Here is a 129,942-nt window from a genome sequence, read left to right as displayed (position 1 = left end):
TCTAGCTTCAATTGACTCATGATTTCAACTCTAAATAGTTTATTAGGTAACATCAGTATAAACTCAAGGTTATTTTCTACGGGATAGAGTTGTTAACCACATGCCTAACCTATCTTCTTTACCCGAGGGGTTCGAGACCGGTAGTGTTATATCCCGAAGAGAATTATGAATGGTATTTTTTGAGGACTATTTATGAACCAATATGATATGTATATTTCCCATTATATAATTGTTTAGTGACTAAAGTATCCATATTCGTGTCCCTCCTATTATAAGCTTCGTTTTGACCCATAGACTATTTTTATACGATTTACCATTCTTGAGTTGTGCCTAGTCTATTGTTTACTGTTCCCACTATTCACAGTCACATTTGGCTAAATCTCGTACAAATATTATTTTATATTTTATGGTATGATGTGGTCTGTCTGTTTGATATACAAACCCAGTATGTTTGACAACAATGATTCATATTGCAGAGACTACTATTGGTGTTCTGGACTTAACTCGTTGGGCTGGGCTAGGCAGAAAACATGACTGATAAGTACTCAAGACTGCTCATACGGTTTTCATGTATCACTGGTCCGATCGATCATTCATTCCTCTCTAATTGGCGGCCTTATCATGTCATTTATTAACAGAGCACGCACCCACTCGATATAACAGGTAGTAACCCTAGATGAGCTCTAGGCCGATTTGTAAGAAATGATGCTGAGAAATAAATATTTAAATTCAAAAGAATAGTAATTTTTATTATCATCGATCACGTAGACACTGGGCTAAATTATCTTAGTTAATATAGTTACTTTATACATTATCCCACTAGGAACATATTGGATTATGACTTAAATGTCAAATTAGTTCTCAGATGTATAATTGAGATAAAAGTAAATGACGTTTAAGATTGCTCAGTTGTCAATTGTTGCACAAATGAATTAAATTATGCATTATGCCGAAATCCTATGATACAATAATAGAATATCAATGGCGAATACACTGTACATGAGAATGGATCGAATGAAATTGAAAAGTTCACCTCTAATAAACACCATTTTTATCATGATTGTAATTTATAGTTTGCCCGAAAACAAACTGACCTAATCAACAACAAGTGAAAATCACCATTTTGTTACAATGCAAAATGAATCATGTAATCTTATCATGTACTGATTTATACAACATGCGAATACAGTTGTATTCACATTTACTCACTGATATCGGTCAACTGCTTACGATTAAATAGGTCAATCTGTCTATGAAACTGAGTTGTCACAAATAAAATGATGCATTGTCTAAACGCCACTACCGCAGAAATTCATAAACAGTTGTACTTGGTCTTTTGTATGCTATATGTTATACACACGTAGTAGAAAAGCTATTACATAACTAGTTCTATCGAATGACTGGGTGAAAAAAACTAGGCCGAAATATCAAATAGGTTTTTTGTGCGGACCCTAAATAAGGTCGTGTTCTGTTCTTATTGAATGGTCGTTGATATCTACAATGAAACGTATTCTTATGTGTGGTACTCACTTACAGAATCCATGACTACATACCACAACCGTAACATTCCATACACTGGAGGTCGTCCTCAATGGTCGGCGCAGAACAGCCAAGATGACTGAATGCGCTGAATCTTGAACATCTGACTCATTCACCAGCACTGTTTCCAACTCTTCGCAATTGCAATAAATATCATTCTATGTAAAAATCAAAATCTTCATCGTCACGTTCCTCACTAGGCTCGGTGAATTAACTAGTCATTGGCATATCTGCGTCCCGTTCAGCCCCGTCTTCACTGTCATTACTGGATATAGTGACATCCAGATCTACACCTTTTATTGTTTGATGAACTTCTGTATGCATTTCACTTTTGATTAACTAACATGTTCTCGAACTGATAGGGATTCTCGTTTTTAGTAGTTCCAGACTTCTGTAGAACATTACTCTTCTAGACACTTCTTTCATGCGATCCAGCATGGAGCCAATAGCCACTCATTAAAAACAAATGGAATGCATAACGCACCACCGAAAATCACGTATCTTATGTGTTGATTCCACAGAGCTCGTGCTATACTGAATTAACAGCATCCCCCGTGGTCTGGATGCTCTGGTTCACTTTTCCTTTTAGTGAAGTTTATTTTGTTAGTAGTTGAAAAACGCAGACTGCCTTTGGATTATTACTCAGTAAGAGTTGAGTCTATACAAATTTATGCATTGGGGTAATTTTGCACTGACGGTTTAGCCTCAAAATCCCCCAGTAGGTAGAAATAATAATCAAGGTTAGACCAATATGGAAGTTTAGACCGTTCAAATGAACATCGTAACATGTCAAAATCATCTTATGTGGTAATTTATTCCCTTAATTTTCAAATACGAAATCGGCGATTACTAAAGTTGCAGCTCCTGTCATCAATAAAAAGCGAATGTTATTCTTCTGTTTGGCAATCAAATCACAGAAGCTTGGGTCTTTCACGTAGGTGATTATGATGGACTGACTATCTTCATACTGCATAAAAGTCTTCCTCCAATCGAACAAATATATAGGATTGACAACCACTACCAACAGGCTGTCTGGACCTATAGATCATGGATTCACTTCGAAATAAATCATAGTGTCATTTGAGAAGTTGTTCGGCGCTGAGATTTACCCATTCTTTTACCTATAAATTTTATGTAAGAATAGTTCAGATTTTGAAGACGGTCTCGTGTCATGAAATAGTAGAAAGTGACATTCTCATAAACTCTCAGTTGTCTCAGAAATTCTGCTTTCATCGAAAATTCAACACTAACGAACATCTTTCTGAAAATCGAACCAGCCTTACTATTCGAAATATACATGTTTGACAACAACGTTAACCAGAACTGACATTGCCGAACTGAATTCACTAATTTTATTGGTCAGATAATAGGCATTTTATTGGCCAGTTGAAATGGCGCTTAACGTTTGTACGAAGAGGATACACTTGAATGTTGAGGAGGTAGAGGGTTATAAGATAAACCTCATACTATCAGAAATTATTACTTTTTAAATCAGGTTACTCTGCTAGCAGCCAGCATCATCATATGGGACTTATGTGGATCTATTCACAGGTTACAATTTTATACTGCACGGTAAGCGAACCGTCTGAGAGAATTTATTTTATTAAAATCCAAGCTAGTTCTAATATCTAAATAAAACAGCCTATGTTGGTTAGATTTCAACTGATCAGATAACAATAATGCACAATTTACACCTAGTTGAATAGACCTGGTCCATTGAATCCACTGCACATCGAAGTAACACATACAGACATTTCTATAGATGTCACTCTATAAATGATCGAAGAGATCAGGGTATCAATCACACAAATCAACAATTGGAAAGCAGTGGGACTTGAAAATTTACCAACAGATGCACTGAAACCAGACATAGAAATAGCTGCAAAGATGCTCGACGTTCTATTCTAGAAGCTTTGGGAAGGAGAACAACTGCCACCGACAGACTGAAATAAAGGAAACATCAACAAGATACCAAAGAAGGGAGATCTGAGCAATTGTGAGAACTACTGAGACAAAACACTACTGACAGTGTCAGGAATGGTTTTCAACAGAGTGTTGCTGAACATCTGAGAGAATGCATGGAATGCAGTAGACAGGTTAGATGAAACTAGACGACTTGGAGATTACAAATGACCTGGCCCTCCTATCCTATAAACATCAACAAATCCAGATAAAGACAACCAATGAGGCAGCAGTATCTGCATCAGTAGGCCTCAACATACACAAAAGAATTACCAAGATCTTCAAATACAACAAGTAGAACATCAATCCAATCACACTTTATGGAGAAACTCTGGAAGATGTGGGATCTCTCATGTATCTGAGAAGCATCATCGATAAACGAAGAAGTCTCAATAATAATGATAATCCAGTCTTGTGACTAAAAAATGTGATCACATTAATGTAATTGAATTAGGAAATGAATATGAAGAGAGAAAAACCTATATGGAATTTAGGAACGCAACGGCAGAGGTGAACTAACAGCAGACTGATTAAGGGATAAGAGTCTACTAAATAGTTTACATATAGGGTTGGCAACTGTTGGGTCAAGGCAGTCAGACAGTTTGAATATTTCCCTTTCGGATAGGTAAATTCGGTTTTTATTATGGTTAATCTCGATGGCTTTTACTATATATGCTTTATTTTGGCAGTTATAACACAGTAATCATACATTCGTAAAACTGTAAAGACTAAATGAAGAAGTCATTGAAAAAAGTTTAATTACCCAATATTGTTTGTTCTTGAATCCCTTATGGTTTATTGTATAGGAACAGTGATTAAACCCTGTGGTAATCGCTCATTTCCTCAAATTCACTCATCATATTCATCAACAAACCCTCAGTCTATCAATGAACCATGTCACCACTGGATGTATCAGCCAAATCATGAAACCATTGAAAATAACTGAACTCCATTGCATTACGTACTTAATTACTTACTCCTGTCGCTCCTAATGGAGCATAGGCCGCCAACCAGCATTCTCCAACACACTCTGCCCTTGGCCTTCCTTCCTAGTTCTATCCAGTTTTTGTTCATTCTTCTCATGTCTGTCTCCATTTCTCGACGTAATGTGTTCTTTGGTCTTTCTCTTCTCCTTTGGCCTTCAGGATTCCAGGCGTTAACTAGAAAATTATTATTTAACCATCAAAGTTGAAAATCTATGTAGAAGATCATTCAAGAACTGTGAGCATTTTCAGTAGTAGAAATATGTTAGTAAAGTTTTATGACAATTAATCATCTAATTACAAATTGAACTTTTAATCCGGATAAAAATTTTACATGCTACTAAGTGCTTTTAGTACGTGTTGCAGAATGTCACAAAATTTATCTGTTTTACATCCATTGATAGTTTGTGTAGTGACAATGAGGTGATCATTAATCTTGTTAGAGCTATGATTGGTTAATATATATATATGTAATAACTCCGTTATATCGATTCGTTAAACTGAAATTTTGTTTAAAAAGCGTTTCGAACTACTAGATACGTATGTTATAAAATTTGTTCATTTGAAGTAAGTTATGAATGATCTATTGTTTCGATGATGTTATTTACATTCGATTGAGATGTATAGTACATTTATTATCATTTGTGAATGAAAATTCCTCCTGGAACATTAACACATCAGCTGCTTACAACCATATCTCTATTGAAATGTAACAATAGGGTGAGATAATATGTGAAACAATAGACATCGATGACGGAAAGAATTAGGATAACAAGGGTTATCAATAATGATGACATATATACGGATAGATAGATAGGTAGATGTTCGGATAGCTAGATAGATAGATAGATTGATTGATTCATTGATAAAGAATAAAGTTATAAGGCTAAATTTTCTGAAGAAATATTTCATTATTTAAATTCATTAGTCAATCACAGCTAGAACACCATTGAAATCTTGGAAGTACCGGACGGTCATTTCGTACTTTTATGGAATAACTGGGAAGTGCGCATCCACTAACAAATAATCCTTATAATGACAGTCATGAACGATATTAATTCACGCAATATCTTACCTCAATGCTACATTTCAATACATGTATGGTTATAAGCAGCTGATGAGAAAACACAAAATATAACGAATTCATTTTATTCTGCTTCAATTACTTTGGCTTGAATAATTTAGACAGATTAGCCTTTGATTAATTATAACGAACAATTGTAACGCTGGATGAAACGTATAAAGGTTGGTGTTACTGTGCAGATTGCCTTAAAATAGTCATGATTTCATAAATTTATATGGAATAGGTGGAATGTTGTTAGCGGTGGAATCCAGGGTCTGCTTTCCGCCCGGTTTGCTGTGTTAGTACATTCAGCTGACAGGTAACATATACAAACTGAGATTGATCGTACCTACGTTAAAACATTAAAAATAGTATTATGCAAACCGTTACAAATTAAATGAATGTGGCTTATTTATTTATGAACATTAGAAAATACTTACTTTTTAACTTACTTACTTACCTCTGTTACCCCTCGTGGAAGAGCATTGGCCATCCATTAGCATTCTCCATCCAACCTTGTTTTGGACGATTCTTTCTAGTCCTTTCCAGTTGCTATCCATCCTTTTCATATCCGCTTCTGTATCCCGGCGTACTGTGTTTTTTGGCCTTCCTCTTTTCCGCCTTCTTTCAGGAGTCCAAGGTAGCTCTTGCGTCTTGAAGAAGTTTGTTGATTACCTTAAAGTATGTTGGATCCAATTTCAACGTCTTTTCCTCATTTTCTCTTCAGTTGGAAGCTGGTTTGTCCTCTCTCATAAAACGCTGTTGCTGACGGTATCCAGCCAGTGAATGTTGAGTATTTTGGGAAGACAAATATTCATAAATACTTTTACCTTCATGCCGATAGTTGTAGTAGTTGTCCACGTTTCAGCTCCGTGCAGTGGAACTGTCTTGACGTTCGTATTAAAGATTCTCAATTTGATAATAGTTGACAGTTGTTTTGAGTTTCACATTTTCTTCGATTGTAGAAATGCTGTCCATGCTCTGCCGATCCTCGACTTCACGTCTACATCATGTTCTCCTTGTCCATCGATGATGCTAACCAGATACGTGAGCCATCCCACGTCTTCCAGAGTTTCTTCATCGCTGAGTTGATGATCTTTGTGTATTTAAGGATATTGGTATTTTTGTGTACGTTGAGGCCTATCGATGCCAGGGCTGCTGCTACATTTGCTGTCTTCATCTGTATTTCTTTGTATGTATGAGATAGTAGGGCTAGGTCATCTTCGAAGTTCAAATCGTCTAGTTGGTTCTGAGATGTCCATTGTATTCCATGCTTCCCCCTCAGATGTCGACGTCTTCATAATCCAGTCAATAACCAGAAGAAAGAGGAAGGCTGAGTGTAAGCAGTCTTGTCTGACTCCCGTCCTTACTGGAAATGCATCTGTCAGCTGTCCTCATTGCACCACTTTGCACTGCAGTCTGTCGTATGAGTTCCGGATAATATCAACAATCTTCTGAGGAACTACATAGTGTCGAAGTTTCCATAATGCTCTTCGGTCTACACTGTCAAAGGCCTTCTCATTATCAATGAAGTTGATGCATAGTGACAAACTCCACTCAACCGATTGTTCTACGATGACCCATATTGTCGCATTTCGATCTACGCATGACCGATCTTTGCGGAATCTAGCTTGTTGATCTCGAAGGTGGGCGTCTATTGCATCTTCCATCCGGTTCAGCAATATTCTGTTGAAAACTTTTCCTGGAACTGACAACAGTGTGATGCCTCTGTAGTTCTCACATTTGCTCAGATCTGCATTCTTTGGTATCTTGATGAGGTGTCTTTCTTTCCAGTCCGTTGGCACCTGTTCTTCCTCCCAAATCTTTTTGAATATAAGGTGAATCGCGTTTGCGATAACTTCAATGTCAGTGCTTAAGTTGGCATATTGTCAGGCCCTGCTGCTTTCCCACATTTTTTTTGTCTGAAGACCAATTTGAATTTTTCGTTCGTTGTTGCAGTGACAGATATAGGAAGATCAGTGTGTGCTGCTTCGATGTCCGTCGGATTCAATGAAGCTGGCCTGTTCAGCATTTCCTCGAAGTATTCCGACTATTTTTCCCTCTGTTCTTGAATCTCCGTGATTGTCGTTCCTTCTTTCTCCTTGACTGGTCTCTCCAGTTTGCTGTGTCTCCCTGCCAGTTTCTTCGTTGCATCATATAGTTGTTTTATATCTCCTTCTGTCACAGCATTTTCCGTCGTTGTTGTTAGTTTTCCCATGTATTTCTGTTTGTCGACTTCATTGCTCTTCTTCACTTCCTTGTTTGCTTCTGCGTAGTCTGCTTGTGCTTTGACTTTCGCTGTTCGTGTTTGACTGTTGTTAATTGCTATTTTCTTGTTTTTCCGTACTTCGACCTAGTCCAGAGTTCCCATAGAGATACATTCCTTATTATGATGTTTGTGGCAACCCAGCACCTCCTGATATGTTGAAATTACTGCTTCTTTGATCCCTTCCCAGTTGTCCTCCATCTTAGTTTCTTTTTCTCTCAGTAGATCCTGTAAAGCTTGGAACCTGTTGTTGAGAGTTATCTTGAATTCGTTTAATTTCTTTGTATCTCGAGGGAAGGCTGTATTGAACCTTTGTATTGCTGTTTGTCTAATTGTCCAGTGTTTCTTTAGCTTCAGTTTCATCTTTACCATAACCACCTAAAGGTGATATGTAGCTGTGTCAGCTTCTCTCCTGCTTCTCACATCTTCCATTTTCCTTCGGAATTTTTTGCTTATAGAAATTTTTTACAATTTGATCTATCTGGTTCTCTGTGGTGCGGTCTAGTGAAATCCATGTAGATTTCTATATGCGTTTGTGTGAAAATATTGTGCCGCCTATAACCAATTTGTTGAATGCACATAGATTTGCGATTTTCTCAACATTTTCATTTCTCTCTCACAACCCATGTCATCAAATTATATCTTCATATCCTGTGTTGTGCACTTCGACTTTATCATTTACATCTCCCATCGGGATGGTGAGGTCACTCTTTGAGCATTTAGCTATGATTGATTGCAGCCTCGAGTAGAATTGATCGTTATCTTCGCAGATGCTATCGTTTGAGAGTGCATAACATTGGATAACACTCATTGTGATCCTCTTCTTCTTTGTTTTGAATGATGCTTTGATTATCCTGGATCCGTAAGATTCCCATCCTACAAGTGTCTTTAGTGTTTCTCTGGATGGCACGAGAGCAAATACCTGAGTGTGTGGAGCATTTTTCCCTTCGTGATCGGAGTACAGCAGCATCTCTCCTGTACATAGCCTTTGTTGTCCGGCTTGTGTCCAGTGGGTTTCGCGGATTCCGAGTACTGTCAATTTCTATTTCCTCATTTCCATCGCTCTTTTACTCGTCTTCAAGGTCTTCCACATTGTTCGGACATTTTATGTACCTATAAAAAGTGTTTCTCAGGTTGTTAGAAGATGCATCGGCCTCGTGACCTCTGAAAAATCTCGGCTTTCATCATGAAGCGTCGTGATTCTTCCTTCAAATGCCAGGTCAGAGTTTAAAGTGTTTGAAATATGTTTTCTGGCTAGCTTTGGCTATTTAAATTTCTACGGAATGTGGTCGCTAACCTAATGCCCAGTACTCCTCCTTTAACCGGACTTTGAACCGACAGTAACACTAGAAGAGCAGCAGGCGGAGTTATTAAAAAGATACAAGTATAAAAACGAAATATTATAAAGTGGAAAAAGTAAAGCTATTGAATATTCAAGTGGTAATTCCATTCGTTACTTAACTTAATATAATCAATTTTTCAGTACCATTGATCATTGAAAAGCATTGAATTTGTTTACCATATATGTTATCAAACTTTTCTTTGTTTATGCATTTGTATGCATTTGTACAATTAAAAATAAACGATAATAATTTATTCATGTATTAAACAATAAGATTATGTGACATTGATCATATTACAACCATGTAGAAACTAGTTGATTAGCTGAATCAACAGCTTAAAATTGAAGATTTCAACAGCAAAATTTCAACAAATCAACAAATATCCTCATACCGATTTGTGGAGATTGTATTATTTTTGGCAGTTGAATTCACAAGTGGATCTAAGGTAAATGTTAAGCGTTCGTGTACGAGGACGTAGGTTCAGGATTCCAATCTCACGTGTGTGATCTTAGATGCGTACTGGCGAGGAATCCCATACTGGCACGAAATGTTCATGCAATGCATCCAGGTTTGCAATGCTGGTCTACATTAGATCGACTTATGAATTTAACTGTGAAAATCAATAACTGATTCAATTACTCGCTGTCAATTCCTTCATAACTTTAACTTAAATAAATCAGAAAAGCGTTTTCTGACATTATTCAACCTCTAGAAATGATTTCACAACTGGTCACACTGAAAGTTGCTGTACTTCTCTTATGGACATTTAATATCATGAAACTTGAAGCATACACATATTTAGCACCAATAAAATTTGATGATTACGGTAAGTGTTTTATTATCAATGATGATATATATTGGTAGTATTTATGCACTCATTGAATTCATTTCATTTCTAGTGAACTGGCGAAAAAGCACACCGAACTAAATAAACATTTTACACAGTTTATGAATATACAGGTAACATAAATAAGGCTTGACATGAAAACTTCAAATTAATTGAAAATTAGTTCACTTACATAAATACTTACGTAGGCCCGTTGCTCCTCGTGGAGGAGCATTCGTTTTCAAGCTCCGCTGAGTATTGATAGATTGTTGTAAAATGAATCAACATATTTGTAGACATCCAAGTGAGTAGAAAAATTAAAGTTTTAAATTTTCTAAGGTTTAATGATTCAGTGTAAGTCAGTTCATCAGAGAATAAATAAATAAATAGTATCTGATAGTGCCTATTTGAAATTGGCTTAATTTGATCAGGCAGTTTATTCTCTGAGAACGTGGCTTGAAATAAGTCTGAAAACGTCAGAGATTATAGACATTTTATCCTTTCACTCTCTGGGATATCTACAAATAAATTATTTTCAACTACAGTTTATGAATATGTTATGGGTGCATTATATTATACAACAAAATCTCCAACAGTGGAATAGAACTGCTAGGATATATATATATCTGATACTGATACTGTGTTTGCTTGTGATCATTAGATCATCATCATTATTAAGCTTTATACAAATTTAAGTTTAATAATTAAAGCTCCACGATGGCTTTATCAGACATCTCTGTGTTGATTAATTGTCAATTCATTTTATAGTGTAGTCAATACGTGTAAATGCAGAGTCCCAGTAACAGGTCTTAAGTCCCTTCATGCTGATCATCTAACTGTTACTGTTGAAAATTAGAAACAAGGTTCCATATTGATTCAAATCATTCTTATCATTTGCATTAGCTAAACGAAGATATCAGATATATTGAAACACATTCGAATCATAATTTGACTATTTGATCAACAACAATTCACTTCATCATAGAGTGCATATGTAGCTTTAAGTTATTATTCATAAACTGTGGCCAACGGTAACCACTATTTAGCTTCAAAATCCTATTCAGCAGAAATATTCAGCTTGGAGCCATCTAGGGTTATTATCAATTCCGATCCCAGGTAAAAGAGTAATGTGTGGTGTGGAGTTGACAACACTACTCTGCATAATAAAACCGTACATGAAAAATTTAATAACCACAATAAATTAGTTAAACTATTCAAGGTCTTGGCTGGTAGTCGGACGTTATTATTTAGAAAGACCATGACACCTCATAAGGAAAGCGAAGATTCGTTCGGGAGTCACGAACCAGATGCCTTTTCATGCAATCACAACAACAATAATGTAGGTATATGGAACGTACGAAGCATAGGAGAGTTTTTTGACGGAGCTCGAGGAGGCACGAAAATCTCCTATACGATTGGACATTCATGAATCAAGGATCTGAGAAGCTGTGGTGTCTGGTGCTATGTGAAACACACAGAAATTATTCTAGCTTCCGAACAGAAAGGCTTTTTCGTTCTTCATGAGTCACATTTTCACATACTTAATTATTCAACTCTCAACCGTGACTAATTTTATATGAGAGTACATATGTATAACAACCGAAATACCACTATTCTGTTTGAAATCAGAACTAACGAACCCAATTTCATTCGATTGGACAAGACTAAGTTCTCCTACATAGCACATGAAGTGCTTTTGTGTGACTCGTATTAAATCATATTGAAACACAATCTCTGTTCAAGTTGAACGATCGTCAGGCGGTTCATCCTGTGCTATGTAGTGAAGAGCCTCTCTAGCACAAACTGACGTGCTGAGAATCAATAAAAATACTGCCAACAAGACAAGATCAGTCATCTATCTGCAAGGATCCCATCGAAATTTCGAAGCAGATAGTCAAAGATTAACTCGGCTTTTGTAGTCTTATACAAAAGTGTGGGAGGGCGTATACTTAAGTTTATTGAAGCCGTAGCCATACGATGATGAGGTTTCAAATTGTTCTCCCATTTTCATTTACTTTATTATCCTCGTCTCATCTTACCCTCCATTTCTAGTCTAGTTGAACATTAATGATTGTTTATAGATGTTAATAACAAGTATATAATGTGTGATCAGATTCTTCGAAATTTATTGTGCTAATATATCACATAGTTCTGATAATCTCCATTTTCTTATCCCAATATTGAAATTTATCCAAGGGATTGATTGCTCGAATTTTTTTGTTTTAAAAGTGTAATCGTTGAATTCTGATTTCTGAAAAGTCATGTTAAGCGTAAATATTTGTCGGCTGATCATTCATTCCCCAAACTATGAACGCAAATAAATTACCAACTACTAGGTGCATAGCTTTGAACATTTTCACAGACAATGACAACGTATTACTGAGTACGTTGTTTCTGGTAGCACTACAAATGAGCACACAGACACACAAACACACACAAACAAGTTAATCAATCGCTTTCAAACTTTTTTTAATCATACCCAGGAAATTGTCATCAATAAAGATCAGAAATCACAATAAAGATGTAATAAATGTCAGCCAGACCCACAGATACATCAATGTTAGCGGATGGGACCGTAAAGATCTGTCTTAGGAATGTGCCCGAGAAAAGATTTGACCACACTGACGAGGTTCTGGATAACCAAGGCCAGGATAGACGTCACCACGTATGAGGACATCACAGGGCGACATGTACAGAGAGAGAGAGTGGGAAGTGAGAACTGTGAAAGACTTGTAGATCATTGTGATTCAACGACATGATTATTGGTAGCACGATTTCCCCCCAAACACAAACAAAGTGTCATATGGATTTTACCGGAACATATCACAAAGAACAAGATTGATCATGTCTAGATTATGAAATGTTCAGAATGTCAACTGAAGACGCAGGAAAATAAAGAGGAGCTAATATGGCTTTAGATCACCACCCAATATTTGTCAAGCTAGAGAGATAATAGATAGTTTAGTCAACATCCATGCAGAGGTTTAATATACCATTCTTTCGAGATGCTGATATGTCTGAAAATTCAACATTGTTCTCATCATTAATTTTCAAACCTTACAAAACCTATGAAAAGGATGGGAGACACACTGGGAGGCACTGAGCCAATGTATTTCTTCTCAATTCTAAAGAGTATCTGGGAAAGTTGTCAGCATCGTAGGGAACTGATATCAGGAATCATAATGCAAGCCATGCGTGGAAGGCAGCTCAAAGATATGTTCTGATTTAAGACTAGTACAATACAAGCTTTTTTACTCTCATAGTTTCCCTTCATATTCCTTATCAACTGAATCTCAGGAGGATCACTGGATACAGTGGAAGGTCTAAACGCTACTGCAGAGTCTTGACTTCGCAGACGAATTAGCCTTGATATTACACGCACAGTATCAAATACGAATGAATATAATTAATTGTGGTGTTTATTTGAACCAACGATTCCTTTGTGTTAATGACTGCTTTATTTTGAATTTCAAATACAATATATTCATTCGTGTTCATCTTATACTTCTTGAATAAATTGCGTTGCTTCTGAGATTACTAGTTTACACCATAATTCAAATACTCTTTAAACTGACGTTGTATTGTCTTAACGTTTGGAAAATAATCTAAAACCAAATATTGAAGTAGTGCGTAAACGATTTTTAGTTTCCTTCAGTGTAGCACTGACATATAATTAAAATCAGTCTGCATAATTTTATTTGTCCTTTTTCCGAAATCCGATATTAACTGACAAGTTGCTATTGCGTATATGATAATTTCTCTATTTAGGAGAAATGTACATTGATTTGGGCAAGCTGAATGTTTCGTTGAGCTCAGATTTTCAATTAACAATAAGCGATGGAGACTGTACAAGAACACTATCTTTGAAGCCACCAACCGACAAAGAGAAACATTTTAAACGTGGATACCGTCCAGGATCTTCGTAAGTTTAAAACGTGATATGATGTGAGTTGATAATTCAATTACTCCTTAATCACGACAGCATTATTGTCTTGATCCGTAGATAAAATGACCATAGAGGGGATCGTTTGATTTTTGATTTCATAGAACACCATTGTATACCATCCGTAGTTTATTGAGAACATACACATGCAAATCACTGTTGTCAGAGGTTCCATCAGGTTCTCCTATCTACACCGTCAAATACTAACTCATAGTCAAGGATGTTGATGCATAGTGATGAACTCCATTTAATTGATTGTTCAAAATTGATTCTCAGATTTTAGTAGGATGTTCTTTAATTTTGTGTTCTAATGCGTTTGGTTGTCTTCGGTTTTGTTCTCGTTCACTGAAATATCAGTGCTTCAGCTGGTACGTTATCAAGGCCTACTGCTTATCCACTGTTGACTTGTCCGATGGCCATCCTGATTCCTTCCATCGTTGGCGGAGTGACATTTATATAAAGTACCGTGTGTACTGCTTCGACATTTTGTGGACTCAATGGAGCTGGCCTATTTAAGAATTCTTAAGTTTTCTACCCACCTGTTCCTCCGTTCTTCAGTGTCATTGATTGACTTGCCTTCTTGGTTCTTGACTTGTCTCACTGGCTCACCATATTTCCTTCGCAGTTTTTTTGTATTAAATGCTTGTTATATATGTCCTCCTCTAGCATCTCTTTGCACCATCATTTTTAGGTCATCCACATGTTTCTGTTTCTCAGTTATAATGCTCCCTTCACCTGTTTGCTTGCATCTGTGTATCCATCATGTGCCTTAACTTCCTCTGTTCTTGTTAGTCTGTTGTTAGTTGCTGTCCTCCTCTTCTTCCTTTCTTGAATCCTGTCCAATGTTTCCATAGACCACCATTCCTTATAATGATGCTTTTTGAGGCACATCTACTCCTGACACGTTGAAGTTTTCCTTCTGTGATCCATTTCCAATTGTCCACTACAGTAGTTTCATCTTCTTTGAGTAGATCTTGTTTGACTTGTCGCTGAGACCAATCTTGAATTTCTCGAGTTTGCCAGTACGTCGAATGAAGTCTGTATTGAACATATGTAATGCTTTTTACCCAGTTTCCTAGCGTCGTTCTGACTTCGGCTTCCCTTGGTAACCACCAGTTGGTGATGATCTGAAGTTATCTCATCTCCTCTGCTGATTCCCACATTTTCAGCTGACCTTGTCAATTTCTTACCAATGCTTTTTGTATGCCTTTGGAGAAGTGTATAATCATAATGTTGAGGGCACACAAATGTGCAAATCTCTCACCATTGTCATTTCACTCTCCCAGTCAGAACATATCATCACAAGTTCTATCTCTTCGTTTCTGTAGCTATTTCATTTGGTATAACCTGTCTTTCACATTGACACATTTATCTAGAATAATGATTGGTCTAATTGTTGGAAGGGGTATTGACCTCGCGACCCCCGATGAATCTGGTCTTTCATTATGAAGAGTCATAATTTCCCTGAACGAGTAATCATTCGTATGAATACTGTCACATTTTGAATGCAATCAGTAGCCAGTTTACATAATATATCCATCTTGCAAGTGTTCAATGTCAGATAAACCCGAGTTACTACAAAATTTTCCACTGTGAGAAAGAGCTGAAGTGCATTTCAGAACAAGCAAGATTCAGCTTCAAAATTATTAGCCTATCTTAAATTTCAAAAGTCACTGTTTTGGAGTGTAGAGTCTGAAATCCGACACTGATACATGATGCACTACATATTAAGCCCCACCCTCCCACATCCAAAGTCACTACATGAGCGAGAACGTGTATTGGACTACCGAATACAATGCACAATTACTCATTCATATACATACCACTATAATCCTTAGGGAAGTTGATTCATTTCTCAGCCTGTGTAATGTACTTGTCCCGCAGGTCACTTTCGATTGCCATCGATCGACCATCCCATCCGGCTGCTTCTGACTGACTCTCAATATCACCTTTCTCTCCTGAAAAACAAGTCTTGCTCCTTAGATGTAACTGATGATGTTCAGAGCAATGTCGTCTTCTTGATGAATTTCTTGAGACCTGGCCATCACTTTTTCTGCACTGATCCTGATGCGCTAAAGTCACTATATCAATGATTTATTCTATGTTCAAAATCGAGGTGGGAGGTTCTCTATCTCAATTTGATCGTCTTTCACTAATGAGGCATACATATCTCATATTACTGATATGTCTTGTTGATTGGGCGCAATAGTCGGATCTCAAACTAGTCTCGTAACTCCCAAGCTACAAATACATAGCGACTTAAAAACGAGAGAAAAAGCACAAAATATGCGGGAAGCACTTTATGCCAAATGTTCATTTATGTACAGAAAAAATAGGGTTTTTATAATATTTCAGAAGTCCTTGGGTTTTATCGGGAATTCTGGTATACTAGTTTTGTGAAAATTCAAATTCACATCGAATGCAGTGTCTATTTGCTAAGTGATATTACATTAACACCAATAGATAAATGCTTGTGTTATCATTAGGAGTTAGATTTTGACAATACATGAACACAATTGATCCATTTTGGCACTCGACGAAGAGATGATGGCTTGTTGTGTTTGCATAATCTCTCCGTATGACCCGTTACTCAAAATTCTGAGCATTCGTCTTCATCGAATGAGCAGATACGACAGAAATGCTATGCCACACAGTTCTAACTAATAGTGGGAGGCATTGTAGAGTGACGTGAATCAAAGTCATTGACATTATGCATTCGACTCAGGTGAGGAAAGTTTTGCGAATCATGATTTGCAAGACTTATTGCGAGGTCTGAATAAGAAATTTTCATCAAATCAAATAAATGTGAATTTCGACGTTCGATCATTTTAGTATTATTATTATGATTTTAACGCGACAACATTCATTTGTGAGATCATTCGACGTAAAATTGGGATCTGACTCGACTGTGCTTAGAATTCTAATACGACTATATCAGTCTGACGATGATTCTAACACACATACAAAGATAAGACAATTAAATTGTTCGTCAGAAAGTGAAAACAACTTAAAACTCTCTCATTGTTTATTAACAAGTGCTGCATATGAAACAAAGTCATCTCCAGGTCTTTTAACAGTTCTGATTGCCATCAGTTGACCTTCTGCTACTTCTCATTAGCTCTCCATATCAGTCACAATGATTGTTCGACACATTTCATTATTTTCACACACTATTCTTCTGTTTTCCACAGTGAATTATGCCTTGAACAAAATGCATACTTTGACTACTTACTCTGTCAAAATTTATAGGCATTAGATATCATAATCTGTATCATTTTAATAATACGAGTGAGTATCTACAAATTGATTTGTAACACATTATGCCCTACAGTAGTAAAATAACGGATCATTTGTCGAAAGTCCCAGGATACTTGAGTGAAACGCTTCATTATATAGTCAGTCACAACGTGTAAGCTATACGTATGTACACCCCATTTTTACAAGGAGATTAAATTATCAGGTCAAATCCCAGAATAGTAGAGTAAGTAACAGTATCGGTGGTAATAAGAAAGATAAGGCACTGAAGATACGACTGAAAACGAAAATATAAACTAATGAAATAAAAACACGAAAAACAAGTTTTGAGAAATTTAGAGTCCAAGGATTTGGGGAAACACTATGAGTGGATCCACATATGCCATAGCAAACGATGTTCAGCCACGTCATTCAAAATCTTCAACCATTGGTTGCGATAATCACGTGGAGCCCAACCAGTTAGTCTTTACCTATTAACATGACTAAGTTCAAATTCCAGTGGCATGATGGATCGATGTCATGTCTTGGTTTGACCGACCCTAGATTTCTTTTAGCATACTCTTGCACTATAAAACATGCCTCATCGAGGTAGGTGGTGGTCGGACATACATAACACGTGTCCTAACCATCTCAGCTAATGAAGATTTACTGCCTCACCAATCAATTTTCCATATTTACCTAGTGCTCCATTCCTAACCCAGAACTTACCTATTCTATGGGCCAAAAATACACACGTAATGCCTCATCGAGAGCCAGGACCGGGTACCAGTAACCTACGAGTATCTCATACTCTGAATGGCCACAATTAATCATATAATTATCCGGTGAATAAAAAATATTTTCTACTCCACATTCTTAATGAAAATATCCAATGCTTTGATATAGAAAACTCAGACCACTACAGCAAATATTACTCCGAGCCTTTATTTTCTCATATTATTTTAGCTTATGCCAAAGCTGGTTCCTTCGGGGACGACGTCACATGAAGAGAAGAACTCAGAGCTTGTGGCCTGATTTACTCTTTTAATTACAACTTCCATAATAAGCACTTTGAAATAAATTGTAGCGTTTAGCCCAATTTGCTTTGTTTTCAAATTTTCTGAATCATTAGTTTTGATTCGATAAAGCGTGTTTGACAGATGTGATTAAGTGACTGTTAGCTAAAACGAATCTCTGTTCTAGCCAGATTACAAGTAAAATGGATATTATCTTCGATTTGTCCGAGTAGTATGTGTATTTATCGATAATAGTTGGTAAGATATATCGTCGAGTTTAGAATGACTGATACGTCCTGTAAAATTTGCGTCCATATAATATACTATCACAGTTTATTAATTGACAAGGTGAAAGGTTTTGGCATTCATGGTAACGCGTCAATGTGTACGTAGCATCCACAAAATCCCTCATGTAGCTAATTTTCAACGAACATTAGGGTAAACTACTAGTGCCCTGAATTTATCTAATTGGTCTGTGAGGTGTTATCAACCATTTGTTATATTGAAATAATAATGGTCGAATAAATCAAGAAATCGAACATCTGGATTCCAATGTTAACTCAGAAACTCAAGTCTTGTGAACATCCTTCAAACATGTGAAAACTATTTAAGTAGCTTACAGATGAGAAACACAGTAGTGCCAATAACAATAAAATAGTGACATCGACGACTGGTAAAAAACCACTCTTCTACAAGCTCCAATTTAACGAAGATACAACCAGCTGTGTACTACAGAACGGAGTGGCTAAGGAGATAGAGAAGGCGTTTTATGCAATTAACCGCCGTCTATCAATTTGTACATGGCTTATGATGATTCGTCGATTAAAGGACAGGTTACTTGGTTTTATCACATCCACGTGAATTTATAAGTCCAGCTAATCACAGTTACTCATAAAAACCACAATAAAAACATTGTCAGGTTCAAATTTCAATCCCGATACGTTCACTTATGCCCATCGAGTACTATTTAACCAAAACTGGACAATTCGGCCAATCCTTAATCAGTCTATCTTTTTAAATATTTTTAACCGCGAATTAATGTCTTGATGAAGCCTGTGATCGGAAAGTACGATATACAACCAAACACCTCAGCTACTGAAGAATAGCTCGATTGATGTCAGTGACTGGACAGTTCGATATACAATCAAACACTTCAACTTCTGAAGAGTAGCTCAATTGATGTCAAATTGGAAGTATGAGCAGAACACATACGAAGGAAAAGCAATTTTCACAAGGGGGTTTTTTTGTGGAGAAAAAAACCCCTTGTGATAATAATCATATGCTCACTAGTGACTGGCTCCTTGAGGTAATTCCTGGAGTTCTGTAGTGCCGCAATTCGTTAATCGTTTGCTTCGATAACCGTTATAATTCTAATCTTAACGGTGCGTAAAATCAGAAGACGAAGGATAGCAGCAACTACAGTTTATTGTCGAATAACTCAGGTCAAAAAGCTAACAATACATGAGCGAGTGAACAGGCAAACAAGCGAAGGAAACGAACGAGAAGCAAGCGAGCGAATAGCAAGCAATTACATAGGCAATTTATAGTCAAATTTAATAAGGGCACACCAAAGCAAAACAAAGGCCGATAATAATATTTGCGTGCATACATATAAGGGTGAGGAGTTTGAGTCACCGAGTGATATTTAGGTAGTCAACATTTCGGATAGAGCGTCATGTGCTCTAGTGGTATAGCAGTGCAAAGAATATACAAATTGTTACTATCCAAATGACGATGTCTGTTAAGTAAGTTAATAAAAAGGGCTTAACCAGATTAGGTGTAAACAAACTCAATGGTATCTTAGTTGCTATAGTTCTAGTGAGAAGTCGTTGCCAGTGGAGCTAATCCATGTCAGGTAGAGACAGGTATCTACCTCAGTACATTGGAAGTTGGTCGCGTAATTTCGTGGATTGGTTGAGGTTAGACATTAACACCGTTGGATACCAGCTCAGTGGTCTATCGGTTAAGGGCTCTGGCTCGAGACTGGTAGGTCCTGGGTTCGAATCTCGCGAGTGCGGGGTCGTGGATGCGCACTGCTGAGGAGTCCCACAATAGGACGAAACGGCCGTCCAGTGCTTCCAGGTTTTCCACGGTGGTCTAGCTTCAATTGACTCATGATCTTAACTATAAAAGCAGTTTTATTATCACATGAAACATTCAAGTAATTACTACTCAGTCATGTGTGGTGTGTAAGTTTTGAATGAAGAGTGTGTGTGAGAGAGAGAGATCAAAATTTCATGGAGATAGTACGACAGAATAATAACCTCCTACTTGAATTGAAAAAATAGGTCGTGAAGTGCATTTGAGAGACTGCTTGTACACCCAACTTTATGACCACTTAGTTGCTGGTATAAATATTCCGAATTAGAAAAGAGAATTAATTCAGAGACCAAGAAGTCCATTTCGATAAATTAAAACAGCCTGCATCAAGCATGAAGCAGTTGATGAGCTTGATTTTTGAACAGTGAACATTTCTAAAACTCTGCTCATCCATCATGATGACCTAGATTGTTTATTTATTTATCTATTTAAACACATAAATATTGGTGCAAGGGGGCATCAGATATATATGCGCTCCACACTTAGATTGTCAAGGTTGTTGAAGCTCGCAATGGATAATAACGGTTCTCATTTCCGTGAAAATATTGAAAACAAATGAACAATGTCTCAAATCAGCATTTAAACATGAGCATAGACTTGACGAGTGTTTATCATGTGGCAAACCGTCATGTCCATTTAGTGATACTAAATGCCTCAATTGTGCCGAAATTGGACATATGAATTAGGTATGTCGGACAATTGTGCATCTCACTACTGGTGATGCTAAACCATGTTATTCAAATCTCAATAATTATTTATCACCTCTATCCATGATTTAGGAAGGCATTTTCCACATTAAGATGCGGTAATATACTTTATTTGGTTTATTCCATGATCTCATTATTGATACAAGAAGTATAGAGTCCTTCGTCATTTCATTAAAGAAGTTGAAGTCTTTTGATTCCTATGTTGCAAGATGACCTAATGAAGTCTCAACATTGAAGATTAGTGGACAAGAAGTGCTTACACGAGGATTTTCTGAATTGTCAGTTAGAGATGACAGTTCATGATATATCCCTTGTGATTTTCTAGTGAGTGAAATAGGATGATCTATGATGAGTTTAAAGCAACAAGAGAAGTAGTAAAGCGGATTTGTCTTCAATAGCCTACAAAAACATTGTGATGCTTTACTCAAAACTGTAGTGGGTGCATGTGCTAAGTCAAATAGAGGGACGAAAATTCAGTCAATAAAAATTCATTTCAGGGTGATCTAGTTTTTCTTAAAAGACTAGTAATTCTGAATGGTGTTCGGCAAACAGTGTGTAGAACATTGACTTTATTTTGCGAGAAAATGATAATTGAGGCACTTCGGTGCTCAGTATGAAGTACTACTATTATTAGATCATTGAAATCCGATAGAAATATCGATAGAATATGTGGTAATTACAGATTACCATTGATTTCTCTTCTAGCTGAAGCAAACATGTATCTCAATTGAAGCTGGTGGTATTCTCAATCAAATTCATGGTTCTAATATGTATCGTAAAATTGTTTTGAAATGTGCATATCTTCAGATAACATTAGATCAATCTCCATCGAGCTCGTAAATGATTACCAGTAAATACAATCGTCTTCCATTCAGTCTTATTTGTTCTCCAACAATCTTCCAAGAAGTAATGAGTAAAGTAGTTGATGATATCAAAAGTATTGATTTTCGTCATGATGATCCTATTTTTCGTGGTGCTGATGAAGCAGCATATGATCACAGTCTGGAGGGTATATTGCGCCATCTGCTTGCGATGGATGTTGAAATGAATCTAAACAAGTGTTCATTGAGTGTACTGATTTTGAATATCTTGGATATTCATTTGACGGTACTGGTTTTAGACCAGATATGAAGCTCCTGACTCCACTTACGAACAGCATAATGGGAAACCTGCATGTGACATTCTGTTAACCACACAGTGTTCGTTAGTGAAATCAGAAGCACTCAACTATAAAGTCGATCTGTGGACAGTTACACTAGGTGGTCGATGAGGTAGCTTAACTAGGTGATAAATAGAACTGAACGCTTGGTAATCAGTTACAGTATGGATTTTTGAAACAGACTAGTATCCGTGTTGTCATTTGACTACAAGTACCACAGATGGAGAGTGTCCGTGTATGTAGAAATGCCACAGATATTTCAGTGTCTGATAGCTATTTTGTTCGTACTACAATTGTAACCGAAAAATAACAACTCAGGGAAACCAGAAGTCAGGAATGATTGTGTTCGAAGATATGTTCGGAAAGTTATCGATATGTTGAGAAGAGTTTGATCCAAGTTACGTTGTAGTTGCAAGGAATGGGTAGCACAACGTATACACAAATGATCTGTCGTGAGTGCGTGGTTGATCGCCTTTAGCTATAATGTGTTCACCAAAACTAATGAGGTCAGCATCAATGTCAAAGACTTACAGAACTATTTATTTTGGGATTTATTTACGTTAGAATCCGAAGAGAAACTTCACCATTTAAGAAGTGAAAAGTATTTCTTACTAAATCCTAGTGTCACTGTTCCCATTCGGATGATGAGCTCACTTTGATGCTGGTATCAGTTGAACAACCACTGGAAATTAACAAGCACTAAACAGTTTTTCGTCTTAGCATTGTACATCCAAGAACCCAACAGAAACAAATTATGGGAGATTCATGTATGCCGCTGGGATTATAAACTTCAGACAACTGAACCCTCATACTGTTAACGTCAACAATTTATACATAATTTTGTTATAGATGCCAAAAAGTGATTACTAATCACCAACGTCGAGAGATCTTTCCCGGAGTTCTAGTGGAAAACCTAGAATACTGTTATTCCACATAGTTAAAGTGATGAAAATATCACAAATCATAAGGTTGAGTAAAACGAACTTCAGATGGATGGTTGCAGTTGTAATGTTTGTGACCACTATATCATAATGACTCTTTAAATAATTCCCAAATTCAGAAAAATGGAGAAAGTGAAAATCAGAATTGTGCGCAATGAAGAAGAGATGTGAATAAGTCAAAAAGACATGACTAGCACATAGACATAGGCAACGAGTGTCGATTGTGGTGAAGATTTACTACAGTTACTGTGTTATTAGGTGTTTTATGTTATGTTGTAATCTGTGGCAACTACGAAATACAATTCGATTCTGCTCACAGAAAATTTGTATTTTCGAATGACTATTATCTAAGGTTTATTTTAGTCACATAATTATTCTTAAAGAAAGCTATAGAAGAGAGTGAAATATACACCTGTGATATCAACGACTGATAGACCATTTTCGTGCAGATAGTACCTTCAATTAAAATAAAACAAGAAAGAGAAGATTCGTGTTGAATAACATGAATATGTTTGTTTTCCTTGAATCTCATCCACTGTCGAATGATGTTTGTAGTAATAAATCAAATATTCTGATATCAGTAGTTGTTTATCAGATCTTGCTTATCCTAGTGCATGAGAATGAAATTCTCTCGTAATCGCATGAATAATTAGCCACTACCGATATGAATCATGCTCACCCATTAACTGAAATCACATAGATAACTTGAAGTGTAGGAGTATTGAACTAGTCAGTATGGGTTCTTGAATGATTTTTCATCAAGCGAACTAGACTTATCCAAATATGTAAAATTCTCTAGTGATGATAAATTATACTAACGCGTTCACGATCAGTGAGAACTTCGATCAGGCTTATGTTATTCCACTATATCATACACATTCACGAACATCTTGTTGAACTAGTGTAATACTCAACAACTATGTGACCATGAAATTGGTCGTTTTTGTTCTGTTGAATACGTCTTATTAATTCATATCGACAATTGTGATTCTTTTAGTCATTTACATTTTCAAATCTAGCTAAATGCATGTATTTGTTCGACTTATTCCCTAACCATTCAAACTATCTATGAAGACAGGTAATCATTCTTGCATCAATACACGACAATATGATCTAAGTATTTGTTCATACATCTCGAATATCTGTACCTTGTGAGCTGGGTCTACTATAGTGAGAGTGTTTCAAAAATAATGTCTCACTCATCATCCATAAATCACGAATGTCTTACGAAATGTGTCCTATTCGATCAACCATATGGCATTTTCAGGATAACGTACAGGTAACATCCAAACACTAAAATCTACTACAAAGGAAACAATTCACCATCTAGCATTCAACTAACCTACAAATGCTTGTTAAAGGCTAATTAATCATGCGTAATAACCTGCAAATGCTGTCATTTGTTCGAGTCTTAGAGTTGTTGTTCACACTAATACACAAGTCGTTGGTTATCTGAACTCAGTTGTTATGTGGATGACCCAGTGGTGGTGTTTGAAGGGAACTCTACTGGTTTCGAGTTTGAGAGTGCACATCAAGTCTGTGATGAGGGAACATGCAGCTGACGAGTCCTTAACAGGAAGAAGCGTGCTTCCTGAACTCCACTACTACTCATATATTTCTGGTTAAAATGCTTGTGAATCAATGACAATATCTAGATAATACGCACTATATGTACACATATTCAAAAGTGACTGGTCAATTGTAGTCCCAAGCATCAACAGGAAGATCCAGGCAACCAATATATCTGTCACTTTTCCGGTGGACAAATTGTACTCAATATGAAAACTAAACCTGATCTCCAATATGCTGTGAAATTAACGGTTATATTAATTATCGTTCGAAACGATATCTGGTCACTCATGCAGTATGTACGCTACATGTTCTTCAGTGAGATGTGATTACCAGGGAACACATAAATAGAACATCAAATGATACTGTGAATTGTAATTTATTCTACTGATTGTAACTAAAAATCAAGCACATTTAAAAATGAAATAATCAAGAGCCAAATTTTCCATTGTATTCAATAAATCATATCTACAATAATGTCGTATTTATTCAGTCTTCTTCAACTGCCTGCTGAGATCGATATGATAGCTGTGATCTACATAGGCTAAAATGTTTAACAAAAGAGAAGAAATCAATTTATGTTACTAACAATCGAATATTAAATTAGTTTGTAAACACAATAGTTTTCTAATGATCTCATATAACAGAGGCTTTGGTAGTATATCTATTCAACCTCAGTCCTAGTGTACAGAAGTGCTAGGCCACTCATTCATATCTCCATAGTGTCCACCTCCATTCTGGACTGCTACTTTCACAACAAGTCCGACTCTTCCATACATTTCTGAAACACATCAAGCAAACGTTTTACATATCTCTCTTCTATGTTATTCATATTCTTATTACCTTCTGATTAATACGTTATATTAGAAGATTTTACACAACTTCGTGTGCCTTTGTTAGTATTGCACGTATTATCTATCTTTTCGCAAATCATTGTGTGATAAATGGCCACAAATATCATAGTGCAGCTTCAGTAAGTGACATTACCAAAAAGAAAACTTTCTTCACAGAACTGTATTCATTTAAATGTAAAGTGATAACTGGTAGACTAAGTGATTATCTGGGTGGTTTGAGGTGGCCGACAGGAAACCCTGGAACTATTATTTGTGACAGTTGGAAGTCAACAACAAGAAGGTGTACCTGTTATCATAAGTTAGTGTCTCTCAATTGTGTACTCGAATTCACGTCACCTAGTTTCATAGTCTGAGATGTGATCACTGAGTTATTTGTGATGCGACTGACCTCTTGTAGAATTGAATTGTTTGCATTTGATTGATCACTAAGTTTGACCAATCACACGTTTAGATGAAGGTAATTGATTTAAAGTTATAATGTTTTAGTCTATGAAGCTGGGTGACGTGTGTCCGAAACATTCTAGTGATGCATCACTTCTCTCATGACTATATGTGCTCCTTGTTGATAAATATCAACAAGCACGAAACTTACGTCTAAGGATTTCTCTCGACTACATCCAACCACCTAATATCACAGCATAGTTCATACGATATCGAATCACTTAGACTAATTACCGTACTGCAAGTTGAAAAATAAAAGTCAAACAGCACTCAGACGAGTAAATAAGCATGAAATTGGTCAATACCCATCGATCAATCAATTTTAATCATTTGTGTTTTGTTGCAGTTGATAAAATATTGATTTTCTATTGGCGGTAAATGTCCAATTCTCATTAAAATGATAATCAACTATCCACATTGAATTACATTTCTACTAAATTTTATTTCATTTGGAAACACAAACTGTGTCACAAGTAGTTCATCATGGTTCACTGTATTAATAAATCTAATGAAAATCAGTAGAATGATTAATTATTTTCCTGAAGTGTATAGATAGATAGATAGACAAATAGATAGATAGATAAACAGATTGATTGATAGATAAACATATAGATAGACAGACAGATAGATAGATAGAATGTGTTATCATGAACATTTAAATAATTCACGTTATCAGAATGGTTTCTGTTATTTTATTTGATCTGACTACTTTATCATAGATAGATAGATAGATAGATAGATAGATAAGATAGGATAAGATAAGATAGATAGATAGATAGATAGATAGATAGATAGATAGGTGGATAAATAGATTGATAGATAGATAGATAGATAGATAGATAGATAGATAAACAGATTGATTGATAGATAGACAGACAGACAAACAGATAGATAGGTAGATAGATAGATAGATAAGATAAGATAAGATAAGACAAGATAGATAGATAGATAGATAGATAGATAGATAGATAGATAGATAGATAAAGAGATTGATTGATAGATAGATAGATAGATGGATAAATAGATTGATAGATAGATAGATAGATAGATAGATAGATAAACAGATTGATTGATAGATAGACAGACAGATAGATAGATACACAGATAGACGGACAGACTAATAGATAGATAGATAAACAGATTGATTGATAGATAGACAGACAGACAAACAGATAGATAGGTAGATAGATAGATAGATAGATAAGATAAGATAAGATAAGATAAGATAAGATAAGATAGATAGATAGATAGATAGGTGGATAAATAGATTGATAGATAGATAGATAGATAGAATGTGTTATAATGAACATTTAAATAATTCACGTTATCAGAATGGTTTCTGTTATTTTATTTGATCTGACTACTTTATCATACCTTCAGTATAAATGCATTTATCACTCATTTCCATAGATTATCTCTCTCATATTTAATAACTTACACAGTGCCTTCACGATATCCAGTTTGAGTTGCTATTTCTTGCTCATTTGGTGATGTTAAAGAAATTGTTGTAGTACAATGTCTGTTTTCCATTGTTAATATATGATTAGAATTGAGTGAAATATTCACTCCGTCCAGTGAAACATACATTTGTCCTAAATGTTAAAAAACATTAAACAATAATTAGTCAGGCTACAAAGTAAGATATTTTGATTGAATTGTGAACAAATCTACTCGAATAGTGTGAACATAGATTTGTACCTACTTGCATGTACATCTCACTAGCTGCACGAAACCAACCTGATTATTGAATGAAAATAACAAGAGTGAAATGGCAAAGAGATGCTTCATGAAATGAAAAACGAGATATATGGTGAGTAATTGATCAACAGACCTACTACCACAACTACCGTTACTAATACTACTACTACGACTACTACTAATAACAATAATAATACTGTAATGGAGGGAGGTTTGATGACGGAAACCAGCTTATTATTTTATTCAAAATCACTCAATGCTTTGGTGAAATATGGAAATCTTACATTTGTTACAGCAATTGCATATATTCCTTCAAATGGCCATTAAGCAGATCACCATTCTTCCAATCCCATTATTATTTCGATTACTCTTCGCTTTCATTCCTCTTTTCTTTTCTTCAATGGTTTGATGGTAGGTATTCTACTTCCAATTCCTACTATATACTACTTATATGTGTCAGCGCATACTACACTACTACTACTACTAATACTACCAATGACAAAAGTATTAACAATGATTAGGATAATGATAATGAATAAATAAAACACATACCTGTCTCGTAAAACTCAATTGGTACCGTAAATGTGGCTGATTCAATCTCCATCATGCTTGATGTGCATAAAATCACTACAGTCATATACAATTTGAACATGTGTGATATCATTCCTAGAGTTGATAATAATAATAATAGAAAGCGTCAGTCACACTATCACTTACATTCTCATGGAAATCAGAAAATATTAAATGATTTCTGTACTAAACTAATTAAATTCTATACAAGACTTGAATACGTTAGTTTAATGTTCTTATCGCCCCCAAATGCCCTGGTACGGCCAAGAGTGGGGAGAGTCCGCTCTCCCTCTCCAAATGCTCTCACATGGTCACGCGTATATAGCCTATGCCAGGAAAGTCCTACTCACTGCCTTCTTGCACCACGGATGTTGTTCACGAAATTGAGAGGGCGAAAACCAAATGTACGACGCTTTAACCGGGTTGGTGGACACTGAAACTCCACCTAGGGGAGTCGGAAAACCCTGATTACAAACCAATGGTGAACATGGACTGGCTCCAGTATCCTGAGGGAACAAATGGCGTGTGAATCTATCGTTGGTCACCGGCTACCATGGGACTGCATCTCTTCACGATGCTCCGCTGCCTTGTGGGTCAGATTTTTAGGTCAAAGGCTCAGGGTGTGGCCCATTAAGAAAACCACGTGCTTCAGTTTGGGCACCTGGGCAGTATCACAACCCTCACACAAATCAAATGAGATTTGTGCGGTGCATATATACCTGGTGCCCCTGTGTACCAATATTTATGTGTTTAAATAAATAAATAATAAATAAATGTTCTTATCACTGAATATCGGTATGAAACTGTTCTCTGTTCCTTACAATCAAATGCATTGATATTCACTTATTTCCACTTTCATATTATCTCAATTATATATAGAGTGATTATATTCAGTGGATTGTGTATGATCCACATTAGAATTATGTACTGACTGAGGGGTCTCATACTAGAACGAAACGGCTGTCTAATGCTTCCACGTTTTCTATGCTGATCTAGCTTTAATTGACTCATGAATTCAACTATTCGATGATCATTTATCTGAGAAAAATTACAGCCACTGTCAAGTTTACGTTTCATGATTAACTTGGATGAACATTTTGTGGAGATGACAATGAACCTTGAATTCTATTATCATTTTATTACGCTTGTCAATAATACTACAATAGTACACCTCTCTGACAACCATCAATTTGTACATTCTACCTATGATGTGCAGTTCCGTGATCTATTTCATTGTGATCATTGATCCATGTATCCCCCAATCAGTTTAATATTTTCATATATCCATAGGAAAAAGCCTGGTGAAGATCGTATTGACAACAATAGTGTTCGACAAAAGAATTATTGTTTAGTAAGTAGGTAACAATACGTATTACATACATAATACAGACTTAGAGTATACTGATGCACTAAAACACTTGTGTACCTGAAATAATATCACTGTAATCAATGTCTTAAACTCCTACGAAACTGAAAGCCACAAGATGAGCTAATAAGCTCAGTTACAGATCACATTTCATTATGAAAATATTACAAAACAACTTACTGCAACTGTCCGACTATTGTTTCAGATATTACTTAGATGGACGAACTATTTATACAGATGAATTGAATAATAAGCCAATGAGAAACCATTGTATAACATTGAATGTAGGTTATCAGCCAAAATGTACCGACATAACTACAGTTTTAGACAAAATACCACCAGACAACTCAATGTAACAAACACTATTATGTTAATAATAAGAGTTGACCAATACATGGATAATCCTGATTAAAATGATTCAATGGAATTTACAAATCATTTAGGAATGTTTATTTTTCACAAAACTGATGTGTCATATGTATCGATAAATATGGTTGAGTGAACTCAAATTACGTTGTTTTCTTGTTTACGTATTAGTCGAATGTCAGTGATGCTTGCATTGAATAATGTTCGGTCATAAAGATATGTACTGTTCGAATAGTGAATGATAGAATATCAAAAGAATCAGTGTTCTTTCAAGTCAAACGGATTGTAATATTTAGGGAGACGTTACCGAATCTCTAGATTTTCTGTTGATCAAGAGATTTTTCTTACAGTTGTACTTCAGAGCAACCTAACGGAACATAAACAGTCTCAGGTGAACAATTATATCAGGTTTCCTTGTCAATCGATGAAAGTAAATGCGATAGCTCACGTGTTGTCCATGGGATGGACGGTAATGTCGTTGTACTTTGATGTACCATCAAACATATCCCGTTCATCTGTGATCGATCCGTCTGCATCGACCGACTAATCTTTTGTGTCAGCAAAATCTGTAATTGCTGAAATGTTAGCCCATCAGATATTGGGACTGGTTGAAGCAGATAAATACTGTATATTGTCTGAAACCTAAAGTACAGTACATCATCACTGTGGTGTGTAAAGGAAAGGTCCAGCGAAGGATGTTCGTGTATCAAGTCAATCGGAGATGCAATTGTTCTTCAGAGCAACCTAACTAGACATCAACAGTCTCAGGTAAACAATGATATCAATGGTTTATCATGTATGTTAATTGTCTATTCCTTCTCATTATCTATATTGTACACTGTTCATTGAGTTGGCCTGTCACTGATGGGAGTTGTATTTGAACACTTGTTTGTCATCGAATGAAAAATAGTATCAGTATATTTTGGGAATAGTTTTATATTGTTTATAGTGATCTGGAGAACGATGTTTATTCAGAAGAATATCTAACTAACCAAATTAACCTATATTGTCATAGTAGAAGAATTAAAGACAATTCAACGGGTAAAGTTTCCTCTACAATGACATCATTCACTCAATCTATACCATCATATCAAATATCAAACAACAAATAAAATAGTCTATTAAAATGTATCAGGGTGATTACCTCATATCACGTGCTAAAGAAAGTTGCTTAACTGTCGAGAATTCGAAGGAAGATAAGAAAATGAAGTCATTCTCCTTTAGAAAGACACACAAGATAATGTTCGGAGATGCTTTTGAGAAGCGCTTGCCTTATGCAGCTAATGAAACCTGTTCTACAAGACCAACTGAACACACAAATATGCAGTGATTCGACCCGATGTGACAGATTATATATGACACATTCATGAGTGATGGGGAGATTAGAAAAAACGATACAACTCTGGACAGCACAGAGAGTTCATTCTAAGAATTCATTGAACTGCTTTTCAAATGTTCTGCGGCGGTATCTCCCTAGAACTCAGTGTCCATGGAAAAGGTATTCTGGAACTGTAGGAGGTCTTCCAGTTTGTAGTTTAGGCTTAATTTTTCTGTCAAAAAACCAGGAGTAATAGTCACATTTGATGAATGTTTGTTGGGGCTTGTATATTTTCTCATTAATCGTTCCTTCAAAACAGATTCCCCCAACCCTTGCTGATGAAGATTGAATTCAGTTTCTCTTCCTGATTAGTGAAACCCGACAACGAAAATTCGTATATATGAGAACTTAAAGGTTCATTGGCGTTACTTCTGTTACCACTCTTTACGTTTTACTTTTCGCATTATAGTTTAGAGCTTGCGTCATGATGCAGTTTCACGGCTTCCATAAAGTGTGACCCACCCGACTCCCATGTCTTTTAATAATACTTTGATCAGCCGGAAGCTGGTTTGTTATCTACCTGACTTGATTATTACTGATGATATCACATCAATGTATCTGAAGTACCTTGTGTAGGCAGCTGTTCATAAATATTTTTACCTTTTTGATGGTGGCTGAAGTAGTTCTGGTAGTTTCAGATCCCTAAAATAAGATTGTCATCACGTTTGGATCAAAACTATCAACTTTGGTGTTGACTGAGATATTATTATTACTATTATTATTATTACCATTATTCAATAGCAGCTCATTGGTAGGCAAATGTTATGAGAAAACTATTTTGGGTATTTTCGAGTTGCAGATGTTCCTTAATTGTAAGAATATTGTCTTTGCTTTAGCAGTTTTGCCTTAATGTATGCATCAGATCCTCCTTGTTCACCGATCATGTTGCTCAGGCAAATGAAAGTCTACATCTCTTCCAGAGATTCTCTATTTATTGTGATTTGGTTGATGCCCCTAATGTTGTATTCAAGAATCTTGCTTTTTCTCTAGTGTATGTTGAGGTCTACTGCTGTCTAGGCTGTCTTCATCTGTATTCTTTGTTGTGTATGAGATGTAAGCTAGGATATATAAAAAATCCAAATCATGTGACTGCATCTAAACGGTGCATTGTATTCCTCACTTCTTCTGAGGCGTGGATGTCTTCGTTGTTCAGTAACTATGGTGTACCTGAAACAATATTCAAAGTCATACAAAATTCTAATGATAGACTGTACTTCCAGTTTGTGAATAGAAAGCATCACATAGATCCATCTCCATTGAAGACCGGTATCAAGCAAGGTAGCTCGCTTCACCTCCTTCTCTTTCCTACGACAGTTAACTGGACTTGCCTGGATGAACATTCGAAGGATAGAAAATTAGTCATGTTTGAGTCAACAGATCATCTCATTTCCTTTTTAACTACCTCACTTGAGTTAAGTAGCAATGTAAAAACTTCAATTATAAAAACACACAGTAGTTGTTATTTGAAATGATCCCGCGAGGCGGGATCGTGGGTGAGCACTGCTGAGGAGTCCCACAATAGGACGAAACGGCCATCCAGTGCTTCCAGGTTTTCCATGGTGGTCTAGCTTCAGCTGACTCATGATCTTAACTATATAAAATTACTAAAATCTCCACAAAACCCCCTTGTGAAAATGTTTGAATTGTCTTTTCAATATCGAACCATTTGGCATCTCTATTTTGATGTGATATGCAAAACGTAATTGTGTTCTATGCTGCATTATTTTGGTCCAATGGGCATTATTAATGGTGGGAAGTGTGTTTTGTGATTCATTATATTCATTAATGACAGTGAGAATGTGTTTTGAAATGTAGAAGTGGTGGAATGAAAATGGTTATCATTTTATTTGAAGTAACTTCAGATGAAAATAGTAGGCATTTTGCATAGACTCATCAAACGTGGTAGCTCCTAAATGAACTGTTTGGTGTTACGATGCAAGCCGTGACCCGTGGTGTCAAACAAGTTGAGAATGAGACGGATACATACCGCCAGTAGTTAAGATGCCCGTTTTATTCAAGATTTTATGCTCAATGCTGTATGGAATTGTCAGCATATTTCTTAACTGTGTTGATAGACGGAGTTGGACATAGTAAGATGAGACTCATTACATTATTCCTACCTACAGAACTCATTGGTGAAGTGTGAAGGATCTATCCGCACATGAGTGGACGTCAGAACCACTGAACACAGAATACGAGTTTGATTAGAAATTGTTTCTCTAATATTGAGTTCCTTACCTTGTCGTCATGGTTGAATGAGAATTAGGTAGTTTAGAAGGTGGAATGTAGTAGTGTAGAGAGTGATGATGTGATGATTATTCATCAATGTTCAATTTCTACTTGTTTCCTGAAATTCGTTTTCAGGTCATTCATCTCATGAGCTAACTTGATCCCTCACTGTTCAAACAGATCTAAATCATTTTTGAATCCATTCAAAATCTAGCTAGAATAAGTTTCTATGTATGGACGATAAGTGCTGATATTATTGATACTACTACCACTGATGATAGCGATAATACAAATGGAATTACGAATCCAGTTCAGCACATTTGAAATTAAATACTCCTGTGTTTTTTTCTTTTTGTAGTTACTTTGTTTCTATTGTAGATGGCGTCGAGTCGAGTTTGACTATGATCACCACTACAATGGGACTACGTGTCCAGAAACGACTTGGTCCCTTTGATAACTAGCAAAGCAGAAGACTGTGACTGGCCCAGTAGAGTATATTTCTTGGCGATCTCGTGGTATCGAAAGAATACCGAGATGTGCCAACGATTACAGGCAACAAGGGCAGAGCGTAAGAGAGTTCAAACCAACAAGATGGAGAGCGGAACGAGAAGTGAGTTTGATACAGTTAAACAACAACGAGTTCGATAAAACAATCACTGGTACAAATGGTTATAATAATAATTGTCCCCATAATTGATTGATCACTGGGTGGTGATCAATGCCATGCGTGTCAAGTCCTTCTTAGTGCTGATCGAATGCTATCGATCAAGTTGCAATGTGGCCACTAGTCTAGGTGGCTCGACACTGCGTGCATTATGTTGAGATAAGATGGTGGTTGGAGGTGGTCAACAGGAAACCCTGGATCCATTATTCCAATCATGTTCTCGTCGAGAAAAGCCGGTCACTACACTATCACGAATCATTGTTACATAAACTGCGAAGAATAGAATAAAGCACTAATGTATTACTGACAATGATAGATTATATTTAATTTCATTTATTAAAGCATACGTATATGTGTGCCAAAATAGGTTACTTTAGAGATGCATTAAAACTGCATATAAAGACAGTAAACAGGAAGTCAGAGATATGAACTGTGTTTTAGGAAACTTTCTGAGTGATGCTACAGTTTAGTGGGTATCTAGCCAGTAATGCACCACAAAATAGACTAAGTTGAGACACGAGTTATACAGGTAATCAATGCTTGAGATTTTTCATGTGATATATATATATATATATATATATATATATATATATGTTATATCCCGAAGAGAATTATGAATGGTAACTTTTGGGGACCATTTATGGACCAATATGATATGTATATTTCCTATTGTATAATTGTTAAGTAACTAAGCTATTCATATTCGTGTCCCTCTTATTATGAGCTTCATTTTGACTCATAGACTATTACTGTACGATTTACCATTCCTGAGTTATCCCCGGTCTACTAATTACTGTTCCCCCTTTTCACAGCCACATTTTGCCAAATCTTGTGCAAATGTTATTTCCTATTTTATGGCACGATGTGGTCAGTTTGTTTGGTATATAAGCCCAGTATGTTTGAGAATAATAATTCATATTGCAGAGGTTGTTATTGGTGTTTTGGACTTAACTGACTGGGCTGGGCAGAAAGCAGGACCGACAAGTACTCAAGACTGCTCGTACGGTTTTTCGTGTATCGTTGCTCTGATCGATAATTCACTCCTCTCTGATTGGCGGGGATCATCACGTTATATATTAAACGGGGCACGCACGCATTCAAGCGATATAACAATATATACATATATATCAATTTAAGATCTAATTGAAGACAATTTTGTCATTACAGACGGACGTGTCTATCGCTTAATTTTTTTAATATGGCTAACTTATTTCATTTAGATGTTTCTAAGTGTAATCTATTAGAAGTCTGGTTCGGTAGACTGGCCAGATATTATCCACTAATATGTGTGTATTATTGACTAAGAGTTGGTTACCGTTTTCTTATTAATGAGGTGTATGTCATCAGTTAAGAATGTGGATTTATTACATATGGAACAAATATACGTATAAATATTTTTATAAATGAGTGTGCACATTTTCGTCTATTTGATTGGTTAGCGGGTGAACCGTCATCGCACTTGAATTTCATACTAGTATCTGATTTTTGCACGAATATACGAGGAATTTTCATTCATGTCAGAATCGAACCACAAAATGTCAACTCAGCGGTTTGAAGTTTAGTCTCTCGTCTCAAGATCTGAAGGTCTTAGATGCTCACAGTCGATGTTGAAATAATTCAGATGATTATGTATTATGGTTTTCATAATAAGTTGAGTTAGCCACTCAGGAGCTATAAAATGTTTAAATGAAATAATGCAAATTAAATACCTGATTAACAATATAGTCACTCATTTAGTATAACTTACACGAAGGTGGTACGATATCTTTAACGGGTATTTTTCTCCACCTCAAAATGTACCTATAAAGAGTGTTGCTCTGGTTGTTAGAAAGTGCATCGGCCTCGTGACTTCCGAAAAATTTCGGCTTTTATCATGAGGCGTCATAATTATTCCTTCAACTCCCAGGGCAGAGTTTAAATGGTTTGAATTATTTTTTCTGGTTAGCGTTTTTTTTAACGAGTTAGCTTTTCTACGGGATGGGGTCGCTAACCCCATGCCCAACCCTCCTCCTTTACTCGGGCTTGGGACCGGCAGTAACTCTAGAAGAGCTACAGGCGGAGTTCCCACCTCAGAAAGTGATGGTAATTTTAATACTGTTGAACATGTTTTGTTTTGTATTATTATTGTTCGATCTTCCATTAATGAGAGATTAGAAATTTTGCTGATATAGTTTATTGTTCCTGAAAAGAGGAAACATGTTATGTAGACTAACTATCGCTTCGTTACTTATAATGTAAATACTTACATACAATTATGGTGATGCATATCATTCCAATGGCCAGACACTATCAGCAACAACCTATTGTGGGAGAGAACAAACCAGATTCCATCCAGTGGAGGAAGAAATCAGGAAGAAGCGCTGAAAGTGGATAGAACACACATTGAGGAAAAAAGGCAACTGCGTCACAAGACAAGCCCTCACATGAAATCCTGAAGGTCAAAGGAGAAGAGGAAGACCAAAGAACACATTACGTAGAGAAATGAAGACAGACATGAGAAGAATGAACAAAAAATGGATAGGACTAGAAAAGAAGGCCCAGGACAGAGTGGGTTGGAGAAAGCTGGTCGGCGGCCTATGCTCCATTGGGAGTAACAGGAGTAAGTAAGTAAGTAATATCATTCCGCGTAATGTTAAACAAATGAGTGCAAAGGAGCTTGTTAGATCCGAAGGAAATTTGTGATCTGCATTGATTTTCATTAACTATCGAACATTAAAGAAATGATGCTTAACTATGATAATTACTGTAAATGTATTGTTTACTGGTAGGTTGTACTTACTGGTAAGAATTTCACGACCGAGATGATTGAAGTAACAGTATTATCTTGAGTTTTCAACAAAACACTCGAGAATAAAATGCGTTAGAACAAGTTAAATACATTGAAATGCAGTGATAGAGATAAATTAACTCCAATGAAAAATGTACGAATTATTCATTCATGCACTCAGAGTGTAACAAAGTTTACATCTTAGTCCCACAGGAGGTCGGTTGCGGCCCGAATAGCTCAGTGGTAACGTCTCTGACTGTGAAGCTGAGTGACACGGGATCGAATCCGTCAGGGAGCACCAGTTCCATCAAGATTACAGGTACACCTTGCTGACAAGTGGCAAGTAGCACGAAACCCGGGTCCAGGGTTTCCTGTTGACTACCTCCAACCACCATCTTATCTCAACATAATGCACGCAGTGTCGAGCCACCTAGACTAGTGGCCACATTGCAACTTGATCGATAGCATTCGATCAGCACTAAGAAGGACTTGACACGCATGGCATTAATCACCACCCAGTGATCAATCAATTGTGAAAGTTTACGCTCAGCATCCGATTGTGTGATCAAAGCCATTTGATGACTACTAACGACTATAGGTAGAAATGTCAAGAAGCTTCTGTAAAGTGAACACTTAGTACCCTTTTTTGCACTGGTGATGATTGATGTATGCTTGAATATACTTTGGTAAATCTGTTCAGTCTATATTGAGGAACAGGTTCCACCTATAATTCAAGACGGGGTATCATGCATAATAAAACGATACATAACACTACTACTACTCACTAACACTAATACTTGCCAGATTTATAGTTCAAGTACAAACTCTTAGATTACATTTATGTTTCGAATATACAATTCACCAATTTCGTCAGTTACGTACTTGAAATTGAGATGTATGGACAGATGAGAAAGTGAATTGCATTCTAATTAAGAGGATCTATCTCACACAATCCAGAATACAAACTTTTTAAATATATCAGCTATCTTCTAGTATCTATCTTTATCTATTAACTAATCAATCTATCTATTATCTCCCTTTCTAACTACATATCCATTTATCTATCTATCTACCTGAGTAACTAACGTTCTATTTACTTATCTACGAGTTTATTTACATACCTATCACACGATCTGCATAACTATTAGTCTATCTCTCCCTCTTTCTATCCATCTATCTCCCTGTCTGTCTGTTTTGCTATCTATATTATCATCTAACCATAAAATTATATATCTACTTTAAGATACGATATTCTTGTATTAAATTAATAATGAACTATGTTCAGCACATTAAACAGCACGTTGTGGTGTATGCTACCTATATAGACATAAGTAGTATGCAACACTAATCAGAAATGGGATGTCTGGCAGCAGAAGACTGAGAAGAACGAATCTAAGAGCACAGGAACAGAGAGTAATCATTATGGAAATGAAAAAAAACGTTAAAGTTCGAGACACTTGATCGAGGATTTGCAAATGAAGTATTGAGCGTATAGTTCTCACATTTGACGAAAGAACTCTCTAATTTTGTGTTAAAATAAAATCAGTTGTCCCCACCTATGTGTTCTTGTTCGTTACAATATGAGTGTATTTTCGACAAGGGTCGCCGTGTTTTGGAGCTAATAAATCTTCACTTATGGCAGTCTCCTTGTTTTTACTTCGCATCGTGGGAATTACAGTGATTTCTCATTCTTCCCAGTATAAAAATATGAGATGTAGATAAAACACTACCACTCTATGTTTCATTATATGTGAAATACTAATACTGATACTAAAAACTAATGAGCACTCGTACAAAATGTCTCAGTTCGTCTGACTGTCTATTTATCCATCTCTCTACCTGTTCATTAATCAACCTATTTATCTTTCAAACTAACTACCTATCTATCTAACTACTGCTTATCAAACTATCTATATATCAGTCTCTATATCTAGGAATGTCATTTATCAATGGTTAGCGTTCTTTTTTAGCAAGACTGCTTCCTGCAGGATAGGTTTGCCGACCCCGCGCCCAAACCTCCTCCTTTAACCGGGCTTGGGACCGGCAGTAACTCTGGAAGAGCTACAGGCCAAGGAGCTACCGGTCAGGGACAAAGAAGGTAAGACAATCACCGGGATTGAAGAACAGAGACAGATAAGTAAAATACTTCAAGGAACTGTTGAATAGGCCAGCTCCATTGAATCGACCGGACATCGAAGCATCACACATAGACATTCATATAGATGTCACTTCACCAACGACGGAAGACATCGAGATGGCCATCAGACAAATCAACATTTGGAAAGCAGTAGGACATGACAACACACCAGCTGATGCACTGAAATCAGACATAGAAATAACTGCAAACATGCTTGACGTTCAAATCTGGGAGATTTGGGAGGAAGAACAAGTGCCACCGATTGACTGAAATAAAGGACAACTCACCAAGATAACAAAGAAGGGAGATCTGACCAAATGTGAAAACTACAGAGGCATCACACTATTGACAGTGTAAGAAAAGGTTTTCAACAGTGTTGCCGAACCGGATGAAATACTCAGTAGACGCCTAATTTCGGGATCAACAGAACGGATTCCGTAAGGATCGGTCGTCCACAGACCAAATCGCCACACTATGGGTCATCGTTGAGTAACCAATAAAATGGAACTCATCACTAAACATCAACTTCTTTGATTATGAGAAAGCATTCGACAGTGTGGATAGTAGAACATTATGGAAACTTTGTCGACACTATGGTGTACCTGAGGAAATCGTCAACACCATACGGAATTCATATGACGGACTACACTGCAAAGTGGTGCATGGAGGACAGCTGACAGATGCATTCCAAGTGAGAACCGAAGTCAGAAAAGGCTGTCTACTCTCACCATTTCCCTTTCTTCTGGTGCTCTACTGGATTATGAAGACCTCATATGAGGGGAAATATGGAATGCGATGGAGAGCTCGAAATCAACTAAAAGATTTGGACTTCGCAGATGGCCTGGCTCTTCTATCCCATACACACCAACAAATGCAGATGAAGACAACCAGTGCAGAAGTAGCCTCTGCATCAGTAGGGCTCAACAAACGCAAAAGAAATACCAAGATCCCCAAATACAACACAGAGAACACCAACCCAGTCAAACTTGGTGGAGAAGCTCTGGAAGATGTGAAATTTCTCACGTATCTGGGAAGCATCATTGATGAACAAGAAGGATCTGATGCAGATGTAAAGGCGAGAATTGGCAAAGCAAGGACAGAATTCCTACAGTCGAAAAATATATGTAACTCAAAACAACTGTCAACCAATATCAAAGTGAAGATCTTCAATACGAATGTCAAGACAGTTCTGCTGTACGCAGCCGAAACATGGAGAACCACCACAACTATCATCAAAAAAGTACAAGTATTCATATAGTTGTCTACGCAAGATACCCGATGTCCGTTGACTGGATACCATCAGCAACAACCTGCTGTGGGAGAGAACAAACCAACTTCCAGCTGAAGAAAAAATTAGGAAAAGACAGTGGAATTGGTGGATAGGACATGCATCACAGAAATCATCAAACTGCATCACGAAGAAAGCATCAACTTAGAATCGTGAAGGTAAACTGAAAAGAGGAAGGCCAAAGAACACAGTGTCAGGAATTGGAAGCAGACATGAAAGGAATGAATAACAACTGGAAAAGATTGCTCAGGACAGAGCTGGATGGAAAATGCTGGTGGGCGGCCTATGCTTCACTATGAGGGGTAACAGGCATAAGTAAACATTTATGGCACGGCTATTTTTTTGTCTTAAAATTTTTTTTCATCCCATTCTGTCTAATGAAATCATTAGTCCTTTGATTGAGATCAGAAATCGGTCAGTGTTAGAAAACCACTGAAAACCTGGAACCATTGGACGGCTGTTTCATCCTAGTATGGGACTCCCCAGAATTGTGCATCCACGATGACTAGATTTGACATGGTAATTATTAGTTATTTTCTGGAAAGTGATATAAGACTTAAATATTCCTCGAATGAACACCTTTTCCCCAAACTACGAACGTGACTTACAAAGTACTAGATGCATTATTTCGAGCGTTCCAATCGCTTTCGGAAATTATGAAAAATCAGCATTTTGCCATTACGTGGGTCGTGATTCTCATTTCCATAAGCATCAAAATGTTGCCTCAAACACCGTTGATGTTATCCTTAGCACTTGAGCCTTATATGCAAGCCTTCACTTTTATGGATGAAGGGATACCAGGAACCCAACTGATAAATATTACCAACTATCAAACGGAAGTGGATTTGGATGCAACGCTATTAATTCGGAAGAATTAAATGACAGAGACAACATAGACTGAGATGCTCATCCCACCAGACTGTGTGACATATGCCACCTCGCTCAGCTGCCATTTGAAACCGCTGAAGGGAGAACTTGGATTGTTTGTTGCTGGAATGCTGTTTCATAAGTTTTGTGGTTAAGACCCACAACCGCGATTCCCTGATTTAATTGTCCAAAATATGACACGATTACGGAAGTGTAGTTTATTTATTTAAACACATAAATATTGGTATGAGGCGGCACAAGATATATATGCGCCACACAGGAAATTGTCAGTTCAGTTATATCGTAGCAAAGTTAATTAACCGATGATTAAAGAAACTGAAGTATTAGGTCACATTTTGGTTTCCTTTGTATTTCTGAAAGTTACATAATCAAACAAGTCCCAACATACTTATGATGAACAACTATGAATTATGACAATAATAATTTAATAGTTGAATTCATGAGTCAATTAAAGCTAGACTACCATGAAAAACCTGGAAACACTGGACGGCTGTTTCGTCTTAGTATGGGACGCCTCAGTAGTGCGCATCCACGACCTTGCTCTCTGGATTCGAATCCAGTACCTATCGGTCTCGTGCGCAAGTTTTGATTTCGTAAACAATATCCCCGCCACGAGGAGGCAGTGAGTAAGACTTCCCTGACAGAGGCTGTATAGGTGTAGGAGAATTTTGAGAGGAAGGGCGACCCCTCCCCGCTCTCGGCCGTACCAGGGCATTTGGAGGAAATATAGGAATGGAGAGATGGGCAACCCCAGGAAAGAAAGGATTGTGGGGTTGAAATCAAGAGACCGATAGAAGACCCTTTATAAGGCCACGCCTAATTTTGTTTCAACTTTTGTTCTCTAATTCGTCGCAAATCGCATCAATAAATTAGTCAATCGCATTTTATACACGCTTTCTTTATTTTAAATGACGGTTTATCCGTCATTGCGTTTATTATCCAAGAACTAGTCTTACAGTTGCATCTGTTCTGTTTCGTATTTCTTTTGGTAACTAAATTGAAATCATTCTCATGCATTTAACAAAAGGTCGTTAAGCTAAATTCTGTGATAACGAGAAACCGATTACACTGTACTAATGGCATATTTAAGAATAATAAATAATGACAATGGTATGACCAGCAGTTTAGGCTATACTAAATCGTACTGACTCAAAATGGTGTTATTTGGACATGATTATCGGTACATATGCATCATATCCGTTTCATTGAAGTTGCAAAATAAAAACAGTCATCCGATAGTACGCATTTCTAACATCCTATACATGAACAAATACAACATGCCCTAAGCCCTGTGTCCTTCACACATGAAACCATAAAAATGCGTTCAGCCGTAAAGTTACAAAACCTTTATTATCTGCACTAAGGCTAATTTGCATTAGCATTCATCAATAAGCAATATTTTTTATCTTAGTATATGCCATTACATTAACTGTAAACTAAATGAAATAATCATTATATTCTCTATCAGTGCCTGTAAACTCCTTTCCTATGTAATATGAATTAGTCAATAATGATAAAAATGTTGTTTGACCTTTAAATGTTTACTAAAACTTAATAAGATTAAGTTTTGTCGAGATTTCGACTTGTTATACAAAAAACAAACTTTTAAAAAAATTAAAATATTTATTGCAACTTTACACTCCAAATACGAAGTGTACATCAAAAGATTAAAAAAAAATAACTTGGAAAAAATACTACTAGTTGGAAACAAATCGGGAATTTTATCATTTTTTCTTTCTCGATGAGCTGCTTGTGGTGACTTGCTCGTTACTTTGATAAACTTCATGAGAAATACGAATCAGATAATACAACATCACCAGCGAAAATATGAAACTACGAATGAAAAAAATTACGTGATCTTTACCATAAATACAAGTCAATAGAAAAGCATAATCAATATTGATTCTTACATTACAAACTATATGGGAAGTTACAGTACTTATTGATCTGACCGTAGCTGTTACTTTGATGTGGTGGTCGTGCTCGATCTTCCTAACGACTCAGTCAAGCTACATCGGCTCAGTTAATCAGTCACAACGTACAATCTGTACGTGCGTACACAGGTTCAGGTTGCCATACCCCATTAGCACAGAGATGAAGTTTTTAGACCAAATCCCAGAACAGTAGAGTAGGTAACAGTATCACAGGTAATAGGAAAGATAAGGCACTGAAGATATGACTCAAAAAGAAAATATCAATTAATGAAATAAAAACAAAAAACTAGTTACGAGAAATTTAGAATCTCAGAATTTGGAGAAAAACTAGGAGTGGATGCACATGCACCATTGCAAACGATTTTCATCCATGTCATTCAAAATCTCTAACCATTGGTTGAGATAATCACGTGGAGTCAAACAAGTTAGTCTTTACCTATTAACATGACTAAGTTCAAATGTTAATGGCATGATGGAACGATCTCATGTCTTGGTCTGGCCGACCCTATATTTATTCTAGCCTACTCTTGCACCATTAAACATCCCTCTTCGATGTAGGCGGTGGTCGGGCATACGTAAAACGTGTTTCAACCACCTCAGTTGATGAGGATTTACTACTCCCTCAACGATCACGATAAGGTTCATTTGCGATTACCTTCGAGTCAGTTGTAGGGGGTTTTGGCATGTCAAACGACATCTTTTTACGCTATACATGTATCTTATAAATATCCTCTATTATTAGTGACTATGCTTCACACCCATATAGTAGAACAGACCGAACTGCTGAGCAGCAAACTTGTCCTTTAGTTGACAAATGGATACCTCGCCTATGCTACAAGTGATGTAAGTTGATATAAGACAACCGAGTGTTTTGATTTCGTGACGATCCCGCCAGCCAATCTTGAAGTAACACTTGAAGGGAGAACTGCAACCAAAATGTCCGCATTGTTACTTGAGGTAGTCAACAGTCTGCATATTGTCAGCGTCTTCACCAAACAGAACCATATCATCTGCGTATTTTAAAGCAACAGTTGAACCTCTTGTTAGATCAACTCCTGGAAAGCCAGACGACGAAAGCGTTATCTCTAAAATCATGTCTATGGCAAAGTTATATGTAAATCGAGAAAGCGGACAATCCTGACGAACACCTGAAGTACCCGATTCCGACGATAGTTCGACATAGACTCTGGCTCGACCAGAAGTGTTCTAGTAGAGATCCGGCACAATGTTAATGTACTTATCATTAAGGGGATCAATGGAAATTGTCGTGCGTATGAAAGTTACCCACCTCAGACAATGAATGAACGGCTGGTCAAGACCATGGATCGACTGAAGTTAGACATAAGCATCGTCGGATGTCGGCTTAGTGATTTAAAGGTTAAGAGTACGAGCACAGAACTGGAGGTCGTCGATTCCAACCCTGCGCGCGGGACAGAGTATGTGCAATACTGAGGAATCCCACACTAGGACGAGACAGCAGTCCAGTACATCCGGTTCTTTAAAAAACCGTTCTCCATACTACGGGGTAGGAATCCCAATAATGTTTAAACATCAATTCGATCAAACCTACAACTAGCATCAGTACAAATATTTAAACAATTAAAATAACTTGGGTTTTACATCATTGCAATCTTACCATGTCGTGCCGCACACCCGATGTATAGTCGCAGAGAAAGAACAGGCAATAACAATGCATATGGCCACTTCAAATATGTCAAATATTAATCGATAATACCTTCAGGAAAGACTCCGGAACAAAACTCATCACCAAAAAGTGTTCTTTCGAAATTATTTACAAACTACAATGTTAGCTGAACAACAATAAACTAATACCGTTATTAATAGGACGAAAATTAAACTCCCGAAAAATCCACCAAAGATTGTCAAAATTTGTGAAGAAGATAACGTTTCTGCAAACAGCCGCATAGCTGCAAACACTACAAGTAACAACAACAAAGACATAAACGACGAAGCTCCAGACTTCAGCACCATCCTTGTGCGTTACGTCAATGTTTAAACTGGCCGCTATAAACGTCTACAATTCCATAGTTTCAAACTGCTGTGAAAAGTAAAATACCGTTTAATGGACGTCCACATCTTAAGGAAGTAGACATCTATAACCTAATGGTAGTAGCCTAATTATCCAAAAGAAATTTCAATTCCTTCAAATTTTTATGGACAGGTGTCCGAGAAACTCCCCCATCGTGGTCCAATTAACAGATTCGCGCTACTCTCTGTAAGAGGAGAAGAATGTGGGATAGATTTATGTCACTGGGTACTGGCGATACAAAAACTCTATATCGAGTAGCTCAAAATATTTGTACCTTGAACCTTCGCAAGCCCAGAAGTTTGTACGAAGAGAAACTTATGAGGGAATCGCTAAAATGCTGTGGGACCGTTGAATTGTCAGTGGGCCCTAGCCAAATCATCCAGCAGTTGAGTCACCGAATATAGAACAGATTATCGATCCCTGTCAGGGTCAAAGATAATCAACGCGCATCAGATAATAGCACGCCATGAACTGGCCCATGTGGTAGTGGCCTTACTTTCGCTTGTATCTACTTTAACTAATATATTTATGTATTAACGTCCCTTTTGTTTTACAGTCTTCAGAGCACCCTTGATATGTACGTAAGGTGCTGACCGCGAGGTGTGACTCAGATGTTAGTTGGTCTCTCACACCAATTCCATCTAACTCTAATAGATCCTCAATCATTCTATATAAATCATCATCGTTGATGATGTACAATGCACTAATCGCTTACATTCAGACACGACTTGATTAGTTTTTAAATAGCTTGGTGGTAAATTCGCACCTGATGTGCCCTTACTTTTCTTGTCTCCCAAAACAGAGAATTTACGAGGACACTTAAAATGTTCACAAGCCCAGAACAAGCTACTTGTCAGCTGACTGTCGACTTTCCCATCGAATCATCAAGGAATGAAATTCAATACCTCAACACGTGAATGAAGTTCCATCTGTCGACGATCTCAACAGGAAGTTGGATCAACTGAGAGACCACCACTGTCAGGAATAACACAGACCACCTGTCCATCCCAAACTGAGACTGATTCAGTTTCAGCATGTATGGGCAGTTCGACGCACCATATAACCAATTCACAAAGACGTCAAGAGATAGGCCACAGCATCACATCGGATTGATCGGCAAGCTCGTCTCCGGTTCAAAAAGCTTATCTCGACATGAAGCTTTTCTTGGACAAGCCATAACCGCAGTTTCACTGCTCTGAAGTCCTGATGGCTCAGCCAACAACGACGGTGACGCAAAAGAGCCCTGGACCAAGAGATATCTTTATGCATTTCCGCTGCCGCATACAATCCTCGTCGGTGAGGGTCCCATCTGCAACCTGATAGGAGTTTCAAGATTAAACCTAAGAAACTGTAGAATCTAGACCTAGACACTTCTGGACCGGAAATGGTTCAATTTGCTATACTGAGAGAAACGGCTTCGATCTTGGCAATACCACTTGGTGCAATTTTCTCACACTCACTAAGTTGAGGCACGTTCCCAGACAATTAGGAGCAGGAGGCAACCACGCTAATTTTCAAAGGAGGTAGATAAAATGAACCTCCAAGTTGCCGGTCGGTAGTGCTTCTTTCAATACCCTCAAAAGTCATGAAGTCTTTGATATGTGCCGTTTTACGTGACTACTTGTTATCCATAATTTTTTCACCCTAAAAACACAGTTTCAGAAGGAGCCACACCTTCATAACCAATCTGATGACTGCTGTGGGTGGATGGGTGATCGTACTTGATCGGAAGGAGACTATAGGTGTGACAACTTGATCTGTCAATACCTATTGGTAAGGCCGGTCATACATATCTCATCAAAAAGCTAAAACTGTTGGATATCAAGTGAACGTTAATAGTTCGGTTCGCTTCATATCTAAATAATCAACGTTTTGGGGCCAGAGCATAATGTACTTTTTCTTAGGCTACAGAATCCTCTGTGGGAATCCTCCAGAGTCCTTTACAAGGACCTCTTCACTTTTAATCCAAACGAATTAACTTCTCCATCAAGTATCATCCGAGTTATTACTTCACACTGACGCTGTTAAACATTGAGGAGAAATTGACAACCAGAATAATAATCTGGAACTTTGGGAGGATCTGACTCAACTTATAAGGTGGACGGACAACAACGGACTTACTGTCAACACTGAAAAGTGTCAAGTAACCCGTCTGAGACATGTGTAGTGGAACTGGATCCTAACCACAACCCTCGAATCTGAATATGAGATAACTGCGAAAACAAACTTTCAACATGTAACACTAAAAAAGGATCTTTAATGATGGAGGCGGTGACAGTCATTCGAAATTCAATCTATCGGGGGGCATAGCTCAGCCTTACAGGGGTGGCCATTCTTGTGTGTTATCTCTTTTATTGATATAAAATATGTTGCTCTATCTTCAGCCTAAATGTGTTCTCCTCATATATTCGTGATGATTACGGTAAGACGAGTCAGCGTAGACAATGATGTGACTTCCATGTAAGATCTTATAGATCAGACAGTTACATCATGATAAATCTACAATTTTAGGATTACGTCTATTATTAGAGCCGTACTAATAACAAAGTAGACCATAATTCTATACATGTCAAAGACCACATATAGGACTTAGGTAATTCCCCTCTGGAGGTGTCCCAAATTGGTAAAAGTCTGGAAGTCTTGGTACCCTATCATCTAGAATGTTGCGCTAACTGTGGCAAAAATGGATTTCAAGCAAGTCTTTCACTGAAAATGTCGAGGCGGATTTTCGTAGTTTTGGCTGTAAAAAGTCCCACCTAACCTTTGACGTTTTCGTTCAGCGCTAGATAAAACAAATAGGCACAATGTTTCGTCCTTGATCTGTCCGCCAAACGATACACAGGAGTGGGCTTGTCGGGGGCCAGATTAAGGCCTTGACAAGACAGACACCCTTGTTCCACCTAGAGGCCAGAAATACGTGAGTTCGGATTAACACTAACGGCACTGGAAAGAAGATTGAAAACTATTCTATCAACTTATTGGTTAAAAAGCGAAAGAGAGAGGGGAAAACAAGTCAACCGGAACACTAACTTATTGCTGATTTAGATCGGTGTAAATAGATGAACAACACGACCACAATGTAAAAACAAGTGAAAATATAATTATGTGCAACCTGGATCTTAGTGTAGAGAAACGGTGTACAAAAGGTCGCGTTTAAATTACAACAGCTGCGAAATAGAAAAGGATATGGAAATGAATAAATTAGGTAGGGGACCAAATGTCAGTATTTTACAAGCGTTGAATGTCGTGAAATAATTTCCTCGAAATAGTTTCCGTTGTCTGTCCTGGCTTTTTTATTCCTCTCTTCATATCATATAGTGTTCATCCCTCAATCGGAAAAATGGGAACACACTTGGACCTATCCACGGGTGAGCCATGAAATCAGTTCAAGAACTCGAACCCAGACCTTATAAGGATCCCCTCAAGCCATTGTATCTTTACCCATTAGAGTATGGTCGTCTCTGAGGTAGCTTTTTAACAACTTATGTAGCAAGCACACTTAACTATTGTATTATTTGTCTGCTAGCGGTAGTTTAAACATGTAACCCACTATGTGTGAGTCTGATTGAGCGCGTGTACGCACATCGATCTTTAATCTACTCTCTCACTGATTGCAAACAAAGATAATCAATAATTTATCAACAATCGATTAACACTCCTAAATATATACAGATTTTTGACACACACAATCACTCGTTTCCCCGTGTGCTTGCTATCCGCGCGATTTCAGATTTTGACAACAAACTATCCCTATAACTGGTGTCCGAGCTTCTGAATTGTCTCGAGTAAATCCATAATTCTACTATATTTAGTCTGCGTTGAGTACAAAGGTAACGGGATGTTATTTATTGGAGTCGGATGTAAAGGAAATTAACCTTTACACTTACAGCACCTCAAACTCTCTTGAACATCCAAAGAATACCTACCCAGGCTCAGTTTTAGCACAGAGTTTAGGGGGTACAGGAAAAAGTTAGCGACACAATATAGCAGAATGAACTGTGGACTCACCTTCCACTCTTTATGAGTAGTCAAATTTTGGAATGGACTGTTGACTGGGGAAGTCCAAGCGACTTCCCAAGAGTCCATCAAGAGGAAACCTAACTTAGCCCTAAGGACGCCTGGCAGCATTTCACCATAATTTATTGTTATTTCTCTTTCATTTGTCAAATGTACCTAGGTCACTACTTAAGGACGTGGATCATACAATACTACTAAATGCGGGAAGCCCGTTAAACGAAATACTCCTTAGTTTTGTCTATAAAAACTTTCAGCGATTTATTTATCGAGTGAAAACAACAAAAAGTGAAAACAAAGAAATCTACTAGTGTATACAAGCTCATGGCAAAGATATTGTTTCTTTGATATCTTTGAGGTTACGACTGGTATTCTAGTTTGACAACTAGCGATCAGTAGCACCTTCTATATTCGAAACTTCTTCCGCACAATAGAAATCAGAAGTCGGACGAGAAGAGGTAGGAAAGATATATTTGATACGTTATCAATATATCGCGAAGCGTTTATTCTAAGCTGGCTAGTGAACGTAGGAGCTGTGTTCCACGCCGAGTCGAAACGTGATCTGGTACGGATGCATGACCGAAAGCCTTCAGTTAAACAAGTCCACTTGAACAACGTGGTCAGCATCCAATGTCGAACACTTAGAAAGCTATTGATTTTGGGGAATTATTTACAGCTACAGATCACTCCCCCCCTAGTGAGACAGTGATGCCCCTAAGACGGGACCAGCCAGAAGTTTAAACCCAACGAGTTTGTCGTTGGTTAACACTCTTCTGATAGCTTGCTTCGTTTAGCAGCGTCTGATCGTCTTTCCTTACACTAAGGGACCATAATGCACAACATAGCAATAAGGAAACAAAGAACAATGAAAATTTCGGTTCCTTGTGAAACTTCGTCGTTCCTTTCCAGCCGTCCTGGAAAAGAGAAAAAATAGAACGTGTGAGTGCATGTTGAAAATACACTCGTACTTGCGTAAGGATACAGGATGAGCGGGAAAAAAAATAAATTAATACACTTGCAACAGTATAAAAGCGATCGGAAAAAAATATAGTTTTTTTTGTTTTTTTATATATAAAAAAATATAAGTACGCCCAAAAAAATAAAAATGTTTTGTGTTTTTTTAAATAAATAAAAAAATGAGCATATTAAAAAAAATTTTTTTATAAAAAATAATGAAAAGGGAATTCGAGATTAAGTTTGTGTCCTACGTGCAATAGTTGTTAAGATGTTCTGGTACTCTTACTCTTCTTCCAGAACGCGTTGTTTTAGGTTTATTTTCCGATGTTGGCGAAGAGTCAAGGTGTGTGTCGGCTGTCGTATGGGGTACTACAAGTTCGATAGTACCGAAGGAAAGTCGACGTAGGTAGGGTTTCCTTCTAAGTACGCAGCTTTTAGCCGATCAATACTGGTGCTATTGTTCGTACCGTCCTTATCGACTACATAGTGCTTAGGTTCACGTTGAAGAACCTTGAAGGGTCCTTCGTATGCTGATTCGAGAGGTCGTCGATGTGAGTCTCGACGAACGAAGACGTGTGTACTATGTCGTAAGTCAGGTTGAACGAAAACATCAGTTGATTGAGATCGAGTGTGAGCAGGTTTAACTGAACGCATAGCGTTTGTAAGCCTATTCGTGTAAGAGTTTAGATCCATGTTCAATGAAGAAGCGGAAGGATCTACGAATTCTCCTGGAAGTCGGAGTGTCGTTCCATAAACGAGTTGAGATGCAGTGTACCCAATGTCAGCCTTCACTGCATTGCGGATACCTAGCAAGACGAGTGGAAGAGCGTCTGTCCACTGTGAAACTTTTGTAGCTGATAGCAAAGCTTTTAGTTGTCGATGAGAACGTTCTACCAACCCGTTTGCTTGTGGGTGGTAGGCGGTCTTTCGGAAGCGCGTGATTCCTAGTAGTGACGTCAGACAACAGAAAAGTCCAGATTCGAACTGGCGTCCGCGGTCTGTAGTGATGGTTGAAGGGCAGCCGAAATTTGCTACCCATCGTTCGACGAAAGCGCGGGCCGCAGTTTCAGCAGTAATGTCCTTAATAGGTACTGCTTGTGGCCACCGAGTAAAACGGTCCACGCATGTTAAGAGATATGAGTATGCGTTTGAATCGGGTAACGGTCCTACCAAATCTAGATGGACGTGGTCGAAACGAGCGTCAGGGGTTTTGAAAGAGCCTAAGGGACACTTGTTGTGTCGTATGACCTTAGATTTCTGGCAGCTTACACAGGAGCGTGCCCACTCCCTCACGTCTTTATTCATGCCAGGCCAGCAAAACCGTTCGGCTATAAGCTTGATTGTTGCACGAACACCTGGATGAGAAAGATTGTGAAACGCATTGAAGACGTTGCGTCGATAATGTTTTGGTACTATTGAACGATCCCTACCTGTAGATGTGTCGCAAAGTAAGGTTTCCTTACCTGTTCCCATCTGCTTAATACTTAGTTTAAGAGTTGTCGAGGATAACTCATGCTGAAGATCAATGTCTTCTTCTTGAAGCTGAGTGAGTTTAGGAAGGTCGATTCCCTGGAAACTGTTCAAGGAACTAATACGAGACAAAGCGTCTGCGACTACATTGTTTGCTCCATAAATGTGTCGTATATCTGGAGTAAACTGCGATATGTAGTCCAGTTGTCGAGACTCTCGCGGCGAGTACTTATCTGAAGATGAACTTAAAGAGAAGGTAAGAGGTTTGTGATCGGTAAAAAGCGTGAATTCTCTTCCTTCGATAGAATGTTGGAAATGCCGCACAGCACAATACATAGCTAGGAGTTCCCTACCGAGAGTGCTGTACCTAGATTCCGCGTCTGGCAACCGTCTCGATAGAAATCCTAAAGGTTACCATGAGTTGTTAACCTATTGTTGTAAGACTTCTCCGATTGCTGAGTCGGATGCGTCTAAGGCGATACTAATGGGTGCTTGAGTGTTTTAATGCGCAAGCAGGGTTGCCTTAGCGATGTGTTCCTTAACTGTGGAGAATGCTTTTCGAGCGGTGTCGTCTAGACTAATTGATTTTGCATTTCCACGAAGCTGATCGGTTAACGGTTTCATAAGAGATGCGCATTTAGGTATGAACCGTCTATAGAAACTTACCAGGCTGTTGAAGGTTCGCAACTGCTTAATCGTGGTCGGTTCTGGGTAATCCAGAATGGCCGCCACTTTGCTTCTAAGGGGTCGGATGCCTTGGGCATCACTAGTGTGTCCTAAGAAGTCTAAGCAATTAGTTCCGATTTGGCATTTCTGAATGTTTACAGTAATGCCATGTCTTTGGAGTCGATCGAAAACAATGTCCAGATGCTGGAGATGTGATTCTCTGTCCGGACTTGCTATGAGGCAGTCATCAACATACGCATGTACGAAGTTGAGACCTCGGAAGACGTCGTCTATGAACCCTTGGAAGGTTTGAGCCACATTTCTTAGGCCGAAAGGCATTCGTAGAAATTCGTAGAGGCCGGAAGAAGTGATGATGGCGGTGTTAGGAATGTCGTCGGTTGCCATCGGTATTTGGTTGTAAGCCTTAACTAAGTCGATTTTCGAAAAAACAGTTGTACCTTTCAAGGTAGCTGTCAAATCGTGAATATGAGGCAACGGGTAACGATCGGGAATGGTATTAGCATTCAGACGCCGATAATCACCAGTTGGCCGCCAATCATTGCTGTCCTTTTTAGGGACCATGTGCAATGTAGATGACCATGGACTATTTGATGGTCGAATTATCTCTAAGTCTATCATGTGGTCGAATTCGTTTTTAGCTAACCTAAGCTTTTCGGGGGCCAGTCGGCGGGCTTTCGAGAATACAGGTGGCCCTGTAGTCGAGACGTGATGTGTAACATTGCTGGTTACACGAGGCATTTTCGGTTGCGGTTGGAATATCCCGGAGTATTTGTCGAGTAATGATTAGTATAGGGGGTCTATGGTGTGCTCAATTGTGACTGGAGATAATCTGCAACCAGAAAAAGAAGTTACGCAAACGGATAACTTAGTGTTTCCCGTCTATTAACCTTCGTGAGCGTGTGTCAATTAGTAGATTGTGGGATTGTAACAGGTCTATACCAATGATTGGCATAGAGACATCTGCAACAACAAAAATCCAGTGTATGGGTTTGCGTAAACCCACGTTAAGGTAGACGTACCTCTTACCGTAAGTAGCGATCGGCTTTCCGTTTGCCACCTGTAAACTTAAAACAGACTCCCGAAGTCTGTCGTTGGGATTTGCTGGAAGAACGCTAACTTCTGCGCCAGTGTCGACGAGGTAGCGAACTTTCGTGGTCACATCCGTGACATGTAACAGACGGCTGTGTTCGCCGGCAACGGTTGCCGTAAACGCGTGCCGGCTTGGAAGTTTACTGAGTGTTTTTTCGTGTCCGTGGATTTGGAGTTCGGATAATTGCAGGGTTTCTTGCAATTTCTGGAGGACTTACCATACTGGTTATGATACCAGCACCAGTCGGGATTATCTGTTTCTCGTGGTCGAGAGGCAGATCGCATACGTGAGACACTTCTACGCGGGTTTTTTGACCGACTACGGTCATTGCGAAACCTAAGGTATCGGGTGAGTGTATGACATAATTCGTTAATGTCATTCGGGGTCGTTTTAGGCTTTTCTTTGACTGAAAAGACCTCAGCGCTAGTAGACTTCGTAATTTCTAGAATTCTATCGGCAGATGTGGCTAGTTCGTCTACGGCGTTGTTTGGGAACGAGACGAGAACTGCCTCCACCTGTTTTGGGAGTTTGGATAAGAAAAGTTGTTTGAATAGGCCTTCGTCGAAAGTTCTTTGACCTATTACTTCTCTCATCCTTAACAACATGTCCGTCGCGGAACCATGTTGCAGGTCGATATCATTGAGTAGTTCATCCAACCGTTGTCGATCGGTTAGATCTCCCCGTTTTGGGATCGACCGTTTTACCGTTTCGTATGGTTCCGAAACATCACTAGTATACATACTAGGTGTTACGTACCTGTTGAATTCGCGCGGTAACGCCTTAACTACCGCGAGGAATCGTGAGCGTGAGTCTGTAATGCCGTGGCCGTTAAAGTCGGCTTCTGCGTAGCAGAACCAGGACTCGATATTATCAAGCCAGAAGGGAGTAAACTGAATTGATGACGTGGGAGTAGTCCTTAACTTAAATACTTTAGGTGACTGTTCCGTCATAGTAATATAAAGAACGAAAAATGTCTAATTAAAATATATCCGGGAAAAACTGGAGAAGGAAAAAAAGTATATCACAATATATATAAATCAAATAAAGAATAACAATGAATAATAATATTCCAAAAAGGAACAGACTCACAGTTTATTGGCTTGGTGTACCAGATCACGTCGGTCTCACCACTGAGGATACGACTGGTATTCTAGTTTGACAACTAGCGATCAGTAGCACCTTCTATATTCGAAACTTCTTCCGCACAATAGAAATCAGAAGTCGGACGAGAAGAGGTAGGAAAGATATATTTGATACGTTATCAATATATCGCGAAGCGTTTATTCTAAGCTGGCTAGTGAACGTAGGAGCTGTGTTCCACGCCGAGTCGAAACGTGATCTGGTACGGATGCATGACCGAAAGCCTTCAGTTAAACAAGTCCACTTGAACAACGTGGTCAGCATCCAATGTCGAACACTCAGAAAGCTATTGATTTTGGGGAATTATTTACAGCTACATCTTCATTTCTGTTCCAACAAGTAAGAAAGACGGTGTATGTGAACCTATCGTCGCATTGATTTCGCGAATTTACTGCAGCAAAATACGACTCAAATACGAGAAAACCTGATATTCGTGCAACCCCAAGGACAACCAACAGACCCTAGCCAACTCAAATACGGAATGACCGCTTCTTGTCAAATCGTTCAAGGTCGTTAAAACAAAACGGCGGGCAACTTTGAAAAGGCTCTAACTTTTTTACCGTGACACCGTAGAATACACCGGTGAGATGGTTTTATTAGTCCTTAATAAAGTACCGACTTTTCCATAATTCAGTTAAGTTTAGAGATCTGTATAATACTTTGGTTATCCAAATATCTACTACTCGCAAGTGCGCTTGCGAGTAGTAACATGTAATTAGTCGAAAAGTTCAAAATCTTAATAAACACCTTTCGAAACAATAAAATTTTAGAGCTATAATTGAAATAGTCCCGTTGATAAGCGTAGCAGTAAAATATTCTGGACTCGCGGGTTTCGTAGTAATTCAAACCAATTAATGTATTGCAGCAAGTTATGTCAAGTAATTCGAATAAATGAAAAGACTGAGACTTGGACAAACACGTGAAATAAGCCATTCATCATCTACTGTGCTGCTTATGGCCGTTTACAAGTACATAACATGAATTTCACAGTGGACACATTATTTTCCAGTTTCAGTTTGGAATGGACAGGTGGTCTGTGTTATTCCTGACAGTGGTGGTCTCTCAGTTGATCCAACTTTCTGTTGAGATCGTCGACAGACGGAACTTCATTCACGTGTTGAGGTATTGAATTCCATTCCTTGATGATTCGATGGGAAAGTCGATAGTCAGCTTCAGTCTTCAGTAATAAGGATAGTAGGTTGATGAACCTGTGTTAATCCTGACAGATTTCCTTCCAGTGAAGGTCCAGCTTCTTCTTGAAAATGTTCACTGATGGTGCTGATACCACTTGCTCTGGTAAAGCGTTCCAGTCATTGACCACTCGATGAGAAAAACGGGACCCCACCTTTAGTTTATTAGATCGCGGTTTCAGAACATTCTTGCTATGACCTCGGAAATTATTAGTGCTGGAGGGAGCAAAAAGATTAGACATTAACACCCAGATCATAATTAAAGATACGAAATGCCAGTATAAGGTCACCTCGCGTCCTACGATAAGATAAGGGGAAAAGGTCTAGACGTTTTAAACGCTCATCGTAAGGGAGTTTAGAAAGACCCTTTACTAATTTTGTCCCTACACGCTGGACACGCTCAAGCGATTTAGTATCCTTTATCAGACAAGGGCTAGCTGCTTGGATACAGTATTCTAAGTGTGGCCTTACATAGGTGGGATATAAAATTCGAAACATATCCTCGTCGAAGCATTTAAATGCCCTGCGAAGCCACCATAGCGCACGATAGCCTTTGGAAGCAACCGCATTGCAGTGCGTAGTAGTTTTCAAGTCGTGACTTATAATTACTCCTAAGTCTTTGTGCTCTTGAACGCGTGGAAGAGATGTACCATTAATGGTATAGTGGTAACTAATATCGTGCCCGATGTGCATGAACACGCTCTTCCTGGAATTAACTTCCAGGCCCCAATCATGAGCCCACCTAACTAATTCGTCTAAATCTGCTTGCAGTTAACAACGATCAGTCTCATTTCTTATTGTTCTCCAAATTTTAACATCATCCGCAAACAATAACGTCGACGACTTAAGTAATAAAGGTAGTTCATTAATATACAGAAGGGAAAGTAAAGGGCCTAAGATGGTGCCTTGGGGTACACCACTTTTGACCGGTTTCCATTCGGATAGAGTTCCATTGACCCTCACTCTCTGTCTGCGGTCACATAAGATGCTTCCTATCCATTCCTGTATAGCACCTGTTATTCCAAAGCTCGAGAGCTTTTGCATAAGACCTAAGTGTGAAACTTTATCAAACGCTTTGCTAAAATCTATGAATATCACGTCGACAGACAGGCCGTTGTCTAGGGCAGCTGTCCAATCCTCTCTCGCAATGAGTAAGTTAGTCAAGCATGAATGCTTGTTACGAAACCCATGTTGCTCGGGAGTTAACAGATTGTACGAATCTATGTGACTCAGTAGCTTAGCCCGAATTGATTTTTCAAGTAACTTAACCACTATGCTGGTCAGGCTAACAGGCCGGTAGTTAGATACGGTCCGTCTCTGACCATCCTTAAATATAGGACTAACTATGGCGTCTTTCCAGTCTCTAGGTAGTTGAGCCTGTGAAAGGGACATGTTGAGGAGCATCGTGAGCGGTCTTGAGATAATGTCCGCAAGCGATGACAGCAAACGTGGGTGTAACCCATCGGGGCCCGGTATCTTACAAGGTTTTGGGTTAGTTATCAAAGGAAGAACAATATCCTCTGTCACGTGTAAAGGTCCTATGGCTGGTATCTCATTGTCAACGGGACAAGTAGCTGTAACACTACACGTAGAGTAGACTTCACTGAAATAGTTAGCAAATGTCTCCGCTTTCGCTAGATGAGATCCAGCCAATAAAGCTGAATTTTCGCTTAACAGTAACGAGGGGATACCATCACTTCGTTTCGTCCGCCTTTTAACATACGAAAACAGTCGCTTCGGACAGGTACGGCTATCGTATGCCAACTGTCGTTCGTAAGCCGTGCGGGATTTAGCTATGGTCTTTTTACATATATTCCGGATTTTTTTATATTCTCACTTAAATGATGCCTGACCTGTTGACAAGAATAAGTCCCAGAAGTGTTTCCTACGCTTCAACAGCTTCCGGGTTTCCTTATTAATCCATGGAGAGCAATATGATAGCTTACGTGCTGACCATGGGATAAACGGTTGAGTTACGGATTCGAACGTAGACTTAAACCTATTCCATGCATCATCAATCGATCCATCAGCATCGACTGACCAGTCAATCGAGATAGCATAGTCCCTGATTGCCGGAATATTAGCTCTCCAGATATTAGGACGGGGTGGAGCAGATGCAAATTCTATACCATGTATCCGGAACTTAAAGGAAAGTACGACATGGTCACTATTCACCAGTGGGGGAAGGTGTTGAATGTCGACGATATCTTCACAGTGGTGTGTGAGGACAAGGTCTATCAATGACGGATTATGTTCCAAGTCTATATGCGTCGGCTTAACGATACATTGTACAAGTGCACATTGAATAATTGATGACAAAAGGACGCTATCGAAACCCCCACATGGAGCTGTGAGCTCTATCCAGTTTATATGGGGTGCATTGAAGTCTCCAACGATGAGACAACATTCTGCCTTACTCCAAGAACAGACGTGTCTTAGGATAAGGTCGTCAGCGACAAGTAGCTTGTTCTGGGCTTGTGAACATTTTAAGTGTCCTCGTAAATTCTCTGTTTTGGGAGACAAGAAAAGTAAGGGCACATCAGATGCGAATTTACCACCAAGCTATTTAAAAACTAATCAAGTCGTGTCTGATTCTTCTATATGAAAATGAGAATTGGTTTAGTTTAGCTAATCTGTTATCATACAGGAGCTTTGCTATTCCAATAGTCATCTTAGTTGCGGTCCTTTGAACCTTTTCCAACAGCCCACTGTCTCTTTTAAGACAGGGACTAGCTGCTTACATGCAGTACTGGGGTTTAGGACGAACGAGCACCGTATACAAAGTCGGAAAGGTTTTAGCATCGATATGGCTAAAGACTAACACATAAACCATAGGGTTCGAAGACCTTTGGTGGCTGTTACATGGGAGCATGCAGTGGCTTTTAGGTCTTGGCTAACTATGACTCCCAAGTCATTGTGTGTCTAGATAACTAGTAGCTCACTGTTTTTCACCATGTATGTATCTGTACCTTGGCGACCAATGTGCATCTTAATGCACCGGTGATGATAGGACACTAGGAAGGTCATTTACATACAGGAGAAACAACACAGGCCCCAAAACTGCACCCCGAGGCAATCCGCTAAACACAGTTTCCAAGCTAGACAACTTGGAGTTCGCCCGTACTCTTTGTTAACGCTCAACTAGAAAGTCTTTTATCCATATGTTACCTCCAATCCCGATATTACTTAACTTAGATAACAGCCGGTTGAGAGGAACTTTGTCAAGAGCTTCACCAAAGTCAATATAGGCTACATCTATAGATAGGTTCTGGTCTTTAAGAGCGCACCAATTTTCACAGGCTACTAATATATTAGTAAGACAGAAATAACCTGTTCTAAAACCGTGCTGCTTTTCAGAAAAAAATCTGGTTTCAATCTAGATACTCAACTTCCGAATAATCTTTTCTAAAATTTTACCAACCACGCCAGCTAGGTTTACGGGTCAATAGTTCTCAGGTTTACATTATGTATCTGTTTTGTAGCTCTTGAGTGTTGTGGTATGGGGAGCGTGGCGAGTCAGTTCTTCCTCTCGAAGTGCTCCCACGTAGCCACGCGTATACAGCCCATGACAGGGAAGTTTACTCACTGCCTTGTGTTTAAGAAATTTGGAGGACGAAAGAAAAACGTCCGGCTCTTTAACCGGGTAGGTGGATATGAAGGATCCACATAGGGAGGTTGGGATACTCTGATTTCTAGCCCATGGTGCACATGGGCTCCAGGATCCTGAAGGAATAAATGGCGTATGAACCTATTGTTATTCACTTCCATGAGACTGCATCTTCTAACGTTGCTCTTCTGCCTTGTGGATTCGACCTTTAGGTCAAAGGCTCTTGCGTTCTTATGGTCTTGTTTTGTAATCTACTTAGTGTTACAGATAGATTGAAATATATGCAAGGGATTAGCGATAAAATTTACAATCTTTTGGTAACCTAGATGCATTTCTAACTTTTGTTACTTTTTCCTTATTACAGCCGTGGGAGGCGTTAACTATTTATTAACATAAATATCCAGTCGCATGTCGAAACGCTCTGGCTTAGGTGTGGTATGTCATATCTGTCCAACTACTTAACTAGAAGTAAGATCACCAGCGAAGAGTTATCAAAACCTTTGAAATTGTCAAAACCATCTTTGGACAGTGATGAAGAAGACTATAACGATAAAGATTGTTTCCGATTACATGAAGCGGATATAGATGGTATCTGAGTATTTACTGTATATTATTCTACAAGGTCAGGAAGCTACGACTTTAGAGTATGATGATGAAGTTAAAATAACTCCATTTAACATGAAAGAAGAGCTTGAGGAAGACGGACACTTCGACTCCGCTGGCACTTTCATTTTCAAGAAAGTTGGTAGAAAAATTATGATTAACGGTTCCTATTATTATAGCAAGTTGATGCTCGTGATAACTGGTTAGAAGATATTAATTGGCTGGAAGTCAAGAAAAATCAAGAAAAGAATTCGTTGAAAGACACATCGATAAGCGATGAACTTGGTGGAAAAGTGCTAAGTAAAGAGGAGAAACTCACTTTGTACCAAGAACTCCTATCTTATTTGCAACCTTCTGAGACCGTTCTGCGCAGTATTAGACGTATGGGTGCCTGTTCAGATTCTAAAAAGTCTGCTTCAGCCAGTCAACGCTGGCTAAAAAATAAAAATCCGAAAACTGAAGCTCAGACGTAAGTGTCACATATGATGTTGTACTTGTGATTATGGTATACGTATTCCAGTATATGTTGTGTTAGAGATTATGTCTAAACAACTTATTACGATTGTGATAGGAAGTAAAGTATAGCTTTCCGTTTTTTTCCTAATTTTGAAATTAGTGTTTATTCATCAGTGGTGAAAGGGAATAATGATATAAACGTCATGGGGAAATATTTCACTCTTTATACAATTAGAGAAACTCATCGAAACATTTTGAATTAAAAATGTCATTTACTGGAACGGTAAAGTCGTATTTGTAGTTATTTATCACACACAAGTCTGTACTAAAATAGATGTCCCATCATTTAAAAAGTGGTCGTAAGCGTTTCCAAGTCCAATGAGTAATGTGAAATAGTTAAGTGGAAATAGTTTATATATAGAAGATAAATGTCTGCTTACAGAATATTGGGAAAATGCGGATAAATAGAAAAGAGGGGTCATAGCTTCTGAAGTTATAAAAAGCCTAATATAATTTTTCTATGACCAGTGTAGTGTGAGGACTTGGAGATCTCGTCTTTAGACAGATCAGGCTTAAAATAGTTAATTTCCAACAATCGTATCCTTTAAAATTCAATAAATGTATCATTCTAGTAGAACATTGTAGCGAAACAGATTCATACACTGTTTTATCTCACATTTCTGGTGTAAACGGTAAAAAGAACTAACCCCACGTCCAAACCAAATTAGTTGGATTGAAAAATCATTAAGTCGTAGATTCACGTTATGGAACCGGAATATTGTCTAAGTCCAATTCATATGTGTACTAGTGTACATTTATTGTATTACTCATAATATACTAGGTTCTTGAAATTTCCAGGTAGTAAGAGTCATACTTGTATATTCAGAACGAATTGTTCTAAAAAAACATTTTCATCCTTAAAAGTTATATTTACTACATTCAGATATTTTTTCCAAAAAACATTTTCCAGCGGCGATCCAGAAGGGTTGATTCGCGTTACTGAATTAGCTGATCAGCTTGTTCAAGGCGGAGATTTCGATGTTTATCAAAAAACATTCGATGATATCAAAAAATTGATAGAATGTACAAAACAATTTGCTGTAGATGATGAACTTGAAGTCCTCGGTCAGGCATTTGATGAAAAGCAAGTTGACAATAAAGGTTTGTTGTTTTTTTACCTTCTTTTTTACCATCTATACTTTGTAGTAAAATTTGTAAACATGATCGTAGCGGTAATGTTGAAGACTACAGCTTTCAGCTTTTTGGTTTCAAATTTTATTAAGGCAGTGTTGTTTTGTAATTTTCTAAGGCATTTTGCTACATCTACGACTCTGATTATGTGAATAATTGAAATGAAATAGAATTTTTTGTAATCCACTTAGATATGGTTGGTGATTCTTAATTCGTATCACGGTGACATTAAAATTAGTAACTTTCAATATATTCATCATCTAGGAAATAACTATAGATTCCATGTTTGATCTAGAAAATAAACATTTATCGAGACCTTATTTTATTTTATTTAAACACAAATATTGGTACAAAGAAGCACTAGATACATATGCGCCGCACAAATCTCATTTGATTTGTGTGAGTGCTGTGATACTCCCCAGGTGCCCAAACCGAAGCAGGTGGTTTCCTTAGGGGGCCATACTCGGACCTTTCGACCTAAAGGTCTGATCCACAAGGCAGTGGATCATCGTGAGGAGATGCAGTCTCATGGTAGCCGGTGACCAATGATTGATTCATACGCCATTTGTTCCTTCAGGATACTGGAGCCCATATGCACCATTGGTTTGGAATCAGGGTTTTCCAACTCCCCTAGGTGGACTTTCCGTGTCCACTAACCCGGTTAAGGCGCCGGACATTCGCTTTTCGTCCTCTCACTTTCGTGAACAGCACCCCCGCCACGAGAAGGCAGCGAGTAGGACATCCCTGACAGAGGCTATATACGCGTGGCCATGTGAAAGCATTTCGAGAGGGGGTGGCCCCTCATACTCTCAGCCGTACCAGGGCATTTAGGGGGCAATCTATTCATTTTACTTCTTCAAGGATATTTGCGCGTAAATGTTACAAAACATCAGTCACTAAAAAGCCGTTAACTATAGGTAGACCAAGACCTTTCATATTTTCTTATCCTATTTCTCTCGTTATGTATCCGGAATCACTTCATGGTTAAAATACTTTTGATTGATTAGATTAAATGTTAAATGTTGTTAACTCTTCGCTTGATCATCTTATGATGTACTTATTTATAGTGAAAAAACAAAATTGTAAGACTGAACACAAATATGCTTTCGTCTCAGTTATTAGACGATATCAATGCTGTAAGGTTAAATTAATAAGAGGTGAAGTAAAGTGAATAGGAAACAATTTAAAAAGACGAATAAAAGTCACGAAATGGTACTGTGTTCACTCTAAACTTCATTGTGTGGGTAGAGAGTGTCCGGAGATTTGTGATAAATATTCCAACCACAATGAAGATTGGCGCTACACCAACTACTGGTTCGCCATCAGGTACTTTATATTTAAAATTAAGACTTCATCCAGTGGTTCCACCATATCCACTGGTTCACTTCGCAAATGTTTGTAACTTCTTGATGCCTTTTACTTTCAGCGAGAAAATCATTAGTCGAAGTAGTACCTTTTAGCTGCTGAGACAGTGAGATTGCTCATAGTCACAGTTAATCATCCATGTGTTAGGGGGATATAGATTGGATCAAAGCATGCTTTGTTCAGGATTGTGTTTGGGTACGCTGATTGGCTATTTCTTGACTAACCAGCCCTTTGGGGTACTTAGAGAAGAGTGTAGAATCTTATGTAAAAGTTTCAAATATACTAACTTTTTTCTTATTTTGGTTCCTACTTCCACCCACCCTTGTTATTTGGAATGTACTTGCATTCATGTTCAACCGTGTTCTGTTTTGGGAACTTGTCGAGTGAAGGAGTGTCCAAGAATACTAAGCAATAAGAGAAACCATAACAATAGACTACATTATATATATAATTCAGCTATCGGTCTGTCATAATTATGAATGCCCCCAAATACCCTGGTACGGCCGAGACTCAGGAGAGTCCGCTCTCCCTCTCGAAATGCTCTCACATGGCCAGCGAATATATAGCCTCTGCCAGGGAAGTCCTACTCACTGCCTTCTCGTGGCGGGGGTGTTGTTTACGAAATTGAGAGGACGAAAAGCGAATGTCCGGCGCTTTAACCGCGTTGGTGGACAAGGCGAGTCCACCTAGGGGAGTTGGAAAACCCTGATTCCAAACCAATGGTGCATATGGGCTCCAGTATCCTGAAGGAACAAATGGCGTACGAATCAATCATTGCTCACCGGCTACCATGAGACTGCATCTCCTCACGATGATCCACTGCCTTGTGGACTAGACCTTCAGGTCAAAGGCTATGGTTGTGGCCCCCTAAGAAAACCGCTTGCTTCGGTTTGGGCACCCGGGCAGTATCACAACCCTCACACAAATCAAATGGGATTTGTGTGGCGCATATGTATCTGGTGCTTTCTTGTACCAATATTTATGTGTTTAAATAAATAAATAAATTATGAATAGCATACAGTAGGATGTTACACAAATTTGTAAGCTTCATCGGCAAGTACATTAGTTCCATTGGTTAATAGCAGTATACATAGGATTAAAACTAAATATAATTCTTCTCATACATCCTGCACGACTTGTTAAAGCACACATCTGTTTTGTCGACCTGTATATATGGCTAACAACTTGTATTAGCCTATAAGATTTGTAAAAATGATCAAGTTTCATATTTGATAGGAAATAAGAATTTCTGATAAATCTGTGTCTACTTAATTGGTACTGATTTGTGGTGATAATCATCTTCAAAATCGTATTTATGACTGTGTCCCTGAGGTCAAGTAGTTATTAGAAATTCTAATGACAAGTCATAACATCTAGGGTCAGTTAAGTATTGTATGACACCTGTAGTAAGCATAGAACATACTGTGTTAATTATTGGGTAAGATTAATAATTAACTTTCATAAAACTTGTCGTATTAGTCTAAAGACAAATATCCTGTACACAAGGCTCAGAAATAGATTATCAAGATCAAATACACCATGCAAAGAATGATCAGCCCTAATGAGTTGGTGTCTGACAAAATCTCAGCACGGATTCAAAAGGCTCGTTTGGCTTTTGCCAACTTACGTCACCTATGGCAAACACGAGATATCCGTCTATCAATTAAGGGACAAGTATACTGCGCAGCAGTTCGCTCTGTTCTACTTTACGGCTGTGAAACATGGCGATTAAGAGTAGAAGATACTCGTAAATTACTAGTATTCGATCACAGATGTCTTAGAAATATTGCCCGCATCTGCTGGGATCACCGGGTAAGTAATGGAGTGCTTAGACACAGGGTATTAGAGAATAATGCTAAATCAGTTGATAAGGTTGTGAATCTACATTGACTGAGATGGTTGGGCCACGTGTGACGTATGCCTGAGTACCGATTACCACGACACGCTATGCTGACTAGTGTAGGGGCGGCCGAACCAAAACGTGGCATCAGTGCTTGAAGTCACTAACTTCTAGTCTGAGCCATGTTGGCAGATGCAGACTACTTGGTTGGGGTCCGCGTGACTATCGTAACCAATGGTTGGAGACTCTAGGTGACATGGCTCAGAATCGATCACAATGGCGTAAGTGTATGCACTCTTTATCTTCCTTTAAACCTTGAGACTAAAATTGCTTCGTAACTTTCTTCCTTCCCATACTATATCCTTATATACAACATATCCTTTATATACTACCATCACTAAATTAACTACTTCTATGGATACGGTGTTCATCTTGTTGTGCTAATGAGGTATGGCAACTTGGGCCGATGCATATATGTGCCTGGTCCTATGTTGTAGCTGACTGACTGACTATATAGTTAATTATTCAAAATAGTCAACCCTACTCATATTCAAATTTCCAAAATTGGTTTTTAGATGAAATCAAATCAACTGAAGAACATGATGGTACTGACCATGATGACAATAATAATAATACCTCAGTCATGTGGCATTTAAAACGCTCAAATAAACCAAATACAGAGATTGAAGGACCATATACATCTGAACAATTGAAGGCGTGGCTTCAAGATGGAACATTCAATGACAATGACAATATTTTAATACGTGAATCAACGAAATCTGATGGACAATTCTATAATATCACACGTATTGACTTTGATTTGTATGAATAAAAGAGTAAATATTCACTTTTTTCAATATTATACTCCCTTCTTTTATGGATTCTATTGTATATAGAAACATTTGTGAATATATCTGTTCGTTTTTTCCCTTGCTCATTTCTTACTTTATATTTCACTTGATTTTATTAGCATATTGGAAAATAACATCTTAGTCATGCCTGTTTAACAATTGATTATTATTATTATTATTATTTAAACACATAAATATTGGTACAAGAAAGCACCAGATACATATGCGCCATACAAATCTCATTCGATTTGCTTGAGGGCTGTGATACTACCCAGGTGCCCAAACTGAAGCAGGTGGTTTTCTTAGGGGGCCACACCCGGAGCCTTTGACCTGAAGGTCTAGTCCACAAGGCAGTGGAGTATCGTAAGGAGATACAATCCCATGGTAGCCGGTGATCAACAATTGGTTCATACGCCATTTGTTCCCTCAGGATACTGGAGCCAGTCCATGTGCACCATTGGTTTGGAATGAGGGTTTTCCAACTCCCCTAGGTGGACTTTCCGTGTCCACCAACCAGGTTAAAGTGCCGGACATTCGCTTTTCGTCCTCTCAATTTTGTAAAGGACACCCCCGCCACAAGAAGGCAGTGATTGATGTTGCAGCATTTATAGAAACTCAACTATGTTTCTGATCCAAAACCCCGAGAATTAAATATTTGACACTTTTCACGTAGTATTTCATGGAAATGGTGAAAATTTGATTGTAGTTTGCATTACTAACTAATATTGATTAGAGAACTTGAAATTAATCAATTGCTGTTTCGTCTCACAAATCCCCAATACTTGTTTACTCCTGTCGTCAACCAGGATTCTCCAGTCAATCTTTACGAAAGTCAGTCTATTGATATCAAAGTTGAGCGTCTACGGAATCCTTCACTCGGTTCAACAACTTTGTGTTAAAAATGTTTCCTGGTACTGACAACCATGTTATGCCTCCGTAGTTCTCACACTTTCTGAGATCCCCTCTGTTTGGTATCTTGATAAGGTATCTTTCTTCTCAGTCTGTTGGTATTTGTTGTTCCTCTAAAATCTTTTGAAGAGAACGTTTAACATCTTTGCAGTTGCCTCTTTCACTTAAATAAGTAAAAACCATGTGCTCTCTAGTGACCAACTTTAAGATTTAGCAAGCAATTGTGTTTGGTGGAATTCGATCATAATGGAAGTGAAACAATCGTCACTAATGTTATCGTATAGTGTCGGCAATAAATAAGGAATTGACTGAAGTTGGAATTGTGAAATATTGGATGCTAATTCAGTAGTCTAAGGATAATATGGTCTATATTAGGACTGATGGTTATGAGTTCGATCTTTTCAGAGTACTACGGAGTCTTAAAACAAAATATTTGTACATTGCTTAACTGTTCTAAAATAGTCATCGGTACCCCATGGAAATTCCCTTAACAAAAAACAAAGCTCAGTCATTATTAATAAACAACGGTTTCCATCTAATCATATCTTTGGAACTTCATTAGCGTAAAAATCTACAGAAATGCCACAGAGGATTAGTTTTCATAAAGCTAGTTCGTTTTCAAAGAGCTCTTGGTGTTGTACGTTTAAGTTAGCTTTACTTCTTATCTCAACCTCTGTTTTTCTTAAACAGATAATTTTAATAGAAAAAAAGAATCTAGCAAAGGAAGTTCACTTTTTGACGAAATCATTTACTAAAGCTTTACATTCGTATTTATAGTTGTATGATAAATATATGTCTATAGAGAGATAGAAAAGATTGCATCATGAAGTGATACGATACTCTAAATATCAGATGAGGTTGCGTAATAATCAGGGGGTTAGAGAAGAATAAGAATAATTTACAGGTTCAGTCAGTCACAACGTAGAACTTCGTACTTACGTACATCGGTTCGAGTTGCCATACCACATTAGCACAGAGATGCAGTTGTCGATTCAGATCCCATAGTGTTAGAAGTAGTAAGAGTATAAGCATTATGTGAAAGGTTAGGGTTTGAAGATTTTATTCAAGGAGTATAATCCAGTGAAATAAATTTGAAAAGAGAAAAGGATAGGGACATGAAGAATTTGAGAGAACTCAAAAAGTGGATACACCGCCATTGCAAACGATTTTGAGCCATGTCATTCAAGGTCTCTAACCATCGATTGCTATCATCTCGCTAATCCCAACCAGGTAGTCTACACCTACCGGCATGGCACAGTCCAATTGTCAGTGACTTCATGGATTTGTGCCATGTTTTACGGGTTAGAATTATGAAGGGTAATTGTCTGTTTGACAGATAGGAAAAAAGGAAGAACATAAAGGTCACATTAATAACTGAATAATAGTCCTGAGAAGTTTTTAAAAAATAATAACTACAGTTTGGGATTACAAAACTATGATCAAAAAAAGCAAGACTAGAAGATACCACAAGAGGGAATCAGGGTCAAGGAAGGATGAGAGGTTGGACGTGTTGTTTTTGCGCTCAGAGTTCGAGCTTTCATTGGTTGGTCGCCAACGCCTCAACAGTGCTTAAGTTTTTTTTAATCGAACTCCCTTGGGTTCAGTTCCTTTGATTGTGTCGATTATTTTGAAGGAAGACTCCTTTGGAGCAACATATCCACAGATAATTAAGTGCTGGTTGCTTCAAATACAGAATAGACTGTCCAGTAAGGTTATTTTGCTGTATAACAGTATAAATCGAAGTCCAGGTAGGTTTTTATGTCAATAAAATGTTGATTCCCGTTTCATCCTTATTAAGAATCTTAATTCAGAAGGAATTGGAGTCTTATTCGTTTCATGGTTGAATTTCTTGGTTTATTAAAAAAAATCGTTCATTATACCTACTTACTGATTTTAACTCATTTCACCCAACTTTACTCATGGTATGAAGAATTTGTGAATATTGTTCAATTTGCAGCTTAGGCGGACTGTTTGTTATGAAAAATGTGAACTGCTCGATCCCTTTCTCAGTGACGTAAAGATTGAGGGCTGGCTGAGATATTTAGTTGGTTTAAGTCTGATCCCTGACAAAGCCATAGATCTGTACTGATGAGGAGTCTCCTACTAGGACAAAAGGTGAATTCGGTAGTTCTTGATCCTAATCGTTATCTTGCTAAAGCGAGTTGATAGTGTAAAAAAGAAATTAAACGTAAACCTTTTTTTCAGAATAGGATCAAACGCATTGATTTTCAATGTGAAATCCGCTTGGAAAATTCCTATCATATTTGTAGTTTGCAAGTTTCTGCCACTAACCAACATTTATATTTTTTAAGTTACTTGAATTAGTTTTTGTTCAAGATGATCTGGCGCGCTGTTAAAGGTATGAGGGTCGTTGTGACTTCCTAGTTGTCTATGGTATGGAAGGATATTTTTTCAAGACCTGGAAATAAAATTGATTTTGTAGCGGTCTTAGTGACTTGTGAGCGTGATTGGATAAGCCAAAGAACAACTCCTCATGAATTGCGTTTTATAGTAAGCTTTTGTTGTTTTAGCCTTTTCACTTGTAAGCGCTTACAACCGGTGACAGAAATACGTGCTGTACGGTAAGATATAATGTTTTTAGGATCAACGTCTTCTCACTCTTTCCTTACGTTGTGAAATGGTAGCATCGCCACAGAAGCTAGTTGTCTAAGGGAAACACCTTATCGTCTTCATAGCTCTTTACATTAAGCAGTACGTCTTCTCCCTCAAGCTTCAAGTTTTCTGCTTTTAACCATTACCGTTCCCCAACCAACCTGCCTGGCAAGATGGGACGTAAAGGAATAAGTTTGCCAGCCAACATAGCTCGGCTGAATCATTAAGATAGTCAAACCCGAACAACACGTTAAGGTAGTAGAAAGAGTCGAATGAACCAAAATTATTTGAACGAAAAAAAGTATTTCGATAATTAATCCACTGCTGAGGAGTCTCACAATAGGACGAAACAGCCGTCCAGTGCTTCCAGATTTTCCATAGTGGTCTAGCTTCAATTGACTCATGATCTCAACTGTTAAAATTAGTTCCGTACTCTTAGGTAGTGTACATTAATAATTCTATCTGGTATCCATTAATACTTTATGTGGTACCAGTTTGTCAAGAAGACGGCATTTCTCTGAATACCATCAGTTACATCTAAGGGGCAAGACTTATTTTTTCAGGAGGGAAAGGTGATATGTAGAGCCAATCAGAAGTAGCCGAATGAGATGGTCGATCGACGGCAATCGGAAGTGACCTGAGGGACAAGTGCATTTCACAGGCTAAGAAATAAATCAACTTCCCTAAGGATTACAGTGTTATGTATATGAATAAGTATTTGTGCATTTTATTCGGTAGTCCAATACACTTTCTTGCCCAAGTAGTTAGTTCTGAGGGGGGGGGCAATGCATAGCAAATCATGTATCAATGTCAGATTTTGAACACCTTTCGTCACAACACCATTTTACGACAAAATTTTTCAAAAACGAACCACTCCTTACAAAAAAACCTTCAAATGATGCAGAACAGAACGAAATCTACACAATTATATATCTTTAAATATATTATTATTCAATAAGTTAAAACAAGGCAATTTATTGTACATTAAAAGAAAAGACAATCTCCTGAGTATAATTATTACATCTATAGTGAATAACTAGAAAAATAATATTAGTAAGTAAATAAGTAGTACATACATTATTACGTAAATTCTTTTTTAGAAAAAAAATAAGAATAATTGAGCATTCTAAAGAAGAAAAATTATTGAACACACATTGATAAGTTTAGAAATAAGTCGTTCCTTATTTTTAAATTATTCACTTTAATAATAATAATAATATTAATCATTACTATTAGTTGCCAAGATACATGGGATCCTCCCAAAGGACAAATAGAGTAATGATGTATCCAGTAACAAAAAAAAAGGGTTTAAAAATACACCAACAACAACAATAAAATGATTATTAGTATTAAAAAAAACATAAGAAGAATACATCTAAAGATCACAGTTTATATTAGGTAAGGAAGCAAATTTTGCATGAATATAAACACCAGTTGCTTTCCAAAGATCATCGTTCATTGGATATTGTGAAGAGGTCAATTTAATATTGGGACACTAGAAGAAGAGAATTTTTTTAAATAAAAAAAAGAAATGAGAAGGAAAGTTCCATGGGGCAGTAAAATAACTTGGAATTAAAAAGGAATAAATATTTTTTCTTTAATGGTAATGACCTAACGCTACTGCACCTTCGTGACGCAACCGGTTAACGCGTTCGAAAAGTTGGTGATTCAAAATAGCCCCCAAATGCTCTGGTACGGCCGAGAGTGGAGAGAGTCCACTCTCCCTCTCAAAATGCTCTCACATGGCCAGCGAATATATAGCCTCTGCCAGGGAAGTCCTACTCACTGCCTTCTCGTGGCATTACTGTTGTTTACGAAAGTGAAAGGACGAAAAGCGAATGTCCGGCGCTTTAACCGGGTTGGTGAAAACGGCGCATCCAACTAGGGTAGTTGGAAAACCCTGATTCTAAATCAATGGTGCACATGGACTCCGCTATCTTGAGGGAACAAATGGCGTATGAACCAATCGTTGGTCACCGGCTACCATGGGACTGCATCACTTCACGATGCTCCACTGCCTCGTGGATCAGATCTTTACGTCAGAGGCTCCGTGTGAGACCCCCTAAGAAAACCACCTGCTTCAGTTTGGGCAAATGGGCATATCACAGCTCTCACACAAATCAAATAAGATTTGTATGGCGCATATGTATCTGGTGCTTTCTTGTACCAATATTTATGTGTTTAAATAAATAACTTATTCTTTAAATTCTTACTATGCAAGACAGATTGGTTAATGAACGATAAGAATAAGAGTAGCAACTTAAGTTTTGAGGAAGAAGTTGTACTGACTAGTGATATTAGAGTATAACGGCAGAAAGGTGTTACTACTATAGTGAGAATAAGTGATGATGATACCTACTCATAACGGAAGGAAGACTTTATTAAAGCTCTATTCTAAAAATGTCACCTCAGCCCACGGATTCCTGTCTCTTGTAATAAGGCCTTACAAGTATGCAGATAACACATCAATAGCTATTCTCAAAATCGTTTATATGTGGCCGGACTCAATCATTTGTTCTTTGAGCTCCGTAGTCACCTTACCAGGTTGCCAATATCGATCGTTTTCTTTTCACTTTTTAAAAAATCTGCTATCTTCCCTGTTAACTCTTCTACCATGTCTGGATAATAGTGTGATGTATGCTACTCTTGTTGACAGATGTAAGTAGCATGTAACACCAATCAGAAGTGGAATGCTTGTCAAAAGAAGATTGAACTGAAAGGAATAGGAAGGAATTGGAAGAATCATGAACGATGCAAAGGATAACTGGTGGAAGATGTGCAAATGAAGGGTTGACATTAATTTCACGGCTATTATAACGAATTTAAAACTAGCAATATAATTGGACGAAACGGAATGAAAAAAATAGAAAAATGGCTATCAGTTTAATGTTATTCTTCCATCACTGTGTATAATGAGAGAACAGAGAATATGAATCATTTTCTATACCTAATGTTCTCTATTACCATTGATACTGTTACGATTCGACGATTTGCTTTGCTAATTTTATCTCCGTGTTGCGACGGCGTGAAAACTTGGACCGATGTATACATGTTCTAGGTTCTAATTTGCTGAATAACTAAGTGGTCATCCTCTCAATAACAGCTGATCATCATAATAATTATCATTATTATTATTTAAACACATAAATATTGGTACAAGGAAGCACCAGACACATATGCTCCGCACAAATCTTCTTTGATTTGTGTGAGGGCTGTGGTACTACCCAGGTGCCCAAACCGAAGCAGGTGGTTTCCCTAGGTAGCCACACCTGGAGCCTTTGACCTAAAGGTCTGATCCACAAGGCCGTGGAGCAACATAAGGAGATGCAGTCCCATGGTAGTCGGTGACCAACGATTGATTAATACGCCATTTGTTCCCTCAGGATACTGGAGTCTATGTGCACCATTGGTTTAGAATCAGGGTTTTCCAACTACCCTAGTTGGATGCGCCGTTTTCACCAACCCGGTTAAAGCGCCGGACATTCGCTTTTCGTCCTCTCAATTTCGTAAACAACAATAATGCCACGAAAAGGCAGTGAGTAGGACTTCACTGGCAGAGGCTATATACGCGTGGCCATGTGAGAGCATTTTGAGAGGGAGAGCGGACTCTCCTGAGTCTCGGCCGTACCAGGGCATTTGGGAGCCATCATAATAATAACAATACTTCAAATTATGAAGAAAAAGTTAAATACTTACAGAGCTATTTTTCACAAAGTCATAACCCTGAGAGTTATTGAGGAAGGTAAATGGATTCATATGAAGATTTTTCATTAGATTTTGAATTCGTTTAATTGGAAATAAATGTGCTTGAGTACTGAATACATAATCATATTCATTCACATTGACGGGATTTAATTCATCGAATAACTACGAGAAGAAACCAAAAGGAACAAATATAATTGTAATTATAATGATATTGATAATTTCTTATGGTTTAATAATAATGTGTTGTTGATATTAAAAAAAGTGAATTAGTCAACCTTTTATGACCTATGAATTCAATCTGCACTAAGAATGATCTGATATAAATGACATTGATCACCACCCAGTGATCAATCAATTGTAAATACATGTCACTCCTACAGGAGGCCAGTTGCAGTCAGGAAAGCTCAGTGGTAACGACTCTGACAAGGAAGCTGGATGACACGGGATCGAATACGTCACAGAGCATCAGTTCCCTCAATATTACAGGTATGCCTTGCTGACGAGTGCCAAGTAGCACAAAACCTAGGTCCACGATTTCCTGTTGACTACCTTCAACCAAAATCTTTCCTATGAATTAAGTTAGTTTGACACTAATACGTTGATCTACATGTCTATTATACTTTAAATCCTGGATATGTAGTGGAATACGTAATGAGATGTAGATTTGAATAGGACTTAACAAATAGAACAAAACATCAATACAAATATAAAGATCTCAATCTGTTACTAGATCCACCTTCCCATCAACTGCTCAAATGTACTAAAAAGTCGTAGTGAAAAACTTGTGATGTACAGAAATAATCGTTTGTAAATAAGGATGATTTGATAAGTTATCAACATACATGGTATGTGTTGATGAAAACAACAAACATGAGTGATTTCTTGTGCTCTTTATTTTATGACCGATTCAGTACCAAGATGATTTTTCATAAATTGCATTTGAACCATCGACTAAGAGAGACAATAGAACACAAACTGATGGGCTGGTCAATTCAAGAGATCTTTAAAGTGTTCTACTCACCTGTTCCCCTATTCCTGAATCTCAGTGATTCCCTTGCCTTTTTTGTCATTGACTGCTCGCTCTGGTTTACCATATTTCTCTGATAGTCTTTTCGCTGTATCATATTACTTTCTCTTGCAGCTTTTCCGCTGTCACTTCTAGATCTTCCATGTATTTCCGCTGGTCAGCTCTAATGCTCTTCTTCACCCTCTTGTTTACTTCTGTGTATTCGATCTAAAGCTCGGCTTTCATTGACCTGGTTAGTCTGTTGTTAATTGTTCTCTTCTTATTCTTCCTTCCTTGAATCTTGTCCGGGGTTTCGATAGAGCCACATTCCTTATGATAATGCTTATTGCGGTCTAGAACCTCCTCACACGTTGGAGTTAGTGTCTCTATGATCCCATTCCAGTTATCTTCCACAGTAGTTTCTTCTTTCCGTAGTTCCTGTAGGGCTTGGAACCTGTTGTTCAGAGTTATCTTGAATTCGTTGAGTATGTCAGTATCTCAAAGGAAGACTGTATTGAACTTCTGTAATGCTGTTTGTCCAGTTGTCCAATGCTTCTTTAGCTTCAGTTTCATATTGGCAACCACCAGTTGGTTGTGATCTGAAGCTATGTCAGCTCCTCTCCTGGTTCTCAAGTCTTCCATTAACCTTGTGAATTTTTTACTGATGCAGATATGATCTACCTGGTTCTCTGTGGTGTCATCCAGCAAGACCTATGTAGCTCTGTGTGTGTTGGTGGGGGATTATTGTGCCGCCTATAACCATTTTGTTGGATGAAAATAAACTTGCAAATCTGTCACCATTCTCCTTCCTTTTCCCAGTCAGCTCATGTCGTCTCATTATATCTTCAAACCCGATGTTGTCTATTCTGACTTCGGAGTTAAAATCTCTCGTCAAGATAGTCGGGTCCTTTCCTGAGTATTTCGCTACGACCAATTGCAGCCTTCAACTCCGCCTGTATCTTCTCCGGGGGCTACTGCCGGTCCCAAGCCCGGATAAAGGAAGAGGGTTGGACATGGAGTTAGCGACCCCATCCCGTAAAAAACCAACTCGCTAAAAAACGCTAACCAGAAAAAATTATTCAAACCATTTAAACTCTGCCCTGGGATTTGAAGGAATAAGTAAGTAGTTGCAGCCTTCCATGAAACTGATCTTCATCGTCTTCCATTATACCATTGGTGGATGTATATAACTGGATAACACTCATTGTAATTACCTCCTTCTTTGTTATGAAAAATGTCTTGATAATTCCGGACTCATGAGATTCCCATCCTATAGGTGCTTTTCGTGCCTCTTTGGACAGCATCAATGCAACTGATTGTGTGTGGGAGGTATTTTCGTCGACCGTATTACAACAGCATCTCTCATGAATCCAGTTTTTTCTATTCAGATTGGGTCCAATGGGTTTCACTTATTCCGAGTACCATCAAGTTGTATCTCCTGACTTGGACTGATGCATATATGTGCCTGGTCCTACGTTGTAGCTGACTGACTGACTGACCTGACTTCTGTAGCTATTTTATTAGTTCACCTAGTCTCCCACACCGTCCGGACATTCCCTGTACCTATATTAATTGTTGGTCTGGTTGTTAGAAGGAGCATAGACCTTGTAACTTCCGAAGAACCTTAGCCTTTACCATGAGACTTCATAACTCTTCTAAATGAAGATCATTCAACTTTCATCTTCAAGCCCTGTCCTTTATCCTGGCTCCGAACTGGCAGTAATCCTAGAAGAGCAACAGGCGGAGCATAAGTCGCGCATAAATACATAAACATAGTCAAAATCTTACAACGACGATTGAATACATGGAGTATCACCTTCAGTAACCGTAAAAAATGAAGGACATCTTATCATACGGGAAATTCCAGTAGATAGAAAAGTCCAAATTTACTGGAGGAGAATAGCACTACTGCAGGAGATGAAAATAATTTTTGGGAAATTGATTATCTTCCATAGTGTGTTATGTTATGACCCCAGTCCAGATACCCAAATCAAAATATTAATAAACTAATAAACCGAAGAGTTAGTGTAGTAGATGGAAGCAACACAAAACATATTTCAACCGAACTGATACTAAGCCCCTACCGAGAACTCTTGACCTAGTTTATGTTTACTCACACTCCATCCGATGATGACAAGGAAAAAGTAATTATTTATATATTTTTCAAAATAACCTTGGGAATCGAAAATATAGGGTGCAATTGTTCTGATGTCTGATCCTAGTTTATTGTGGTCCAAAAATTTAAAACTATGACACTTACAAATTCCTTATTTTGTGTAATTCGAGTTGAATTTTCGTGAAATAATACATTACTGTTAAATCGATTGAGTGCTTGCGTGCCCTGCTGATTCCCGCCAATCAGAGAGAAGTGAATTATCGATCAGAGCAATGATACACAAAAGCCGTATGAGCAGTCTTGAGTACTTATCAGTCCTGCTTTCTGCCTAGCCCAGCCAGTTAAGTCCAGAACATCAATAACAGCCTCAGCAACATGAATCCTTACTCTCAAACATACTGGGTTTATATACCAAACAAACTGACCACATCGTACCATAAAACAGGAAAACAACATTTGTACAAGATTGAGCCAAAGGTGGCTGTGAATAGGGGGGACAGTAATCAATAGACTGGGGATAACTCAAGAATGGTAAATCGTATAATAATAGTTCATAGGTCAAAATGAAGCTTGTGATAAGAGGGACAAGAATATGAATAGTTTAGTTACTTAACAATTATACAATGGGAAATATACATATCATATTGGTCCATAAATGGTCCCCAAAAGTTACCATTCATAATTCTCTTCGGGATATAACTATTACCAAACATATTTCATCATCTTTCCGTAGGTACATAAGTCACTGAGACAAAATGCGTGAACATGACCAAGGGACAAAATCTATTACTTTAAAATGGCAGTATTTAGTAATCCATGTTCTTAACTATCTCAATATACACGTTGTCTAATCTATTTCTTAATTAATACTAAACAGATGTTTTCTTTTATTCTACAAAATCTTTTACTCATATTCTGGCAGAAATTTGTGTTGATGATGTCGTTCAGAAGGATGATGAAAGCTCCACGACTAAACCATCCAGCTCAGAGAACAAAACTCCATCAGAAATATTCTTTTTAAAGACAAAATAATTGTAAGGTTGAAACAAAGAAAATTTCAAGGTTAAGTGAATTATAGCTAAATAACTGTATTCATGAACTTACCAAATATAAGTACTTCAATGTTTCACTTAGAAAAAAGCTTTCCATACGATCTTCTTTAGATTTATCAATTACATTATGAATAGTTGCAAATCCACATCTGGAAAACAAAACAAGCACATTATACAGTATTAGTAACATAATGTATCCATTAGCGACTATGTTTAAGAGGTGATTTCTCGGAGTTCGAGTGAGAAGTGATATTTGACCATGTCGGGTGCGAGCTACCAACATCATCAGAGGACTGTCTACAATATTACAAATTGATTGACATTTAAAATATAAACGACTGAATGCTAACACAGATATTTAAAGGTGAAGTACTTGTTGTGGCCTAAATCTGATTCCTTTTTGATCGTATGAATGATTGTTTGTTGTCAAAATATACGTACTGTCTATCCTCGTATGTAATAAATGACTTATTCCGCGTTGGTGAACCACGGAGTTAAATACGTCAAATACGAGAATGGATTTAAAATAAATATATTTTCTACACTCATTGATCTGGCCAGGGAAACAGAGTGATGAAGCGAATAGAGGAGAGAGAAGCAAAAATGATGCGCACTGGAGATGGCTGGGAAGCCAACTCGAGAGCGAAACGAAAGATAATGCGTATTGGAGATGGCGGGGAAGCCAACTCATTCTAAGCAAGCGTTAATCAACATTTATAGTCAGACAAAAATGATGACAGACATATGATGAATAGGATACGAAGGGTACACATATACGCTCATATAAAAATATGGTCAAGGTTAATAAGCGAATAATTAACAAGATCAAAATATGACTCATGATGTATAGGTGAATTAGCTTGGCCAGAAGCTAGAATAAAGTACATGGGCTTAACATATAAAGCGATACTACATACTCACCCTACAACCCGAATATTCTGAGTCTGATGTTTTAGATTACCACTAATCAGGAGTTTCATACTAGAATAAAACGGTCGTTAAGTACTTTCTGGTTTTTAACAGTTGCTTAAGTTTATTCTATAAACGACTAGAACTATGAAGTTGCTGTAGTATGATAATATTGAACTGATAATTTACAAGTAACAGCAAACCGGTAAGGTGAGTGCACATAAGTAGTTCGTTATCTTCATCGGTATAATCATTATATTTGTGTGAGGGCTGGGATATTATGTAAACAAACAAAAATAAGATAGACAATTTTTCGTGTACACGTTGAACCTAACAGATTCGCGTTCATCGGATGACAATTCAATTAGTCAAATAAATATATTTGAAATCATGAGTCAATTGAATCTAGACTACCATGGAAAACCTGAAAGCACTAGACGGCCGTTTCGTCCTATTGTGGGACTGCTCAGCAGTGCGCATCCACGATCCCGCCTCGCAAGATTCGAACCCAGGGTCTATCGGTCTCGCGCGCGAGCGCTTAACCATTAGACCACTAAGCCGGCATCCAACAGTATTAATGTCTAACTTCAATTAATCCACAAAATTGAGCAACCGTTCATCATTGTCATCAGAGTTGATATCCCACAACAGACCTGGTTGAACTCCACTGGTTACTGATTCTCACTAGAACTCCAGGAAATATCTCTTGGAGCCAGTCACTAGTGAGCAGCAGTGGGAATTCATTTGTACCGAATCAGTCTGGATTTAGTTAACGAATAATTAATATATGTAATTTGGATATGAGCGTATCGGTAAGATAAAGGAACGTTTTTAGTTTTTAATAGATAAATAGTTCCTTATCTGTTAGCAATATTTGTTTTATTTCTGGCATCAAGATATATCATACTTCAGTTCCAGTCGCATTACAGTTTTCTATTTCTCAATTCCTAAAGTTAAAGCTATGTGATAAAGTTACTAACTATATAAGAGAAACTTACTCAGCTTTAGTATATTTATTGATACCATCCATAATATCTTTGCCAACATGTAAATAAAAAGGATGTTTCGTTGCTCTATATAAAAGGTATGTCGATTCAGCGAATTCCGGACGAAGTGGATAAAAGTACAGTTCGGGTTTCTCAGTCATAATATTATAACGTTCTGGAGGTAAACCATAAATTTTCCAAATGAAATAATGTACAGCATGATGACAAATTGCTTCATTTAAATCACCATGAAGAACCTACATTAATAATAATAATAATAATAATAATAAATAGAGAGAAGTTAATGGTAAATAGCATAGATTGTTTTATCGAATGTTAAACTATGAACTATTCAAAATCATATAAGTACTAGCGGGCTAAAATTCCAGCTATTACTTCCGTAAATCAGGGTCGAATCGGAATGAGCTAACTGAGCTATTTCTCGAAGACAGCAAATATGAATATTTGTGAGGAATAATGAGTTCATTTTATGTTGCGAGGTCTAAGTTGTTACAAACATCGACATACTCATAGATACGAAGGTGATCACAGATGAATATGTGTATCATGATGTAGCGAAGATTCCAATTGAGTTAATAAGGTCGCAAAAGAAGTTGTTTGTTTTCGGATAAATAAATAAAGTTTGAGAAGGTGAGTTCCAGAACATCGAACTAGTGACTGTTCAGTAATTTTAGACGACTTGAGATGTTATGATAGATTGTATAAATGACACATAAACTGTAATAGTTTTACAACTTTATGTTTGACTCAGTTTGAAATTATTTGGGTCATCCCACTATTGATGGTTTTGACTGAAAATTGATCAGTGTTGGATGGTACATGGGCATCTTTTGCAGAATGCCGCGATATATCCATTTTGACACAATTCGATATAGACCAGATGGAACTTGGCTAACAGCGTAACCCATGACGTGCGTTTCGTCGTATTTGGGACTCAACAGCTGGATGTATTGCAGAATGTAGGCGCATCCAACTGACGGGTCCCAAGAAGGAGGGAACGCACAACTTAGGTTCTACTACTAGCCAAATTACATTCAATCTACGCTGAATCTGTGTTGTTCAAGTTTGTTGGAATATACAATGTTTTTATTAAATTAGTATTTTGATTCCGGATGTGAGTCGAGTGAGGTATCGTGACCAGAGAATATTAAACAGTATTTACAACAAATATTTCAACAAAATCACCCAAAATGCTTCTAATGAGTAAATTTCTATACGCACAAAAGTAATTTTTATGATGAACTGATCATCTGTTAGAAAGATATTGAGAAGCACGATAGTGATCAACTTGCAAATAGATACTAGAACGCTTTTATTTATTTCAGCCTTCAAACCAATAGTCAGAAATCTGTTAGAGTTATCATGTCATGGTCGAATTACCCTTTATATATTCTTTGCCTGCTCCAACTTAGGATTCACAACAAATTTCCCAATTACTTTACTCGATGAGGATTGATCACATGTTTAAATCTGTTATTTACATAGCCACAGTTAAGATTGATAATACTTACGCGTTGAAGGTAATGAACATAAACAAACGATTAGTTCCCTTTATCATTTTGAATAAAGCCACAACAACAATTGTTATCACAATTCTCTCTGTCACTATTGTCCATTATAACCCAATATTATACTTGAATGAGAATACAGTTGTAAGCAGTTGAAGAAATAACAATAAAATATTATAAATTCATATTGCACTGTCTTAATTGTTTGCTTTTTGGCTTTATTTAAAAGTAGGAATTCTTATGTCCTACTACTACAGGTTATATATTTTAGAGCCCCCAAATGCCCTGATACGGCTGAGAGTGGGTAAAGTCAGCTTTCCCTCTCGAAATGCTCTCATGTAGTTTCATTTGAAGAGCATTTTACACTGCATTAGTTCCTGTGTTTACTTTTACGTCAATATTTTGATCCATAGAGCTAGGATGCAGGAGTTATAACTCAATTGATAAGATTATGTTATTCTTAAGAAATAAACTTACTAATACACCAGACCAGGCTGACTGTAATGTATCTATCCAATGATTGACTTTATTACCAGAATACATATCAACATTCCAATAGATTGGTGGTGAACCACTACCAGATAAACATTGAGGTCGACCAGTACGTAAATGTGACTGAATGCTACTTAATGCTTCGTAGAACATTTGTCCCAATTCATTATCACCAAATAGAATATATGCCTAAAATAAATAATATTATTAGCGATAACTGAATAAGAAGATACAAACTGAGAGTATATACATATATATATCCTTGCGAGATTCTAGTTCATGCTATAAGGTTTTAGAAGAGTTACCACTGTAATATCCCGGTTTCCAAAGGACAAAAATTAATAATTTGATTGGTTGATAGGTGCGTTTTATGAGTCTATTTGTTATACAATCCACTGGGTTAAATGACCCGATATTGTGGTCCGCTTTGTACTAATGGTAATAAATTATGGATGGATAATTTTATAAGCATATCAATTCTATAATATTTGATTAAATTTCATCTTTACAATAAGCTTTAATGATAATAATATTATGATATAGTTTTTTTCTCCAGTGTCTAGGCTAAATAGGTGTTAGATAACTTGCAACATGGGTATTGGTGTACAATACAGATAACGTTTCTTGGAAATGATGATACATTAGAATAAATTGAATCATTTTTAACCTTATTGTACACTTGATTATTGTGATTTTTACAATTTTTAAAGTATAGCCTAATGTCGGTGCAGTGATACGATATTTATCAGAAGGGGGTTTTGTAATTTTATAGATGAGATCATGAGTCAATTGAAGTTAGACCACCATGGAAAACCTGGAATCACTGGACGGCCGTTTCGTCCTATTGTGGGACTCCTCAGCAGTGACCATCCACGATCCCGCACTCGCGAGATTCGAACCCAGAACCTGCCAGTCTTCTGCCAGAGCACTTAACCGATAGACCACTGAGCCGGTATCCAACGGTGTTAATGTCTAACTTCAACCAACCCACGAAATTGCGCGACCATCTTCCATTGTACTGAGGTAGATACCTGTCTCTACCTGACATGGATTAGCTCCACTGGTCACGAACTCCAGGAATTACCTCATGGAGAATAGTATGATATATAACTATGATTGAAAATTCTGATTATTTGTGAATAATCGATTCATCTGGAAATATTTTTCATCGTGAGCTTTGTTATGTCCCGAAAAGAATAATGAATAGTTTTTTTGGGATGTGTGCTGATTATCATAGTGATTCACTATATACTAAATCAAACTCTGACCTCACATCAAATGTTATCGATCCTTATCATCTAGTCAGTTCTAGCAGATTCTCTATGGAATGCGGGAAATATGTTATACAAAGAGTCACCTTAAATGTAACTTGGGAATATGAGAATCCAACGCTATTTCGTGGGGGAGGATATAATCGGGAAATTTAAAATCCGGATCTTTTCAAAAAAGGGGAGGTGTGTTATGTCCCGATAACTATAGTTAATGGTAACATTGGGATCCATTTATGTACCAATATTATGTGTATATTTTTATCGTATAATCGCTAAATAACTCAACTATTCATATTCATGTTCCCTTTATCATGAGGTTTATTTTGAACTATAAACTATTATTATACAATTTACCATTTATGAATTACACCCAGTCTATTGATTACTGTTTCCCTTATTCACAGCCACATTTGACTAAATCTTGAACGTTTTTCTCCTATTTTATGGTACGATGTGGTCTATCTGTTTGGTATATAAACCCAGTATGATTGAAATCAATGATTCATACCGCAGAAGCTGTTATTGATGTTCTAGACTTAACTGGCTGGGCTAGACAGATAGCAGGACCGACAAGTATTCTAGACTGGTCGTACGGGTTTCGTGTGTCATTGGTCCGATCGATAAACCACTACTCCCTAATTGGCAGTATTGTCATGTTATATATTAACAGGGCATCCAGGCAGCACAAGTTACAACAGTCTGCTTTGTCATTCATTTAATAGGCACAAACTTGCTTAAACAAATTTTGGGTTACTCTACTTAGGCGAAAAATAAAATTCATACTCGATTTCTCACACCGAATTAAGTGAAACGAGACTAGAACACGTGATTTAATGGTTGTCTTGAATTCTATTTCATATAAGCTTTCGGTTTGGTACTACTAAGCATCCCCCAGAATAAGACAAAAAGATGTCTCAATACCCAGAAGTTTTCAATCCTCTAACAACTAGTGACAACAACTATAATTGTAATAAGATTCATAACAGAAGGTAAATTTTATTTTACTTTATGTAAATATTCAAAAAATGAATCTTGTCCAGCACCGAGACCACTCATTCGATTTATCCATTCGCCTGAATCTACATCGATTGTTGAGCCTGTGTAAATGTTAAACAATAAGAAAAATAATTCAAACTTTTTCCCAAAGTTGCCGAAATAAATATTACCCAGCATATTAGTAGTCACATGTCGATTAATGCATTGTGCGAGGTGAAACAAACGGTTATAGTGAGTACTTTTTAATACTATTTAGTTGCTTTGACAATAGTCACTCGTTAGACAACATTCAGAAGATATCGATGATCGAATAGCAGTGACTTACGCCAGGGCTTAATGTACATGCACTGATTTACGGTAGAATAAATTCATATAGCATAAACACGTACGGAGTTGTGAAACGTTAGTCAAACATTACGCCGAATCACAACCAACCTGCCTATTTTCCAATCAATTTTATGAAAAATGTTCAGCACTGATTCAACTAAGTTGAATAATGTGTAACAAGATAATTACAGCATGCATTTCAATGTAATTGTTTTACCAGGAGTGGTTTTCTGAAATCGTTTTGAAGGATACTATAGTTTTGTGAAGACTAGTGAAACAAGTGGAGCGAGGCTCCAAGATCAAATCTATTAGTTAAGATTTGTGTGCCTTAACTAATTAAGCTACCAATCCACGACAGCCCACTATGTAAAGATCAAATTTAATAAACTTATAGTGTTGATAATTTACAGTAATTAATCACTAAGATTTCAACCCACCAGAGTAGATAGGAGTTACTTCAATAAATGGATAATATATGTAATCTTCCAATAAATCGAGAAGTGAACCCCTAACGTTTCGCAAAAAACTTATAAGTTGATTATAAGCAAACATGGATGATGGCTAGCAACGGAATCCAGGACACGCGTTTCGTCCTACTTCGGACTCGTCAGCTGGGTGTATCTGGATCTTAGAGTTGACGTCCACTCCAGGACTTGAACCCAGTAACATCCGCTCCAACCGTCATCATTTTGTGCACTTAGCTACTGAGTCCAGATAGCTACTAGCTTGCACAACAGGGTGAAGTTTTAATTCATTTTTTTATTGTTTGTTTGAATCAATTGCAGCCCTAAACATTAATAAGAAGATTCAAACAAACAATATAAAAATGAATTGTAAGTCGACTATTCAGAGTATAACATAAGACGTAAGCACAGAAAAAGTTGATGAACATTTAACTTGAGCTGTGTGAATAGTTCGCTACCCCTATTTCAATACTGTGAACAAAACTACTTCTATCCTCTTCTTTTCTTCGCCCACTAACTCAAGTGAAAACAAGTTGAGTACATGAAACTTTCTAACGTTGACTCAGTAAGATCAATTAAAATACATTAGATTAATTGACTATATATCAATAAAAAGCTATTAGAATATTCGAAGCAGGTATTCGTCACTAACACAAATCATCTTAGAAATGAAATGAAATTCTATTAATAATGTTTATTACTGAATAATTTATTGTAACAAAATTTCAACCCAACTGATGATGATTCGCTTCTCATAAGTTTTAACTAGGGATTTCATATTTTTTATTTTGTTTTATTTATACACATAAATATTGGTACAAGAGGGTACAACATACATATGCGCCTCACAAATCTCATTTGATTAATGTGAGGGCTGTGATACTGCTCAGGTGCCCAAACTGAAGCAGATGGTTTTCTTAAAGGGCCACACCCGGAGCCTTTGACCTGAAGGTCTAGTCCACAAGGCAGTGGAGCATCGTGAGGAGATGCAGTCCCATGGTAGTCGGTGACCAACGATTGATTCATACGCCATTTATTCCTTCAGGATGCTGGATCCCATGTGCACCATTGGTTTGGAATCAGGGTTTTCCAACTACCCTAGTTGGACTTTCTGTGTCCACCAACCCGGTTAAAGCGCCAGACATTCGCTTTTCGCCCTCCCGATTTCATATTACCAACAAACATTCAATTAGATGTTAAGATACAAAAGCCTATCGATATCACTTGTCGACAATGATGTATGCAGTCAGTCAGTCAGCTACAACGTAGGACCAGGCACAGTTATGCATCGGCCCAAGTTGCCATACCTTGTCAACACAACAAGATGAACAGCGGATCCATAGAAGTAGTTAATTTAGTGGTGGTAATATATAAAAGAAAGGTTGTATATAAGGATATGTATGCATCAGAAATGAAATTTATTTATCATTTGAAAGAATAAAATATAAACGACCATAAAACTAATTAACAGAACAAATGATAGAGAAAAGTAAAATCAGGAAAGAAAACTGCCGGTCTAACATTCTCTGAGTTGTATATGCCAAGCTTACATAAATTAGAGTGAGACTGGAAGGCTTCAAGGACCCATAATATATAAAGGAAATATCAAGCTAGCGAGAAATCGAGTTGAAAATTTTGTAGTTTAAAGATTTATCTAAATCTTGTTTGATTTTTTTTATCTCTGGTTATAACCGTTACATATTGCTACGACCCAGCTATTCCTATTGCTTAGTATTCTTGAACAACAATGCTCTCGGAAAGTCCCCAAATCAGAACACGGTTGAACAGGATAGAAATTATATTCCGAATAACAAGGGTAGATAGAAGTAAGAAGCACAATAAGAAAAACGTTGGTATATTTATAGTTTTTACATGGGATTCTAGAGTGTTCTCCAAGTGTCGACTAGCGCTGATTGGATAAGAATTAGCCACATAACTACTCGATGAGTATTGTTTCGTGATAAAAAACTAATTGAAAAGAAATATCTTCGCCCGATTTGTTTTTTTTTTATTTTCAAATCATTTGCTAATCTCATGATTAGTATTGATACTTTTCACATCTAGTCGATTGTTCATATATTCAACAGGTATCAAAAAGTTTGAAATATAAGACCATATCATGTAATCTCTAAGGCAACTATCACAAACTAATGATACATATTGAATATAAGTAAGCGAATACAATGTAAGATGATCTTTCCAAATCGGATAACCAATTGCGTTATTAGTTCGGAATAAACCCTCAAATAATGATATATAATAATATACATGTATATTTTATAGTAATACTAATACTAAAACATAAAAATGTTCCATAAGTAAGCCAAATGGAATCTACTAGGGTAGGAGCCATCTAATTATTTATTTGCATGTGCTGACTAAATATTTGCAACAAACAAAGCGAGTTAGTGGGCCATAAACAACAGATGAAATAAAGCTTACCAAAAAGTCCAGAAACACTTGATCGCTTTTTCCATAAATTTAAAATAATGCGGCGAGCTATCGAAGCGTAACTAGAATCATTGAGTAATGCACTTAAGGAGCCGAATTCTAGTAACAATGAGCCAGCACCAGCGAGGCAGTTTTCAGTTGTTGTATTATCTTTCAGACCAGAATCTAGGTAAAATCGAGGGTAGGGTATTCCAGTTGGTGTGTCCTTTAAATCAAAACATGAAAGGATTAAAAACATTAGTCTCATAATGCTTTTCAAAAGCCGAAAGCAGGGTTCTAATTGACGCCCATGGGAAATTATCCACTCTTGTAAATAGCCAAACGAAACACTCAAAAGAACGTCTATTTGAAATTCTGACATTCTCCAAAGAGCTTATCAGACCGTTGGGCAGGTGGTAAAGACACTCAACCTTAAACGACTATATTTCAGGTTAAAAACCCACTCGAGCTACTCTAGTCTGGGATGCCGGGTAGTATGACTAGCTCTTATAACTAAAAGTACGGCTCGAAATAAAATATACAAATTTGAACTTGATGAGTTACACCTAGTGATGCCATCGTCTAAATGAAACGAATCCGATTTCTGAAAAAGTAAGCAAGTATGTGAGAAATCGGAGGTGATTAACAGGACCTGGCTCAGGCGGATTACTCTTAACACAGTAAACGAGAATCATCCGTCAAATTGATTTATATTAAATGAAGTGTACGTATTTCGGTGGTACCCTCATACAATAGTTAATTACTTCACTTGCACAGATAGGGTGAAAAATGTCTTTATCACCATGACAATGATCATCACCAAAATTATTTGATTAATTAGGCCAAACATGAGAATTTTAGTAAGTGTTGTTGTGGGATGAGCCAAAAACTCGACTGTGAAACATGCAAAAGAGAAATCTCTTTGGAAACAAACTGAGAGTGAAATATCACTGGATATTGGTGGTCGATTCTACAGTAGTACCTGAAGACCCACATAAAACCGTCACCGTCTCAAATAGTCTCGATGTGGCTGTCCCAACTGACAGGATATGGAGGATAGTGCGTGAAAAAAAGAAATAAAAAATGTGAAAAATTCCCATATGTTGTTCTAAATAAAAAATGACCACAAACAGGGCCCGTTTAGTTGGCAAGACTTTGGTGGACTCACAAACTAAGTCACAGAATACTCCCCTAGAGTATCAAAGGAGGAAAATACTTAATCCTAGTGTAGTTGGAAAATGTTTGATCTCATCAAATTTTATTGTGAGTAATTTGCTCGAATCAAACTACTCTTCTGATCCAAAAAGCAATCAAAGAAAGGCTCCCAGTAGTTAACAGGCAGGAAATGACAAGATGATCGAAAGCCGTGAACACGAATTTCAGAGAAGTCAAGTCTGTTTCGAGTTTAATTACTTTGAATCTCGAGGAGTCAAAAGAAAACTACCCTACTAAAAGGTATGAACATGAACTGAAGTTATGGTAATCTGCCGGAAGAGGTTTTCGGAGTACATGTTACTGAAGTAATAAAATTCAGTAAGTGGGTTGGAGGCTAGACACAACTAAGGATCTCCAGATTACCACTCGAAAGTTACGAACACAGGAATGTTACACAGAATAACGCATACAAAACTCGTAAGTCGAATGATCGTGTCCGACAAGATTGGTCACTTGTGAATCGGATCAAGTGAAAGACTGCCATTACTGAGTTAAAAATTCGAAATAGAAATGGCGAAATAAACCTTTGGATTCAGGGTTTTCGAGTAGTTCAGCTAAAGCTACCGAGACATGAACAAACAAAAAGAGTGATTCTCAAAGCACTTTGAATGTGTGCTACACAAGCATTCGTAGTCTTGAAAATAGAACATTCGAGCTAAGGTCGATGATGGACGAACTATATCACGATCTAACTTTTTTCATACAAACGTAGTGCAATGTAGATATGGACTGTTCTTCAATCACTGCAGGATGTATCTGTATTAGAAATGATCGAGTTATAAATCCTAATGTAGGAGGCATAACATTATACGTTAGAGATCACTTTCGTTTACTTTCGAGTACATCATAGACACATGATAGTGGGACATGTGAGGTAGCTTATTGTACAAATAAATCTAGTATTGGTGTCTATAAGACGTATATACAGTAGTCCACGTTGTCTTCCTGACGACTTTGTCTTAATACATATCCGTTCTTGAAGTAAGGCCGACTGTTGTCTCATCGTCGGAGACTTCAACGCACCACATATCAATTGGATAGAACTTACAACTTCGGGTGAATGTTTTGACAGAAGCCTGATGTCAACCGGTGTGCATATTTACAATATATCGTAAAACCGACACAGATTGACTTGGGACACGAACCTCCATTGCTGAATCTTTTCTTTACACACCACAGTGATGATGTCATTTAGTACCTCCCTCCACTACCAAACAGTGATCATGTTATACTGTACTTTAGGTTTCAGACAATATACAGTATTTATCTGCTTCACCTCGTTTTAATATCTGATGGGCTAACATTTTAGCAATTACAGACTGTGCTACCTCACAAGATTGGTCGGTGAACGTAGATAGGTCGATGGAAGGAAAATTTGAGAAGTTTAAAGCCGAATTCGAGACCATTAAAATTCCCGTCCATTCTATGGTCAACATGTAGGCTATCACATGGTCCTTCATGGATCGATAAAGAAACGCGAAAGCTGCTAAGGAGTAGGAAACGATTCTGGCACTTATTCTTGTCAACAGACCACAAATAAATTAAATGTTAACACTGAAAAATGCGGAATATATGTAAAAAGACCATAGGTAGATGCCACGCTACTTACGAAATATTATCTATTTATTTATTTAAACACATATATTGGTACAAAAGGGCACCAGATACATATGCGCCACACAAAATAATGAAAGTAGGAAGAGAAGGGATGAAAAGATAAGGCGGACTGAAATGTACAACCAGAAGACTCTTTCAGTTAAGAAAGTTAGAACCACTCTTTATGTAGAAAGTAAAAGAAGGTTGCAGCAGGATCGCCACTGGCTTCTATTCTGAGCCATATCTGATAACGTCTCTAGCCACTGTGTTGCACCATCTCTCGGACCCCAGCCAGCGAGTCGTGAAGGACCAACAGAAGCTAGCCCTTTGCAGCTCTCTTTCATGCCACGACACCATGTCATACACTGACCTCCTCTCCGCTTTTTCCAACCAGTCCCAGAGTCGGCAAATAATGCACGACGTGGAAGTCTCTGGGACGACATTCGTAAAACATTTCCAAGCCACCGAAGTCGGTGTTTCAAGATGGTGACACTAATCGAATTATCGTCTCTGCGCCCGAACACACGATGCCGAACCTCTGCATTACTAGCGTTGTGTTGCCACTGTATGTCAGCAATCCTTCGGAGACAACGATGATCGAACACAGAGAGTCGTCTGACATCCTCAACTCGGAGAGGCCAGGTTTCACAAGCATAGAGTAAAACTGCTCTCACCGACGCGTTGTAGATCCGACCTTTTACAGCCAGACTAACATCACGAAGGTGCCAAAGATGGCCCAGATTGGCATAAGCCGCTCTGGCTTTCATTATACGTGCATCAATCTCATCACTCACGCCACCACCAGCACTTATATAGCTACCTAGATACACGAACTTCTCAACTACTTCGATCTCCTCACCATCCAGGGTGAGTACAGGATTAGAATCCTGCCAGTCTTGTAGGAGTACTTTGCACTTGGAGGGTGCAAAGCATATGCCGTACCTGCGGACACTGATTGCCAACTGATTAAGTGCGGATTGCATGCCTTGGGCATTATCGCACAGTAAGACAATATCATCCGCATACTCAAGGTCGAGAAGTCGTTCTCCAGGCAACATATCCACACCGCCATTACTTACATCCATCAGAGCTGTTTCCAGGATGTCGTCGATGGCAAAGTTGAAGAGGAATGGTGAGATCGGGCAACCCTGACTAACCCCACTGCTCGAATGGAACAAGGGAGAAAGGTGGTTGTATGCCCTCACTCTGCCTGAGGTGTTCGTATACAGGGCCTTTAGGATGTTAATGAACTTCTCAGGCACACCCTTCTTCAATAGACAATCCCAGAGAACAGTCCTGTCCAACGAATCGAAGGCAGCCCTGATATCAAGAAACACTACGATTGTTGGCCTGCGATAAGTATGACGGTGTTCTAACATTTGGCGGAGGGTGAAGATGTGATCAATGCATCCTCGACCAGAACGAAAACCAGCCTGCTCCTCGCGAGTCAATCGTTCTCGGGTTTTAAACAACCTACGAAGAATGACAGAAGCCAATAGTTTGGACGCAATCGGAAGTAGACTTATCCCCCGATTGTTGTTACAGGAACAACGTGAACCCTTTTTAAAGATAGGGACGACTATTGACTCATTCCATGATGTTGGAACACTTTTTTGCTCCCAAACCTTTGCAAACAACACCGTTAGTTCCTTAGCCAGAAAGTCACCACCATCTTTAAAAAGAGCCGGAGGTAAGTCATCTGGGCCAGGTGATTTGTAGCGCTTCAAGAGTTGGAGTTCCTTGCGGACTTCCGCCTCGTTTGGCGGATCAGCCGTCACCGGCCATGGGGGGCAGGACGAACTGGTTGATGTTGCCGGAGCAGCAGGCCAGTTGAACTGCCCTTCGAAAAATTACGCCCATCGTCCAAGATGTCGAGAGATGTTAGTGATTGGCATCCCGTCATCCTCGTAGATTGTTTCACTTACACCAGACTTCTTGCTGCTAGTGGCTCGGATGAGTTGGAAGAGCTTCAGGCAGTTACTAGATGCAGCTGCTGCTTCCATCTCATTAGCACGCTCCGACCACCAGGCTTCTCGGTCCTTACGCAAGCTTTGCCCGATTTCACTACGTAACAGCCTCCGTTTGTGGTCAAACTCACGGTCACCTGGAGTAGACCGACGGGCTTCCATCAGTTGTAAGGAGCCAGAAGAAACCCAGTGCTTATAAGCGGGACGTTTCGCGAAGCCGCAAGCGGCTTTACTCGCCATTTTCATGGCGTCGTGAAGATGCAACCAATGCTCATCTATACTTTTCGGTGGGATGGTAGCTAGCCTAGAAGCTAGCTTCGTTCGATACTTACTTGCAACAGAAGTTGCAGCCAGTTTACTAACATCGATCCGTTGGTGGTGGTCAATCCTTCGGCCACTGAAAAGTAAGGTGAGATTGGCGCAGACCAGGGCATGATCAGACTCCAGATAGGTACTCCAAAAGGAGCGGCAGTCTTGTACACAACCACGCCAGCGGTAGCTGATCGCGATGTGATCAATCTGAGTCTAGGCTTGAGATGCAGAGGGAGGACGCCAGGTGGCACACCGGCGATGACTGTGCCGGGAGTTAGTGCTAGCCAGAAACAGGTTGTGGTCTGTGCACAGTTGCAGCAAACGGTCCCCGTTATCTGTCCTGCGACCAACAAGTCCCCATCGGCCACCTAAACGACTCTCTTCTGTGCCTAGACGCCCGACCTGAGCATTCAAGTCTCCGGCTAATACTACAATATCTGTCGAACGCGCTTTCTGGAGAACTGTTAACTGGTGGTAAAACTCATCCTTGATTGCATCCGGGCTGCAATCTGTCGGGGCATAGGCGGAGATGACGAAAAGACACCGTTTCTCACGCCAGTTTCTTCTCACTTTGATGGAACTTTCTAATCTAACAGCACATAAACGACTGTTAATGGGGATCCAATCGATTAGTGCTGCCTCAGCCCTAGCGCTTAGTGCAACACCAACGCCTGCAAGACCGGACGAAGATGCCACAGAGTCCCCGGATAAGCGCACGTGAAACAAGCTTTTCGAAGCGACAGATGGAGAGCGAATTTGTAGTACTTCACTAGAGTCTTGAATACGGGTCTCGGATAGACAACAAACATCAACATTAAGACTTCCTAAAGACATAGCCAGCCCCATCTGTTGTCCGATCTGCATTAGTGTGCGAACGTTGAAGGAAGCCAGCTTGAACGGCGTACGTGGTTTCAGAAAGACTGCTTCAGTATTCGTAATCGGTGGAAGCATTCACTTTCAACCAGACAGTGACTGGAGATCGTTTAGATAGGACAGAGTTTCCACCATGGGCGAGCTACTGCATAAGTTGGAAAGGAAGGATACACAATTTGGGAATAAAGGGAGTGAAAAAGCGACGTAGTAAATAATAATAATGATAATAGTAATGTAAATTGTCTTTCTTCTATCAGGAACGAGAGCAGTGTAGTTAGTGTAGTGCGTCATTTCATGTCATTTGTGTGTGGGCTGTGATACTGCCCGGGTGCCCAAACCGAAGCAGGTGGTTTTCTTAGGGGGCCACACCCAGAGCCTTTGACCTAAAGGTCTGATCCACAAGGCAGTGGAGCATCGTGAGGAGATGCAGTCCCATGGTAGCCGGTGACCAACAACAGGTTCATTCGCCATTCGTTCCATCAGGATACTGGAGTTCATATGCACCATTGATTTGGAATCAGGGTTTTCCAACTCCCCTAGGTAGACGCGCTGTGTCCACCAACCCGTTTAAAGTGCCGGACATTCGCTTTTCGTCCTCTCAATTTCGTAAACAACAATAATGCCACGAAAAGGCAGTGAGCAGGACTTCCCTGGCAGATGCTATATTCGCGTGGCCATGTGAGAGCATTTCGAGAGGGGGGTGGCCCCTCCCCACTCTCGGCCGTACCAGGGCATTTGGGGGCCTACTCACGAAAGACAGCATACGATAGCCGTCCTTTCCCAAAGCGATTGTTTTCGTACATTAAATGAAAAACGAAACGCAGTGACGGTATTCCTCCATTACTGTTGCACGAAAATGCGCATATACTAGCTGAATCAGACCTGGTCCAAGCTGAGACTTTATCGAACTATTTCGGCGAAGTATACTTTACGGGTAATATTAACAATACCCATAACGACGCCACTGATACCAGCTATAAGACCTGTACATGTGACTGAAGGGGCTGTTCTTCAATTGATCATTAACCTCAGACACCGAGTCCTGGTGGGTTACATCCACAATTGCTGTAATCACACAAACACTACTTCAAGGCCATTCACGATGTTCTTTAACGTGTCCGTTTCCCACATTCAACTCCCTAGAGATTGGAAAGATGCTACAGTTAGTCCTATATTTACATACGGAAAAATCGTGTCTAACTACCGTGTCAGTCTAACCAGAACATTAGTTGAGCTAATTGGAAAAGTAATTCGGGCTTTATTATTAAATCATGTACAACCATACAATCTGTTAACTCCTGAGATGCACGGGTATAGGAATAAGCATTTATGTTTAGCCTACTTACTGACTGCGAGAGAGGACTGGACAACAGACGAAGACAATGGTCTACATCTCTATGTGACATTCACATATTATAGTAAAGCACTTGATAAGGTTTCTCACTTAGGACTTATGCAGGATCTCTCGAACTTCGGAATATTATGTGCTATACAGGAATGGATAAGAAACCTGTAATGTGGTCGAAAACAGAGAGTGAGGGTGAATGGAACACTATCTGAATGGAAGTCGGTCAAAGTGGAGTACCCAAAGACACCATTTCAGGACCCCAACTTTTCCTTCTTTATATCAGTATTACTATTACTTAAACACATAAATAATGGTACAAGGAAGCACCAGATACATATGCGCAACACAAATCTCACTTGATTTCTGTGAGGGCTGTGATACTGCACAGGTGCCCAAACCGAAGCAGGTGGTTTTCTTAGGGGGCCACACACGGAGCCTTTGACCTAAAGGTCTTACTCACAAGGCAGTGGAGCATCGTAAGGAGATGCAGTCCCATGGTAGCCGATGACAAACGATTGATCCACACGCCATTTGTTCCTTCAGGATGCTGGAGCCCATGTGCACCATTGGTTTGGAATGAGGGTTTTCCAACTCCCCTAGGTGGACTTTCCGTGTCCACCAACCCGTTTAAAGTGCCGGACATTCGCTTTTCGTCCTCTCAATTTCGTAAACAACAGCAATGTCACGAGAAGGCAGTTAGTAGGACTTCCGTGGCAGAGGCTACATACGCGTGGCCTTGTGAGAGCATTTCCAGAGAGGGCGATCGCTCTCCACTCTCGGCGGTACCAGGGCATTTGGGGGCAACAGTAAGTTAAGACCTTAACACAACTGCGCAGTGCAACTCAGGAGCCGCTAAAGATCCTCGACAGTTACGGCTCTTTCGTCGAGCATTCAAATGTTTTGACGAGATTTTTCGGAATTAAATACCACTCTTCTAAGACCACATCTAAACTACTGTATCCAAGCAGCAGGTTCATGTCTTATTAGGGACACAAACCCTCTTGAGCATGTTCAGTGTGTGAGAACAAATCTAGTGAAGGGTATCTTCAAACTCCCTTACGATGAGCACTAAAAAGCAAAAATCTTTTCCCCTTTTCGTATTGTAGAATACGGGATTACCTAATATTAGCACTCCGAACCTTTAATAACGATTCGGGTGTTTCTGTCTTATATTTTAGCTTTCTCCAGAACTTATCATGTCCAACGCCCTAACACAGATGTTTGATAAACCGCGACCTAATAAATCCAGAGTGGGGTCCCGTTATCAAATCTAGTGGCGAATGGCCAGAATGCCCTACATGAACGAGTGGTATAAGACGCATTAGTGAACATTTTCAAGGAGTTGGACCTACACTGGAAAACGAACTGTAAGAATTAATTCAGGTACACTAACCAACTATCCCTCTTACTGAAGATGGATTGAAGTCACCATGGAAGATCAACTAAAAATTCTGAACCAACGGAGTTGAACCTAGAAAATTAATAATCAATAAGTCATGGCCTGATGTTTAAGAAAGCCCTGGTGGGTTTTATGCCGAATTTAAATTACTTACAGGGTAATGGACAATTATTAAAACTGTTAAAAGGAAGACTTACGGAAAGAGCGTTCAGCATCCTGTTCGCTAGATTATGTGCAAGGTTCAATAATTCGTCGTCATATCCCGGTGGTCGCAGATGACCAAATGACTCGATTGGGTCTGTAATGATTATATGTGCTGATAAAAGACCTCCCAGGACTCTGAGACAATACAATTGACTAGTAACCTACCTAATAGTTGCTTCGAAAATTTGAACCCTTGTCTTTTGGTTAAACGAAAGGTTTTTGGTGACTAAACTAACTGCATTTTTAAAATCCTCGGTTTTGCCCATGATCTAAGGTTTAAATTAACAACCATACATCACTTACTGCTAACGTATCAAGAGAGTCTACAAGCGTGAGTAGATAGTCACCAAGAGCATCATTCACATTTATATTATCAGGATTTTTGTGATCATAACCACGGCCAACGCAGTCAATCGGGTTTAGTTCATCATAAGGGAATCCATATTTTAAGTAACTATCATATGCGAAACTAAACATGTCATGAACCGAGTTTGCAAGCAACTTTTTGTCACTACTAGACATATCCATATTTAGGAAGTTTAGCCAACGCCTAAAATTGGTAGAGTTGCTGCTTTTGAAGGTGGAAGGATATACATAGTGAAAGTCTATCCAAAACAAGTTGATAATCGTAAGGCCAAACAAGTTAGCAAACCCCATTGCAACTGAGGTTTGACCCTAACTCGTGGGACATTTGAACATGGAGCTTTCAGGTCATACCACACGTAACATTCTTGACCCATTCAAATAAAAGGAATATTCTATAAATTTTTGATGATTTCACCGCTGTCGTAGTTGAATATTGGGAGCGATATTTGAAAAAGACAGCGGTATTGGCCGGGGTGGATTTAATCTCTACGTTGTCACGTAAACCTAATGTATCGCGAATTGGAACAATGGGCAGGTTTACGTTCATTTGATTAGTCATATTATGCAGTGTTTTATAAACAACCAGATTATGCTATGAATTTCGCTCCCGTTTTAATTTTTATTTGCTACGTCTGACTGTCTTACTCCGGACGTGTATTGAATGCTGGAATGATATCCTAAGTCACAGTAACTTTAATGACATCGTTGATTTTTTTCAAGTAGACCGTTGATGAATAATGCTACTGGATAAAGGTTTGTTATGCTGAAAACTATGTTTCTATGAGTGAGCGACTGTTGTCTCCAGTCTCAAAACAATATCGTTTGACTTTTGTTAGATACGTCTTACCAGCACATATTTCGTGTTTTGGGTTAATAAGCTTAACTACCGTGAACAACATGTTTGTTGCAAATAAAACAATAACTATGATGCCTGGTTAGTTTAGTATTCTTGGTTATCGTTTAATAAAGTTCAGTCGATATAATTATCCTAAAGTGTAGTGATTGAAACATGTTATGAAGCAGATCAGTTTTGCAGGTAGAGCTGCTCACTCACTTCTGTTAGTATGCTTAAGCGTCACAACTAGAAAACGATTAATGAGAAATTATCTACACATTACAGCTCCGATAAGCTGAAATTGAGAGTTTCAAATTTGTGTAGAACAGTATGAATCACGAGAATATTATAATAATGTATCATAGTTATTATACTCCCACCAGACCTAACATGTCGCTAATTCATTTCGTTAACAGGTTACATGTAATATAGTAGTTATATAAACCAATCACAATAACTTAGCCTTTGATAAAAACTACAGAGAAACTGCAGTGACTCACATATCAGCCTGCTTTCGATGGGTATAATGATTCAAGATCACTGTCATTAGACGATTTCCACAGCGTTAACATCCAAAGCAGAATAGCCAAGTGTCTATGTTCTTACTTTCCTACAATATAGCGGTATACAGTCCTGGATGATGAGTGTTGTGCGTCTTATGGACAAACACTAAAAATCTTTTTGGCAACTGCGAATTTCAGTTTATCAGACACTCACTCTACCATGTGCCAACATGAAATTCGACACGTTTGGAATACACGGCATGTGCAAGTGTCGTCGTTCATATATACTATAGGACAGAGACTACAGTCCACGAAGAACACAAATATTGACTTGTATTGACATTGGATCCTAACTACAATCTTCAAAACTGAACATGAGATAACTGGGGAAATGGACTTCCAACATGTAACACTAAGAGAGGATGAATAATAATGGACGCGGGGAAATTCAGTCGAAATTAAGTTCGTCGAAATACATGGCTCGGCCTTACAGGCGTGATTATTCTTGTTTGCGCTATACCTTTTATTCATACCAAATATATGGCTTTATCTTCAGCCTGAATGTGTTCTCCATCATACATTGTTGATTCTTACGATACGATGAGTCAGTGTAAACAATGGTGTGACCTCCGAGTAAGATCTTATAGATGAGTCATTTACATCATGACAAACCTACAATTTTAGGGATAGGTCTATTATTAGAGCAGTACTAAAAACGAAGCAGATCACAATTCAACAGACCCACTGCTTTCAGTGCACATTAACACTTTCCTTCTATGGTCTTTAAGGATTAGAAACCTTGCGTGCGTGGTCAACTTGCTTAAGCGATGCATTTAAACCTGTGGGGCAAAAAACATACATTTATGACTATAATGCAAACTGGATTGCAATGACCTGCGTTTGCTTATTTTTCCTTGCTATGTGAATGTCTTCCTCATACATTTGCTCAACGAATCTTGGTTACACAACTCCCACTTTATTTGTCTATGTCAGCTTTCATAGCAGTTATTTGCATTGTTACCCAGGGTAACAACATCACTGTTCAGGCTTCATCACGGTTTCGTTTCCGATTCATCCAGTTTTTGTTTAAATAAGTCGTGATGCGTCTGCTTCGAACACTGACTAACCGTTGGATCTGATTGTTCACGGAAAAGCTGACACAATCACTACTTTGTAGCAGTAAATAATTCCCCAGAATCAATAGCACTGTAAGCGTTCGACATAGGATGCTGACCACATTAGTTTTAGTGGACTCGTTTAGCTGGAGGGGCTCGGTCATGCATCCGTACCAGATCACGTAACATAACGGCATGGGAAACACCTCCTACTATCATTACTAAGATTAGATCAGTCACTTCTCGATATATTGATAACCGATCAAATATATCTTTCAACCTCCTCGCTTCTGACTTCTGATTTTAACTGGGTGGGCGCGATTGGATTACAGAAGGTGTTACTGGTAAAGAGTTGCCAAACTACAATACTGGTGGTATCTTCAACTTTATTATTGGAATACGGGTCTTCTTACACATAGCCCTACACACGTGGAATGAACACAAGGCTGAATGTGCGGTGCGGCGGGTTACTGATGTAGAAAGCAATTTACCATTTTATTTCAGCAGAAATCCTGGACATACAGTGAAAAGGATCAAAACAGTAATGTTATTGTAATGTTGGTATTTATGGATTTAACTTGGTTTTGTTTTCTGTGGCATGCTGAAATCTAACTCATATAAAGCTAGCTTGAGACACGAAGTGTGCTGCTGATCACCTACTTACACCTGTTCCCCCTCGTGGATGGGCATAGGTCACCCAAGAACATTCTCCATCCATGCCTGTCTTGGACAATCCTTTCCAGTTCTTTCCAGTTGCTATCCACCCTTTTCATACCTGCTTTTATTTCCTGGCGTAATGTGTTGTTCTGCCCTCCTCTTTTCCGCTTCCTATCAGGATTCCAAGTTAAGGCTTGCCTTGTGATGTAGTTTGATGATTTCCGTAATGTGTGCCCTACCCACTTCCATCGTCTTTTTCTGATTTCCTCTTCAGCTGGAAGCTGGTTTGTCTTCTCCCATAGTAGGCTGTTGTTGATGGTATCCGACCAACAGAAACTAAGTATCTAGAGTAGACAACTATTTATAAATGCTTGTACCTTTTTGACGATGGATGTAGTAGTTCTCCACGTTTCAGCTCCGTACAGTAGAACTAACTGTCTTGACGTTCGTATTGAAGACTCTCACTTTGATATTGGTTGGCAGTTGTTTTGAGTTCCACATGTTCTTCGATTGCAGCAATACGGTCCTTGCTTTGCCTACCCTAGCTGTAGGAAGCAATGTCCTACATGTGCAACTCTAAGCTATTCTCTAAACTATCGAGCACAGAGTCTTAGTTTCGTCAAAGTCAGGAAAAGTAAGCTATATGGCTTAATAAACTTCATCTGTTTCAAAAACTTAAGTTAACAACGTTAGTATACAAATAAACGGTGAAGTCTATTAAATAGGGAAAATGTGAGACAAATAAAATACCGAGCAGTAAATAGAGGATAGGGAAAATGAGTCAACAAGGCGAATATATTGTTTAGCGATGAACATAAAATTGTGATTGGTGAATAAACAACACATAGTCACATAAGGTCGAAGAAATCCAATGCGGTGGTGAGCGTTTCCCTTTATCACTAATTGGTTCGTTTATCAATCACATGTTGCAGTTTTCACAGCACATACGATGAATCTTGCACAATCTATCACAAACGTTTCGGTCCTACTAATGCTCTTAATGATGAGTTTGAAGTGACTCATTATCCAAACTACATCTATCTTCCTTCCTTCGTCCAATCAATCAATCGGCGCACCACGCCCACAGTTTCCTGTCGAAGCCAGCTGAAATAGTCTGTAACTATGGAAGCTTGTCAAGCAGAACACTGTTAATTATTTTCTACTCTTTGTGTTTTATGTTGAATCCAGGCAAATGACTTCAGGAAAACGGCCATACGTTTCAATTTTCTTGCACGTACTAAATGCTATTCTCTTTACCAGGTTATTCTCACTATCATAACAAACAAACACTTTAACACCATTGCGTAACGTTGAAAAGACATCGTTTAAACTTCCACAACCTCTTGCCTAATAGGTACCTTATTGACAGAGGAATAGACTAACTAGTCATACCTAAACTATTCATTCTTGAACATTGTATTCCAGCTACTGGCTTTGATTAAAACAATATTCATACTTACCACAAAAGTAAGAGATCCTAACATCACAAAAGGAAGAAGAGTGGTTTTGCTGACCACCATACATGATGGTGGGGGGAAAACTTCAATCCATAAGTGTCTGTAGGGCAGAACATTTTTTCAAATTGCGGCTCCTTATGTCAAGTGGAATGTCACGAACAAACGGTACTGATGGAAATTATAAACTACTGATTTGGTCATAGATGTCGCAGCAGAAACCCCCTAAATGAATAACAGCTTCCCAAACACACCTGAACAACCTCAAAGTACCTAATTAGTTCAAGTTCCAGCAGAAACTTTAGCGGATAAAAACAGAAGTTAGAAACACAATATGGCAGAATAAAACATAAGCACGCCTGTTATTCTTTATTATTAGTCAAATTCTGGAATTTGCTGCTGACTGAAATAGTTCAGGTGACTTTCCAGGTGTCCTTGAAAAGAAAATTTGACATTTTTTAAGAACTGAGGACAGTGCTTCACTACAAACGTACTGACGGTTTTCTTCTTCCTGTTAAGTATACCTTGGTTCTTATATGGGGGCATTGCTTCTAAATACAGAAGCCCGTTGAGCGAAAGCTTCTACTAATTTGTTATGGACCATTTAACCCATTTAATTATTGGCGCTAGATTGTCCGCTGCGTTACGTGAGTTGCATTCCACTTCTCATTAGTTCAGAAAAATAGGTTACTTTCCGTTAATACTAGTGATGTAAATTCCGAATTTCCTAATCAACCTACTTTGCAGGGTAAAGATAAACGTTTTGTCCAGATATTTGGTCAGTTTAGATAAAGTTATGCGCCATCTTAAGCTAACGAGAAAAAGGAATTTTTGAGGGCAAAACAGCGATTAACAGGGATGTTTGGACGAAACGAACTGTAATATAACGTGAAATACGCCACACTTAGACAACTTTTTCAATCATTGTACCGCCAATGTTACTCTCATTTTTTTCTACGATAAGCGAGTCTATCCAACGTATTTCCCTTAATGAATTCGTAATTCAAAAAGGATATTTTACTTTCGCACCCGAATTGTCAAAAGCCGTATATAGATTGCTTGGTTGTAACAGTGTACACAATGAACAGATATTCCGTAGCTATTGCGATGTGGACGTTAGAAAATGTATTTGCAGGTAGGAAAATTGTAGAGGGAATATATACGAATTTTTTCACATGGATTCACTCTTATGCAGATTGTTATTCGGTGTGTATATTTCGAGGCGAAAATTAAAACTTGGATAATTACAAGTTGCAACAGTTTCAAAATTTCTAATGCAATAACAATGCAGATTAGTTTATCGTATTTATAGAGAAATAGTTATTTTGTCGTATTAGGGTGAGATAAAGCCAAATCCGTTTAGTGATTATAAAGCGTGAAACGATTATATTTAGGAAAAGAAAAATCAAACTTACTACCTTTGGAACGAGTTGCTGTACACAAATAATCGAAACATTTGAACTTATTTTCCGTTCGTTAGTTTCATTTCAAAGATAATGAAAGTATAATATCTTGGCTGGAAAAATCTGGGTGTCGGCTGTTGTTGGTATAATGAAGTGAGAAAAAAGATCACATACTAATTACACCTGTTAAACCTCGTGGACTCTAGGCCGTCCAACAGCATTGTACATCGAACTCTGTCCTGGCCAATCTTTACCAGTCGTTTCCAGTTGCTATTCATCCTAGTCTTCCTCACCTGCATTCGTTGGTGTGTATGGGATAGAAGGACTAGGTCATCTGCGAAGTTCAAATCGTCTAGTCGCACCTAAGCTGTCCATCGTATTCTATGCTTCCCCTCAGACGTTGAGGGCTTCATAATCCAGTCAACTACCAGACGAAAGTAATCGGCGTTGTCTGGCTCCAGTCCTTACTTTGAATGAGTCTGTCAGCTATTCTCCACTCACGACTTTGCAGTATAGTTTGTCGTATAAATTCCTCACTATGTTGACGATTTCCTAGAGTATTACCTCTTTCAAGATTGCTAGACTTTCATAGACAGGATATGAGAAATAAAAAGTGAACTACAACTACAATCAAGAGGAAATAAGGCTGACAAATCAAGGAAAGGCAATCCAACATAATGGAATGTCTCTTAGCTACCGGATCTCCTTATTTTATTGCACTGAAATCTTTTAACAATGTTCTACTCCATCTATAGGTCACACTATGCTTTTTCATCATAGTTATCTTGTAGCACAAAAGCACGTGTAGAAAAGTCTAAACTCGTGTCAGTTCTCATATCGTCCCACACATGTACGTTCGTTTTGATCTTATTATTTGTTGAAAGTAAATATATTTAATAAGTATTACTCAGAAACATTGATACACAAAGCATACATGCCTCTTTAAGATTTTCAGCCACTTCTGACGTGCTAGTCTTGCAGCACCTTACGAACGTATTCCGATTGACATAGTGAGGAAAAGCTCACTCAACTTGTGCAATGGCTTCCGTTTTCATCCTCCCAAGTAATCCCTCACACTAAGAAACCACTTTTCTATCATTCTTAACATTAATATAATTAAGGTTGCCGTCACGGGAAATTGCGGCTGAAAATTAAAGAATATGGGCGTTGCATTACCATTGAGGACTAGCGGCTCTATGTAAACCTATCATATAATGCTTATTGCTATTGCCTCCTTTCGCTTATGTTGATCAGTATTGTTTCCGATCATTGCATGAGCTCGGAAATGTTTACACATATAATTTGACTTTACTCTGTCTTGCTGAACAAGTTATTTTATTTAAGCTATTATTAGATACCTAAAAGATTTACGAAAATCTCGTCTAGAATATCTTACACTAAATTTCTAACTAATTACTTAGACGTATTGTGCAATCTCATAAAGCAGTCACTCTCAAGAATCATTGATGGACATTTGATCAGTGATGTCTGTATTTCATGATGAAATAGAAATTGAGGATATGGAGTATGATGAAGAATCAGAAACGTATTCCTATCCTTGTCCGTGTGGTGATCGATTTTTAATTACCAAGGTTAGATTCTTTTATAGAGTCCTGAGTTATTCGTTCTGTAGGAAGATTTACTGTGTGGTGATGATATAGCACGATGTCCAAGCTGTTCTCTTTACGTGCGTGTTATTTATGATATGGTAAGTTCGATTCTCTTTAAACTGACATACTTTAGGAAAATATACTTCCTAACGTGAAAGAATCGTCAGCTGAAATAATGGTTTCCTAAAAATTTCTGTATTATCTTCAATAAACATTTCTCGAATCCATTCTTTTGAGTCATGATCACTATACGAACCGCATGAACGACCATTTCCATCGGTCTTCGGAAAACTAACTTTCACTCTATATTTTTCTACTTTTGCTTTCATCAAATACAATTAACTAATCTGGTGTGTGTTTTATATATTTTATATTATTTGATACATCAAAATATGTATGCTATTATGATTAGTAAGGAACAAGATTTGAAGTCAAGAATTACTTGTATCCATCATTTATGGAGTAAGATGAAAGTTATCCAAGTGTAAATTTACGTTGACCAATACAAATAAACGGTCCATTGGGAATGTTTTGATAAATAGCATTTCATCAAAATTACGTACATTGGAACACTGCCTTGCAATGAAAGACAACTGAATACGTAAGGAAAGTTTATAAAAAATCAAGTAGTTTTACACGTAGACAATTATTTTTATCCTTGGTCTTTGTTTATCAAATCAGTCACTATTGTTTGTAATTCTCTTTTAAAAGTTATAGATGAAAATTTCTCATCAACTCGTTCACACCCTGCCTTCCCCAAACGATCTGCAAGCTCTGGATCATTGACAAATCTGAAATAAACAATTAGTTTTTTATAGAGCGTAGTGAATTTGAATAAAACGGAAAGGTATTATTTAGTGCTAGAATAATTAAAGTTTGATTTGATGAAGCCCATAAAGTCGATTTGCGAATGATTGTCAGTTGTTCTGAAGTTTATCGTAGTTCTTGAATTGTATTATCATCCTCCAAACCACAAAATTACATAAAATTTGTTTTTGAGTTAAAACGCTCTATACGAAATTACAATAGCTATTTAGGTGCTTAACTTGACAACTTAAAGTGTAGTCAAAGCCGTAGACCATTTAGAAAGCTGGGCGAATTTGGTGGAATGGGGACTAACAAAGTTGATACAATAGTTTACTTGACTTTAACAAGTATGCACTGGGCGTCTAATATCCAGCTATTAATCGGAAAAATGACTAGTGTGATAGTCAACAGACATGAATTAAAGCCACTGGGAGCACAAGGTAATATATAGGACATCAGTCACAGACTTGTATACTCAGCTCTGAACTTCCTGAGAGCTAATGATATTACTCGGGTACCCAAAATAAGGTAGAACGACCGGAATTTTAACGTAGGTATTAAGATGTAGAACATAAACATATCTTTGAAGCATTAGTGTATAACTATGTGGGGAACTCTGGGGTTGAGCGTAGACATCTCAGGTGGTCACGACATGTACACTGACCAGGATAAGAATAGGTTGTAAAAATGTAAAGAGAAGCGTACTTGCTAAGGTAGTTGGCCATAGTTTGTGGAAGTTGGTTTATTGGGTGCACTGTACATAGAAATCCTGTAGAACCATGCAAAACAGTTTCTTTAGGACCACCAGAATCCAATGCAATGACTGCTCGAGATAACAACATTGCTTCAATAGGGACAATTCCAAAATGCTCCTTATCTGGGGTGTACATTACCGCATCGCTGGAGGCAATTAACAAAGGTTTGATTTCGGATGAGCACGAACGCATGAAAGTAACATTTTCCGAAACCTGCGAAAAAATGCTCATTCGTTACTAACTAAACATGGTATTTCTTTAATTTGATGCGTCTATCCAAACGATTACAACACAAAAAACATTTTGTTTTATAAGTACTTGTATTTATTTAACACATATTAATTCTGAGAAAATTCGCCAAACACGGTTTTCGATGGACTGGAAGCTAGTCTTCAACCTAGGTCGGTCTGAGATCTAGTTACGATATAAGATTTCGTCTGTTTAGGACGAAACATTTGCTGGCGACTAGATACAATGAACCAATCAGACATCGGTCAGATATTAAGCACATGCTATTGTGGAAGGTTTGGTTTGGTTTTTCATAACACGAGATACACCATTGGTTTGACATAGGGCAAAAACTTTTAAGGGACAAACACATACATGAGCGTACATTCATCTCTTGATTAGGTCTAGTTAATAAAGCTGTCCTCTCACTCAGCTATTTGGGCTTCCATATAGAAAGCTTTCGTATCAATACCAGTATTGGATACCACACAATCAAAACTCAAGTTTGGCGCATACCAGGATATAGTCCAGATAAGTGCTTCAAGAGAGGGGTCTTGTATAAATCCATCCCAGAAGTAGTTGACTGCAATATTATCAATCTGAATGTAGAATTGAGTTGCAGGAGGATGCCAAGTATTCCATCGAGGATGACTTCTGGAAGTTTGTGCTGCACAGAAACTTCATATTCTCCTCGAAGCTGCTGAAGGAGGACCATGTTATTTGACCTACAGCTGTTATATGTGAATCATCAGCGGATAAATGTCTCTCATATCCGAAAGTCCTGGGTTCGACTCTTTGTCATAGGGCCATAGACGCACTACTGAAGGGTCCCGAACGGCCATCCAGTGTCCCCAGGTTTTCAGTAGTAGTTTGGCTATGATCGGTTTGTTGTCTAAACTATGACAACTCCTACAAACCCCCTACATCAGTAAATATGAATCATAGGATGTATGAAATTTTTAAATATTAGACTTCTAGTCATTTGAGAAGTCAGTGGTGCTATTCCTTTACTCATTTAAATATGTAGTTTAATGGATGAGAGTCGAATATGGGAAACCACACAAACTAAGCTATATCATTCATTGATTCAAAACACCTTTACCAAAGAAGTGTGAAATATACACCAGACCATTAGTACAATTAATTGGGTAATTAACTTGTTATTACATCCATATTTATGCCGAATTAACTAAGTGAATTTAGCAACTGATAATAGTAAGGATTTCCTTTAATACTAAACCTTGAACTAATGAAAAATGAATCAGAACTGTGATTTAAAGAGTCAATTATCTAATCAAATGAATAAACACAACTTACAATATAATTCGAGACAGAAATTAAGACTAATGATGTATGACTTGATCATCAATGTTTCAAGCCACGGAAAGAAGTTATGCTAATGTACAAATTGTTAATCACCCTAACATACTAGTAATCAATATGTGTATACACCTTAGATTTTAATAGCTGATAGGAACTTATTTTAATCAGTACTTTTGAAACACAAGACATACTTGTGTTCAATGTTCGAGTCTTATCTACTGGAAGCTGTAGACGATCTACAATTTTGTAATGTTCCGGAATTTGTTAACGGAATGGGATCTGGAAAACATCATTATTTTTTTTTTGAGCAGTACGCATTATGTATTTCAGTTCTGCAGGAAGAACTTTGTCGTAACTCAAGTGATACAGTAATATTCAATGGTGTGGGGTTTGCATTTCATCGTGTAAAGGCATGCTTTGATGACGAACGATAAGCGAAATCAAGATAACATAGAATTTAAATCCATAAATCTAATGAAAACCTGGCTATTTAAAGTCAGTCAGTCAAGCGCAACATAGGGACTGCTACGTATATATATCGGCTCAAGTTACCACACACCATGAGCGCAGAAAGATGAAATTGTCAGGCCAAATTCCAGAGTAGTAGGGGTAGTAACAATATTAGTGGTAACAGAAAGGATTAGGCATGGAAGATACGATTCAAGGAAATATAAACCAGTGAAGTAAAAAGGTTATGAGGAATTCAGAAGCTTAGAATCTAGTGGAAGACAAAAAGTGATGTAACTAGACCATTGCAAACGATTTTGAGCCATGTCATTCAAAGTCTTTAACCATTGTTTACGATAATCACGAGGGTCCCAACCAGACGACAGTCTACGCCTTTTAACATGGCTCAGTCCACTTGTCAAGGCCTTCATGGACTGGTAGTCGGAGAAGTGGATTAATGGTTAAGGAGTTCAACTCTCTACTATTAGAGCGCAGGTCTAAGTTCTACCCGACTTGAGCAATCAGGGTAGTATCACTAACTCCCACATACAGAGTGTAACTCGAAGCCGAGTGCATGAATCTATATTCGATGAGTTATAAAGCAAAGCAATCTAGGAAGTGCCTTGAATTCAATCAAATCACTTTCCAAATCAAAGCTAAAATGTAATTAATTAGAGAAAAATATATATTTGTTATTTTTCACTTACTTTTAATGTTTGTGATAAACTAACTAATTCGGTATAATACTCTACATTTTCAACAACACGACGATCATAACCTCCAGCTATGATTAAATGAACATTTTCCGGTTTTATTTCAACTGTTGAGTCAATCAGTTGATCCCAATGTGTGATCAAGTATTCTATATAAAACAAAACAAGAAAAGTGTATAAATAACAAAGTCAGTCAGTCACAACGTAGAACTCCGTACGTACGTACATCAGTTCGAGTTGCCACGCCATATTAGCACAAAGATGCAGCTCATAAATAACAAAAGTTCAAAATGAATAGTTTTTTTCTTAGTGTAAGTTACTTTGTGTAACCAAATAATTAAAAAAAATTAATAAAATAGTGGTAGTTGCACAAGGCGTATCTCCAATCTTGAGCAAACTGATAATTTTTGTGGATTACATTACTTAATATTCCATATAAACAGGTTAGGAATTGACTGCTTGTGACGTAACTGACTAATCTGTTCTTCCTGATTTATCATATTACAGTAACAAATATCTTGTTCAATCTAAATTAATTTTATTGAACACATACTCCCGATCGTTGCTGCTACCTTGACGTGGTGGTCGGGCTTGCCTATCGTGATGAAGCAATCGAGCTATGCTGGCTGGAACAATCGTTCCTCGAGGTCCTACCATGCCAGACAGGTCGGTTGAAGAGCGGTGAGACTAAAAGCAGCAAACCCAAGGTCCGAAGGCGAAGTCGTACTGCTGACTGTACAGAGGTGTGACAGCAGTAAGGTGTTTCCTTCAGACAACCAGCATGACAGCGATGCTGCCTTCCCACAAGGAGGGGTGGGGTTAGAAAAGGTCGACCCTAAAAATGCACACCTCGCCTTATCCCACGGATATCCGTCTCCGGCGGTAAGGTCCTTTGAAGAACGGAGCTAACACAAAAACTACCCACAAAAAGGTCGTGTGTGACCGACCTCAAGCAGTTGTCCCTTGGGCACTGCGGTCACGCTCTCAGGTCATTAAGACCACTTCTAACCCAATTTCCTTTTCAGGTACCTCTAGAAGAATCCTTCCACGGTGTGGGCAACCGGGAAGTGATAACTGCCCTCATACCTCTAACAACACTCAAGACCACTTAAATGGCCACAGGAAAATATAGATTTTAATGGTTGAATAAGATCACAGGATAGACAAATATCTTCCTAGAGTGCGAAATATTTGATTGAGACCTGCCATAAGGTTGGTATCAGGTCAGCCTTTGTAGTTTAGCACAAAAGTTTTCAAGGGCGTATACTAAGGTTTATTGAGGCTTTGGCTATTTATTTATTTGAACACATAAATATTGGTACAAGGAAGCACCAGATACATATGAGCAACACAAATCTCATTTGATTTGTGTGAGGGCTGTGATACTGCTCAGGTGCCCAAACTGAAGCAGGTGGTTTTCCTACGAGGCCACACCCGGAGCCTTTGACCTAAAGGTCTGATCCACAAGGCAGTGGAGCATCGTGAGGAGATGCAGTCTCATGGAAGTCGGTGACCAACGATTGATTCATACGCCATTTGTTCCCTCAGGATACTGGAACCCATATGCACCATTGGTTTGGAATCAGGGTTTTCCAACTCCCCTAGGTGGACTATCAGTGTCCATCAACCCGGTCAAAGCGCTGGACATTCGCTTTTCGTCCTCTCAATTTCGTAAAGGACACCCCCGCCACGAGAAGGCTATACGAAAACTAAAAGACCTTTTATGTGCTCATAAACAATTTTTTCTTACACTTAACCTACCCTGGTAATACTGATTTATCATTCAGTATAGTTTTGACATTATTTTTGTGTACTTTATTATTATTATTATTATTATTATTATTATTATATTATCTTTGTTTCAACTTACCAAGACTGTACAAAGCCAATGAAAGATTCTTTTTCCTTTCATATCGATTAATTGATACAAATATTATTTTCGCTTTCTCAGGTATAATTCCTGATGGTAAATATTTACGATATTCATATTTCGATTGATGGTTATTTTGAAATTGTGTTGATGTTGGTAAACACAAACTTTTTTTATTTGCAATTGGATATAAAATACGCAGTTGTACGTGATTAAGTGAAGTAAATGTTTCTCTAAAGATATTAGCTGGAGTTTAAGAGTAATAATAATAATAACGATAATAATAATAATAATAAAGTAGATGTTTCAGAAAAAAGAGACGTTAGAAAACTTAGAGTGAAATAATACGTATGGTCTAAATTTATTTGATCAACTAAGCATATTTGACAGGAATAAGTGGAACTTTGAAGACGGTGGATTCTTACATAGTTTTATTGTATTTGCTAAATACTAAGTTTATGGTGCCCCCAAAATGCCCTGGTACGGTCGAGAGTCCGCTCTCCCTCTCGAAATGCTCTCACATGGCCACGCGTATACAGCCTCAGTCAGGGAAGTCCTATTCACTACCTTCTCGTGGCACTACTGTTGTTTACGAAATTGAGAGGACGAAAAGCGAATGTCCGGCGCTTTAAACGGGTTGGTGGACACTGATAGTCCACCTAGGGGAGTTGGAAAACCCTGATTCCAAACCAATGGTGCATATGGGTTCCAGTATCCTGAGGGAACAAATGGCGTATGAATCAATCGTTGGTCACCGACTTCCATGAGACTGCATCTCCTCACGATGCTCCACTGCCTTGTGGATCAGACCTTTAGGTCAAAGGCTCCGGGTGTGGCCTCGTAGGAAAACCACCTGCTTCAGTTTGGGCACCTGAGCAGTATCACAGCCCTCACACAAATCAAATGAGATTTGTGTTGCGCATATGTATCTGGTGCTTCCTTGTACCAATATTGATGTGTATAAAAAAATAAAAAGATAAAAGTTTATGGTATTCTTATATTGTCCGAATTGTAAGTTGTCAACTGACTCATTACCTCTTAATATATCTTTTGTCGTCCATAAATTACAGTTAACTGATTGTATACCTCCTTCTTATGTACAGACTATTAGTGGTGAATTGTAGTCTCTTGGTTGATGTAAATTTTCAAGTTTCGAAAAAAACGAAGTTAATCGGTTAGTTTTACTTATATTCTTACTGGAAAGTGTGAGGACAAAATAAATTTGCGTGGGTTAATCAGTATCAACACACATAGAGGGCATTGGAGCAAGCGGACAACATTCTAGTGAATTTATTGAGTGACGATAGGGTGTATCCTCGTGTGGTTTCGAACCCCACTCCCAACACGCGGCTACCCCGAATGCGCTGGTACAGCTGAGGGTATGAAGAGTCAGCTCTCCCTCTCCAAATGCTCTCACATGGCCACGTGTATACAACCCCTACCAGGGAAGTCCTACTCACTGCCTTCTCACGGCATTATTGTTGTTCACGAAAGTGAGAGGACGAAAAGCGAATGTCCAGCGCTTTGACCGGGTTGGTGGACATTGCGACTTCACCTAGGGGAGTTAGAAAACCCTGATTCCAAACCAATGGTGCACATGGACTCCAGTATCCTGAGGGAACAAATGGGGTATGAACCAATTGTTGGTCACTAGCTTCCATGGGACTGCATCTCCATATGGTGCTCCATTGACTTGTGGATTAGACATTCAGGTTAAAGGCTCCGGGTGTGGCCTCGTAGGAAAACCACCTGTTTCGGTCTGGGTACCTGGGCAGTATTCCAGGTCTCACACAAATCAACGATAACTGCTATTGACCTCAATATTAGTGTGACGCACATGTATTTGGTGCCCCTTTGTACCAATGTTTGTGTTCAAATAAATAACAAATCATCACCATATAGAAAAGAAGTCATTTAGAAGAAAACTAGGAAAAGCCAAATCAAGACATGACACAAGTCCATGAAATCGCTTACTATTGGTCTGACCTATGTTGATATATCCAGAATAACTGGTTGGGATTCGCACGATAACCAGGATCAGTGTTTGGAGACTTTAAGTGGCGTAGCTTAGAACCATTCAGAATAGCATGGACGGATTTACCCTTCACATACCTCTCAATCTGGAATTCCACTGCCACTTCATATATATCTTTCCACTCTATCTCTTCAAATCATAATCTCGATGGTTAGACTTTCTCATTACGATTGCTACTACATTCTTTAGATCCTCTCTGTAATCCAACTGGTTAATTTCAACTCGTCATAATGTGGTGTGGAAGATTAAGACAACGCATATATATGCTCCTGGTTAATGATGCAGTTGATCCTACCAGGTAGGTGTACTTTATCTTGATACCATAGATAACTTCGTTTAGTGAGCAGCCATTACTCAGCCAGTGCGTATCATCCACTGCTTACTATTTGGAACATCCACTTAACAACCAAAGAACTAGTTCATCAAATCCTCTTCATAAAAGTTAAAGTAAACAAGGATTATTTATTTATTAGCAGTGTATTTCACACTAAAATGTACGTATTCACTGTCAGACTGGTCACAGTTTAAGTGATAGGATAAATAAGTAAATAACTCACATGTGAATTTACTGTTAACAAGAACAATATCGGCCATTCCAGTTGACAACTGCTCAATATAATCAATGGGTAGTCGGTACAACTTCTTCAATAAGGAATTTCTATTTTTCGTCAATAGTAAATCCGGAAAATGACAATAAAATATTGTCTTCGAATCAAGAAATATTATTTGTAGATGAACTTACATTGTATCCCACAGCCCGTAGTAGAATTATAGGGGCTGATATTTGATCAACAAATGTTACATCCGGTTTCTTCTCATAAAATATTAAATATAGTGTTGCAAGGATGAGGCGAATATACGCACATAAAGCTGTCATGTAACCAAAGATGGACCGAGGGAACCAATCAGCTACAACTGTAACACTCAGATTTGACTGTAATGTTTCTTCAAAACAATGCTTAGGGTCGTGATGATTTGTAATAATGCTGACATCATAACCACATGACTCCAACGCTACTGCCGAATCCACTATAAGTCTTTCAGCACCACCTATACCAAGGTCTGGATGTAGAAATACAATCTGCTTTGGCATCTTGTAAATTATGAAGACTCAATAGTTTCGCAGGGATTTGTATGAAGGCGTTAAAGTCTAAAAACGAAATAGTTTGAGTAAGATATATCATACTCATGATTATTTAATGATTCATTTCCATCTAACTCAACAAATAACATACTTGCATTTCGTACTTGTTGTGATTATCGTTGCTTTTGTGTATTTGTTGCATCAAAAAGCATTCTTGGTCTACTTTAACCTGAATTGTTTGAGTCAAGGTTTGAAATGTTGAAAACTTTGACTCGTGGTACCTTCTTTTGCATAGACTCTGACACTTGTGTTATTATTGTGATCATATTGTGTTTTAACCCTAATCTGATTATAACGGTTGGCAGTGCATTCAAATGTGGAAAGCTGAACTGTTTATTCCCCGTAGATGAAGGGATGCAGTGTGGTGAATGCAAAAAGTGGTTCCACAAGATGTGTACCAGTCTCAGTCCAGCTGCATACAAAAGATGCTCTAACCCTAACTCGCACTGGCTTTGTATGTTCTGCTGTACTGACAAGACGATATTAATTCAGGGGGCTATGAGCCTATTAGCTCTAGCCTGTAAAAAGAACGATAGTGGGTGCGCCAGTAACACAAGTACTGACAGTAAAGACTGTGTCAGTGTTGTAAGTGCTGTTACAAAACGCGTTAAACAACCTACTGTGAATAATGGCAAAGTGAAATTTCCGTTACAACTGACAGGGAGTTATTCACCACTTGATATTGACATGAGTAATCATGCATCTTCAGTAGAAATTGAGGACCCGGATAAAACCGTCACCGTCCCCAATAGTCCCAATGTGGCTGTCCTGAATGATGAAAAATGGACCGCAGTAAGGAGGAAAAGGAAAAAAGCTGAAGATAAAACACAGTTAGTTGACAAGTCATTGGGGTACTCGCATTCTGAGTCACTCAATGCACTATCACACTCTGGTAGAACGGCAGAACATCACCCTAGTGCGACTGAGAGGAACTTAATATCATCAAATATTATTGTGAGTAAACTGCCAGAGTCAAACGATCCAGATCCTAAAGTTAGACACACCCATGACTTAGAGAGGCTCGGAGAATATATCCGTAGCATATTACCAGATAACACGAAATGTGTTCAGGTCAAAAAATTGGTTAGAATAGGTAAAAGGGCCGATGACAGTGTTCTACCCCGACCATGTAGACTCCTTAAGGTAATCCTAAGGTCGGAGAAACAACATGATCTTCTGTTAGGTAGCGCTTGAAGTCACGACAATTCTGACATTCGAATTAAACCGGATATGTCTCTTGAAGATAGAATAAAACGGAAGACGACACTAGCTGAACTAGAAACCCGTCGACAAAACGGTGAGAAAAATCTCCGATTAGTGGGTTTTCGAATAGTCAGGTCTTGGAAGCGAATGCTACCAAGGCTTGTGTGGATAAGTTGTTCTCCCTAGGAGTTTTATATGCCAACGCTCGTAGTCTAAGACATAAATTCTACGAACTAGGAGCATTAGTGGACAAATTAAGGCCACTCATCGTAGCTGTGACTGAAACTTGGTTAGTCCATGACTTCGATATTACCCCAGAATTATCCGAATACCATTGTTTAAGAAGTGATAGACAGATGCAGGAAAGGAGGTGGCGTCCTTCTATACATAGCTAATAATATAAGTATCCGCTCCTCCGTTTGCGAATCCCATGATAGTGGAACTAGTGAAGTCATTAGCTGTGAACTCACTGTCGAATGTTGTACATTTGCACTCGGTGTCATCTATTGCAGCCCAATCTGCTTAGCTGATGACTTTATTTTAGAGCACATTCGGCTATGGAGTGCAAATAACAGATACTGGCTCCCATGATGAGAGCTCCATTTACTCTTACCCTTTGTCTCCTGTCATGTAGAAAGTCACTTATCCAGTCTATGACTGCATAATGAATTCCAAAACTTTCCAGTTTTAAGACCAGAATGAGAAACCTTATCAAAGGCTTTACTTAGATCTATGAAAATGACATCTACAGGAATATTGCGATCTTTTGCCTCAACCCAATCTTCTCTTGCAATGAGAAAATTTGTCAAACATGATAGGCCTTTCCTAAAACCCTGTTGTTCCTTAGACAAAAGATCATGTTCATCTCTACTGGCTTAGAACAGTACAGATCCAGCTATTGTAAGATTAGAAATACTTGTAAAGCGTTAATTAGTAGGACTAGACGGTCATATGAAAAACAATTGTTAAGGGATTGTAAATATAGTCCAAAACGGTCATTCTCGTATATAAAGAGGCGAGCTCAGAGAAAATTAACGGATTTTCTTGTATCAAAAGTGATGGGATTTTATCACTTCTCATAGCTCATAGCCCCCTGAATTAATATCGTCTTGTCAGTACAGCAGAACATACAAAGCCAGTGCGAGTTAGGGTTAGAGCATCTTTTGTATGCAGCTGGACTGAGACTGGTACACATCTTGTGGAACCACTTTTTGCATTCACCACACTGCATCCCTTCATCTACGGGGAATAAACAGTTCAGCTTTCCACATTTGAATGCACTGCCAACCGTTATAATCAGATTAGGGTTAAAACACAATATGATCACAATAATAACACAAGTGTCAGAGTCTATGCAAAAGAAGGTACCACGAGTCAAAGTTTTCAACATTTCAAACCTTGACTCAAACAATTCAGGTTAAAGTAGACCAAGAGTGCTTTTTGATGCAACAAATACACAAAAGCAACGAGAATCACGACAAGTGCGAGAATCACTGCCCTTTTTGAAACGCGCGTTAAGTATATATCCTGAACGATGACCTTGATACTAACATGATCTATCTTTTCCTTTCATCTACGGCTGATTATTTGAGAGGATATTCGAAGAAAGTTCAAAAACCGAGATCATATCTTCAGCGTCTAGAGTTTCGGTTCTGGCACCGAGTAGTGAATTACTGGAATTCTCTACCAGAACACGTAATATCAGCATCATCTGTTGATATATTCAAGACGAGATTGAGCCTCCAAAGTGTAACAGACTGCAAGGGTCAAAATAGGTCAATAGACCTCCTATCCTTATTACTGAAGACTGAAAACTGTACTCACTGCTCGATCACCTCCGTAACGTAACAGTCGAATTAAACGGGGCTTTCGCTCGACCTTCAATTTAGTGCAATAAAAGCAAATGCATTAAACAAATCTTGCTGATAGGAGAGGAATAATGATACTACATAAATAAATAAATTGAAGGGGTGAATAAGAAACTGGACTTTCTAATTGGTGGTTGGAATTCGAAAGCCTTCATCATTAAATCGCACAACTGTGGCATTATTTTTAATCTACATTGAATTTATATCTAAAGTCACTTATCTAGGTTAAAAAAAACCTTGAGTAGTGGGAGCCCTAATGGTATTGAAGATACCACGGGTACTGTACTTCAACAGCACTTTACCAGTAACACCTATAATTGAATCGCGCCCATCCAGTGAAATCAATAGCCAGAAGCGAGGAGGTTGGAAGATTTATTTGATAGATTCTCAATATATCGGGGAGTGACTGATCTAAACTAGCTAGTGATGGTAGGAGACGTTGAGCACTCAGTTTCAACTCGTGATCTGGTGCGGATGCATGACCGAGCTCCTTCCGCTAGATGAGTCCATTAAAACTAGTGTGGTCAGCAACGAATGTCGAACACTTACAAAGCTATTGATTTCGGGGATTTATTCACCGCTACAGTATAACAAGAGTACTTTTGGCGAAAATAAATAATTGTTTTTGAACACGAATTCATGAGTTATATTGGCCAACCTACCGACTGATATAATACGTAGATCGGATGATATAGATGCAACAGAATTGTGCAAACATATCCCATTTTAAATGATGATATTAGTAATGTAGCAGTAAATAAATCTCCGGAATCAATAGCTCTGTATATCTTCAACATTTTATCCTGACCGCATTAGTTTTACTTGACTCAACAAGCTGAAGGCGCTTGTTCACGCATCCGCACCAGATCACGAGTGGATATGCCGTGCTACACATCTACAACCGCTAGCGAGATTAGATCAATCACTTCGCAATCTGTTGATAGCCTATCAAATATAACTTTGAACCTCTTCGCTTCTGACTTTTTATTTCACTGGATTGGCACGTTTGAATTATAGAACGTGTTACTGGTGTAGGTGTTGTCAAACTCCAAATACTTGTGGCATCTTTACATATAATAGCTCTTTACGACCACATACTACTATAAATATGTGCGTTGTTTTCCGGCGGAGCATTCTAGATTTAGCATTTGTCTGTATTTCTTAGTTCTAAAAACCGTTACCTCATATTTATAAATGTCATCAAGCTGACCACAAAAACGTATGGAAAGTCTATATCATCTCCATTAAGTTTCTAACTTTCATACCACTGTTCATGTCTAAAATTTGAAATTCTGTTCTCAGGTTTTTCAGTTTCTACACTCCACATCGACTTACACGTCGACACAACTCATAAATACGTTATATTATCTCTGTGCTATTTGAGCTATGCGAGTATTTGAACCATCCTTAACATTTTCCACTTAATCCACCATGGTAGTTAATCCTATGTGCACTTTGGTTTGTAAATTGGGTTATCGTTTTAGTCGCCTAAAAAGATGTTCAATATACGTAAAATAAAAGTCACCACATTAAGATATTATCGTACTGCACTGATATAATAACTTGACCATCATGTCGTTACTAGTCAAGCAAGAGTTCAAAATAAAGGGAAGAATGTTTCTGGATCTCAACTTGTAATATAACTATGCAGGTTTAGGCCGTTAACGCTACAAACGTCTGATATTTATGAATCGCCTAGAACAATAATACCCATTTTCCAATGGCTAACCCCTAATCAACAGTAAAATTAGTTCCTCATAATGGTTTTCGGATATTGCTATAAAGCATTGTCATAACTTGACAGTCACGTAATGCGACCGATGAAATTAATGAAACTGTCAACTCAAACTCGACCGACAAGTTGACTTATAGTAATCGCTAAATAGTGTTGTTTACTCATGGTTATCTTTATCTGTTATCGATGATTTCAGTATATTTCTCTATCACTTGCTCATTTATTGAGCACCTTAGAACCTTGTCAATTTAATTGTAGCTTCAGCGACACAATCACTCATGCAAACCATCAGTATAAGCAGCCCAGCAAAACACGACAGTCGAATTTACTCCAGCACTGCCTAAGGTTCAAGCCATTATCATAGACAAGAATAAGAAGTTGTACGCCTCTTGGTTACGAATCATTCTCTCCCTGATAATCACATGAGCAGCACTCACTGTTTATCATTTTGTAATGCACTTTAAAACGCTTTGTCATCCATATTTGCGGCAAATAAGGTTTGTCGGTTTCAGCGCGTTATAATCACTCAATTTCATGCAAACCGATTTCTATATTTCTCAAACTTGATACTTGCAGCTGCCTTAAGTACACCATCAACCAATATGTACGAATATAAGTGATCGATTTAATGCAAACCAGAACAATTGTTTCAGAGCGGATCCCTCATAGACCAACTCATGGGATGTTTGTCCGAAATAATGATTCATTCGTACTTGAGGTCTATCTGGTTTCGAATTTTAAATACAGCAAGTCCGTTTGCTCTCATCTAGTTCTGTTCAGTCTAAACTGTGCTACTTTGGGGATTCCTGGTTCGCATAATAATTCAAATACTTCCAGTCATCACAGTGGAGTCGCAATGTAGCGTGTGATGGAAAAGGTAGATTTACACTCAAATTTTGACGTTTTTGAGGATTGCATGGAAAGGTTCGAAGTCTAGACTATGATCAAGGAAGACTTTGAGAATGTTATTGTTGTGGCTCACTTTCTTACATTCATCGAAAAAGAAGCCTAAAGTTTACTGGAAGCTTTTTCATTCCCAGAAAAGCCCATCCCCCTTTCTTATGCAACTCACGAGGAACTACTACCAGGCCATGTAAAATATACAAATTGTGAATACTGTAAGGATGGAAAGCTTCATGAAATTATTCGTCAGGACATCGAGAATTGCACTACATTACATCTTCTCAATACAATATGTACTCAAGATTATGCGGGTAATTCACTGGGGAAACGAGGAGCAGGTCATGGAGATCAGCACAAGCTTAGTAAATGTTTGTCATAAGGTAATGTTCACCTCCGTAATTCATGTGTATTTCGTGATGCTAAACGTTTTAAATATGATAAAATTGGATACATACAAGCACCTTGTTAAATTACTATCCATTTTGATTTACAAAATGCTAGACTTAGTAATTCCGACCCTACTAAGCTGAACGTTTCAAATAAATCATACTCTGAGCAGATGCATGATATTATTTTATCAGATATACATCCTTTTCATGATTCATCTATTTCTAATGAAATTATTTGCAAATGTATAGAGGATATGTTGAGTGCACCAAATCCTGTCCAGATTTCTAACGCTGTTGTACCAGATATGGTTTGCCTTTACGATTCACATATTTCTAATAAATTTCTTCCAAATCTGAGGAAAATATGTTGAATGACTCGAACCCTGATCAAAAATCTGATGCAGTCTTGTTAGATGCTGATTTCTATAATGACCAGTTATTCTAAAATGACATTCCTAATAAATTTGAAGAAAACATTTCAGAAGAATCAAATCCATGTTAAATGTTATTTGGCCTTGTATCGCATTTTCTTACTTCAGAAAACTTGTTCAATGCGAAACATGAGTTCTAAATGAGCCCGATTATGGTTATGATTCAGATGATTTCATATCATATGTTGTTTATACTTATCATGAAATCACTTATATTGAGTACTGTAGTCAATGTGGTAAATATATTTTGAATGAAACCAAATTATTTATAACTTGAGGTTCGGAAGTCCAACATTATTTTATGGGGGAGGATAGTGTTGGAAGACCTATGGTTCAAATTCTAGACATCAGTGGTTTAAGTATACAACCGACATGGTGATTGTATACAATTCCAGGACCCAGATGAGTCAGTTCCAATTTCGGTCGTTAATTCTAATACTGCTGGGTATTATCTAGAACACACAGATCTAAATAAAATACACAGTCGGGCAGACACATGATGAACCTTAGGAGAAGAGGTACAATTTATTGCAGAAATTCGGATTCTCATTTAAGCTGTAGGAGACGTGATGTTTGCTTGCACTAATGATTTATATGCATCACAACTGAACTGTTAAGTAAATGGTCTTCCCACAGTGGGAATACATTTTATGCCCCGGATTCTAACATCAAGTGCATCAGCGAAAAATCATCTTAGTACCATCAACTTTGATCTTAGTAATATACACGTCGCCATCAAAACCCTTGAGCCGAATGCTGGTTATAGTGCTGGTAACTTCCCATAGTTTCTTTATAAAATGGCTGGACCGGAAATACAAACACTGTTACTCAAAATATTTACGTTATCTTTAGAGTCAGGTACATGTCCCGAAACCTGGAAGGTAACGCATGTTCTTCTCAAACACAAATTAGGACCGAGAAACCTGATAGAAAACTACAAACCTATAAATGTATTCATTGACAGTCTTAATTATTCGTAACCTCTTTAAGAATAAGTTTAAACTCATTTTTACCGTTGAGTATTGTTCGTTCTTATTTTCCAACCTACCCCTCTCCGATATACTTGAGGTGGAAGGAATACAATAGGATTTCACCCGCGAAATATTTAAGACCGATTCATTCATTGATCACAGTTCCTGATGCCATATCATAGGACTAGAACCACTATGTAAAAGACTTAGACCCTATTTGATTTTCTACTTCAAAATCCTCCAAAACCTTTCTAACTCCACACTTATTATAGTTCTTGCCCATGGCTCACATGAATACGGCCTCTGAGACAAAGTATCTACGGTCAAAGTTGAGAAATACAGATCAAAAACTCGGGAAAACTTTTTCCTCATTAAGTATGCATTAGTATGGAACAGTATTCCCTCTGAAATATGCATGGCAAGTGAACTGCACACGTTCGTAAGACTCCTTGATCAAGCCCTCGCTTGTACTGATCTAGCAGGATCGAACACATCTTCGTCTTACACATACATCATAGGCTCTCTACGTGCATAGACCAAATTAGACCCCAACTTCAGTTTACCTTACTTTCCTACTTTGCAGTTGTATTAAATACTTTTTCCCCATTAGTTTGTTACTTAGAGTAGACAGGTAATCTACTCGACCTGTCGTTGTCGCTCAACTATCGTCGGTCGCTAAGGGACGCTCACTACTACCCTAAAGAGTTGTCAAGAGAACTGTACAGTCGACGGCCTACCACCAGTCGTCTTACATCTATGGTGCCTGCTACCCATCAACCGGTTAGGATAGCACAAAATAACATCAGCACCAAGTTAATGTGAGTTCCGTACCGTCTATCCTTCATCAGCTTTCTACTCTGACATACACTTTGTTGACTTACTATTAATTTTATTTCACCACTCGTTACATTATCGTTGACTTATATATTCATATACATTTTCGCCTACTTCGGTAAACAACTATTCTACATTTTACCCTTCCTAATGCCTATACTTTGATTATAAGACTATACCTCATACTATAGTAATTTAAAGCATTGCATCGACACCTTGCCCGTAGTCCATAATTTGTAACTGCCTGATAAGGTTGTAAAGCGGTACTTAAAGAAATAGTGCTTTCTAACAGCATATAAAACACTGAGCACCGTGTGAGATGTGATACTTATCTAAAAACAAGCTTAAATGAGCCTAACGTCACGAAAGAAGAGAGGGCGGAGTTACTGACCAGCAGGCATTGATGGTGAGAGCGATGACTTTAATCCGCCTATGTTCGTTGGGAAGAACATTTTGTCTGTCTCTTTATGATTGAGGATGGGGCATTCATTCAGTGGTACTGAGGTTGTCATCCCACGCTCGCTATTGAGCATCATGTTTCCAATTTCATGCTGGGTTAGCTATTCCACTAAGGCAACCTATGATATGCTAACTCGGGCTTTTACATTAGGACCTTCTGTCTGGTGTCAAATAAAGAAACACTAAATTATCAGGCAATAAAAGATATAGTCATTAGTGTTTTTAACACTTTGCTTTCTTGATGCACATTATATTCTAATAAATGGTTTTATTTATTCCAGCTTCTACTTCCCTTCCATCATTTGAGCCTACTCCGCCTTGTCAAATATCGCAAATCTCACCCGGAGGCTCTAACTGTATTTCACTCGAGCAACAACAGCTAGTATGAGTGTAATATACTAATTTATTTTACCTCTGTCTGTTCCACTACAAAATATTAAGCAATGATTAGCACTCATATCCAAGTGCCTTGCTGCTTCTCTGTTTCTTTTTTCTTCAGAATCTTGTTCTAACGACACAGCTATGGAGCTTCTGCTACCTGGAACAAACTTGACTTACGCGTCTTCTCAAGGTCATAGTTCACACCAAGCGCTCTACAAATGTACTTTATAGCAACCATAAACTTAGAAAGTTGTATTGCATAATTACTTAGAGCGACCAGAATTCTAACATAATTATCCCGAGCTTGAATCTCATATGTAACGTGGACGCGATCCCATTTCGGAATAATATTTTGAAGACTGTACTCAGTGTAATACTAAAGCACAATCCTAATAGTTAACGCTATGAGACATACGAACCAGTGCACTGTCTTTTACTTTCACTGATTTCATCTACTTAATGACGTCACTTGTGAAGCATACTGTAGAAAAATTAATGTTGTAACTAATAGATCATGCCCGTAAAAACGGCGCCTATCTGTCTTGGAGGAAAAATATTACATTATCATTATTCCTTCGTACTTGATGTCGGCCTGATGTCGAATCCTTAATACAATACGTCCATTTGTGCTCACCTACTTCCGTTTGCTGTTAGGGGCATTATTTAGGGAATTCGTAGTTTGTTTAATAATTCAAATACTTCTAATTATCACACTACCGTTAGCTTTCTGTCCGAAATACACGTGATTATCAATATTTTCACGCATAAAGAGGATTTTTGGTAACATTTCATGTGTAATAGTATTTTTATTAAATCCTACCGCGATTAAACAATAATGATAACGAAAATATCTGCCCAAAACTTGCCTAAGAAGCACGGATTAGGGATTTTTTACTTCAAACAATATGAAAAAACAACTAGCACGTTCTATCATAGCATCATAAATGCCTTCACCGAAATCGCACATTTAGAATACCTGAAACCTAAGTTTTCTAGAGATCTGTATCTACAGGTCTCTACGCAAAAACATCTTCAAAGACATAAAACTCGATTCCACAACCTTAATGACTTTTCCCCTTCTTCAGTTAACGGACCAGGAGCTAGCAATACCTGGAATGTCTTTGTTTCGACAGATAACAGGAATGGGGTGGAGTAACCTTATACATACGATCATGCCTGGAGGTACACCAACTTCACAGCCAAGAGTTTCTCAATCTTAATGAATCAGTATGGTGCTCAGTAAGGTTGTCTACCACATCCAGGTGTCTAGTCGGGGTCATCTACAGGAAGCCCACTGTTGACATCAAGTACGACAATCGTATGCTGGAAGGATTAGCCAGCTCTACGCATCTTGGATTCATTCATATCCTGATTCTAGGAAACTTCAATCTCCCTAGAGTCAACTTCGCGGAACATACCTATATTGGGGATGAAAACTCAACTGAAGCTCGGTTCTTCAACCTCATTGAGGATTTGGGATTATTCGAAAATGTGAAGTCAGCAACTCGTTGGAGAAACAGTTAGACGCCGTTGCGCTTAGACTGGGTATTTACAAATGAAGAATTCTTAGTCGACGACCTCTCAATTCTGGCTCCCCTGGGGAAAAGTGATCACGCCGTCCTATCTTTCAGTTTTGTCAGCAAAAGTGAACTAAGATATCCCACCAACAACAGGCGCTGGAATTTTGAATGGTCGAGTGTGTCAGCTTTACAGAACTATCCACAACATGTGGACTGGGATGTTCACCCTCAACTTGAAGTGGATGGCATTGAAATTTCTTAATGCACACTATCTTACGTGCTACCAAGCGTTCAGTTCCTCAAACGATCCCAAAAGACTACAAACAACCTACCATCATCAAGAACCGCACTCCTCTTTTGCTAAACCATAAAGGGCACTGTTGGGCTGAATATAAACGAACTGATAACAACGGCGCGTACAGGCGGTACAAAATATAAGGAACATATGCACAAAGGCAATAAGAGAAGACAGGCTTCAGTTCCAGACCAAGCTCACCGATAAATATGTCTCCAATCCGCAAAGCTTATTCCGTTACGTAGCTTCTCTTCGATAAGCCAAAACTAGAGTTTCCCAACTGTTGGGTCCTAATGGTCCGACCAATAACGACGGTGATGCCGCTAATCCTTTGGCTGAACAATACACTTGGACATTTCAACCGACCCACATCAACTACACTGATGAAAGCTTCACCTGCGATTGCACAGGACTTTCTGAAGCGAACCTGAGCGCTGATCCGATGTTCCGTAAACTGCAGCACATAAGAAAAGACATTTCTCCTGGTCCAGATATGGTTCATGCTTCTATACTGACGGAAGCAGCTTCAATCCTGGCAACATCACTTAGCGTGATGTTTTCACACTCGCTAAGCCGAGGCAAACTACCGGAAATTTGGAAGCTGGCTCACATCACACCAATTTTCAAAAGAGGCCGATGTAGCTACCGACCGGTGGCCCTTCTCTCTATACTTTCCAAAATTATGGAGTCTCTGATATGCGATGGTATACACGCATACTTATTATCCCTAAAGTTCTTCTCATCTCAACAGCACGGTTTCAGAAAAGGTCATTCTTGTATGACCAATCTGCAGACTGCGGTGGATAGATGGACAACCATCCTTGATCGTAGGGGGAAGGCTGACATCATTTACCTTGATTTCTCAAAAGCTTTTGATAGGGTCAACCATATATGTCTTATCAATAAGCTTAAACGATTGGATATCAAACCCCCTCTGATTGACTAACTCGCTTCATATCTAAAAAATCGACATTTTAAAGTCGGAGTTAACTTCACTTTCTCTTAGGTCATAGAATGTCCTAGTGGGTTCCCCAAGGCTCAATACTAGGACTTCTTCTCTCCTTGATTTATATAAACTATCCACAACAAGTATTATCCGATGATGTGAAACTTTGAAAAGGGATACTCAACCAAGAGGAGATATTGGCACTTCAGGAGGATGTGATTCGACTTCAAAGTTGGGCAGACGACAACGGGCTTAACTTTAACGCTTCAAAGTGCAAAGTAGTCCATCTGAGACATGTTGCAGACTATAGTTATAACTTAGGTAACTCCCCTCTAGAAGTTTCTCGAGTCAAAAAAGATTTGGGAGTGTTGGTACCCTATTACCTGAAATCGTATGCGAACTGTGACAAAAACGCCTTTCAAGCAAACCTTGCACTGGTAACATTGAAGCGCATTTTTGGCCAGTTTGACGGTAGAACCTGTGGTGGACCAAAATGTATGATAACCAAAAATTAGCAACAAAAATATTATGTCTATAGTTTATGTAACAATTAACAGTTAATAAGTTAATTACACACAAATAACAAAATAAGGGACGTTACTTAAGTCTTCAGGCTATTGCGTGTTCGGCTGAGTTTGGTCCAAATAATCCACAATTATAAAAGATTAGTAATCCCAATATGGACGATATAGATCCAGTAGGTTTACCAAGCGTAGAATTCAATAAGAATGTCACAATTGTCTATAAACGTAGATGGTATGCAATTAATATTTCATTTAACATATTAGCAGACATGGCAGAACGATGCAGATGTGAATTAGAGTGTATTTATTGAGGAGCAGTAACAGTGTCACGATATGTTGTACTCAAAACGGAAGGAAGTCAAGTTACAAGTATTCAAAGTAATACACTTAAACAACAAGTACAATTGTTTAATGCTAAATGTACAGAATATGAAAATACATGCGTAAACTATGAAAAATTATTTACAAAATAGGTTTTATGGTCCCATCTCCACATAGCTCCCCCCAGAGTGTCCGGAGGTAACACTGATTACAATATGAACAACAAAAATTGAGAAACATTGTGTATAAATGTACATAAAATAGTATTTACTGTAATAACGAAAAAAAATGGTGGAGATTGGAATAAATGACACGTTGATAGTATAGGTTGTGTTACGCAAAATGAAACTGAAAAACGAGCATTAAAAAGTTTTGGTTTGCTAATAATAATAATAAAATTTGCAAAACTGTTAATAAACTCATAATATATAAAAAAAAATTGGATTGTTTTTTTGTTTTGTGTACAGTTTAATGCATAGTTAGTTAGCGTTCACTCGTTTATTACTATGACAATCTTTCTTATTAAAAAAAAATTGGCAAAACCAGTGATAATAAATAAATGTAATTATTAAATGTACATGTAAGGAAAATAAATAGCTTTTATTAGAAAATTGAGTAACAACTATAAAATGCGTGTAATTGAATCGATTTTTGTTAGTCGGCGAAATGTACGTAGCGCTTAGGTTTTTTTACCAACCTACCGGAGCGAGTTAAAGACGGTTTAAGATGAAACTTGTCCTCTTCCATTGGCTTCTCAGGAACAGAAGGGAGGGGTTGTTGTTCTTCGATGTTAACTTCTTTAGGGTGAGTCGGTTCGTAAAACGCTGGTTTGATTCTATCGATGGAAATAGTTTCTTTGTTCCCATTTCGAATGATAATAAAATGTTTGGGAGTACGTTTGATTACTTTATAAGGGCCTTCGTATGGTGGTTTTAATGGCTTTTTGACAGCGTCAACTCGAACGAAAACAAATTTGCATGTTTCAAGGTTTTTATTTAGTTGCACCCGGTTGCTATGTTGTCGCGGGGGTATTGGTTTAATATTCCGCATCATCCGTAGTAAACAGCTTGCTAAACGGGAAGGATCTCCCATCGTTGTAGACTCGCAATTGACTAATTGGCCTGGTAATGTTAATGTTGTACCGTAGACTAATTCCGCGGGTGTACATCCTATGTCTTCCTTCACCGTGGCACGAATCCCAAGGAGAACAAGCGGCAAGGCATCACTCCATTTTGTTGAATCAGTTTGGGCCATGAGTGAGCTTTTTAATTGCCGGTGAAATCTTTCGACCATGCCGTTTGCTGCTGGGTGGTAAGCTGTGGTTCTGATGTGGTTTACGCCCAGAAGTCTTGTAAATTCCTGAAACAGGGTAGACTGGAACTGGGGACCACGATCAGTTGTGATGGTTGTCGGTACACCGTAGTTCGATATCCATCGGTCTAGAAAAACGGATGCTACAGTCTCAGCTGATGTGTCTTTGACGGGGCATGCAATGGCCCATCGAGTGAATCTGTCTACTGCCATGAGGATGTGGGTAAAAGAATTTGACGAAGGTAGAGGTCCTACTAAGTCCAAGTGAATGTGTTGAAAACGTCTGTCGGGGGTATGAAATTCCCCAATTGGGCTGATTGTGTGTCTCTGGACTTTACTCCGCTGACATTGTATGCAGTTTCGTGCCCATCGTTTTATATCGGAGTTCATTTTGGGCCAGACAAAACGTTCGGTGATCAGCTTTGTGGTGGCTTTGATACCTGGATGCGAGAGTCCATGTAGTTGTTGAAATATCTTTTTGCGACAAGTAAATGGGACGAAGGGACGATTGTTGCTTGTTGAAGTGTCACAAATGATGGATGCGTCTGAGAAAGGAATAGGTACCGATTTTAGATGCAAGCTAGACTTTTCTCTACAGACCTTCAATTCTGCGTCGTCTGCTTGTAATTTGGCTAAGGTTTCAAGGTTGATGTCTTGGTTAAGTACCGTCATATTAATATCCTTTCTAGACAGTGCGTCTGCAACAATGTTGGTATGACCCTTGATAAACTGAATGTCCGTGGTGAATTGCGAGATATAATCGAGCTGTCTCGCTTCGCATGGAGAATGTCTATCATATGACATATTAAATGAGAAGCACAGTGGTTTATGGTCCGTCATAATAGTAAAGTCACGACCCTGTAGTAAAAAATCGAAGTGTTTAACAGCTAAGTACATGGCTAAAAGTTCTCGTCCAAATGTGCTGTACCGCTCTTGAGTGGGTGATAATCGTTTAGAGAAAAAAGCTATTGGTGTAATCATGTTATTAACACGTTGTTGTAGCACTGCCCCTACAGCTTTTTGAGATGCGTCCGTACACAAGATCAGATGCGTTTGGGGGTCAGTGTTTAGGTGTTGTAGCATAGTAGCGTCGGCGATCAAGTTTTTGGCTTTTTCGAATGCTATTTTGGCGTCAGAGGGTAAGTGGAATAGTTGGTTCTTATTTTTGCTACTCGCTTTATCATCTTTAAGCAGGTCTGTTAAGGGTTGTAGGACATCAGCACAATTGGGCAGAAATCGTCGATAAAAATTTAATGTTTCCAGGAAACGACGTAGTGCCTTAACAGAAGTAGGCTCAGGGTAGTTGATTATAGCTTCAACTTTATTTGGAAGGGGTTTAATTCCCTGAGAGTCTATGTAATGACCGAGGAACTCCAACACTGAAACACCAAATATACACTTTGAGGGATTAATCACGACGCCATAACTTTTGAAACGCTCAAAGAGAGTCTGTAAGTGCTGAAGATGTTCTTCCAAGGAAGAGCTAGCGATTAGGACGTCATCGATGTAAACAAATACGAAATCTAAACCTCGCGTGACTTCATCCATAAATCGTTGGAATGTTTGCGCAGCATTCTTAAGCCCAAATGGCATCCTCAAGAATTCAAACAACCCAAAAGGTGTGATTACGGCTGTTTTTCCAATATCCTCAGGTGCCACTGGGATCTGATGATAAGCTCTGACTAAGTCTAGTTTTGAAAAAAATCAGTTTACCGTGCAGGTTTAGTGAAAAATCATGTAGATGAGGAATAGGGTATCTGTCTGGAACTGTCTGATTATTCAAACGTCTATAATCTCCACAAGGGCGCCAATCTTGATCTTTTTTGGGAACCATGTGCAGTGGCGAGGCCCAAGGGCTATTAGACTGTCGGATTATCCCTAGTTGCATCATATGTTCAAATTCTCTTTTGGCGGACTGCAACTTATTCGGTGGTAGTCTCCTCGCCTTGGCGCAGATAGGTGGACCAGTGGTGGTGATAGTATGTTGAACATGGTGTGTGGAGTTTTCAGTTTGATAATCGGCTTTTTTTATACATTCATACTTCGATAGAAGATCGGTAGAAGTTTTACTATCAGGTCTAAGCAATCGGACACCATAAGTTTCATAATTGCAGGTGATTGTTCCGTTGACCTGTAGACTTGTATTCACGTCGATAAGTTTCTTTTTTCTCATGTCGACAAGGAGATTGTAGTTACTAAGAAAATCGGCTCCAAGGATGGGTTGTTTAACTTCAGCGACGATGAAAACCTATGTAAAACGTCTACGGAGGCCGATGTCTAAGATGAGTGATTGCTCGCCATACGTTTTAATAATAGAATTGTTTGCTGCCACTAATGATAATTTAGCGTGTTGGGAGTGCCGTCGTCGGGAAAGATGAATTGGGAGTATGCTTATTTCGGCTCCAGTATCGATTAGAAAATCCGAGCCCGAAATACGATCCCTGACATGAAATAGACGGCTTGAGTTGTGGCCAGAGTCAGGCGCCGCCATTACTGCCTGGCCGGACCGTTTCCCTGGTTATCAGTGCTGGGTGAGGGGAATGCGCACGGGCGTGTACAACGTCGTGCTTTTGTGCCGAATTTAGTATGATATCAACAAATTTCGGATGTTCGTTTAGGTGAACGAGATCGTGGTCTAGAGCGTGATCTCTGTCTAAAAGGGGGTCTTACTTGTCTGGCCTGAACCGTTGCTACAGTGGTTTGAAGTGACTCAAGTTGATTCGTCAATTGAGATAATTGTCTTTGAATAGAGTTTAAGTAGCTGACATCAGCTGCTCCATACGGCTGCATCGTATTTATATAGTGATTATCATGGCAGACTTCCATTACTTTATCCGCCATATCAGCTAAATCATCGAGAGGGGAAGACTTCCCCAAGGCACTTAGGATTTGTCTGACACTGCGTGGTAATCGGTTGAACCACATTTGTTTGAGGAGGGCTTCGTCTAGTTTATAAGGGCCTGCAAGTTGTTCCATGTGTCGGAGTAGTTGGGAAGGTCTTTTGTCTCCCAGGTCACATGCATTCAAAAGTTGTTGCAATCTTGTCTCATCTGAGACTGTTGTTCGCTGAATTAAAGCCGCTTTTAATTTATCATATGGCTCGGTTTCCGGAACCTGGTCGATAA

General features: G+C 38.2%; 7 protein-coding genes across 8 annotated transcripts; 3 read left to right on the top strand and 4 right to left on the bottom strand.

Moving 5' to 3' along the window:
• Positions 1 to 9,930: 9,930 nt before the first annotated feature.
• On the top strand, positions 9,931 to 18,207 carry Smp_197400 (hypothetical protein; the record flags this gene model as incomplete). Its single annotated transcript, XM_018799800.1, has 3 exons — positions 9,931 to 9,982; positions 13,751 to 13,904; positions 18,126 to 18,207. The coding sequence occupies 3 exons, from the start codon at positions 9,931 to 9,933 to the stop codon at positions 18,205 to 18,207; spliced, it is 288 nt and encodes a 95-aa protein (XP_018651553.1).
• A 6,933-nt stretch (positions 18,208 to 25,140) lies between these two features.
• Positions 25,141 to 27,533, bottom strand: Smp_202190 (uncharacterized protein; the record flags this gene model as incomplete). Its single annotated transcript, XM_018799799.1, has 2 exons — positions 25,141 to 25,195; positions 27,385 to 27,533. The coding sequence occupies 2 exons, from the start codon at positions 27,531 to 27,533 to the stop codon at positions 25,141 to 25,143; spliced, it is 204 nt and encodes a 67-aa protein (XP_018651552.1).
• Positions 27,534 to 42,904: 15,371 nt separating this feature from the next.
• Positions 42,905 to 45,251, bottom strand: Smp_100140 (putative keratinocytes-associated protein 2 (KCP-2)). The gene is made up of 4 exons (XM_018799798.1): positions 45,065 to 45,251; positions 44,967 to 45,030; positions 44,868 to 44,934; positions 42,905 to 43,130 (listed from the first exon to the last, which is right to left on the bottom strand). Exons 1-4 carry the CDS (start codon positions 45,221 to 45,223, stop codon positions 43,022 to 43,024), a joined length of 399 nt encoding a protein of 132 aa, XP_018651551.1. The 5' UTR covers positions 45,224 to 45,251; the 3' UTR covers positions 42,905 to 43,021.
• A 9,923-nt stretch (positions 45,252 to 55,174) lies between these two features.
• On the top strand, positions 55,175 to 65,819 carry Smp_100130.1 (hypothetical protein; the record flags this gene model as incomplete). 2 transcript variants are annotated; one of them, XM_018799795.1, is made up of 7 exons in its annotated part: positions 55,175 to 55,221; positions 59,801 to 59,871; positions 59,910 to 60,024; positions 60,059 to 60,177; positions 60,219 to 60,508; positions 61,466 to 61,656; positions 65,467 to 65,819. In XM_018799795.1, exons 2-7 carry the CDS (start codon positions 59,845 to 59,847, stop codon positions 65,721 to 65,723), a joined length of 999 nt encoding a protein of 332 aa, XP_018651550.1. In that variant the 5' UTR covers positions 55,175 to 55,221; positions 59,801 to 59,844. The 2 variants fall into 2 exon arrangements, with proteins under 2 accessions (XP_018651550.1, XP_018651549.1); XM_018799796.1 differs by having other exon boundaries at positions 59,801 to 60,024; positions 60,064 to 60,177; positions 65,467 to 65,723.
• Positions 65,820 to 70,183: 4,364 nt separating this feature from the next.
• On the bottom strand, positions 70,184 to 95,989 carry Smp_100120 (er degradation-enhancing alpha-mannosidase-like; the record flags this gene model as incomplete). The annotated part of the gene is made up of 10 exons (XM_018799794.1): positions 70,184 to 70,759; positions 72,961 to 73,131; positions 77,196 to 77,292; positions 79,051 to 79,295; positions 81,045 to 81,248; positions 83,336 to 83,427; positions 86,560 to 86,773; positions 95,455 to 95,596; positions 95,627 to 95,730; positions 95,765 to 95,989. The coding sequence occupies 10 exons, from the start codon at positions 95,987 to 95,989 to the stop codon at positions 70,640 to 70,642; spliced, it is 1,614 nt and encodes a 537-aa protein (XP_018651548.1). The 3' UTR covers positions 70,184 to 70,639.
• Positions 95,990 to 101,014: 5,025 nt separating this feature from the next.
• Smp_100110 (hypothetical protein) lies at positions 101,015 to 105,035 on the top strand. Its single transcript, XM_018799793.1, has 4 exons — positions 101,015 to 101,038; positions 103,216 to 103,386; positions 103,428 to 103,502; positions 103,538 to 105,035. The coding sequence occupies exons 2-4, from the start codon at positions 103,279 to 103,281 to the stop codon at positions 103,589 to 103,591; spliced, it is 237 nt and encodes a 78-aa protein (XP_018651547.1). The 5' UTR covers positions 101,015 to 101,038; positions 103,216 to 103,278; the 3' UTR covers positions 103,592 to 105,035.
• Positions 103,749 to 115,782, bottom strand: Smp_177080 (alpha-1,3-mannosyltransferase). The gene is made up of 7 exons (XM_018799792.1): positions 115,754 to 115,782; positions 112,325 to 112,732; positions 112,140 to 112,287; positions 109,548 to 109,793; positions 107,672 to 107,826; positions 104,917 to 105,179; positions 103,749 to 104,195 (listed from the first exon to the last, which is right to left on the bottom strand). Exons 2-7 carry the CDS (start codon positions 112,673 to 112,675, stop codon positions 104,057 to 104,059), a joined length of 1,302 nt encoding a protein of 433 aa, XP_018651546.1. The 5' UTR covers positions 112,676 to 112,732; positions 115,754 to 115,782; the 3' UTR covers positions 103,749 to 104,056.
• Between the last annotated feature and the right edge of the window lie 14,160 nt (positions 115,783 to 129,942).

The sequence above is a fragment of the Schistosoma mansoni genome, chromosome 3 (assembly GCF_000237925.1).
Source record: "Schistosoma mansoni strain Puerto Rico chromosome 3, complete genome".
NCBI classification, from domain to species: domain Eukaryota; kingdom Metazoa; phylum Platyhelminthes; class Trematoda; order Strigeidida; family Schistosomatidae; genus Schistosoma; species Schistosoma mansoni.
This window is presented reverse-complemented; position numbering and strand designations above follow the sequence as displayed.

Excerpts from the sequence above, each read along its gene's own strand:
- Smp_177080 (XM_018799792.1), bottom strand. The coding sequence starts at position 112,675 with ATGCCAAAGCAGATTGTATTTCTACATCCAGACCTTGGTATAGGTGGT. Across the intron at positions 112,288-112,324 it reads TACGGGCTGTGGGATACAAT|ACAATATTTTATTGTCATTT; the intron begins GTAAGTTCATCT and ends CTTGATTCGAAG. Across the intron at positions 109,794-112,139 it reads TGTTAACAGTAAATTCACAT|CTAATATCTTTAGAGAAACA; the intron begins GTGAGTTATTTA and ends CTTAAACTCCAG.
- Smp_100110 (XM_018799793.1), top strand. The coding sequence starts at position 103,279 with ATGTCTGTATTTCATGATGAAATAGAAATTGAGGATATGGAGTATGAT. Across the intron at positions 103,387-103,427 it reads ATCGATTTTTAATTACCAAG|GAAGATTTACTGTGTGGTGA; the intron begins GTTAGATTCTTT and ends TTCGTTCTGTAG. Across the intron at positions 103,503-103,537 it reads TGCGTGTTATTTATGATATG|GAAAATATACTTCCTAACGT; the intron begins GTAAGTTCGATT and ends GACATACTTTAG.
- Smp_100140 (XM_018799798.1), bottom strand. The coding sequence starts at position 45,223 with ATGGTGCTGAAGTCTGGAGCTTCGTCGTTTATGTCTTTGTTGTTGTTA. Across the intron at positions 44,935-44,966 it reads TTCCGGAGTCTTTCCTGAAG|TGGCCATATGCATTGTTATT; the intron begins GTATTATCGATT and ends ACATATTTGAAG. Across the intron at positions 43,131-44,867 it reads CGGGTGTGCGGCACGACATG|TTTCATATTTTCGCTGGTGA; the intron begins GTAAGATTGCAA and ends TTTCATTCGTAG.